At 42.1% G+C, this 143,640-nt stretch overlaps 3 protein-coding genes across 16 annotated transcripts; 1 reads left to right on the top strand and 2 right to left on the bottom strand.

Annotated features, from left to right (window-relative positions):
• Positions 1 to 21,025: 21,025 nt before the first annotated feature.
• Positions 21,026 to 81,731, top strand: ZNRF2 (zinc and ring finger 2). 2 transcript variants are annotated; one of them, XM_037383807.1, is made up of 5 exons: positions 21,026 to 21,900; positions 54,462 to 54,557; positions 73,682 to 73,787; positions 74,537 to 74,614; positions 75,810 to 81,731. In XM_037383807.1, exons 1-4 carry the CDS (start codon positions 21,180 to 21,182, stop codon positions 74,592 to 74,594), a joined length of 981 nt encoding a protein of 326 aa, XP_037239704.1. In that variant the 5' UTR covers positions 21,026 to 21,179; the 3' UTR covers positions 74,595 to 74,614; positions 75,810 to 81,731. The 2 variants fall into 2 exon arrangements, with proteins under 2 accessions (XP_037239704.1, XP_037239705.1); XM_037383808.1 differs by lacking the exon at positions 75,810 to 81,731 and adding an exon at positions 74,724 to 75,802.
• A 5,667-nt stretch (positions 81,732 to 87,398) lies between these two features.
• On the bottom strand, positions 87,399 to 116,612 carry NOD1 (nucleotide binding oligomerization domain containing 1). 12 transcript variants are annotated; one of them, XM_037383798.1, is made up of 13 exons: positions 116,000 to 116,337; positions 109,781 to 109,971; positions 108,475 to 108,805; positions 106,387 to 106,561; positions 103,636 to 105,439; positions 101,701 to 101,784; positions 100,580 to 100,663; positions 98,942 to 99,025; positions 96,849 to 96,932; positions 94,651 to 94,734; positions 93,946 to 94,029; positions 91,793 to 91,876; positions 87,399 to 90,356 (listed from the first exon to the last, which is right to left on the bottom strand). In XM_037383798.1, exons 3-13 carry the CDS (start codon positions 108,688 to 108,690, stop codon positions 90,284 to 90,286), a joined length of 2,856 nt encoding a protein of 951 aa, XP_037239695.1. In that variant the 5' UTR covers positions 108,691 to 108,805; positions 109,781 to 109,971; positions 116,000 to 116,337; the 3' UTR covers positions 87,399 to 90,283. The 12 variants fall into 12 exon arrangements, 9 of the variants coding, with proteins under 9 accessions (XP_037239695.1, XP_037239696.1, XP_037239702.1 ...); XM_037383799.1 differs by lacking the exons at positions 109,781 to 109,971; positions 116,000 to 116,337 and adding an exon at positions 116,526 to 116,612; XM_037383805.1 differs by lacking the exon at positions 109,781 to 109,971 and having other exon boundaries at positions 103,636 to 105,202; positions 116,000 to 116,338.
• Positions 116,613 to 118,558: 1,946 nt separating this feature from the next.
• On the bottom strand, positions 118,559 to 127,228 carry GGCT (gamma-glutamylcyclotransferase). Of its 2 annotated transcripts, XM_037383810.1 has the most exons (5): positions 127,025 to 127,112; positions 125,848 to 125,985; positions 123,454 to 123,599; positions 120,605 to 120,740; positions 118,559 to 118,720 (listed from the first exon to the last, which is right to left on the bottom strand). In XM_037383810.1, exons 2-5 carry the CDS (start codon positions 125,866 to 125,868, stop codon positions 118,571 to 118,573), a joined length of 453 nt encoding a protein of 150 aa, XP_037239707.1. In that variant the 5' UTR covers positions 125,869 to 125,985; positions 127,025 to 127,112; the 3' UTR covers positions 118,559 to 118,570. The 2 variants fall into 2 exon arrangements, with proteins under 2 accessions (XP_037239707.1, XP_037239706.1); XM_037383809.1 differs by lacking the exon at positions 125,848 to 125,985 and having other exon boundaries at positions 127,025 to 127,228.
• Between the last annotated feature and the right edge of the window lie 16,412 nt (positions 127,229 to 143,640).

Here is a 143,640-nt window from a genome sequence, read left to right on the forward strand (position 1 = left end):
GCTTACAACTGCAGTAACAGTTTTACTTTTTCCTATAGATACCACTCAGTGCATAGAAAATACATTGAAAAGTTCTACATATCAAAAAGTGCCGTGAGCTCTTCTCTCTTTAAGACAGACCTGAAGAAATGCATTGCTCTGGCTGGTACCTGTCAGCTGATGGTTAGCAAACAGGAAAGGTGGGAAACAGATGCATCAAGGTGAAGCTCTTCAGGGCTGCTCTGACCAGAAGAGTTAAGGCACAGCACAGGGAGTTACTTTGAACCCTCAGTTCTCATGGGAGTGGGAAATGTTCAGCAGCTGAGGTGGTCCTCAGCATGTTTCAAGACCAGGACTTTTTTAGGATATTATGTATGGGTTGAACCACTTAGACTGAATAAACAGCAACTCAAAAATAAACTGTGAACTTAATGTGAAGGGTAGGTGACCTCTAATAGCAAACAAAGCAGAACTTTTGATCTTAAGACAAGTAGTTTCTCCCCTGGAGGGTGTCCTTTGATTCAGTCTATGTTCGTAAAGTTAGAGAAAATCACATATCTTGCAAAAGATCAGGAGCAGCAAGAACCAAACACAAGAGAAAACATTTAAACACAAAGGCAGAGCTGGCAGAGGGGCCACAGAGAGAGAGCTCTTCTCCATTTCACTGATGCTCCTCTCCCGCTTGTAAATACACTGCTGGGAGATTAACTGAATGAAATAAAAACAAAGGTGGGATGCAAAAAGAAGATCCGTGACTGATTTCTATGACACCCTAATAACTGACTGGCAAGGTGGCGTAGCAGGTCACTAAACACCATGAATCATTTGCAGACCAAGATCAAAGAGTAAAGAGGACATAGTTCACCTAGTCAAGCATCCGTGCAGAGCTTTGACTACCTGAAGCCTTCAGAAAACCATTGTTTTTTCTTTTCTCATCTTTAAGCTCTTTTCACCTCTGTTTCCTCCTAGACTCAGCCATGTACTTGTTAGTCTACCTTGCAAAGCTCTTACTTACTTCATAACGTTAATCAGGAAGCAGAATTTTGGCTCATTTCAATTGTTTTTTACTGTGAGCAAATCAAGCCTAAGGATTTCTATTATTTTTTTGTTCCCTTTTGCCCATGTGCTGAACCTTGTATTGGGTGAGACAGAAAAAGATCTCCTTTTGAGAAAAATAAGGATTGACTGGTTCTGTGCCTGATCCTGTTTCATATTTTGTCTCCATCTAAATATAGTGTCTTGTAATTGGAAGACCTATGGAACTGGCAACCAAGTTATTCTAGTGTATATGCAGTTCAGATCCAAATAGCCAGGTATGGGCATCCCATAAACACAAATCAAATAAATCTGTACAGCAGGAGAAATTTGTCCTATCCAGAGCTGACAAAATATGTCTGAGACCTCTACTAAAATGAAAGTATGATGCATAGCATACAGCTTGGAGAAAGAGTAGCGATCAATACATTGAAGACAAGAAATGGAAAACAGGGATGTAAATTTAAGCATCCCTAATGCCACAATACTTCTGAAGCCAGTTTGACAGACCCCTGGTGCTTTTATGGATACAGCAAAGTCATGCCTGAGATTTTCAAAATCCCCACTGAAGCTTTAGTTCTGTCAGTCTAAGCTGACCTTGGCTGCTGCTATCTCTTGACTATGTGCCCCTCTGCCCCACGACACTGCTGTTTGGATTTTCTGGCTGTCCCTCACACTGGCAGAAACATACCTAACCCTGCAGTGAGTTGGTCTGGAGAGCTAAATTGAAAGAAAATGCTTCTTCCTGGGTTCACCACCACCCCACCACCCCCCGCCCTCTCCATGAAATGAGTTGCTAGTTTCTCTCCCTTAATGGGCTCACTGTAAGATCAGACAAGTATCAGTGATGAGAAGAATGGAGACTACATCTAAGGAAAGATGTAGAGCAACCCCACCTTAGATCATACTAAACTGCTGTGGAATTACATCTTTAAGCACACAACCCCATTCCCAAACATGCGTATGTGTGTTTGTGTATGTTTCAAAAGACCTACACATTTACTTTACTACAGTTGCATGTGTTTACTTTGATATAGGATTCTTGAAACACTGGGTCAACTTGCTTCATGAGTTAACCACATGGAACCACCATACTCTTTGGCATTTAAACTTCCATTAAATAACAAAAAATGCTCCTATCCATGATGGTTGTTCAGGAAATCTTCCCAGTAGGGCCCAACTGTGCAGTGTTTCCTTTCTTGAGTCTGAATATAGTCTGAAACAATACTGACAAGAGAGGTAAATGCTACCCAAACCACTTGTTTCCATTCAGGTTTTGACTTGAAACCTTACTGACACCATTATAAATGCCAACATTTGATACATAATACATGAATACATTTTAGCAGATGGAGAGAAATGGAAATGAAGCCAAAATACAGTTGAGGCTGGGTTTGGAATTGCTGGAAGGAGGAGGATGAAGGAAGAAGACGTGCCAAGAAGGAAGTAGAGCAGAAACAGAGAAAAGAAGATGGGAAGGAGCGGAAGAGAAATCACTCCTACTAAGTTCTGCTGAATCAAGCACTAACAGACTGAAAGAATAATGAACAGTGCATTACTTTCTGCAGCAAAAGATGAGGCTTTGCCTTTGGTCACGCTACAAAGGTCCCTTTGAGACAAGCAGGAGTTGTGCTGTGGACAGAAGGCAATATGCCCACCTACGTAGCCCATTCTCCATACCCAGGCATGGAGTTTGCTCTCCTCCACAGGATGAACAGGATACCCCCTCAGTCAGAGACAGCTTAACTAAAACAGCTCGTTCGCCACCTATTTGAGATTAACAAGAATAAACCACTGCCTAAAACCAAGAGCTGTGTCAATACTACAAATTGAACTAAACTTCTAAAAGGGTTTTTTCATAACTAAAAATTATGATCATTCTAGATTAAATAGATATGGGATACTACTATTCATCACTCAGTCTGTAAGGAAATTTATACTTTTTTAAAAAGCTCGTGGCTGTGCAGCAGAAACACATACAATAGGGATGAACTGTCTGCAAACCAGTCCTTTACTCTGCCAATGATAACTATATTTTTAGGGTCTAATAAAAAGATGCCAGAGGACAAGATGAGAAAAAATGTGCAAGCAAAAAGTAAATGTAAGGTTTTGCACTCTGGGGACTAGGTTACCAAGAACTATTATCATTACCCATGTACCAAACAAGCACAGAATGCAATTTTCAGAAATCCCTTCGTGTTTTCTAAAGAGGAACTTCTATGAACTTTCTCCTTCCTTCCTCTTCCTATGTTGCTTATGTGCTGAATATTCACACTTCTTTTCTTAGAAACACAGTTGATTTTTCCTGAAGCCTCTGCATTTAAAAGATAAGTGTATTAACTCATTATATTCACTATTCTCATGCTTTTATTTCTCAAAATATAAAAGAACCACCACAGTTCAATACTCAAAGCAAATTTCCCTAGGAAGACAAGGGATCTTTTCTATTTCAGATCCTTGGTAGCTCCATTTTCACAGAGCGGATCAGTTTGTCTGCTTTTGGTCTCAGAATTGCTTATCTAGCCTTCAGCAAGTGCTGTGCACAAGCATAAGTCTGACAAACTTGATTTATGTTAAGAAATAATTTTTCTGTTGTCATAGTAACCACCGCAAGATGATCCAGGCATGAGTAAAAAGTAACAATGATAAGCAGGCTGCTGGTTTCACCAGTGAAATTCCCCTCGTGGTTGACATCCCACCAGTAATTTCCTTGCCTCCTAGGGCAAAAAGATGGTATCTGGAAAGATGGCTGAGAGGAAAAATTTGCCTAGAGGTGGCTTCAGTGTCATAAGGCAGGCACATTTCCCAGTCCAGAAGGGGGTGTGCAGCCAGCACAACTTGTGCAAGGCTGCAGCATGGGGAACAAAGTAAATGTTTCTTTCAAATAGGGAGCAAAACCGGACTAGAAATCCCCCAAACCTGTTATAGACACCTCCATGCCATGCTGGAGAGATGGAATAATTTGTCTCTCCTATGCCAGGGGTTTGCTTCCATCAGCAGGAATTAATTGTATCCACATTTTAATGTTTGTACAGCTCTTGCCACTGTGCTGTGCATGAACAATTTCTGCTTCAGTAAGAGGAAGCATCCACTTGGACAGTAACAAATACAAAGGAGTAAAAGAATCGATGAACACTGATCATCATGACATGTTCATGTAGAAGCGCTTTCACCCACCCTGGTGCTGCCTGCCCACTAGCTCCATGCCACAGTGTAGGCAATGACACCCTGCCTGATCTAAATGATCATTCATTGTCATTTTTATGCAATGAGAGCACGGGAATGTATACTGTGTACTACAACACTTACACTCTACTCAAATCTCTACTACCAGTTATTGACGTTTTAGGGATGTTTATCCCCCAGATTTACAAGGGCAATGAACATTGCTAGTACTTGCCACTACAGCTGTCAGACTGACTTGACGTTCTTTCCCCAGGGAAATCTGTTTCTGCATCTGCTACTGTTGGTTCAGCTTACAACAGGCTTTCAGCTAAAGGGTTGTTGCTGGGGATCCGTGGCCTTGCAAAAAGGGACAAAACTATGACTGCAAAAAAGTCAGGAAACTCATAATGTTTTGTGCAGGCTTGGAGTTCCTCTAAGCAATGAGTGGAAAAGCTAGAGGATTCCAGTCTGGAATGCTCCTCTGCTGCAATTAGTACTGGGAACAGTCCAAAAAGAGGAGGACATGCATAGATTACAGCTCCTTTCTGCCTCTAAAGCTGATTAGTTGCAATATGTCAGTAATTAGGGGAGAGTTTAGTGAACAAGTACTGCTTTTTTTTCTGCTGGTGCACTGTCCAGGCAGTTTTATTTTCCCCCTATAATTTATCATTTGAGAATATTTGCTAGACAATCTCTCCAAGTCCTTTCTGATCTGAAGCTTACTGATATTAATTTTGCAAGTGTAAGAAACAGAGGTAGGTCTGGCATTGCTTCTGATTCCTGATAAGGTGAAAGCAGCTTTTAGCACTGGGTGTGCTGTGGATTGTGGAAAGTGAACTCTGAACTGATATTTTCCAATATTGTCTGTAAAATGCATTCTGGTAGGCTTTCCATGCAGTTTTCTCCTTGTTAATAAAGAAAAAAATGCAGAATACGAAGGGCAGGAAGACAGCTGAGCTAAACTTGCCTGATGACTTGAGTGGATACTAGGTGGACATTTTTGACAGCACTTACTGGAGTCTGGTTACAAGAATCTGAATAGAAAGCCTTGTTATTTGCTTCTTTTCTCCAGATACACAAAGGTGCACGGAGAATGGAAAATGAAAACAGAACTTAATTATTGTCATGATTACTGTTGCTGGATTATAAGAAAGTGCCTATCTGCCACTTCTTCCCTATGTGTACATGTACACATCTCTTTTTATGTTCACTGCCTGTCCACAGCTTGTCTTATACATGCACCTCTTGTTATGTCTCATTATCACATTACTTTCCCATGCTCTTTATAGTGCAAAACAAGGTGTGTATTTGGTTATGAAAATGCTGGAGGGGGTTGAAGGCATTTTTGCATGGGAGATGCTGTATTACCATGTCAATCATTGCTCCTCCTTTTTCTCAGTCTTTGCAGATTAATCCTGGATGAGCCTCAACTGGGATGCTTCTGGCACTGGCAAAGTTGAGATTTAGATAGCAAATTCTCAGCTCAGGTCCACTGGTATGTGATTCACACAGTGTTATCAAACTTGCACTGAGGGGCCTGAAGCCTTGCTCCCACCAAGCTGAAAAGCTGGTTTAGAGCCATGCATAATTTATAGGTTGCTGGGGGAAGACTCTTTCCCAGTTGAACCCTTTCACTCTGGGCCTACATATAATCACCTTTTTCTTTCCAGAAGAAGGGCAGTTTATTAACCAGCCTAGCTACCAAAGAAGGAGTAAAGGAGGAAGACCGCAGGCTGCTTCTTCAGCATTATAGTACCCATTGATTCTGGCTGGGCATGTCTGTTCTACATGTCATCCAGGCTCCCGCTGCAGTTTATGCCCTGTGAGTGAGTACTTAAGAACTTTCTGCTGTTGTAACCTGATGTTGAGATGCTTCTTGCTTTCTCTTTTGGGGCGAGCTGTGAGTTTTGACCTGTGTTCAGCAGGAGATACCACTAAACACTGGGACCTGAAGGCTGCCAGGGTCTCTTGGAGGAAGTTTTCTTTTCTCGGAGGTAGTGGGGCATGCAGAGGGACTATAGTGGGAAAGACCTAGGTGTCTTCCTCATGAGAGAGGAGTGAGAATGGGTGGAAGCAGAACTGCAAAAGCAGCATGGCAGCATGTCTGCTCAGAAACAGTAAAACAAAATCCATTCAACTGGAATAGCGATGGCTGCTGAGCAATGGTGGTTGCTGCAACCTGAGGTGTAGGCATTGTGTTCAACTGCATAACCTACACTCCCAAAAAAGCAGTGATCCCTGAAAACAAGCCCTTATGGCACCTACATGCTCAGATAGCACTGCCTTGACTGCTGCATACTGGGGCAACTGCAGATCCAGCACATTCATCAGCTGTTGGTAGAGGCTCTGTTATGAAGAGGGGGAACAGAAGAATGGTTGTAGCATTGGGAGAAGAGTGGCAGCAGCAGGCAGGTCTGTGGGGAGAGAAGGGGTGTTGCATTTGCTGGGATATGAATAAAAACCATGCTGCTGCCAAATCAAAGGGTCCCCCTTGTTTGTTTCCTTTTTTATTTTACAAATAACCGGTGACTTAAAGACAGAAAAAGATAATAGTATGCACTCCTTTATATTCCAGAGCGTCACCCTTCTCCCTGCTGTTTGGCATCTCGCCCATTTCCAGCAGGCACTTTCAGATGCAGATTTCTCCCTGAATAGGTATGGCAGGGCTCTTTGTCCTCATCTTCCCCTACCTTCATTAGCCGCCCTGCTCTTGGGGGGCTTGCTCAGATATCAGAGGGAACAGGGTCGAGTAAGAAGCAGAGCAGAAAAGGCCCCCTGAATACGGATTCATTATCATACTAATGGAGGAACACCCTAGCTATGCAGAGGGTGGTATCTTTATAAAGCACGCGTAAATACCACACAAAACAATGATTACATTTCACTTATGCACCAGTTAAAATTCATCCTGGACAGGCTGGATAACGCATATCCATATACAGTAAAATGGATTCACTTAGGATCTGCAAATGGTTTATAGATGTCTCCTGTGATATGGGCATGGCCTGGGGCGTGGTGGACATATCTGCGCAGTAATGTATCAGCAAGGCACTGTGGCAAGAAGACAGATGAGGGCAGACAACTCAAGATGATCCCCCATTTATCTGTGTACATGTGGCTCAAAGGCCAGTCATCCCTGAGGATTCATTCAGGATCCTAGCTGGGTGCTACGCTCAAATCCTTGATGTGTCCACAAATATGGACCGGCTCATTTGAGCATTTCCTTTGCACTGCATTAAGCTGGGTTATAACCCTAAATCCCTCTGCTATCAACAGTCACACTGGCAACGTGGGGAGGGACATTTTGCAGGAAAACCATTTCAAATGAGGCCTTTCTAGTTATGGCCCATGGTCCATTGGAAACGAATGACAGAGCAGCTTGGGTCAGTATAATGCAGAGTTGTGGGATATACCCACAGCAGCTCCAACACCAAGCACAAATGACAACCAAAGTGCTCGTACAGTTCTTCCACCTCCATTCGCCTGCCCTGCCCTCTCACAGGAAGGGGGACTAGGGTGGAGATGGGTGATGGCACCTGCGTGCAGCCCTGCAATACAGCTGCACATGCTCTGGCTGGGTCTGCTTCTTGCTCAGGTTAACCCTACAGCAGAGACAGATCCTGAGGGGCTAAACCTGAACAATTTGGCCTAGGAAAACTTGGTTCATCAATTTCAACTTCTTTCTTGCCACCATGGAAACATTTTCCGGAAACACTATATAACATCTTCCTATACAAATAGCCACACAACATGCTGGATTTGCAACCATATAATTACACCTTCTTAATATATTCTAGCCCTCTGAAGACCTGAACAGGTAGGTAACAAATACTTTGATGACAAGCACTCTGGAAGGACTTCAAAAGCACTGCCTGCTGTGGAGAAGAAGAGGAACTAATCACTCTTTCTAGAACTGCTTTGATTTGTGGGAAACCCAAAAAAATCTCCATGTTTCTTTGAAAATCAGCATAAAGGAATACTGCCTATAGAAATCTGCTTTCTGTCCTCTCAGGTTCTCACTTTTCAGATATATCCATTTGCTGTTATGTAAAACACGTGTAAGCCTCCCAGTAACAGCTATGCTTTCACACCTTTATTAACCAGTAGAACTAGGAGACTGGCATATCCCAGATCTGGAAAAGGAGGACAGAGAAAAGATCTTATGAGCTCCATGAGAACCAAAATTTAGAATATAATTCAGGATTTCTTGCAAATGTTGACCAATTGACCTGCTGATTGGATATGTGTCAGGTGATAGCCTCATTAAGAGATTACAGATTAATCATATGCCTCTCAGAAAGGCATCTTAGCAAGCTTTTTCTGCAAAGACTATTGATGTGGTTCCACTTCTGTTCGACTGGTAAATACAGTGGCAGATTTTTAGCATGTGTGTTACAGAAAGAGGTGAAGAGGTACGTCAGGCTGGTTTAATCACAATTTTGGCACCAGTCTGGCTAAAACTGTTTCTGAATACCTAGTTCTGCTACTTCTGTGACCAAACCACACACAGAAAAGCCTTAAGAACTGAAATGAACCCCAAGGAACAGCAATTTATAAGGAAAACAACAGGGCTGATAACTAAACTTCTACCAATGGTCTGAGCTGGCAGTCAGCTCAGCAAACAGTAATAGAGAGAGACAGGCAAAATTCTACTGTCTGTAGGACTGATGAGCCTTGACAATGTTTCACCCTACCTCTCTAAAATGGGGTGAAAGGCTCTACTCAGGCAACAGGCAAAGCTGTTTCCATCTGGCATACTCCTTCTTTCTCATGAGTTTCCTCCCTACTGATTATTAAGGAGCTGTTTTATATAAACCCCCTCAACCCATTTGCCTCTGGACTCCCAGCTCATTCTTGTCTCATTACTTTGGTTTTCATGCCCACAAGACATTTTAATAAGAATTAATTTCCTACCTGAGAAAAGCTTAATATGTACCACACACCGATGTTAACGAAAAACAGTAGGTGCTGTAGCATCCAGTTCCTGGGATTTTGTGAGTAACTGTGACAACAGCATTAACAGTAAATATGTTTATGTCAGCTGCTGATTGACAAATATTTATCTATATTCTTCCAGTATAGGTCGTATCTATAAATCCCCAGGTGAAGTCAGGAGTGGCTTCTCTAGCCACACCTATCTCTACATGATAAAGTATTCCTGTGACACATTTTTAAAGATATATTCTGCTCTATGTGAACTTACAGGGTATTTTTTCAGGAGTATATATTGCATGTCCTGTTCTTCACAGGTCTGCTTAGCAGGCTAGCATTAGAGGCAGGTTTTCTTGTGACTGGCATTTGCATAATTTCGATACCATCACTTCCATAAAGTTCTGCACTTCCAAAACTGCTCTTATCATAGGGATCTAGTATAAAATGTATTGACCTTTTGTGCTTATTAATGTCCTTTTACTTACTATTTGAGCTTCTTGCAATTGTAATGTGTTTTATCCTGACAAAATGATAAAGAGGTAGAGTAGAAAGGGAGGAACTGAATCAACAGAAGACAAAGTGACTTATAAGTTACCCAAATAATCAAGACAGAGAACTTGTCTTGATTATTTGGGTAAAATAGAGAACTAAAAATAGAGAACTAAAAAACAAGGACAAGTTTCCTTCTGACTTATGCTGCTGCTCTCCAAGCATTGTACTCTCTTTTCAGTTTCTTCCACTGGGAAAGAATTCTTCACGTAAATAATTTTGGATTTAATAAAATGTTTTTAATAGTTTTTAGCATCCTTATTCAGTTTTACTTTCTCTCTTCCCTTTGAAAAATGACCTTCATAAAAATGGAAGTGCATTAAGATTTCTTCTTTAGTCTCCCCTGCAAATAGGGGCCTAAATCAAAGACCTGGTTTGAGCACTGTTAGTAGAGACACATCAGATTAGGTGAGTTACAGCTGATGAAAACTGCGTTGCAATTTTGTCAGACAGAACAAACTATCAGATCATCAAATACGATTTTAAATGAAGTATGAAGGCTGAAAGGATTATGGAAAGAACCATTTTCAGATAAAGGCAAGGAGAATTACTTAAAATATAAGGAGGGTGCTGCAAAAAAAGGCTCTTCCATTTTTTCAGTTCAAGGGATTTTATGTATTTGTGAATCTTCTAAAGCATTATTTTCCTCCACTGCCATTGTCTAAGCCACTGCAGTCCATAACTGTTGTCATGCATTTACAATTTTCTTTGTCGCTGAGGCCAGCCAGCTTGAATTAGAAGCTGTTCATAGCCACATTCTGAAGTATCAGGATATTAACTGGGATGTGGCAATGGATTAAGGCAGGGCTGCTCCACCCCTTCTCCTCGCCTTACAGGGGAGGGGCTGAAGGGCTATCCAGCAGCTCCTGAACTGCCACTGTTCCCAGCTGATGGTTTTTTTTGCTTTACTCTAACACATCAAGCTGTCTCTATCCCTCTGTCAGCTCCAGGCAAGGATGCCAGACTAACATAAGGGCAGCATGATCAGGAAAGGTTGCTAGTTGTGTCAGCCACCCCAGCTTAATCTGCTGCTGCTTGGGTCTGTACACTGCCAAAACTGTCATTTCTGTCTCATGGGGCAGCAATTGTTTGTAAAATCAACCTACTGCTTTACAAAAGTTACTCTTTCACCCCAGCTTTGGGGATTTGCCAAAGTTCTGAGTCACTGAGTCACTAAAAGGCCCCACAGAGGCTTTCTGACTTGGGTTGTGGACCTGCAACCCTTGCTGACAAGTAGCCCTGACTCATGCTGTTTGTATGAACAGGACTGTTCTCTTCACTGAACCGTGCTCCTAAACACAAGGCAAAGGATCAGGTGGGGAATCTAATAATAAGCGCAGAACACTAAATTACTACCATTCAGCCTAACTCACTGCTCCCCAAAATATATTTGCAATTTCATTAAAATAGATCGTGTTCTGCACAAAGCACGTCAGTGCTCTTAGCTGGGATTATATCCGTTATTGCCTAGCACTGCACTGAAAAAAACACTGATTTTAATACACTCTGCCATGTTCCTAAAGGCTTAGGAACTAATGTCAGCTGAATATATTCATACTGGATGTTCAATCACTGCACCAAATATGCTCTGCAAACTAGTCACCTTTAAAACATTAGTGGCACCTTCTTGAATAATTCACTACAACCAGATTGCATGTCCCTTGGGTCCTCTTGAAAGCTGAAAAGGAAAGGATGGGCAGGAACATGATATGATGACACCAGTGCTGAAGTGGTTTAATTCAATGTTATTACCATACATTTGGATTTTTTTCCCCACGTTTTTAAATTTCATCAGGGAAATTTCCTAAATTCCTGCATTCTTTTCTTGGCATTTCTTTCAGTCTTTCATCTTCTTTCCCTTTACCTTTTCTCTTTCCTTTGCCCCCTTCCTGCCCCTTTCCTCTTTCCTTTTCCCACTCTTTTCCTTCTCCTTTTCCCTGTTCTTCTATTCCACTCTAGCCAATTCTATGTTTTTGGTTTTACTATTCTATTACATTTTATTTCAAGAAAATTCTAGACATATGATACAGTTTTGCAAGCTTTTGCTTCTAATAATAATTACGGGTCAAATTTTGCACCCTATAAATTTGGGTGGATAAATTTGGTATAATTCCACTGATATTAATGGAATTTAAACTGACATCAGACTCTAACCCTACATTTTAATGATTGATTTTCATGGTCTCAGCTGCGAGACAATTTGTCTTAACCCTCCATTAAATCAGAAAATGAGTGTTTCTGACTGAATATGCCAATCATTCTAGCTTATCTAGTGAGAGATGCCACATGCTTTCTCCTGCTCTAGCCTTATTTTTTGACAGCTACTTATGCTACTTATTGTCTAATTGGGCCTGCCAATCCTCCCTGTACATCCCAATCTGTCCAGTCCAGACACAAGTCTGAAACATTTTTAAAATCTGCATACTGTTGTTGATTACAAGAGATGGCAGGGAGGGGGGGGTGTGGGGGGTGTGGAGGGGAATACAGCCTAGATGTGACAATGTGCTTACTTCTCTATGTTTATTGTTCAGAAAAATAAAGAATTGCAGAAGTTAAAAGAACAAATTATATCTGAGTACTTGGGCTTTCTGGCTATAAGGGGAGGAAGGGTACTATGGACAGGATGAAAGCCACATTTTCTTCTGAGTCTTTCACACTTACAAGGCTGTAAGGGCTAAATTTGTTGCTTGCTCTGCTGTGAAAGAGGAGGAGGTAACAGCTACTCCCAGCTAGTACCAAATGGTAGGAGATACAGCTTGCTGATGTGCCCCAATGCACAGCATGGGCTTTCTGGTGGGAGAGGATGTCCTCACATGTTGCAGTGGCTGGTAGGTTAGGACCTGCTTTGCTTCCATGCAAAGAAACAAGAAGTCCCCCGTGCTGGGTCCTGCTGTGAAATCCTGCTTGCTAACACCAGGATTCCCTCCATGGAGGATACATCTGCCAACCTCTGCTTAACCGGTTGTGACTTGCCAAACAGCATGCCAGCATTCGGACTAGAGTTTCTCAGTGGGGCTGGCAGAGCTCTGACATCTGCTGGGACTGATCCAAAGCTCCTGGGATCTGATAGGAAAAAAAGTCCATTGATCTTGGTGGCTTCGGATCTGTCCCTTTTCTCATCTCCTTTGATGATTTATACAACACTGACATGCGTATCTCACTTCTGAGGCACACAGAGCACATGGTTTTAATCTCACCATTTCCCTGGTGACAGGGAAGGAAGTGCGCTGGCAGCTAAGACACTGAAAAACACTCATTATTCTGCACATTATTATTACTTTTTAATTCCCCATGGAAGGTAGAAATTACAGTGAAAATTCACAAATATTTTGTTTTACAGTCTTTGCCTGCCCTTAAAGGCACAGTAAAATATTACAAAGTGCAAATTTTTGTATATGTAGAAAAATTATGAGAATGTTTTTTATTGAAATGGGAGGTAAGAAAACATTAACAATTAAAAGCTACTGCTAAACAAATGACCCCTTTCCCTAGGAAAAGCTTAGAGAGGGAATCTTTCCAGTGTACCAGGTAAATCTCCTTTCAGTTTGGAAGGTGAGAACATTTCATCCTTGTGAAGTCTTTGTAAAATCAAGATTACCAGGCTATTGGCAGCCATGTTCTACTAGTTATGCTGCTCTGGACCAAGTCCTACAGCAATGGTGGCTACAAAACAAACTTAAAATAAGTCACAACTCAAGATTCCTTGTGTCCTGAAGAGCAGTGTTCAGGGGCAGACAGGGCTTGCTCTGGTGAGTGTCTGGCTGTCAGACTCAGTAGCCCATGCAGTTCTCCAAGGGATGCCCCCACAGCACCCACGTTCATGGAGCCAGAGCACCTCCTGCCCACTGGAGAGATCTGCAAACTCCCAGCTGCTTTCATAAAGCTGGAGGGATGCTTTGCCATATTTTTAGATCTTTCATTCTAGTCCAATACCTTTTTCCTTTGTTTCCTCACTGGCTAGTGCCATTTTTTCAGCACTAGATGTCAGTGTGGACTTGCAATACCAGATTGCTCTGTCTTTTTCCTTTAACAAGAGGGGAAAAATTGCCATCCAGAAAGAATGCAAGTCTCTCCAGCCTCATGATGTACTTCCTACAAAACACATCTTGTCTATTGTTTGAACTCCACGTGAAAAGTGTAGAACTGCATTCTGCCCTTGATTTGGATTAATATGGCTGTAAAAGGGTCTTATCAATTTTGTGATCCTATCACATCTGAGTTGAAGAGGAGCTACCAAGACTCTGGAGAAAAAGCTGTGTTTAGAAAACAATAGAGAAAAAGAAATGGTTCTGAATTATCTTGGTAAATTGTGACCTTGCTAAGGTAGTGTTGCACAGGTGCTCCACAGGGATGGTTAATCCTGTAAACTAACAGTACTACTCATCTGAACAAGAATCTACTGACAATACTGACTCCTTGCATTCCTACTGTCTAGAAAGACATTGCATCATCTAGAAATGTTTTGCTACACCAGACCGTTTCAAGGACTGTTCTAACTTGAAATTTCCCTAGCATTTTCTGAATACTGAACTGAAACCAGCTTGGGGCAGAGCAACCAGCCAGGAAGCATATGACTGGCTTGTATCACTCTTTGGAAAACATTTTGTTTCTTTCAGAAATTTAAGTCCCTCAGTCTAAATTATGAGTGGTCCATGAGCTGTTATGGGAGGGCTGAGGAAGATGCATGGAGCGCCCTGATCCCCCTCATTTTGCAAGTAGCAATCTAGAACAAAACTCTGCTCCTCTTGCTACTGGAGAAGTACAAACCAGGGAAGGGCAGAGTGGGGAGAGGAGGAAGCGGGTTCAGAATTCTGATTTCTCATTTTTTACTTTCATGGGTTCCAGCTTCTGTGAAGTGGATCTGAGCCAACACGACAGATGGAGCCTTTTACACCACCCTCGTGCTTGGTTTACACCAAGTGTGATGCACAGAAGCTGAGGCAGAAAACGCTTCTGGCGGAGAATACGAAGCAGAGCTCTCTGACATTCCTCCCAACTCGGTGTAGTTGCAGCTGCGATCTAGGCCTACAGAAGAATCCATTTACATGCTTTTGTATTCTTCACTATACATTAGTTAATAAAGTATTACCCTGATACATACACCAGTATGCCTCGCTGTTACTATACTTGAAGTTTGTTACTATCCCTTTTGACTCCATTGCAACACATGCGACTGCCCAAGCAGCTGTTCTTAAAAACCCTCTGAGTTTTTAAGAAAAAAACCAACCTTGTGTGTTTTTGTTTCTCATTATTAGGCTTATCAGGAGCAGACTGTAAGTAGGAGGCTACAGAATATTAGAATAGTGCTTAAAACTATCAATTGAAAATATTAGCAAATACTGTGCAAAAGTAAGGACAAAAGTATTTTTTTCTCCTGGATTCTGAGAAGTTAAGGTAATATTTGGCAGATAACACAGAACCTGAGGTAATACAAGTTGTACCTGGCAAATATAATGTCACATGGCTCTACCACCTGCTGTCATTCCCACATACTTCACTTTGCATTGTTTCTGTAATACTGTTTTCCATTTATTCACCTCTTTCTATAGACGTTTAGCATTCAAGCAATTAGTACTGTTAATGAAAGGTGCATACTGTAAAAGAACATGTCTGCAATCAGCTTCTGAAGACTGACTTACCTGTGTAATATTCACTGTGTCAAGACTTGCAGTACCTTCTTTATTAGCTATCATGAACTGTTTGGATAAGGTGCTCTGTCAAGCCAGCTGCCTCTCTAGGTGCAGAAGGGTTTCATCGCCTTGCACCCTACATTGCAAGGCAAAACAGTGTAATTCAGGAATATACCTTGAAAGACTATCCTGATTTCCCTCGGCAGAAGTAAAGGGAGCTGAGGCGATCAACAGTCCTCCCGAAACTCTGAATCCACATTCAGCTGGCATTGTTGGGTGCTGATCTGAAAACAAGAGAGAGTAAACATACTTCTCATCTGTTGGTTTGTCTTCCACCCCCTTTTCTTAGAAATCACAGAAACAGAAAAATTAACTGGATAGGACCTTTATACGACACTCATCCACCCCGGACTCCCATATCCACAGATCCGTGTATCACACCTTGCCCAGATAAACATGTATTGATGTCGCTTCATTTATGAATTGGTGCAAATGCCTTTAATGCAGATATGGGCATAGTCTGAGAAACTATTTGTCCTCTTTTATTCCTTAAGTATACAATAAAAATGGCCTGCACAGTAGCTTCTGAAGAAAGATAGCACTGGGGGGGCTATAGCTGCATGAAAGGTCAGGAAGCTACACAATGGGATAACTCATGCAAAGCTGATAACAAAAAAGCCACCAAGCAGCTAACACAGTTTATTGGAGAAGCAGTAACAACACTGGCCTGATTATGCACTAAAATGTTAAATTCATGTGAATGGCATTTGGTATTGCACCTGGTTACCTACAAAGGTACTCAGTAGCTATGATAATACAACTGTGAATGTAGAACAGCTTAGAAATTATTATGGTGAATGCTCTTTCCTATTAAAATTATTAAAGTATATTCCTTATAGTACCACTTTACAGCATGTGGTAGTGGACTGTACAGTACAATTTGCCATTTCTTCAAGCAAGTTATTTCCAAGTATTTCTTCCTGTAAAAAATGGTCAACCAGCAAGTCAGGTTGAAATTTCAGTTTATTTTTAAGACTATGTTATCTTTCCTGTGAACATCAGTTTTTGCCACAGGTAACTCCAGTGTACAAAATATAGCATGCTGTTTACAGTGTGATAGAAACTTCAGAAAAGCATAAACCTCAAACAAAAGATAGATGGCTTTAAACAGAATTTTTATAAAGCAAGGATAAACTTTCTTATCCTTGTGAGCATCACCACACAATTCCAGAATAATTTTAGGACCCAAATCTTGAGATTTATGAGTTGTTTATTTTTTTTATTCCATGAAGACTGATTACAGCATGTTGCAGGACTGTTTTTCAAATATCAGTGTAAGCATAAGTGTAAATCTTCATAGGATTAAGTTCAATACATACAAAAAGTTACTGGTTGCAAATAAAAACCTAAGATAGTGGGTAACAGGGCCTCCTACATCTCTTGAAACACCAGTTACCAGCTGGAGATACACTGATACCAAAATACATCTAAAAAGATGCCTACAATAGGTTTATGCATAATTTGTAGTCATACTGTCAGGGATAATACGGGACCTATTTCCCTTAGCTTACAGATGCGAACATATTAACAGTGTTGTCTGCTGGGTGGCTTACTCTAGCTGCAGATGTAGGCTGTGTGTATTTTACACACCTTATTTTAGAGAGATAAGCCAGTTCTGGTTTGCTTTCTCTATGAGCAACTGAAGACTTCAGAAGTCTCAATTCTGGTATCTGTGAAGAAGTGGTGTGCAGCACTGTTTATTTTAAACAAGCTGAAATACACAGTAATGTAAAAACTGTAAAAACTGATCTCTTCAAAACATGCACCTCTACTTTGGTATCTGCTCAGAAAATCTAGATGCCCAAACCCTATTAGGAGCCCACACCAGCTATTATAAAATTAAGCCGTATGTTATGACTGTGTGCCCTTACTTTTTAAACCTTTCTCCTTTAGAAAGAAGTGCCTGATCAGTTCTGAACAGAATGTAAACCTCTGGCTAGCTTTATCAGTTCAGGGTCAGATGCTTTTGTCAGAAATGAAACCTCACCTGAAATCTTGTTTCAGCTTCCCTGTAAAAGCCACCACAGAAGGGGGCAGGATGGAAGAGGGAGGATGACCTGTTTGCACAGCTCACTGATGAGCAAAATTCAGACCCCTGTTCCATTTATCAGCACATATTCTCCAAAATGTGCAATATTATGAATTTACAGATAATTCTGTATGCTTAGGGCACACCTGTCACCTGGTATTTTCAAGGAAACTGGTCAAGAAACAGGTTAATTATTTTCACTTGCTGACAGACAAGGTAGCGTAACCAGAAGTGAAGTGGAGGTCTGCAGCTTGTAACAGTGAGTATATTTGCCTGTCTAAACTAGGGTTTTTTCCCCACTATCCCGGACAAGGAACAAGGTTAGTTCCTATTTTGTGTTTATTGAAGTATAAATAAGATTCCCTAGATATGTTTCTACAGGAATAGTAACAGCATTCACCCATATAGGCCTATAGAACTCACTTTTAATATAACTATTTACTTTCCACTGAATCCTTGAGATCTGTAGAAATGTGGTCAGCAGCAAGATGTTCTACTTTCTCTCTGCACTGTTTCCTCTTGTCACTGGTTATTTTCTATGCTGGGTAGTAAATTGAAATTTTAATGCAAACTACTTCTGGAGTGTATTAAAGAACAAATGGGTGGAGGTTACAGTACCAGGTACTTGCCTCTACAAGACTTAATGGCTAGTAGACAGTAATTTGTTAGAAGAAACAAAACCCTAACTGTACTCTTGGCTATATAAAGCAAATTGTAGAAAAAAATTCTATTCAACCATTTTTAAGAGAGACCGGGAAGAATGGAGGGGAGAAAGTATGACACATCGCTTTTCTGAAGATGTAGGTGTTCTCTGAGGTATTTGTCCTGTTTAGACTCACGCTGGATAGTGAGAGAGCTGCAAATATGTGCCCCAGATGCAAAACAAAAACTGAAGCCCACCCTCAAAAAAAGAAAATTACATTGCACTGGGAAGAGCCACGCTCTTTGAGAAAGGAATACAGGCTGTCCTTTTGTTGTGACTTCCTTTCTGTGAAATACTCTACGCTGTTGGGGGTGATTTTCTGATTGTAAGACTGAGTAACTGTTTGGATGCCTTGACAGTGTAGTCCCATCACCCCACCCCCCACCCCACCCCGACTTTGTCATTTAGTCCTAAATTGAATAAAAGGTTAATCACAGTCAGATATAAACTGTATTTAATATCTGCTCAACTCTTAGATCCACTGTCAAGAAATTACAGAAAGTACGGTGGTACTGTGTAGCAATGCACTATTTTCAAAATGCTGTTTATTCTAGCAGCTGACCAGCTCCACTACTACTACTACTCAGCAATGGAAATTTTAAGAACTCCATAAAACTCTGAGCATGCTGTCCTCTAAACCTGTCCCGATAGGGCTGGTCATGCCACAGGCATTCTATGCAAAGCAGAAACTATGAGTCATGTTTGCAACATCCTTTGCCCCTGCAGATTCTTGGAATCTAGCAAGATGGGAATTTCTATGGTAGTTTTCCCTTCTGTGGGAACGTTAATAGGATCTCTATCTTCTATGTAACCACTTACTTTCTATACTGTTAGTGTCTCTGAAAGATCGGACAGAAGCTGGCCATGGATTTCAAAAGTAACCAGTGCTAGAGCAGACAGCACATTCACACTTTCTGTAGGAAACTGAACTAGAAAGCACTCATGGGTAGACCTACCTTGGGGTATCTACCATCGATAGCAGAGACTGCAATTTATAATTCACAAGTGGGGACAGCATAGCTTGGGACGACAGATTATCGACCCCAGCTGTCTGCCCGTCACCCAGCACACAAAAGACCAAGCTGTTCACAAGACAGCTGTGGAATCACCGCCTCTTACTGAAACCGGCAACAGTTTACAGCAGCATTCTCTAAATGGGGTTCAGATTATTCACAGTGTCTCAGCTATCCAGAAAAGCAGTGTCTGAATGAAGAATTAGGGCTGGTAATCTCCTCCGCCATCCCCAGCTATGGTACCTCTTCTTGCAAACTGAACTGTGAGCTACACTGATGCCAGAAAGCGACCACATACAGTTGTAATTGAGATGGAGAAAGGCAGGGGAAAAAGGGAGGCCTTTGCACCTCCTTTGTGTCTGAGGACAAGTATCAAAGATACCATGCATGTACATGTAATATGTATAGTACAAATATTACATAATACTTTGTATATTATTTAAGGTTTTGATCCGTTTTATTGTGTTAATTGTAAAATACCTTGGGTGCTATGCCATTGTGACACAGGCACGATTGCAGTTGGAATGCCTGCCTAGATGATATGACAGAGTCCTGAGATGGTGTATAGCACTGCTTCGTGGTGACCCATCTTATTTTGCAGCAGACAATAATCCATAAAAACAAGCAGTGTACCTTGGATGACCGATTGTAGGAATCACATTCACATAAATTCCATGTACATGACATTAAGTATCACATATATTTAAAGAAAAAAATAATTTTATCTCCCTGGTAGTGTTGTCATGAGCAAACCCAGCCTGCTATCCAAATGGGTGTAATTCACAGGGCCAAAATTTTCAGCTGTCGGTCAGTCCTTGTGTAAGCCTCTCACCAACAATAACGGGAGTGTTTCCTCTGAGTGGGAGACTGAGGTCTGCAAGATTTTTCTGTACCGCCCGTAGGCCAAAGATACACGGAATTTTCACCCTCCTTGTCTAGCTTCTCCCCCGCATACACCCGCAGAGCCGAGGCCCGCAGCAAACCGCCCAGGTCGGCAGTCCCCTACCCGGGAAAGCTCCCGACAAGGGTAGGCAGCCCGCAGGCCGGCCACCCCGACGAACCCCGGCCCGGGCCCTCCGCCCCCCGGCGGTGCGCGGCCCGACCGAGCAGCGGGGAGCCGCGCTCGCCCGGCGGGGCCTGGGCGGCGGGGGCCGGCCATCCGGGCGCTTTGCCGAAGCTGCAACGGCAAACCGAGATGCGACGCAGCGCGGCAAGAGGGGGCACGCCGCCGAGCGCCGCCACCCCGGTCCTGCCCGCTCCGCCCAGCCGCCTGCCGCCCCTCTCCTTCACCTGGCGGGACACGACGCCGAGCGCAGCCCCGAGGGCCGCCGCCGCCTCCCGCCCGGGGCCCGCGGGCACCGCCATCGGCTGCCCCCAAGGGCCGCCGGGCGAGCCCGGCACGCAAACGCCACCGCTCGCCTGCCACCGCCGGCAGCTCGGCTTTTAACTCCTTCCTCGTCGGGGCGGCCGGCCTGCTCGCCCCGCCGACTTCCCTCGGGCGAGCAGGCAGCCGCCCCCCCGCGTCCCGGCAGGCTCCCGCCTCAGCCCCGAGCGGCCCCGTCTGGGGACTCGGACCTCCGAGAGGCGCGAGACCCGCTACCCCGGCAGCGGCCTCGTCCAGCGCCCGCCCACCTGGCGCTGCCCCGCACCTTGCGTGAGGAGAGGAGCAGAGGGCGGGGTGAGCCGGCGGGCCCGGCCCGTCGCGCCGCGCCGCCGGGGGCCGGTCCCCCGCCGGGCGGGGAAGGGAGGGGGGGGGGGGGCGGCAGGAGAGGCGGCGGCCGCTGCCGCTGTAACCGCTCCCCATCCCGCCCGCTGGTGCCGCCCCCAGTATGGCGACACGGTAGAGGAGCGGCTGCGCCGGGGTGACCGCCCCCTCCCGCCTCCCGCGGCACAAGCACGGCGCCCCGCGGGCGAGCGAGCGGCCTCGGCGGCGTTGCTGCCGCCGTTGCCCCCCACAGGGCTCAGCGGCGGCGGCGGAGGATGGCGGCGGCGGCGGGCGCGGCGGCAGCAGCAGCAGGAGCAGCAGCGGCGGCGGCGGGGCCGAGCGGCCGCGCGGCGGGAGCCAGCACCGTCCCGAGCAGCTCATGGTGGCGCCCCAGACCCGCGAGCAGCGGCCGCGCCGGGGCCGCCAGCTGAGCCGGATCCCGGCGGGCGGCTCTCCCTTCTCGACACCGACCCACCGAGCGACCCGTTCCCCTCCCCCGGCGCTCCCTCTCCCCCCACCCCAGCGCAACCCGCGCCTCAGATCGCCCCCGCCGGGGCCGGACTCCCGCCACCCCCGGGCGCCGGGGGAAGGCGGCAGCGAAGGGCACCGGCCAGCGCCAGGCGGCGGCGGGACCATGGGCGCGAAGCAGAGCAGCCCCACCACCGCCAACGGCCGCACCCGGGCGTACTCGGGCGGGGATTTACCTTCCTCCAGCAGCAGCAGCAGCGGCGGCGCTAACGGGACCGGCGGGCGCTCGGCAGGCGCTGGCGGGCGGTACGCGCACCTGGCGGCGGCGCCTCATGCCGCTCCCGGCGGCGCGGCGGCGACGGCGGCAGGAGGAGCGGCGGCGGGGGGTGCCGCGGGGTCGGCGCCCCGGAGCAGGTCCTTAGGGGGGGCCACCGCCGCCGGGGCCCGGGCCGCGCAGTCCGCCTTCAACATACCCCACAGCAGCGGCCCCTACGGCTCGCAGGACTCGGTCAACAGCACCCCGGAGGAGGGCGGCCGGGAGCGGCCCGCGGGGGGCGGCGGCGGCACCTCCGGCGGGCCCCGGCTAGTGATCGGCTCGCTGCCCGCTCACCTCTCGCCGCACCTGTTCGGAGGTAAGGGCCAGCCCGCGCGGCGGGGGGCTGGCGGGGGGCTCGCTGCATCTCCCGCCGCTGCGGGGCGGGGGGCGCCTCCTCCGGCTCCCGGCCCGAGGTGGGACGGGTAATGAATCATCACTTTGGGGAGCGCGGCGGCTCCTCCAGGCTGGTGTCCGCCGGAGGGGGGCACGGTTTGGAGACGGGGATTCCAGGCCAGCGTCTCCTATTGTTTGTAACGAGAGCCCTGGAAGGGGGAGGGGGGGGGGGCGCGCTAAGAATGAAACGAACCCCGCGGTGGGGACGGTGAGGAGGAAGCGCAGCCCCACCGGCCGGCGGCTTTAATAGCAGTAATCAGTGCCTGTGTAAATACTCTTGCCTACTACTTACATAATTAGAATTTAATTGGATCATGTGTCTCCGCCGTTTATTCTAAAATTGGACCAAACCCCTCTTTAGGTACTGATTAATATGTGGCTGATGCTTGTTCCTCTTTTTAAGTTCTCGAGTTCCCCGATCTGAAAGTCGATTAAGAAAAACAGAAGTTAAAGTAAGTTTCTCTGTTTATTTTCCCCCTAAGAGGAGAGGGGAGCCCGATAGCTGTCGGTGCCGCTGGAGTACGGGCTTGCCGCACCGGTTCCCCATAGTCTGGTGTAGTCTTGAGGATGGCCGTATGTGCTCTTGAGGCAGGGGAAACGCTCAGCTAAACTCTGAGTTAACCAAGAAGCTGAGGCCCTTTAAGGGTTATATTAAACGTGGAGCAAGTTGTCTCCCCACCACCAACCCCCCCACCCCTCCTGTGATACAGAGGTGAATAGGGCTAGTATAGGACTTTTTACTACCTGTGTTCTTTACCTTAAAGTTAAAAATCTGCCTGTAAGTTGCCAGCTCCTTTCAAAGTTGCTGACTACTTTTGATACTCCTTATTCTAAAGGAATAACCTTTAGGTCATTGTTTGTATGTCAAACATGAAGGTGCAAGGTGACTTTTTTAAATGGATTCATTCTCTTGATAATTCTAATGCGTGTATTATAACCTGTCTAAATACTAGCCAGCTTCCCCAAAAGCTTTGTTTTGGAAAAGAGGGGGCTAATGTAACATTTCTGACCTTCTGTATACTGGTTAATCCGTTTGTGAGTACTATTTGTAGCAGGCTGGGCTTGCTTTTCTAAAAAGCGACCTGTTTTTAGCCAAAGCAGAGTTCTTTTCAGTGCAACCCTCACAGGGTGCACAAGGTTTCTGTCCCGTGGCCTGCCACCTGTATGTTGTTGGTTCATTGACCTGAAGACTGCATCACTGTTACTTCCTAGATGTAAAACTGCCTCCTCCCAGCACAGTGGTCGAACATTAACAGAAAGCTGTCAAACCCTACTGTAATAAAGGAAGAAAATAAGAAAACTTAACTATTCTCATAGTGGCAAGCTGCTCAATGGGAGTGCTTTGTTGCAAGGATGCTTGCTGTACCAACCAGGTAGCTTGTGGGGGAAGGAGGTGCATGCCTTTCTCCCAGTGATGAAAGGATGCCCTATCATGGAGTATTGTGCAGTTTGTGCTACGCACAAGGGAGTCATTAAAACATGTAGCCAGTTGTTGGTCAAAGGTAAAACTTGGTTTTTTTCCTCCATGCTTAAACATGGTCTTGCAACCTGTCTTGCTGCCAGGAGGGAATGGATTAAATGTAAATGCAGCGATGAGGATCAGTAACCTAGGAAACTGTTCATTCAGATGCAGAAAGGTCTCTTCAGAATAACTCTGAATTTGATCATACTTTTCTATGGCATGTGATAATCTATTAATTGCTGTGCTACACCATCTTTTGTCTTTTGCAAGTCTCTGAAACTGGCATATTAAAGAGGATAGAGACTGAAATGATGCAAAGCTTGTTGGGTTTTCCTATGCAAGAAGAGCGCTAGGAGAGATACACTGTCTTAATCTACTGACTAATAAATAAGGAATGCCACGTGTTAGGAGTTTGAGTAGCAAGTTTTAAAATACACTGTTCTTAAAGTGGTCACAAGATGGTCCTGAATCTTCTTGCTGCTTCTCTTCTAAAAATCTTGGTATTTCTGATTGGGATGAGTAACTTTTAATCATACACTGCAACACCTGTGAAGAAGGCCTCACTTGAAACATTATTCTTTTTCTCAATTTAAATATTCTGTGATATCAGTGATAAATTACTCCGTATTATATTGAATGTTGGCATCCTTGCTTAGTTGTATGCTGTGTCTTTTCTTGATGTCTTGTTAATACCTAGTGCTTGGAACAAGTAGCACCACTGGAGATCATACATTAGCAGTATCAGCGTGGTGAAAAATAACTTGAAACATTGTTTTTGTCCTGATGGTAACGAGCTCAAGCTTGTCTAGGTGTGGTATCTGGCATTTATCTTGTGTATCATAAGCATGCTTGAAGTCCCGTCCCTTGTTTTGTAACTTGCAAATTAGCCAAATTGCTTCTTTTTTATCTTGAAAACTACTGAAATTGATTTGGAGGATTAGCATAGCAATTCCCTGAAAATTAAAAAAGATCAAGAATAACTTCCATAAGTTCAACTGAATCTCCAGCTATTTATGTTTTTAGGCATACTGCTTTGGCTTCATCAACCAGTGACATGTGGGTGTTGCATTTGTTAAATTACTGTAATTAATTTACTATTAGTGAATTATACTCCATTGTCACTTTTACTGAGCAGCTTTGCATGCTGAAGTAGTGTATAAATATTAACTCTCTAATGTAACATACTTAAATCCATACTATGCTTGTTAATATGCCATTTGAATGAGAATATAAAAAGTATTATGTTATTGTATGCTAATGTATTGGAAAGTATGATCAGGTATTTTCTATGTTCCTTTAATAGGAACTGTAGTAACAATAGCCTTTCCTGACTGTGAGGGTCTGACGTTCCTTTCTTAACCTCAGGCTAGTGCACTATTTTGATCAACATATAATGGAGTAGCTAATGCTATGGAACCTTACATCTCATCTCAGGGAGAGTTCAATTCACTGAATAACTGGGCCCTTGGGCTCACAGAAGAGGAAAAAAAATACGTGTGTTTAACTTTGTGCTGCAAGTGTGTCTGGAGTAGGCTTGGAGTACTAAGCAGAGCGAGACCCAAATTCCGTAAGATCCTATGGCACTCCCAGATGCAGAGGTCAAACCTGTGCATGATGTTCAAGCACTTTCTTGCAACACAGTGTTAAGTATCGCTTTAAAGGAAGCTGGAAACACTGTTATTGGGGAATTTTGACCCGTTGTTTCCGGCTCTGTTCATCAGTGAATGGGACTTCCCCTCTCTCCCAACCCCAAAGTAAATGTTCTTACCTTCTGTTAAAAACAGTGTGTAGAAGAGTTGGCACTGAGATCCGCAGTTATTTTTTCCACTGTGTTTTTAGGTGGTAAGTATCCCTGTGTAGACTGTCAACACTGCACCAAAGCTAGGGCTGTAGTTACAATCTAGTTTGTTTCTGTCAATGATGCTTGCAGCCTTGATTCAGCTAAAAATGGAAGGTCTTGTAGAATTTTCTTGCTTTGGGTAACTAAGTGATGTGCTACTTCCCTCATTGAAAATGTTGACACCTCCTCAGAACCCACTTCATGTTTGTAATCCTGTTTCTGGGTGATCGCAACAGGGAGAATTTTCAGTGAAAATACCTAGTATAAGTATCCTTCTGGTGTTCACATTTAAATCTCTTACTGGGAATGTTGTTATAGGCCAAGAATAAAGCCTTTAAATATTTTTTGTTTTTGTCTTCAAAAGTCTGTTAGGGAAAAGTATGTAAAAATTCAAGTAAAGATAGCAGAAATGTTGCGTATTGAGTCTTATAAGTTTCCACATCAGTTCTTCGTTCACAGACTCAGAGAATGGTCAGGGTTGGAAGGGACCTCTGGAGATCATCTAGTCCAACCCCCTGCTAAAGCAGGTTCACCTACAGCAGGTTGCACAGAGTCGTGTCCAGGTGGGTTTTGAACGTCTCCAGAGAAGGAGGCTCTACAACCTCTCCGGGCAGCCTGTGCCAGGGCTCTGTCACTCTCAAAGTAGTTCTTCCTCGCATTCAGATGGAACTTCCCACGTTGCAGTTTGTGCCCGTTGCCCCTTGTCCTGTCGCTGGGCACCACTGAAAAGAGCCTGGCCCCATCCCATTAGAGTTGATAGAGCAGAAACTGTAAAAATATTATACAAAATCTCAGATTGTGTTATATACAGTTTCATATGATGCATTTCTAGACAGATTTTAAATATATAGTGTTGTCAGATACAATTGTTGACAGCTTTCAGGCCTATGTCAAGACTTGGGGTAATAATTTGGAGATTAAGTTGTGTCTGTTCAACTCGATTAGGAGAAGGAAGTTTATTACATTCTTCTCGCACCAAATAATGATCAGGCTTTTTTATAAAGTACTTTACTGTGCAGGATTTATCACCAGCTACTGAATATACATAACATAATATGGGTAGAACCTTCTAGGTATGTTATAGTAGCATTTGTTTGTAATAATAGCTGGTAGAAGTAATGAATGAATTCTTCATTCTGTAGAAGAAGGTTCACAAAAGCCTCAGGTTATAACCTAACTGACTTGGTGATTGTGGGAAGTAGATATCAGTACAAGAATGATGTGAAGTCTCGGAAAAGAAACTTTTTAGACACCTCTCAGACTGCCTAAACAGCCACATCTTGTTTTGTTTTCCATCTGATTTGTTTAGTTATATGGTACGTTTGAGTATGTTCTCGAGGTTCTCTTCATCCTTCTCACACCTTTTTTGGAGGGAATACAACTGTCTTTTGGTCACTCTCTTGCCCTTCCCTCCCAGTGCCACAGAAGTACTATTGCTTTAAGAAATTGTGAAACTCTTGAACACTTCAGACTTCAATGCTGCTCCTGTTTTGCTTAAGCCAAAGTTGTAGCTCTGAGGTCTTTGCGCCCTGACTTGGGAGAAGTGTTGGGAAATGTGCTTTGCAGTGAGACTGTTGGGATGCCCTCTGTGTGTGAATCACGTTAAAAGCAGTGAAATTTGCTATTGCAATTTGAGCCTGTATGCCTTGATATACTGCTTGACGTACTTTCTCTTCCTGACAGTTGGAATTTTTTTTTGGTGTTTGAGGAAGGCCGGTGAACCTTTGATACAATATATGTTTCTCTAAATTACTTCCTAACCATTCAGAATGAGGAAAGAGTATAAAGATTTAGTCCAATAAAAGCTATAACTTTTCCATACAAATTGTGCCTTGTTTTAAAGTTACAATAACATTTTTCTGTTATTTGCTCTTATGAATACAAAAATTCCTATGTGCATTTTCAGATAGTTTTGCTGTTGCAGTTCATAGGTCTTACAAGGTGCAGAACAACGAAAGCTAAGAGACTGTCTCTGCTTTGGTGTTTTGATTTATTTCTTTTTACTTGGCTGCACCAGTGAAACACAATCATATCCATGTTTGTCCACTTTGGAAAAATGAAAGCAGTAACAGTGAGAGGCTGGCTGAGGTCTGCTGATTGTAGAAGGTTAAAATGGAGACTGATCTGAAAGCTGAGAGAAATATAAATGTGTCTGTACATGTAAATGTAACTTCACAACAGCCACAGATATGGGGAGGAGATAGATGTATACCTCATTTTCTCTTCGGTGACACCAATGAGTTGACTCCAAAGTGAGAGAGAAGAGTCACTTCTGAAATCTCTGAAGGTGCAGGAGGTTTTAGAAATGTATTACCATTGCATTAACCAAAATACAGATTGAAAGATCCAGCGTGCTAGGAATGCAGTCCAAGGATAAATCTATCGATAAGGAGTTTCAGAAGAGCTGTTCTGACAGATGGGTTTGAGGAACCTGATCTCTTTCCAGGGTCTCAGTCTTGCTGTGTTTAGCGGGCTCTTCTGTTGTTCCCCCATACATACAGCGAGCAGCATACTGGTCCTGGCTGGCAGCAGAGATGTAAGCTCCCCTAAGGAGGGGACAGGGAAAAGTATCAAAAAGTCCAGCACCACCACCCACCTGCTCTGGCTCAGCCAGGAGAGTGCTTTTAGTCTCAAATGTTAAGTGTTTGGACAAATGAGCTAAAATAACTGTTTGGATCTTCTGGTAGTACTAGTGAAGCCCCGGGAGCTGTTTTGTTGCCTTCAGTTGGAGACAGGTCTTTGTGATAATGAGAGGATTGAAGCACTGGAGTAAAGACTAAAGTGAGTGGTAGAGGATCTTTGGAGGCCTTCTTTTTCTTCTCTTGCCTGGTAAACAAAAGGGGTTAGGAGAAGTGAAATAATAAAAATGGCAGCACTGCATTTAGGGGAGAAATGTAAACAGTTAACAGACTGAAGAAAAGGAAGCAGCCTAATTGTAATGGCATATATAAATATTTCTTTTGGCTATCAAGACAGCGAAAATACCTGATTGAGCATTTGCAGTGCCAGTTCAAACAAAGGCCTTCCCCTTTAATGTCTTCTGAATACCTGTCCAACCCTGATATCCTGACAGTGTGCCTCTCCTCATGTTCTCTCACATAATTGCAGACTAGTCTTCAACAACCTCCCAAGTAATTTCTTTGTCTTACAAAGAAAGCCTTTTGTAGCTGCTAGAAATTCAAACCTATTTTTAAAAGACTTTGTCTACCCATCTGTTTGGGTAAGTTCTCTCGTGTTCTTGCCAGCTGCTCGTGGAAAACTTCATTGTGTAAATGTTCTTCATTTGCTGTCATAGCCTTACATGAAACTTAAGTTTTGAATAATGTTATGAAGATTTTTTAGTAGGTTTTCCCTTCTATTTGCAGATGCATGAACCAAATCTATATTTTTTTCAAGCTTTTTTCTGCTGTCTGCTGCTCATTAATGGTTTAATTATTTTCAGGAGAGTTGTATGGTCATTTCTACAGATTGCATTCATTTACGAAGGTAATGGAACATGCTGTTCTTGCAGATGTTTAATGCATGAAAAGAAACAGTAAGAAACCTCCGAGTGCTCTGTGTTTCTATTTTGGAATATCTTTAAAGACCTGCATCTTACCAATCAAAAGAAAACAATTTGTATAAAAAACACAGTTACCTAAGTAAAACCAGAACAGCACTTCTTAAGCATCCAGGAAAGTGGTTTTGCTGTCTACTCTCTGGTTAGATATTTCCTAAGCAAGTGCCTATGTTCCCACTGCCACCTTTCCTTGGTAAATGATCATCGTGACCTTCATAAGGATGTCTCAGTGTGCATCCAGAGCTCTTTGTCTGTTGTTTGGTAGGCTGCAAGTTCCTGACACTTGCAAAAACGTGAGGGTAAGCCACAGAAAAAAATGAGGCTGGTTCTCACTTTCACTCAGGACACGCTTCTGTTTTCTGCATGGAAATTGCATACTGTTGACCCAGAGACATCAGGAAGCATGCAGGAAAATCTTGTAGGGCTCATGATGCCTGCCTGCCAAACAGAATATGAATTGTTGTGTGGGATTTGACTCCATTACTCTTAGTCATCTTTAGGAACTGAGCTACCTGGGTGTTGTTTTCTTCCTTGTCTGCTCTGTCTAAAAATCAGACCACCAGAGACTGTGAATAGTCCCCAAAGGGTGGGTGTGCTGCATACCATTGTGGATATTTTTAGTAGATTCTGTTTGCTGACTGACTCGGTGTGCTATAAATACAGAGTTCTCATCTGGCATGCACTTTGCATGTCTTCTAGTAACTTACAATAAATTAACCTAAGAATATTGGCAAGTAATAAATAAACTGTTGCAATTTATTTGGCTTTCCATATGAAGTGTCATTTATATAAAGCAATTATTTAGCAATATTTGAACTGTAAATGGCTTTTAAAACTAGTGGTGTTCCAAAACACTTCCTAGTCAGGCTCCCATAATTGGTCCCCATGTCAGATTGATTTATGCTGCAATTTCATTATGGTTTTAAAAATTGAAGGTGGAGTGTTTAGATAGGAGAGGTTAGTTGAGCGTCTGGAGTAGTATCAATACTAGTAAATTATATTATTTGTTATGTCAGTACTAGCACGTTGCCTGAACATGCCTAAAGGCTATTCTGTGGGAAAAAATTGAGCTTTAGTTATGATTCTCCAGGATTTTTTTTTTTTTTTCATAAAGCATAGGTGTCTATACATTTGCTTGAGTTGAAATATGGTTAAGGCACATATCACATTTTTTAAATCATGAGGACTCAATGCAAAAAGGGGAGAGACCCATGTCTTATTAAAATACAGATGTATCTGTCTTTGAGTATTGAATTTGATAGAAAATTGAAAGATGGGTTCTTGCTGAATTGTGCTGAGCGTAACCTAAGTGCAGTTCTTCTGTACTGCTAAAATGAAAACTGTCATAGTGTACACCAGCAGACGTGGCCTTCATGAAAGAAATTTAAAACTGGTGAAGTTCTCCATGTGCAGTGAAAGGTCTGCCTGGAAGTGCTTTCTGCATATTGCCTGAACACACGACAGTATTTTGAGAATCTTAAAAAAATTCTTTCATAATGAAATCTGGACCAATCTGGTGATAGTCTTTCAGAAAACTTACAAAATAAACTGTCTTCTTGCCAACAATCCTAGATAGTTCCCTGAAAGTCATGTTGCTTTTGAATCCTGACTTCCTGCAGCTATCAGGAGTTTTACTTCTTGTGGACTGAAGACCATCACCCGTCCTTGATTCTTGAGCATGAATATGGATTGAAGTTCCAGTATGGGGAAGAATCTAGCCTGTCTTGAGAAAATGCTGTGGCCCTACCAAAGAGAGCAGAGCATCATCAGCCAAGCAAGTTTCGGAGAGATAATGGTGGACAATCTCCAGAATATAAAGAACAGTGACAGTAGTAAAGTGCAGTTCTGTATGTCATTTAACTGCTTTCACCATGAGGCAGTCCTCTTTCTTCTCATTGTCTTTTCTGCAGCAGTACGGATGACTAGAATAGCCTAAGGTGCCAGACTTCAGGACTTGCTGTCCATTTTCTTGGGTGTTTTTCTGTCCGTTGGGAAGAATTAGTTTAAAATCACACACCTGCATTCTGAGTATTGGAAGGGATGCTATGCTTGTACAGCAAGTGGCTCAGGGCTCCTGTAGTCTTTTAAACTGGGTAAGTGTGATTCATCTTCAGAGGTAATTTTGATGAAGTATCCTGAAAGGTAGTATTACTGAGTTCAGGTGTGAAGTGCCCAAATACAGGGTTACCTATGCAACTCTCTTCTGCAGGTTTTTAATTTTCTGGTGTTGTGATTTTGCAACCTTAATGATCAAGTAGGGTTGCTTTGAGTGTTTGGGTTTGGTTTTTCATCCCCTTATCCATGTGGCTATATCTATTAGAGATAGTCAGATCTGTGTGGATACATACTTGTTGGATTTCTCTTTTGGGAGTACTAGTAAATATATGACAAGTACATTGAGTTCAAAACAAAATAAAAAAGACCCCACTTTGTTATAGCTGTATCAATCTATTAACAAATTACAATTCCAAAATAATAAAACACAATTGTAAAACTAGTTCTATATTTTTAAACTGCTGTGTAAAGAAATAAAATACCTGCTCCACCTGTGCAATAGAGCCATAAGACTGTCGGTGGCTGAAGAGAAAGGATCTGCCAGAATAGCATGGGAACGAAAACAGCATGAAATTCACATGTGTGAAAGGGCAGCATGCTATCAAAGAAACACCCTTTGAATATCTAATTCAGCTGTCCTAACACTGGGATACTAGATGATTAACATTTAGAAACCAGATGACAAGTGTACTGGCTTTGCCTTGCTTCTTAAGGACTGAGTTCTATTACTCTTCAGTTAGCTTTCACTGTGTGTTCTACAGCTCAGCCTTGGATTAGTTTATATCGGAATGTTTCGTATCTGTGAATTCGTGTGTTTTGTAAGCGATAACATTTTCAAAGACAGATGATACTGGGCTTCTTCATAACCATGGATGTGAAAACCCAAAGTGTTTAAAATGCTTTTGAATTAAAATACAATACTGAGACAGCTTCCAATTTGGAGGAAATACAGATTCCATTGCTAGCATAATAAAACATGTGCTAAAATAAACCTTGGTTTTCACACACTTGATAAGACCAAGATCCAGTGATAGTGTGCAACTAGGGAGTGGAGGAAGTGTTCCTTGGAAATGTGAGACTAGCTCTGCTGCAAACAAAGAAATGCAAATAATGTGTTTTATGTTGTACAAAGCGAGGGGGATGATGTGTTCAACCCAGGTTATTCTCCCTTGTGTCTCCACTGTGCCTCTCCAGTTGTAAAGCACACAGTTGTGTTCAGCTGATGGTCAAAAGGAAATGGACACATTTGGAGCTGGAGGGCAAGAGTTCCTTCTAGCGGGCTGGGTGGGCATATGTGAATTCCCTCTACAGGTGTGCAGGCAACTAACCTTTTAAATGTATTTAATGATTGCATACTTGGCTTTAAAGCTTTATTCAGAAGAAATGTTCAAAAGAGTTTTAAGTTCAGACGATGTAATTCCATCACCTTAAACAGTTTAATATGTTAAGGAGATCCATTCATTTGTGAGAAGTAGGCTTCTCACTTATTAATTAAGCTTTACGAAGACCATTTGAGCCAAGAGCAGTGCTGAGATTGTTCCTGTCCACACAGATAAGGCAAGTTTATGCTGTCGTGGAACCTGAGGTCATGGAGTGGTTGTCAAAAGCATTCCAGTTTTTAGATTCTGGCCAGTATTGATTCTCTTTTAGGGATTGGCTAGCTGTAATCCCTGATCAAGGTAGTTTTGACTACGGGCTAAATATTTGTTTAAAAAAACCTTTAAAATATTTGACCTTGGTTTTTTTATTTATTATTAAGTGACAGAACAAAAAAAATTCCAGGACCTCTGCTGCAGCTCTTGCTTTTAGTAATACTAGAAAAGTCAGTAGGAATTAATGTCTTTAACTTCTTCTAACTCATGGAAAAAAATAATATTCTTAGCAGTCTTTTATCAATGCCGAATATGAATTGCCTTATATTTGTTGTAACACATGGCAGTCTTTCTCTGCAAAATACTTGCTTATGTGTGGCTGTTGCCTGATTTTTTAGTAGTGGGTTAATGATACTGACCTCCATTTTAGCTGAATTTTAATTTGCCGATGAAAATACTGGCATACAGATTTTGTATTTTATCTTGGTATTTTATTGATGAAAAACACGTACTCGGCAGCAAAGCTAGAAGCAGCCAAAAGCATCCAAAAATGAAGTGGATCCCTGTTGAAGTATACTGGAGGAGTGGTTCTCGTATTTTGCTGTCCACAGGTTGTTCCTTCCATCTCTGCCATTCTACCCATTGTTCATTAGTTAACTAATGAAAATGGCAGGGTAGTGTGTAGGTGTAGTGTGGTATTGAATGAGGGTGTAGCATGGTATTCAATGGTGTTGGCTTTTCAAATCTGAGAAGCTATGCAGCCAAGTTGTTGGTTTGGTGGCGTGTCTGGATTGCTAATTATGCTGAGAAACAGGGTGCTGGGTTAGTGTAGCTATACAGCCTTTTAATAATGAAACTTACTCCAGCTACAGCTCTGATATAATGAGCTGAGTATGGGAGACCTGAAGATATTCTGGTCTAGATGAGATGATATCAGTTTGGGGACTATTCTGATTTTCCCCCTTGTTTTGCTCAACAAATAGCTTGCAGGTTAAGTATGCTGAGGGGATGCATAATTTGCATAATTCCTTGAGGAAGGCTCTTAAATGCTTGCAAGCAGTTAAACATCTTTACTTCTATTTAGCTATAATATTTGTAAAATGTTCTGCATTTTAAAAAGTGCTGCAAAATACCAATTATAATATGCATCTCTAGGGACTTTTTTGTCTTTTTTTTTCCTTCCTTTCCCATCATCAATTTGGACTGGTTCTGGGCCATTCAACAGCTGTGTCCCATGGCAGCCTAATTCTAATTGTAAAACTTTGTTAGCTGTAGCATGCAAGCATTCTTTGGAATGTTTGAAAAAAAATATTTGTATTTTGTATTCAACACATGGCTGGCCTGACACTATCCACAAAGATGCAAAATTAAAAAGAGTGAAAAACATAAGCAACCCAGGAAACTTTAACCTCAAGGGAAATCCTCTGAAGAGGATGCTGTATTTGTAAGCAAGGGAGAGGAGGAGTCCTTATGGAATGGTGGTGTTCAGTGTATTACTCTTACTTAGAGAGAATCTGGATGCTCAGATATGTGTGCAGATACAATTGTTTTCCCACCTCTTGAAGTGTGATCCTGTGACACACTAAAGCTGTGCGTGCCTAGCTTATTGAGAGCCTCTCGTTTTTTCTTCCTTTTCTCTGCCCTCTTGCTGTTTTCTGTGTGGATGAATCACCTTACTCACAACACCTGTATTAGTAACTGAAGTGCTATTAGAAACAAAAATAAATATGCAGAAATACTGATATAGCTGTTTCTTAAAAATGTTCCTTTAAAAAAATAAATAAATGTGTCTTAGTTTAGGACTCTTCTTTTTTTTCCTAGAAACACTTCATTTTGGGTATTATATTTACTTGGGATTTTAAGTTATTTATCCTAGTTTTATCTAGTAATAGTGCAAGGTGACTTTTTAAATGGATTCATTCTCTTGATAATTCTAATGCGTGTATTATAACCGGTCTAAATACTAGCCAGCTTCCCCAAAAGCTTTCTTTTGGAAAAGAGGGGGCTAATGTGAAATTTCTGACCTTCTGTATACTGGTTAATCCGTTTGTGAGTACTATTTGCAGCAGGCTGGGCTTGCTTTTCTAAAAAGCGACCTGTTTTTAGCCAAAGCAGAGTTCTTTTCAGTGCAACCCTCACAGGGTGCACAAGGTTTCTGTCCCGTGGCCTGCCACCTGTATGTTGTTGGTTCATTGACCTGAAGACTGCATCACTGTTACTTCCTAGATGTAAAACTGCCTCCTCCCAGCACAGTGGTTGAACATTAACAGAAAGCTGTCAAACCCTACTGTAATAAAGGAAGAAATTTGGAAATTGTGATGTACATTTTTCTTTTTGTTAGTATTTTGAAGCATGCAGAAGTTAAAACTGGTTAAGCTTGCTTCCTCAAAGATCTAACCATGTAAATATGCTGTGCATATAGCACAAGGCATTAAAACCTGGAAGTTAAATGTCAACATATTAAACTCTAATCCTTTCGGGTTTCTGTTTATGCCTTAAAAATTTTGTAAATTTACAAAAATTGGGTGCTTGTAATTCAATTTCAGACGTGGAATTTCATATAGTAGTAGGAGTCTAAGAAAAGCTTCAAGTCAGTACCTTGTTTTTCCTGCATTTTCTCTACTGTAGTTTCTCTGACATGTTTAGCTTTGTGCTCCTTCAGGCAGTGATGACAAATGTACTAGTTACAATGTTTTTAAGCTACTGGTACAGCTAAAACACTATGAGGACAGCTTTGCTGAAGTCAGTGAGTCTAGCAAGGGCAGAACTCTTGTTATACTTACACATCTGCCTTGAAGACCATAGTTGCATCTGTCAGGAATTTTCATATATAACTGACAAGGACTCCTTCCTCTACTGAAGGAGTAGAGCTCTTTCTGTAATCTCAGTATTCACATCTTTAAATTGTTAGATTTATAGCCCTCTGGAGAAACTCCTAAACGGCAAGCTAATTTTAATGGTGCTTTCTTAACTGTGAAAGTCAGTGAATGGTATGACAATTGAACCCTGTAATTGAGGATTAAGAATATCACCTTAAGTACTTGTCTGTAGAGGGGTAGGTATAGAGGAGAGATACTTTGTCAGTTACTGCTGTATCCAATACTTCAGCACTGCATTCTCCTTTCTCACACTGTTGGAAAACAACAGGCCTTGCTCTCGACATTATAAATGAATGTTTATGATTATTTTTAGGCTAGTAGGCATACAATGTCTTTTCTTCACAAAGCTTTACACAAAAGTGGTTACAAGAAGAACACGTTTATTTCTAATGAGTGATGTGTGGGTGAAAATCTCTTTGCTCATGATCATAGCACTTGAAGGGACCTTGAGGTTAACAGTTCCTTCCTGGCATGGAATGTGGGGTCAGCTGGGTTTAGCCTGTTCCAAGCAGATGATGTTTATCTATTCTTTAATAATTTCTTAATGGAAAATCATCTATTTCCTTGGGTATTTTATTTTGACAACTAATTTTGCCATTGGAAATGTTCCTTATAAGCAAATTACTTAATTTCACAATTGATTTCCAAATTTGAATGCAGAAATTTGTGATTGATGCATTTTTCTTAACAGTAGTTCTTTCTTCATTACAAATGTGAAGGGCTCTTGTTTCCTTTTTAATTGTACTTGAATCTTTCTAGCTATTAGATATGATTTCAACATGGAAATGTAACTGAAAGGGCATTTATTGCACTATTACAGTTTATTATATCTCAGTTTTTATATTTGCTTACTTCAAATTAGGCTTGTAGAAGGCTCTGATTCACTAGATGTGCCTGACAAAAAAGGGCTAGAGTGGTAATGAAGCAGACAACATTTAACAATAAAGTAACTGTCTTAAGTGTAAGTTGCTGTTCCTGTCAGTGACTGTCTGCCTAGCCAGATTCAAGGATAGATTGATAAAACAATTAATTAAAAGCAGACTTATGTAGAGAGTTCTCTGTTACTACCATTTGTGTTAGCTAGTAAACTTGAAGCAACTTCTTCCTTTATAAACAAGCAAGCCAGCTGCAATTATTCTTTTAAAACTCAAAGCACCTTATTGGGCTGTGAACAACCTTTCTATAACACAGACAAAAGTACATTTGTGACTGTGTATGCAAATTGGCACTAGTGCTGTATAAATAGAGGAGCATTTCAGGTTTGTGTGGGTTTTTGGTTGCGGTGTTTGGATTTGGGGTTTTTTTTATATATTTGCATATTCCTCATCATCCTTTGCACAAACTGAAATTAGTATCTTTGTGTCTTTAAGCCATGAATCTTGCTTTCAGACCATTAAAAAAACATTAAAAGGTCTCGATTCTGGCCTGGCTGCAGAAGACAGACTTCATTTATTAATAGATCTACTTGTGTCGTTGTGGTATTTAGCTAACTGCACTTAATAACAGGATTAACAAAAGACGAATAATCGAGGACGAGTTGTTCAGTGTTGAGTGCACACTCTGTAGAAGCCCAACGGAGGAAAACCCGAAGCGCCGGGCCAGCCGCGCCAGGCGGGAGCTGTTCAGCACCCGCGCCCTGGACAGCTCAGGGGAGGCCTCCTCCGCGGCCGCTGCCCCCGCTGCCCCCGCTGCCCCCGCTGCCCCGCCCGCCGCGCGCCGCCGTCCCGAGCCGGCAGGTGAAGCAGGGTACCTTGCAAGAATAGTGCCTTTCGTGGTGGGCCGAAGCTTTCTGGCTGGGCTGCTGAATTGTATTTCAAAGATCAAGAGTTTGTGAGAGACTTTCACTTGTCCGGGTTCCCAGCGGTACAGAAAGCAGCTTGACAGCCTTGAGAGTAGACCAGATGGATTTCCCCTGGAAGGCTTTTTGTAACTCTTTCTAAATCTGACTCATATACCTACCATTCCTATGTGTTCCTGTTGGGTTTCTTTGGTTTGGTTATCTGGGGATTTTTTTTTTTTTTTTTTTTTTTTTGGGTTGTTGTTGGGTTTTTTTGGTGTGTTTGTTGTCGTGTCTTCTCCCCGCCCGCCCCCCCCCCCAATCTGACTTGGGATTCAGAAGCTCAGTCTTCATCTATTTGTTCACTTTTATCCAAGAAATAGATTTCTTGTCACAGCTTTCCCAAACGTGGTAAGCTAGCTTCCTTGTTCTTAGTTTCATCTCTGTTATTTGTTCTTTCATGTTGTTTAAGGACTTTCTGGAGCTAGTTCTCATTTTCTGCTAAAACTTTTGTTAGTCTTGTAGTTTCAACTGAACTTCCCTGCTTGGTTCCTTCCAGTAAGTGGAAGTAGAAAAAGAAAATGGAGGTTATACAGATCCTTTCTGTTGTCACGCTGCCTGTTCAGTTTTCTTTGACACTATGTGACACCACTTTTTAAAATGAAATTATTAAAATATTTGACCTTAAGTGATTAAAAACCTGGAGAAACTTCTGATATGTTTTAAATTAGTATTAAAGATGCCTTGAGCAGTAGGAGGCTCACTGAAAGATTAGCTTTTTGAAATAGCACTAGTCTTTCTTGACAAGAGGTTAAAATCTAGAAAGCAGTATTCTCAAATATTTACTTTTGGAAAGGGATAGTTATGCATCTAGTAATGCTGAGGTAACAAGATAAGATCCATCTTTTGTGTGGAGGAAAAAGAACAAAACATGTAAATAATTAATTTCGCTTAATGGCTTTCAAAGCCAAGATGGAAAACACAGTAATACTTTGATTCATGTGTGAAAACAGGGTTTGTAAATACTTCAGTGACCTTTTTCCTTTCTTTTTATGACCCTGCTGCAGAGAGCTATGTGGTTTCAATATTTTTTCCCTATCATTAAGTGCAGTTTATTTAAGATAGTATGTGCTTTTTTTCCTACTTAACTGTTATCTTTTTACAAATGTCTTGCAGGATTTTCCTTAGGGGTGGGAATCCTAAGTAAATTTTATTTCCATTTTGTACTGAAGACCTTTCAGTATGCTACCATACCATTATGCTAGCTTCTGTAAGAACATCAGCAGCTTTTTATTCAGTTTGCTACAAAGCAAATATAAAAGGAGGCCACATGCATATCTTGCACTCCTTCCCTACTGGAAGAAATAAAGTGAATTTCAAGAGGGAAACAAAATAAACGTGTTTTGATTTTCAAGTGTTAGAGTACATGCGTTTCAATTTCTAAAGGAAAAATGGAAATACCATCATTAAACAAAATTAACATTAGAGTTTCCTTAATGTCCTGGAAAAGCTGTGTTTCAAAATTGGTTGTCCCTAACTTATGGGTAACTTTGCTTTGTTTGGGTTGGACCTCAGCCGTATATCTGGGAACTGTGGCAAGCTATTGGGTAATTTCCAGGGTTGCATTGCACTTTTCAATGTATTTTTTTCTCCCCTTAAACTTCCTTCATTGGAGAGATGATATATAACGTGATTTTATTTATAGGTCAAAGGTTTTTACTGAAGTCGCATTCTAGAAGTTATTTCCCTGGCATTCTGATTTCGTAGGTTTGGTATAAGAACTGTTTGTTCCCTGAGTACAGAAACATAACGGAGATAGGATAGTAAATGAAACACTATTCATATTTGCTTGGATGGGGGGGGGACACATGGTTGGGGTATTTATTTACATTTAAATAAATCTAAAACCTACTTTAACAGATTAGCCAGTGCGAGACAAAAGCTGATAGTGGTGGGTTGGTCTTTTTTTTTTTTTTTTTTCCTAGCATCATTTTCAATTTCTTTCTGTCTCTGAGGGAATAGGAGTTGATAATAAAAGTTGTCATAACTGGGGCGGTAGGAGTTGTCCCTGTATCTGTTATAAATTGCTCATCTAGTAGTCAGTTGTCTGTTAATATGGACAGCTACAAAGATTTTCTTTTTTTGGTACATTTGAGATTAGAATTTTGGTCTAAATAGGTTTTAAAGACTCAGATTTGTGTATGCATGTTCTTGCCAGAATATTAATAGATTAGAAGACTATATTGTTCTTTTAGTACTTTGAATTTATTCCAGAAGGCTTGCTGTTTTATTTTGCTGAATGGTACTACCCCTCAACTTTGTGAGACACCAGGCTGGGTTAAGAGCAACAATAACATACTGCAGGATTTATAATTCCACCTATGTTGTAGCTTGAATAACATGAACATGTTGAATTGATGTAAATGCATCTGAAACATTGATTTATTTCTTTTTTTTAGAGCCTAAATGAACTTTTTTTCCTCTTGAAGCTGTCACTGTATGGTTCCAGAGTAACTAGGTGACAGTGTAACAGGATTAGCCTGTCTCAAGATCTAGTGCAGTTTGTGTGAATTTTGTTGTAGGTAGAAACGTGATGAATGAGTCAAAGTGGTTTTCATTTTTCTTTCTGGAAGTCATTGCATAGCTGTTAAGTGCTGTGAACTCCCTTCCTTAACTAAGAGCTTAATTTTCAATTTTGTTTTGAATGTCTGTCAATAAAAATTGTACTACCTACACAATAGTGAAGAAAGGCAGGTTTGTGTTTAGGCTGACTTCTACCAATAACATACTCTCATGTGTGAAATATTTATATTCCCATGTGTATAACATAACACTTCCAATGGCATTGTACTTTTCCTTTTAGGCCAGCTTCTGGATGGTTTTGATAGTTTTAGCGAAGGTCTGTATTACACCAAGAGCAGAATTTCAGTCTGGCCCACGGCATTCTGCGGGAAGTACCAGACAGACAGGGTGTCAGGCTTAAGTCTTCTGTTTATAGAACAAGTTCAGTGTTCACTCATTTTTCAACCTACAGCTGGAGGATCTCCCTGAAAGATCAGGCAGCTGTTAAGTCTTCTGTAGCCTGCCTGTTGCCCTGCGGAGAGGTCTTCCAAGCCAGAAACTGCTGTTGTAGGTTATAGGATTAATAAAATGAGTGGTACAATGTCTACACAGCTCTGGAAAGCAAAGAGATAAGTTTAGATGTTTGAATTTTGACTGTACAAAGCCAGGAATGGTATCAAGTATTGCTTCTTCTCCATGGAAAAACAGTAAAAGTAGGTTTCTTTTATAGGCACATCTCCCAGTTTACGATTTCTGATTTGATACAACTGCTGTAAAGGACAAGTGTGGCAAGACCTCTGCTGGAAAGAGGAAAAATGTGCTTTTGTGATGACTGACAGGGATGTCAGGCTTCCTTTGGGAGCTTTTATAAGGTGTTCCTGAGTTATGGTACTTAAAGGGAAATTTAAAAAAGTTGCTTGATGAAGCAACAAAGCTTGGAAGCAGAGGCTGTCCTTTACATGCCTGTGGCTTACTTCTCAGTAGTCTTTTAATACAGGTAGAGTTCAGCGTGGAAGAACTGGAACAAATCTGTCTTTTTCACCAGAGGTCATGATTTATGCCTGGCTTAATCTCAGTAATTTGTTGGTGGCCATACTGTGAAATATATCACAGCTGCTGTTACTACACTCACGTGCGATGGACTTGTCTTCTGAGGGCTTCTGCTGAGGGTTTCTGCTACAATGAAAGGAGTGAATTTAGGCTGATGCCCATGTGAGAAACAGCTACTTTGACCTTTTCTGAAATTCAGAATAAGCAAGCCACCCAGAAAACTGATAACAAGGTTTGAGTGTGAGTTATCCTTCAAGAGCATTGTGGGGATTTTTGTTTTGTAAGACGTTGAAAGTACTACTGAAATAGAAGTCTTTTTGAAGGACTAACACTCCTCATAGATAAAGGAGGAGATGTAATTTAAAACAAAAATGCCTGTAAATGATGATAATTCTTTGCAGTTCTTAAAACCTAGTCTGTGAAAAGTCACAATGTGACAATTCAGTACACAAGTACTTAGCAGTATAAAATCTTTCTTGCTTGGAGAATAGTTTAACTGAAAATGCCTTTCAAGAACTATTGTTTCTTTCACAGAAGGTTTTGGGAAGTGATTTTTTTTCAACCTAGAATGAAAGGCTACAGTGGGAAAATAGATATAAATCTAGGCTCTAATCATTTTGGCATTCAAATAGTAGTAGTCCTGCGTAGTCTTACCTCAGGACTTTAGATACTCTAAGTGATGTGAGATTCATAAATTTATTTTTAGTGAGTGCCTTGCACTTTAAGAAAGTGGGAAATGAAGAGAATTAAATCCTAGTTGTTTGAGAAGGGCTAGGTGTTAGGTTATTTAATGTGCATCATTTCAAGTTGTTTTTTTCTTTAAATAAATTGTTTGCTGCTGAAGTATGTATGTAGTACACATTTGGGGTGCATCCTTCATTAGCTTGTCTCTTGTTGTAGAAGGCCACAGTTTTTTAGTGTGGGATTTGGGGCTTTTTTGTTTATATCATGGAAAGGTTTACTTAAACGCACCTTACTAGTCTTTGCCCTCTAGCTGCTGGTTTGATCCTACCAGTCTCCAAATTGTTTTATATGCTGCTGGCAGGCTGGCTAATACAAGGTGCAACAGGCTGCTCTGGTGCACCACGGGGAAAGCTCAGCATCTTGCTGGCTTGGGCTGGTCCCCACCAGCTGTCACCACAGGCAGGACGGGACAGTGGGAGCAAAGGGACTAGTGCAGCCAAGAGACAGGAGGAAGGTGAAGGGATGAATGAGCTGAAGAGTGCAGGCTCAAACTCTGGCATTCTTTGCGTAGCCCTCAAGAACTGTTCTGAAGAGCTTTTCTCTTCTTTCAAAACCAGATTATTAATTTTTTTATGTTTAAGCGTTTTATTGTTTATATTTTAACTACTCAGTCACTGGTTTTAGGGATCTGTCATAAAGCCATGCTAGCTCATTAGGTAAAGTGTTGGTTAAGGAGGCAGTGCTACATGGAAAGGCGGAACAAATTTAAGTCATGGTTTCCTTTTTCTGTGACCCTTGTCTCCATGTTGTGGGCAAACAGGCATTTTTATATAAGGTGACACCTAGAGACTTAGGAGCGTGGTTTGATTTTCTGTGTAAACTAGGGCAAATTTCTTACTGCCTTTCTAAAGTATATAATGGAGACATTGTTGCTGTTGTAGCCATTGCTTTTTCTTGTCTGTTTTAGAGTGCAAGTCCTTGGGAGGAGGGACTGATACATACATGCGAACAAACATAATGGCAGCACTTGGCATGCTATGATCCTGATCTTAGCATTCCTGAAACAGGAGTACTAACCATGATCGCTTTTTAGTCAGTTGTTTAAAAAACAAACAAAACCCAACACCCCTTTCTTATTAAAATATAATTTATTAATGTATTGTAGTGTCGTGCTAAAAAAACACACTATCACCCCTTTTTTATTAAAATATAACTTATTAGCATATTGCAGTTTCATGTTATCTCAGTATTCAAACAGATGCAAGACGGTGTCTGCTTTTTTCATTTCTAATGCTTATATATATATCAAATGACAGGTCATGATTTTCTTTGAACAGTGAAGAACAAAACATACTACTGAAATAGTTGCAGGTTCTTTTACCTTAGTAGCATTATGGATGATTAAAACAATGAAAGTATATACTACTTTACATAATAGCCATAACTGGATAAGTAAAAGCGTTTGAGTTACCATGTTGTTTTTTTAAACTGCTGAAAAGTCAAAATATAATTTTAACTAATTTGTTCCAACTGCACATCCCTGTTATAACTTATTTACAGTCTATGCTCTGTGTGCATGCATATGTACATCTTACAGCATGATCTGGATAATGTAAACAAGATTCTAAATGTAGATGTTTAAAACAGGTAACTAACCAAATTTCTCAACAATTTGATAGACCAATGCAGTTGTAAACAGTGAAAAATGGAAAATGTTCAGTGGCATTCTCTACAAAGGTCAGTTAAAATGTGGTACACAAAATATTTCTTAACAATGCGTTCAAACAGTGGCATCTTAACTGTGAAAAAGCAAGAATTACATTGCCGACTTAGTTGCTGTGGTAGGAATGATGTGGCATGTTGTGAAATTTTGGTTGGCTTGTGATTTATGGATGTTTTGTAATATTTTGCAGAATATGGTATGGGTGCTAGGTATTCTCTGAATAGAGGTAAAAGGCTGTAAATATAGACAAATCTGTCATGACTGATACGTTTAAAGCATGTAAGTCAATAGGTTGATTTTCTTCAGCTTTTTACTGACAATAGTTAAGAAAATTTGGTGGGGGTTATTTCTTCATGGGTTCAGTTCTGTCTTTTTCTGAACCAATTATGCATCTTCTTTACTATTCCTCTTATTATGCATTTTGCATGCTTTCTTCACTGTGATACATCCCCAAATGTTATTAAAAGGTTCTGTCTTAGAAATAGGAGGGTTTACGAAACTAGTTAGTATAACACATAAATGTGCCTCATTCAAACTTTAAAAACTGCTCTCACATTTTATCAAAATTTGCACATAATTTTAAACATGTTCTGTTAATACTGAAGGATTTAGTTATCCAATTTCAGTGTACACCTTTCTGAAATTATATGTTTTGTAACCCTTGGTCTTCTCTCTATTTTGTAAGATTCTCTTTAGTTATTCTGTTAGAAGTCTGGCTTCTACATCCTAGTTTCTGCATTAGTACATACACTAAGGTAAATATTTTCCACATTGGAAGAATGGAGTGGTCAATGCAGAGTAAACTTCTCCAAGTTGAATTTTCCATTTAAAAACAAAAGGCCGCTTTATGAGAAACAGGGATACTGGTACTTTTAAAAAGTTACTCCTTTGTGCTGAGGGTAAATGCTATTTTTCAGCCTGGACTTTTCTACTAGGCTCGGTCCTTATTCATAAATCATACCTTTACTCTGGCAAAAAAAATAAAACCAAACCCAACCAACCATACTCTAGTCTCACTAGCTTCAAGTGAATGAAAGTAGATTAGTCCATAGGTTAGATGTTTCCCTGCAAAATTAATGAATTGGTACCTTCTGTGGAGGACTGCTATTTTGAGAGCTAAAGAGGGAAAATACAGAGTATAATAATTCAGGAAAGTCTGCTGTTGTGCCTAGGTAATAAAAACTCTTGCATGTGTGATTTAAAAATGAGATGAAAAGCACGAGAAAACAAGTATGCTTTGAAATATTTGTCCTTTCTTGAAACTGTACTTTTACTAGGTATAACTCCTCTGTTGTACTGAATGATAAACGTAATTACAACTACATTTTATATGTAATTTCAGGTTGCTGTCAAAAAATGAAACATTATTATGTTTGGAATGAATATTTAAACACCTGGGAACATCCCACATAATTTACCTTATTATTTACATATTTTCTTCCCAGTTGTAATCTTTAATAATTTTGCATTCTGACTTTTTTGTCATTGATTGGTTTTCCCCTTTTTTCTTTGTCATTGCTACCTCTATTTCTGCAGGAACAAGTAGGTTATTGGTAAGTATTTCAACTAAATCAGACTTTACAAAGTTTTGCCTTAGTGAGGACTTATTTTTTTTTACCCTCACTTCTTTGGTAAAAACTTTGTAGATGACAGACCAGTTGTCTGTAAATGCTGTGCTTTCTCAGGTCTCCATTATCGCCTTGTTTGTGTAGTAGAGTAATAGTTTTCAGATTCTCTGAGAGACTTTGTCTTCTGCATGCTTTCAAGCAGCATCATTATCTGTGCTGTCTTCGAAGATGCTGCCTTCTCCTGGGGCTTGCTCCTTTGTTCCTTCTGTCTGCTGCGTTTCGAGTGCAGTGTTTACTTTGTCTCTCCCATTCCTTTTTTTCGCAAGACCTCGTATGCATTTTGGCCAGTTTGCTCAGAAGACTTCTCTGCGTCCAACAAGATGCTCTGTTTCACGTGTTCAGTTTAGTCATCCTTGTCAATCATTATTCAGCCATTTTCACATCATACCTCTTCCCTTTTAGCTATCATTAAATATCCTCTCAGCATGGTGTAGCCACCCTTTCCTCTCTTAGTATCATGCTTCATGTAATTTTAATCAGATTTGTTCATTGTACAGTACAAGTTTTCAAGATATTTATGTCTCTGCATTTTCAAAAAGTAGGACTTTGTTCTTTCTTCTGATCTTGGGGCAGGTCTTCTTATACTTCCTTTTAAATGATGTGATTTCTAATGGAAACTTTTTCTTTAACCCTAGTGTATTTTTAAAAGTAGTGACTTTACTGACAGTGTGAAGAAGAGGAGGGGGGTGTAGACAGACTTGTTCCCTGTACTTAAAAATTTGTAGTTATCTTGCCAAATTACTCAGTTACTCCAGAAGAGCCTACTTCTGGCAGTAGAACACCATTATCCTGTCTATCTTTCACAACTTCCATTGTGAAATAATGAGTGGAAAGACCTTTTGCAGGTGTTGGAGGAAAATATTGTTCCAGGCAATAAGAGAAAGCTGGAGGAGCAGAAAAATTAAGGAAGAAAGAAAAAAAAAAGTATAGTACAGGGGAGACTAGGAATGAGAGAGAAGAATTCTTCCTCATGGAACTGTGATAGGTGAGTAAGAAGAAAAAAAGCAATGGGAATATGTAATATCTCTAAGTAAGAGTTTTAAGACATTTCATTTGCATAAAGTTTTCAGACCTCCAAGCTGGCCTGCAGTGAGTTATTTGTCATCATCTGATAATACAAGAACTAAACTTGTTTGACAGGTTAAACTTACCTGCTGTGTGTAAATAAAATACGTTTGTGCCCCAAACTGTTGACCATGCCTTCTGGCCTACTTGCTTTCTGAATAAGGTAGTTGATTGGCCTCCAAAATGTGTCCGGTCTGGCTTAACTGCATATTCAGACAACTTTGTTGTCCTCCATACAGCTCCACCAGATTTCTTCAAAATGGCAAGAGCCCTGCTTGTGCAGAGAAACTTTGGAAATGGCGATAGGGCTAGTTTCTTCCCATACTACTGGTGTTACCCTGCCAGTGCGGCTAGAAGGGGCCATTGCTCTTATTTTTGCTTGCCAGAGATCTGAGGATGGGTAGACATAAGAGAGAGGGAAATCCTTCCTTTGTTGCACTTGATTCAGATTTTGGAAGGGAGTCACCACACGTGGATGAGAGAGAGAGAGAGAGAGAGAGAGAAAGTGTGTTCCCTTGGGTTCTCTTGCCTGCCCCCCTCCCTTGGGAAAGACTCTATGGAAATTAATGGTATTCTTCTGGGGAAAGTCTTGTTTATAAGTGGAGGGTTTGGTCACTGATTGAAAATAGACTTCTCAAATGTAGTAAGCAAAATTTTAAATTCATCTGGACTTAAGGTGTGGGTGGAGCCTGTCTGACATGAAAAGAGGCATGCCTTTACAACTGCAAAATGAAACTCCCAACATAAGTTTATAGTCACACTTTTTCTATCTTTGGCTGCTTCTGTTCTGTTGAGAAACTTGTGGTATGGATTTGTGCTGGGGTGTGTGGGGTGGTCACATCTGCAATGCAGTTACTAAAGTAGTATGTTAAAGAGTGAATTCATAACTTACAAGTCACTTCACAAACTGTTCTTGTTTTGTGTGCTTGTCAATTTGAAAGTGCAAAGACTCTAGGAGTATGGATGAAGAAGTCTTCAGCAGTCTCATTTGCCTTGACTGCAGGTCCCTATGGATGATGGGATGGGGGGGTAACATCCACCTGCAAACACAGGAGCTAAGAAGGTCTTTTCTCCTCCTTTTGTGGGGTGCTTGCATCAGTCTAAAACATCCCTCTTAAAAAGCTGTTCTTCTAATAACAGCTGTTCTTATTTTTGTATTAAGAGGTAAAATCAATCTTTCCCCAGGTCTTTCCTACCTGTACTTTCGTCTTCTTTTTTGCAAGATATTTTAGCATGGGGCTCTTTTTCTGTCTTTTAATGGTTATGCATCAGTTTCTAAAAATGTGCAACTGTCGTTTATAATCATCATCATGTTACTTTTACATTAGTATTAGACACCTGAAGTTGTGCAGTTGATAAAGGCTTTATGTATGAATGAGAAAATGTCTTGTTCAATTTCTCTTCATGCTGTACTGTGTTACTTTTCAGCGATTGATACTGAAGATCTCATTTTCCCAATTACCAAGATGAAGGGAGCTAAAAAGAAGTTATGTAGTAGGATTCTGTCTGTCTTAACTTCTGGTTTAGGAGATTAAATACTATCCACACATATCTTCTCTAATTATTCCATAAGTTCCTTAACTAAAATAAGTTTCAGGTTTGTTTTTATTCCTCATTTATATATCCCCCCTTTCCCACTCAGTGCTGTGGGAGCTCAAAGGAAGTACAAGAGAAAAATCCCTTGTGTCCCTCAAGGAATTAACAAGTGTATTTACTTGAGTTTTATGGCACAAAAGTGGGGAATAAAATCCCTCTAGATTATAAGCACAAAATCAGTAAGTGCTGAGAAGAAATTATTTGTGCTTATCCTGGTCCAGTTTCATAGAAAAGACAGAGTTTGGAACTTTGTATTGTTTTGAGGGAGTATTTCTTTATTTCTTTTCCATCTCCAGAAGTCTTTCCAGATGGTGCTGTGTTCTCCCAGCTTAGGCCATTGTCAGCATAGGGAAGAACTGGAAATTAGAGAACTAGATGTATCTTTTCACCAAGACACTTTCTCCCTTAATAAAAAAAATCTGTACATAAAATAGAGAACTTTCTCTGAATCGCCACTTGTATTGGGAGCTACAGCACCTAGAAATTCTTCTGTAGAGAGTTCCTTAGGAACTGGTAATGCTGTCTTTTATTTTACCTTCCAACTTAAAGACATTTTTAAAATGTCAATTCTCTGTTCTTGAGTTAGGTGTGAAATAATAGTCATATTCTCTTTGATGGTAAGGATAAAGTTGCCAGGTAAGATGGTAGCTGTGGTAAAGCAGTACACTTTCATGTATGTACAAAGCTTCACAGTTTTGAGCTTAAGGAATTATTCATCCTGTCTTTCCATTTCAGCTGTCTGAGGAGAAGAGGAGAATTCTGTGGCCACATAACTTTAATAGACCATGTAGTCTTTACTGGAGGGGTTTTTTTCTCTTCTTTAAGTTTTACAAAGTACTTTAGAGAAGGAGGGAGTAACAGAAGTTTGACTCGACCAGGACTGTTCTTACTTCACCAAGAATCTGAATTATTTCCACCTATTTTTCTGCTGTTCTTACAATCTCACTTCATGGTCCTCTACACAGTCGAATACGAAAGGAAGAAGTGGAAGAAGTAGAGGCATTAGACTCTGAGTTTAATAAAATATTTATGCTATTCTGCTTTATATTCTCATTAGCAAATTTAGTATGGTCTAGGTGAAAAAGTAGATGGATGCTGAAATAGTTGGAAAAAATACTGTAGCTGCTGTAGGAGAGCAGTTCAAGTATCACAGTGGTCTACTTTGGGTTCATTTTCAATCATCTTTTTTTGGAGGATGGGCACTTTAATAAAGGAAATATAATGCCAAACTCATAAGATCTGAAAGCATTATGGAGGGCAAAATTGGAGTTCATAATTGTTTTTAACATGTTAGGAAAGTGTTCATAATTGATTAAAAAAGACAAATAAGAATTATTAAATGTGAGGAGAAATGAAACCTACCACTAAAAATGGGACCTGGCTAGTAACAGTTCTGCTGAAGATTTGGGGATCGTTATAGGCCATGAGAGGAATAAGCCAATAATCTGTTGGTTTGTTTAAAATGTACATACCTATATACACACATGAAGGAGATATCTCTCTAGATAGATAGATCTATATACACCTAGCATAACAGAATGATGTGATAGGCAACTATTAATTTCTGCTTAGGATTTGTGAAGTCTTAGCCTGAAAGCTCTGCCCAGTTCCTGGCAATGCTGTATGTTACAGTTGGACAGAGTCCAGAGGACAGCAATAGGAATAAAAGGTTTGGGCATCAGGGCCTGTGAGGAAAGTAATATTAGAGTAACTATTTTTTTTTTTTCAGGCTGGGGAAAAAGATGAAGGGCACACATTTTCCAGTGTGAACATGTTTTTTTATATTGACGGCTCTTACCGCCTGTTTTCCATGTCTACTGAGCACATTAAGAAGTAATCAACTATTTTTCTAAGTGAAGGCTGCCAGATTAGAGATAAGATTTTTCTAACTCCCTAGGAGTAGCTGATCAGCATTCTAGGTTGTCTAGGATGACTTACTAAAAGTCTCTCACTAGTTGGTTTTTAAGGGTAGATTAAGTCCTCTAAGTATGTTTAACTCAGTCTCCCAGTATGGGATAGACTTGGTGACCTCTTGAGGTGCTTTCTAACACATTTCTCTGGTTATGTGAGGTCTTTTCTGTTTTCTGTGGGGATGGGATTATTTGTTTTGTTTTAGCATCATTACGCAGGCTTTATTTGTGTGACAGGAATCTTTCATACCACCCTCATACCATCATATTTACTGGATGCTGTGGTTCAAGATTGTCTATGCTTAGTTTTCTAAGTACTGGAGAACAAGTGCCAAGTATGTAAGTAACATTTGTCAGGCTTCTTTTTGTCAAATACATGATAGAAAATATGTGTATGCAAGGATTTCTCTTTTCTTATGACTTCTTTAAATATGAACCATTATCCATCTTATTTGAAAACACAGGGATACAAAACCCTAAAACACTACTTATGTTGCATGCTTATTTTAAAAGAACAGCTGCTGTCATTATACTTTCAGTTGGGTTTCGGCAGTGTTCCTGTTGAGATGTTTTCTGCTGAAAGTTACTCTGATCAGGCTGATGCACTCTTTTACATTGGTGCAGATTTTATTTGTGGTTACTTCTTGCTACAACTGTTTAATATTGACCAAAAGCATCATCCATTGTTCTGTGAAAGTCTAATACCACTTTAACGTGTTTTCTTTATGTGCAGTTCTGTGACACTCTACACTGTATTATCTGAAAGCTCTTAGCTCTTTTTTTTTTCCCCACCACAAAATAGATATTCCAGAATGAGTGCCAACACGATTTTGAAAAAAAAGAAAGAAAAAAAAATAATAGAGGCCCAGGAGTTTGTTATTTGTTGGATGGTTTTTGTTTGCTTCACTATGCACTGAACTGCAAGTTTAACAGTCTGATGTTTGCAAAGGAAGGCAAACACTGGAAGATACTAGTAAGAGGTTGAAATTGGTATGAGTAGAGGGAGTAGCCACCCATTGACCTGTCCCTGTGGACAGTTTCCAAGTCTGCCAGAGATGAAAGTTATGTGTTCAGTAGAGGGATGTGAGAGAAGACAGGATTTCTTGGAGAACTGGTGTTTTATTTGCAAAAAACGGAGTCGTCTTAGGAAAGTGATACATTCAAGAGAGAATGAGAGAGACAATTTCCCTCTAAAGATTTAAATTGTGCCACTTATGCAAGTTTAAGTATTCCAAACTTTCTGTGCCACCTTGGGATTTTCTAGTAGCTGTACTGCAACTGTCTGTTCTCGCTCTTTTGTTGTAATTGTACTTTTTCCCAGAATTATGGTTTTAAGTAATGTGTTACTTTCAGTATTGTGGCCAGAATTGTGACAGTAGATGATGAGAGCTTGTAAGAATTTGTCTTCCTGCCTCGTAAGCATGCAGTTGTAGAAGTCAGCTAGAGGCGTGTGGTAGCTCGGTGTTGGTACTCGGCTCTTTCCTGCTGTACAGAAAGAGAATGGGGTGAGAGGTGGTTCTTCCCCTGACTTAGGCTGTATCACAGACAATGTCCTCTCTGCTGTGGGAGAAGGAAGGACAGCTTTGCAGTGATATCCTGACAGTGACAATCCTAATACAAAGTTGACAGTTCCTCATTTTGCATGAGGATAAGGGATGCTGTGAAACAAAGACCTTCGTAAGAGCTGGATTTTTACCTAGAATTATACATTAGCTCTCTCCTTGTAAAGAATGAGAGGTTTAAGAGAACACTTTGTTTGTTTTGTTTTGTTTTTAAATTTTTAGAGGACACTTCACATGATGCCATCTCCTCTGTTGACTACTCCAGCTTTGTTGTCCAGATGTCATGAATGCATTGTTTATCTGCAAAACTCAGTAAAACAAGTCACGTAGAGCACAAGTTATTTTTGACCTGTTGCTGATTGTTAAAAGTCATGTGACACTTTCTTGAAGTTATCAGAATTGTTCCTTAAGACTGGTGGTAAAAACAAACATAGGCTATAAATGTTGTTAGCCTGCTGGGCAGTGGTACAATAGAGTCTTTGTTCTTACAGAGTACTTAATTGGAAACTAGGTCATGAAACTATTGGCTTCTGATTTGAGGAAAGGTGGGAAAATACCAGCTTTTCTTTAAGGACCTTTAACTGACTTGTGGGCAGCATTGATTGTTGACTTATATTTTCCAAATACAGTTAAAAATAAATATTGTGTCTACACTCAAAATATTTTGTTCTTTGGGGTTACAAAGAGAGTTGGAAATTGCCATTTCCTTCACACAAAACATACACTGTGTATCTCTTGGGGAAGATGGTTAAATCCAGGAGCTGGTTGTTGCAGCAGATCATTGTGAAGGAATGGAAAGTTGGATTTCACTTGCATTTGAAACATGTTTCACCAAGTGGTGTGAGCTCAAGGCTCTTTTTCTGCTGTTATGCTAATCTCGGGCATGCAGATGATGCTGGTCACTGGAAAAACATCTTTTCCACAAATTTACCTTTACCACTGGCAGCTAAGTTGGTCCATAAGGCTTAGTTAAGTGTGATGTCCTCTACTTTTTGGGTTCTTCAGTGTGCTGTTTTGCACACTGAGTAGAGCTACAGCAGTCAGATGTCCCAGACTTGCTGTGTCAGGAGGGTATTTGTAGTTGTTTTAACTATTACCTTCAGATCCTCCTTGACACTAGACAAGCCGCAAGATAGCGTATTGTTAAAATACTGCATTGCTAAAATGCAGACTGTTTGCTAGGTTTAGGTGCAGGTACATGGGAGTATAAGTGCATTCAGTTGAATACTCTAGGTGGATAACCAGAAAAATTTTTCACAGTTGTCTCTAAGTATGGTTTCAAGTAAAAGCATTATTATTATTACCATCATCATCATAATTTACCCAAACTCTCCCTATTGTTTTATTTGGATTTAAGTATTCCTTCCAAGCATTCCTTGGGTATGTACCTTCTTAATAACACTGTTAACTTTAGCAGTGGTTCTGAAGACCTATTGATGGTTTTCCCTGCCCCCTGTCCCTCCCAATTAGACGTGCTGATGACCCTAGGGAATAAGCTAGAAGGGTTCTGTCCAGAAAGCAGAGAGAATCTGTTAATGACTGTCCCGGTGCTTAACTAGCCGTGAACATGAATGTTAACTTGCTGTAATGCAAACAGTCCCTTCTGGCACAGCAGGACTCAGGCTGCAGCATATAAGGAAGTTATGTGCTTTTCACATCAAAATATCTTGCCAATTATGCCTTATAGAAGCATATAAATGAGAATACTGCATGGATCTTAGTAGCTTTTGACTAGGCTTAAGAGTCATCAGCTGCATTAGGCTGATAAAGGTTGAGAGAAAATTTACCCCAGGTCAGTTTCTGAAGAAAACTGTGACAAAACAGTTGTGGGTGGTTTTGAGTGTTTGGAGAACAGAGATACTAATTTCAATTTTAGTCATGTTGAGATGCAGCCTGTGGGAAGGAGGCTGCATGGCCGAAGGGTCATTGACAAAGCTTTCTACAAGTACATTAATCTTTTCAACTTGTTTTTTCCAAAAATGTGTTTGGCTGTGTATGCTTATTAACCTGTGGCCGTAACTGTTGTTTGTAAAGACGTAGGTTGGAGGAGGAGGGTTAAAAATAAGGAGAAAAAAGCAATACTTAAACTGAAGTGTAAGATTGACACAAAAAGAAACAGATGTGAATTGCTTATGACTAAAATGTGAAGAATCAGGACTGTACTTTATCTGAGGAAGTGGTTTCCAGTACATGTTCAGCTGCTGCTCAGAGTTCCTCATGGGTGTTACCAGTTGTCTGCTTTGACTTGTGTCCTATTAGCTGCACTAAAGAAATAAAAAACATTGCCTTGATAAATGAAATGCATTACTTCTATCAAGTACTAATGCTTCAGGTTAGTTGCTTGACCTACATCTGGATAATAATTAACAGTAAAGATCAAAATTCTCAGGCATCAGTAACTTGAAAGTGCAGCATCAAGTTTCTTGTCATTCTTGACTGAGTCAGTTTATTGTGAACTCCCAAGGTTAGAAGTATAAAGCAACGGGCAACAAACTAAAACATGTGGGAGCAGGCCCAGATGTGGATGTTGGTGGAAGGTGCAGTGGCCTTTTATACATGCCTGCATCGTTACTTTTCAACAGCATCAAAGAAAAAGTTGTTTCTTTGCACTGAGCATGGAATTAGATATTTTTGCCATAGATTGTCCTGTAGGTATACTCCTTAACAGCTGTTATGCATCAAGATCCCTGTTGGTGGCTTTTTGTCTCACTTATGTGTTAATTATTCAGCAGATCAAAATTAGTCAGACTTTTCTCAGACTTCTGTGGACTGTGAAACTTGCCCAACCGATCTTGTCTTTTAACTGGAAGACTGCTGTCTTTGGTAATGACATAAATTAAGGTGTTAAGCAGTTTTGTCATGGACTATTACGTAGTTGCATCACAATCCAGACTGTCTTAATTATTCTTTACCCCATACTGCCTCAGGCTGTGACCTCAAAAGCTAAACAAGGTCATGCTTGGCTAGGATGAGAGAAGTCGAACAAATTTAGTGCTACAGGAAATATTAGTGATTCAGTAGGTGAGGCAACACCCCTGAGTTAATGTTTTCCCTGTGCCCCAGACGGGTAAAAGATGCTGCAGCTTGAGTGCTAAGATGTAAAACTGAGATCCTTTGTTAAAGTTTCAGTGCTATTCCTGGTAAAAATGAAGATGGTAATTCAGGGCTCCTGCCCAAGTTCAGATTTTAATAGCTATGTTCTCTACACATTGCTAATTTCTGTTTTAGTAGAGTCATATTATCCTCTTGCTCCTGTCTTAAACTGTTCTTAGAGTTGTTGGGAAAGTTTGTGTTCCAGAGGTGCTGACATGTTTCCAGTTGGCAACAAATGAATTTGCAGAAACAATGGTCCATTCTGAGGTCTTTTGAAATCAAGGGAATTATATTCATGTAAGAAATGTCAGGTCAAAACTAGAAAGCTGCCAAACAATTTTATTTTCTTTCTTTTAATGTGGGCAGAATAGATTTTTGGCTTGAATATGTAATAGTTTATGCCTTGAATAAGTGTACTCACACTTAACATATTTTTATTTTCCTTAGGATTCAAGTGCCCTGTATGTTCAAAATTTGTATCTTCTGACGAAATGGATTTGCATCTTGTGATGTGTTTGACAAAACCAAGGATAACCTACAATGGTAAGAAAGAAGTAAGCTGATAATTATTTATTGATTTTAAACATTAGAGTGATAATGATTCTTTATTTAGAAAGATACTCTGGTAACTAGTTCAGTGGACTCAGAAATCATGTATGTTTTTTGCTTGTAGTTTATTTTTTCAAATTAATTCCGAAGAACTTCATCTTTTTTATACTGCATGCTAGTATAATTTACACTGTCGACTTGATCTGCAAGTGTAAAATTGCACGTACTTGAGCGCGGTTTTCTCATATTTTGACCACAAGATCAGACATTGGTCAGTGTGTGTTTAGTGCCCACTTGAGATATGTGTAGCTTAAATGTCCTCTCATCTAAGGACATCAAGTAGTGAGGCAGGTCAATCAGGTCCTCTTCAGGGGACATTATTAAGGACTGTTACTTGATGTATTGTGCATGTACACATTATTCAAGAAAACCCTTTCTTGAAGGTGCTGAAGAGCTTTCTTCTTCTGTAGCTGATTGTGTATGTGATACTTCATAAGGACTCGTAGTTATGTATGTTTTTGCTATTTCAGTGAAACTTGCTATTTTCAAAAGAATTGCCTGTGGCAGCTCTGTTTTTTCCCCTGCTGTTAAGCTCTCCTAGGCAACCTTTGATGCAAGGTAAACGGGACTTTTGCCACTGTTGGGATCAAGCCTTTCTATCACTGTGGCTTAGGCTGACGCTCAGTTCTATGGCAAGCACACACAAAGGTTTCAGAAAATTAGGAAGTAGAAAATCTTCCTGAAATCTTAGTGCCTACTTTGGCAGAGCCGCCCTACCATCAGGAAATTTTAAGTGCCTCCTGAACTAGCTTATTGCTCACCAGTCATCAGATGTGGAATATGTGATAACAGAATGCAGTCAGGAAGAAATTGTAGAGGAAAGGGAGTTGGACTCATTTTGGAGGTGCACAGCAACAGGTTGAGAGTCAGCGGTCACAAGTTGCATCAGAGAAAAATCTAATTCAATGTAAGGTAGAAATGCTACATAATGAAGGTGCTGAAACATAGTAGCAGGCACCTGAAGAGGTTGTGCAGCCTATGTTCTTGGGGATAATCAGAAATTGACTGAACAAGGCCCCAAGCAATTTAGTCTTAGTTCTGCTTTGAGTGAAGGGCTGGACCAGAAGACCTCCAGAGGTCCCTTCCAACATAAGTTATTTCTTGCGTAAATAACCTGCAGTGTTATGGGGTCTTTGACCCTCCTGGCACCTTGCTGTTATGGTACCCTACACTGGGGGTGGTGTGGATGGTGTTTGGGGCTTTTTTTGATAGTTTGTGTTCTTTTTTTAATTGGAACAAGACTTGAAAGATGGTTAAGCCCACCTTATTCTTTGTCTGGATAACAATAATGCTGGCCCTTAATTACAAAAATAATTTAGAATCATATACTTAGAGTTGTGAAATCCATTTCAAAGCACAGCACTTGGGAAAAGTATTTTATTTTCCTCCTGGTGTTACCACATATGTATTTGAGAAGATTGACTTCATCTAACAGAGTGGGCTTTCTTTCTCTTTGTTTTGCCTTTTTTAATTCAGGACTGAGCATTTTTCCAAGATAAGTTGATAGACATCTGTACTGATGGATGCTCAGCATTAGGGTGAAGCAGGCTAGTTGCCCCAGTCAGAGAGAGATAATGCACTTGGGATCAGTTAGGGTGGAGCAGGAGGAGGCAAGCTGGCAGAGCACAGCCTCTGGCAGTAATCCAGCTGATGGGCTGTCCACAAAGTAAAAGCTGACTGAAATCCTTTACCCCTGTTGCTTCCTACGTGTACATATGAGCCCACTCAGCTGACTAACTTTTTTTCAGAGGTGCAGCAATTACATAAGGTGTAACCCCTCGGTAGCGTTTGTGATGTTCATTTGTATCACAACAGTGCCATATTAAGACTTTTTTTTTTTTTCTTCCCCTGCACTCTTTCTCTCAGCTGGCACACTGCTGGTTGGAGCTCCTTTGGGCCATATTGTTACCTTTGCACCATCTGTTAAGTCAGCAAACTTCCAGATAAATGAGCAGAAGTAAAACCTGTGAGTAGCACCTGAAGCCACTATCTGGATAATCTGCAACGCGACAAAACCCGTTGTGGACAAGGGAATATAAGTTATTACCAGCAACATGTCATTTCTCAGTTTAGGAGTGTGTCTGCTGTATAGAGAGCCTCAGAAACTCATTCTAGGAAATTGTTATGTAAGTTTGAAAGGAGAAAACTATTACATTACATAGGCTGGTTCGAAAGACACACTTATTTAGAAGTATGGTCTCATTCTTATAAACTTAATAGAATTGTACATTGATCCTTTTAACTCCAGTTGGTTAGCTCCTGGATTCGTGGACTAAATCTTCAATTATAGCCTATAGCTGGTTCTTTAAATCACTGCAGCATAAAGAAATTGAGTATATAACTTCAGAGTTGTACAGTGCTCAGTTGTTACTTTGTGGTATGATTGTGATCCCTTTAACAAACATAATGAAAGAGAATTAAGTAGCAGATTGGTAACTTAATGCTGCCATGATTGCAGGCCCAGAATTACATATGAATGCCTATATGCATGCTTTTTTTTCTTGAATACTTTGCTGTTTGCTGTGAAGAAGAAAAACGCCGGTGATGGATCTGCCTTTTTGTCATAAGCTGTAAGGAGGACACCTCAAGTTTTGCTTGAGAGAAGAAAAGATGCTGCTATCAACTTTGGATACCCAAGTCTTCCAAAATGGAAGGAATCTCTTTATGCTTTACTTTCTCGTTGCTGTCTTGGCCTTATGCCATACATACTCAAATAGAGCCAATTAGTCATCATGTGCTTGTGTTGATCACTGCTGGTTCCCACTTCTATTACCACTAGCAGGAAAATTATCTTTTTCCCTCCCTCCTTTTCTCTCTTAAATTCTGTGTTGCTAGTAGTTGAAGGGACTTTGCAGGTTCTGAGGTGTTTAAAAACTGAACAGTTGGATTGAACTGTGCTTGTGTCTAGTTCTGTTCTAGATGTTTCCTCATGATACTGTAAATGTCTTAGTTATTCTTTCTAAGAAACAGCAGGGAGCTAATTGTATGTATATTGTCATTCTGAGAAGAGAGACCTTCTTTCTTTTTAAATGTGAGTCTGAGGCATACAGTCTTCCCCAGAAAAACGTTATAAGACTTTTTAGTTGTGCTTTGAAGTTAAAAAACATTAATGAGTCCTCCCAGGCAATCTCTAATTGCTTTCTGAGCTACCTTTGTGCATTGCATTTGGCAGTAGGAAGGGTCAGTGAACTGCAAACTCTGGCAGCTGTCTGATTTACATGTGTTTTCTGAGAGTGGTCACAAACTTGTCCCAGTTCTATGCTGGAAGTTGTGTCGATTTTCATATAAATAAATCAGTACATTTTATTAGCCTTATTCTTTCAAAATCATGTGACTTGCCTGCAACAGAGATCTCATTGCTGACTCAATTTGGCATTTAAAAAGAGCTCTTTCTTTTTTTCTATGGAACTTTGTTCCACATCACATAAACTACTTGGTAGTGCTCACACATGAACCAATATCTAGGCATTTTGATACAAAAGCTGGTTAAATGAATGGAATTGTGCAAAAACATTGTGGCGTTTGGTGTTACTGTCTTAGAGCCATGTTTTTCTTAGCAATTAAAAACTCTCTTCATACTGTTACTTGCTGAGTTGCTGAGAAGCCAGAGTAGGTCCTGGCACTGGTTAGCTACAGGTTGCCAAAAGCCAGTTTTATGAAGAAAGTGGGTTACTTGCTAGTTGACAGATTTTTTTGAAAACCACTTTTAAAATATTATATAGCCATACCTGTACCTTTGAGCTTCCCCAAAGTGTTAAATGAGACCCCTTGCACCATCTCGTTGGAGTTGCCATGGTGAGTTATGCAGGCAGCCCACTTAGGGGCTACTCTGCAAAAGATGTTGCTTACAAGGTAGCCCTGTGTTTTGGTCAGGCAGGGGCATTTACTTGAATTCACTCAGTGCTTTGGAAGCCACTTGCCTTTAGCTCCTTGCTGATGATTAGACCTATCTGGTGAAATTTAGATTTTGAATATAATTATTGTTCATTTTTGTTGTTTCAGTGTTGATGCTTTTTTTTTCACTGGAAGATGTTTTATAAAAACTGAGAATCCATAGGAGAGACTTGTGACTTCAGGGGCACGAGTTTTAGATGCTTTTGCAACAAATGCAACCAAAGAAACCTTGCAGTGGTTCTGAAGTAATTCTGTTTTTCATTTTAAAATTCCTTTGTTTGTTTCTCAGAACACTTTATAAGACTTTATTATTATTCTTCATTTTTTTTATTATCATTATCATCATTATTATTAAAGGGTCCCTGTAAGAGCAGGGACTAGCAGCCTGGCACCTGGCCAGATGGGGAAGCCAGTGACCCTGGAGAGCTGGGGAGAGCCAGTCAGCTCACTAGACTGGTTGGCTGGCTTGGCAAGCCAGCCTGTCCTCTTTCAAAAGTTTTGATTGAATTAGCACATTCCTGTGGAATATTTTGGGTTTCATCAAGTCAGCAATTTGTGTTGGAACGCTGGTCTACTGGAAACTTTCTAAGCAGGTCTCCTCAAAGCCGCTTGCTCAGGGGTGGTACTGCTCTGACATCAGTGTTGCTTTCACTCAGACTACTCTGCATTTCATTCCAATGCGGCAGTGGGTCTGATTATTGGCCAATGTATTTGCTGAGGTTCATTTTAAGGGGAAAAGCTTACGCTAGTGTAATTTCAGAGAGGGAGAATGTTGAGACATCCAGTGCATGAGCTGCTAGAGGCTTTTTCCTTACTCAAGGTAACAGCTTTGCAATTATTCTTTTTAAATTACAATAGTGAATTTTTTAGCCCTGTCATACCCCAAAAAGAGCAGAGGACCCATCAAAGATAATACAGATTACATATCTGATTTTGTATTCAACATTTATCCAGCTCTGTTTTGGATGGAGGATTAGCGTGTGGAAAGACTGTTACGGACAGGATATTGAAGAATTAAGGTAGGTGTACAGAAAGGAAAACATGAGTGAAACTCCATGTGCTTTTTTTGTCCAGCAACACACTTTGTCTGCTGGGGTGTTCAAATCTAACACCAGGCACAGCTAGCCAAATGTTCCTCTGTTGTCTAACCGAATTCAAAGTGACTGGCCACAACAGTGCAACTGATTTAGGTTAGCAAGGATGGAAAGCAGGGTTTTGTCATGAGGATTTAAATATACTGTTTATTCTAAATCAGTTTGGGTTATTGGGTTTTGTCTTGTGAGGAAACAGAAATGCTGGTACTGCCACATGCTGAGACAGACCTGCATGTGAGTGAGAATCCTGAGCTGGAAATCTCTATGAGCAATAATCTTGCCAGAGGAGATGTCAACATCTAAATGGCAGCTGTTAATATAAGTATTTTGATCAAAAATAGAGACTTGAAGATTGGCATGAGTCACTTAAAGGATTAAATAAAAATATTTTGGAAATATTCTTTGTGAATGGGACTGGCCTCATTTTTTCTAACACAAGCTATAAGCTCTGTTGATTGGTGGCTGCTTCAGCATCTTTGGGACAAGCTACTTGTGCTGGAACTTACTCAGTTTATATTGCTCAGTAGAAGGGAAGAAAAATAGTGCACCTTAACCTAACACTTGAACCACCAAAATACATGATTCTGGTAGTTCTACCCACTGCAGTGACTTGATTTCCTTGGTCACGTCTGTGCGTAAAAAAAGGGAGACTATTTTACTCAGCAGGGATGATCCTGTCAACTCTGATGCACTCAAAACTTCAGTCTTGAATGAAAAGCATTGCTAACTTAAAGTTCACTTCTCTGCCAGGGTTCCTGAGATCATGCCCTAAAAGACCTTTCAAAAGGGCATCTTGCCAGTCTGTCTGGAAAAGCTTAAGCCTTCCTCCTTGTCCTCATCCTTTAATAGGACTAGACTTTCAGCAAAGCAGTACGAAATAATACTAAAGCAAATCAGTTCTTTCATTCCACTTAATCTGAGTTATAAAATTTTCCATGGGATTTCTCAATTCTTCCATTTTTGGCGTTTAACAAGATTCTTGGCTAAAAGTTTCTGGTTTCTTGCTCTGCCCTAGATGGTGTGCATGCTGTGTAAGTATTTTAACAGGACACATAAACAGACACTCATCCTGTGCTTGCAGTTAAAAACCTGACATTTACTCTTGTTTTGATCTTACGTACTCATGAACATCCTCCAGAGTATGTAGGAGGTTCATTCAGTTTCCTTGATGCTTTAAAATTGTTCAGTAGTTCTTGAGTAACAGTTGTTATTCTGTGAATTGGTATAGTATCAGCTCAGACTTTTCATAGCTTGTCTTGTGAATCATTGTTACAATTTTAGGGCGGGAAATTGTTTGAAGAACACAATTATATTAAAATATATTGATTCGTTTCTACTTCCTCCCTTTGGGAATTGTTGGTAATGTTTGAGCAAAGAGGAAACTTCCACTGGTGTTCACCAGTGCAGGCTGTGGATAACTGTGCGTCCAAACCAGGCAGACTGCCAGGACGAACAGTGGCAAACTAGCTCTTCCTCCCTTTTGTTCAGTAAAGCTGTGTTTGCTTCCAACCATCCCAAATCTCTCCTTCAGCCGGTTTTGTTACCTCACAGAAGAGCAGTGCTGCAAAAGCAGCCTCTTATAGTGCGAAAAGCAGCCTCTTATAGTGCGGGTTTGTTGGGAGGGAGATTGTTCGTTTTAAAGAGTAATGCTGACAAATGTCACTAAATAAAAATACGCCCAAGTTCAACATGTATCTACCTCCTAAAGAGGGCAGGACCTGCTTCAGTGACCCCATTTCAGTCTCACTGGATGAATTGGGTCAGTCTGCGATAGCATGGAGTTGCAGCACTTTGAGAGGCTGCAGTCCCTTATCATCCCTCCAAACTGTCAACCCTTTGCTATGGAGTCAAAAAAGCAAGCTATGTATTTCTAATGGTGTGGCTGTGAAGAAAGGCCCTAAAATGGGAACAGAGTGTAACTGAGAGGGAAGTGCTTTGAATGTCTGGAACGGCAGTTCCCAGAAATGCAGACTGCCCCATTTATGTTGGTAAGAGAGAATCTCAGGGGTTTAGTGGTGGTGGTGGTTGAGGTGAATATTACTTGTTTTACATTTCATGTAAGAGAAGGGGAGGCACAGATTTGTAAAGAAGCTATGACACCTCACTTTCATGGTTCGGGTTGGGGATGCTCAATACATGATTCTGAATTGTGTTGCTGTAATGAAGTAAGGCCGACATGCTTGGATCCTGCTGAGGAGGGCACACTGCAGGGATCACGTCCATTCACGTCTTGAACTTTTCTGTTTTGTTGCAAGTGTGATTTACTCTTTTAATGAACCTTTAGGGAGAAAGATGTTTGCTGGGTGATTCTCTGTGTACTTTCCCTTGAGCCAGGCCTAAATCTGCTGGACTGAACTGCCTGCGTCAGAGCCATCGTAAATCACTCCTGGCCAAAACCGCTGCCATGTCACCTCATACTTAATTCAGTTCTTGAGAGCGGAGCAACAATTTTTTTCTCAACACGTTAGAATCTTCTTTATATAAATGCATACAGTGCTGCAGGAATATTTTATATGCAGCACTGGATAAATACAGTAAAGCTTTTGACAACTATAGAACAAGCCTGCTTGTTTCTGAAAAAAAATAGAGAAAATAGGATCATTCATGTGGTGAATAGCTCAAGTTGTTTCTTTTCCTTATAAGCTATGCCTAACCTCAGATGCTGTCGTTGTCTGGTTTTGGTGCTGACAGTGCTGCTAAAGTCAAATGACAATTCTTGTCCTAGAAAATGACAGATACACCTGTGAACCAGTGCTGCAAAGAACATCTGCGCGTGACATGAGGAGTGATTCAGATCGGGTTAGAAGGGGACCCAATATATTGTGCTGTATGTCATTGTGTTTCTCTTACATAATGGCAGTGCAGTGCTGCATGCAGTAGAAAGCTAAGGGACAGTTTTGTTTGCTTGGTAGCAAGCGCTTACTGTGCTGTGACTGCATCATGTGATGTGGGCAGACAGGAGCTACCTTCCATGTCTTACACTTAATCAGTCTTTAGCTCTGAGAGGTCATTCAGAGGATGTCATAAATCGTGTCTGCAACTGCTGCAGTCTTGTGACTGCTGGGAATTTAGCTTCGGGGGAAATAATGTTCCTGGTTTTGTATGGTAATTCTGTGGTCTTTAAAGCTGATACCTCTAAAACCTTGAGATTTTACTCGTTCGTTAGTGGCAAACTGACTTATTTTTTTGTAGTTGCTCTGTGGAAACAAAACCCATGAAAATATACAGCATTCCCTAATCTCAGAGAGTAAGTTTCAGTGGCTGGATTTTGAAATAAAACTACTTGAAATCTTCAGGTTTTTAAAAATAAATGTCAAACTACATCTTGCTGAGATTGAGTGATCTGTGTAGGAATTTCATGGTATCTCCTTCCCTGAATTCCTCACTGTTTTGCAGGAACTAGAACAGATTATTCACAGATTAGGGTTTTTTTTTCTAAAGAAATATAAAAGAGTAAGAGGCACTTCTTGCTTAGAAACTGTTTGAAGGGCAGATCAATTGAATGACCTGAAATGTCATTTGCAATTTATTTTTTTCCTTCAGATTAAAAAGTTGCTTTAAAACCTGCTACCCTTTGCTTACTTAAATAGTCTTGTGCTTCTGAGTTGCAGTCTCAGCTCTTCAATGACAGAAGAAGTCAGCCCTGCTTTTGCAGGGTGTTTCAGTTGTAGAACAAGCCTAACACTGTAGAAACAAGCTGGGTGAAAACACTGTTAATGTGATAGAGTACTCTCACTTTTAAACTGGGGATTATTTTCACTGCTTACACAGGAGAAAAGATTACCAGGTTTTAGTATTTTTAACAAAATCCAGTGATTCTCCAACAAGCTGTAAACTGCCTATTGACAGGAATTAAATTGATTGTATACTGCTTATTGTACCATCCCTGGAGGAACCTCCTTGCTTCCCGAAGTTTGCGTAACTGTCTCACATGGCTACAGATTTCTTCAGCTGCAAAAATAACCCCAAGTTCTAACACACTGAAACAGGAAGAACTTCATTTAGTGCTGAACTGTATTAACTCTTATGAAACCTTGTTAAAGTTTGCTGATAAAAACCTCAGGCAACTTCCATTTTAACCCTGCACTAAGAGCTATCCATAATTTAAAGCCATATCAAATTTTCTTCATTTTGACCACGTTCCTCATCCCCTCCTTTCTTGTGCAAAGTTTCATTAGATAGACTTCACATATAATGTTTAGGTATTGGATAGCCTTCGTGTAGCTAAGCAATAATGTCATTTTCGTTGACAATTTTTAGCCCATAAGTAATGTTTGTTTGGAATGAAGAGATAGGGGGAGGATTTGTTTGATTAACACTTTTATCTTTTTTTTTTTTTCTCCCCAGTTCCAAGTAAGTCTGTTTCAGTCTATGGCTTTATTAGCTGAAATTCCTTGTTGTCTTAATGATGTCCAATATTTTTGAAATTTAGATTTCAAAAATGAGAATAAAAATAAAACTTAATATAGCTGTAGAAATATACTGCCAGATTGTGTGCATAAACTTTGAACAGATACCGGAGAACTGTCTTTGGGGACTTTTGGAGGGTTCTTTTTGACACATCTCCCATGTTAATCTTTTTGTATTATTATTTGTGAATTATCATAATTGCTGAATGCTGTTGAAATTATGTGTGTGTTTTTTCTTGAACTTAAATTGCTAGGATCTATACATTGATGCTATATGCTTTAAAATACAAAGGAAGATTTATTGGCACTTTGTTGAGGTTTTTCGCCTTGAAATTAAAGATCCGTATACTTGCGATCTTACTAGGATAGTAAAAACTTGTAGGTACCTGTTAGCACCAGAAGTACTGTATCTCTATGCTTGCTGGAACAAATTATAATACTGGATTACAGGTTAGTGTAGAGCAGAAAAACAGAGATAACTTTGAGAACTCCAACTCAGTATTTGATGTTATCAGAACTTTTTGCATTCAGACATGTTTTGCATTCCATCTGTATCACCAGGATAATTGCATTTAAAATAGGAATAGCTTGTAAAAAGCAATCTGTCTGCTGTGAATTGAAAAAGCAGACAAGTAAAAATTATGATTTATACCCCTGTTCTGGGTATGCACATTGACACCAGACATGGCTCTAACTTGGAGAGGAGTGATCTCGAGCCTGCTGGGAAAAGCACCCTGTAGGCCTAGCACCTGGCACTGGGGCTAATAAGCCAGACTTTAGGCACGCTGAATTTTGGCACCAGTGTTTTCATTGTGTGTTGCTCAGTAATGCATTGTATCTTCCCTAAGAATAGTGTCTTAGTCAGACACACCTGTTTTTCGCCTCTCCTCCTGTTTTGAGCTTAGGCTTGTAGTTCCATCTTTCATGCCATCTTCCTTAGTGCACCCTATGCATTCATTTTGCATCAGATCAAACCAAAGTCTTCTACAGGCCTGCAAAGAAATGAGTCAATTATTTGGCCAATGTTAAAAGACTGGAAAAAAGACTTAGCAAAACTAGTTGTGCTCAGGGCACCTGTAGGAAGCCTGGAATAGGAATGTGAAAAAGGACAAAGGGAACAAAACACTGAATCAAATCCTACATCCAACTTCAAAACAAGTCACCATTTTAGTAATCTAAGTTGCCCAGAGTAACAGGGTAGCTAACTGCATCTGAGCTTTTTCTCTTTATTCGCCCTCTGCCTTTGCTCTTCAGGGATGCTATTGCTCTACCCTTTCCTTCCATGAAGGTTTCTAATGCGGCCACTTCACCTATATTTTGTGCATGAGAGTTCCCACAGATTTCAAGGCCAACACATCCCCATCGCACTGTTTATTGCCAATTGTTACTGGAATGAAAATTCTTAACTGAAAATCATTACAAAGCAATTTGTCTGGCTTCTGACCATGGTTTCAGTGATGGTGGATGGTTAAAACCTTGCCATTTGGAAAAAATGTCTTCTGCAACCTTTTTGTTCTTCCTTGTTGGGAATAAAATCAGCTTAGTCGCTTTAAAAAGTTGGCAAAGCAAGAGGGATCTCCTAACCTCGGTGGGGATCCTTTTGTACTGTCACATCAATGCCCTGCATTTGCAAGATCTTTTCCAATTTAGAACTGTCTTTCAGCTTGATCAAACAACCATCTTCTGTTGTACCTACTCTGCCACGTCCATGCTCTGCTTTACTTTCCCAGTCTTTGTGAACACTTGGTGTTAATGTCCACTCTTGATCTGGAAAAGCTGCTCGTTGTAACAGACTTACAGCATCATAGTTAAGTCTTTCTTTTGACCATAAAGCTATTTGAAGAGAACTGTCTCTGCACGGTATAAGAAAGGAATTCTTCACCCTCCTCCTGACCACAGTGGGGTCTTTTCTTCATTAGTTTATTAACTGATTCCCAAGTGATTTACTCCCAGAAGGAAGCTTCTGTAGATAAATACTCATGGGGTTTTATGCCTGGTTGGTTGCGGTGGAGTTTTGAGGGGTTTGGTTTGGGTTTGGTTTTTTTTGCTTGTTTGTTTTGGGCTTTTTACCATTGGTGAAGTAAACTGCTACACAAAGCAAACTGGACTTCAGGCCTCTCTTGTTTTTCTTGAATGTGCCCCCCTTAGTGACAAGACTTAAATTCTGCCTATTGCTCAGGGGGGAACTGTATGGTTCAGCCTCCTTTGGACTGGACCTCTAGATTGCAGTCCCAAGTTCTCAACAGGCTTAAACTCATTTTCAACTGTCATAGCCATTTCTTAGTACTGGTACAGATTGGCAGGTACATATAAGTAGCCCTTAAATATTTTGCTTTGTTCTGCTCTCAAAGATAAGAAATAAGAATAAAAATGATTAATTTCTGCATGTGTGGATCCTGCACTGATATTCTTCTTTCTTGCCTGCTTCTGTAAGTTTCCTTCATTCCAGCTATCTCCAGCTGCCTGTAAGAAACAGTCCTCTAGCTGCAGCAAACTCCTTGTCAGCAATACATGCTGGTTGCCCCTGGCCATTTACTCAACCACTCCTTCTTTTGTAGCATATTTGTGGTGTAAGATCCTCTTTGATGGTAAACTCAGCCTTGAGAAGTGTAAATCATTCTTACCCGATGGAGCCAAGGAGGAGATATTCCCAAAGTGATTGTTCCTTGCACTGTTTCCTAAGGAGTCTTATTTTGCAGTTGTTTCATTTCTTGTGGGTTTGCCCCTTTACATGCTACTTTTGATTTAACTCCTGACATTCAAGATTAATACCCGATAACCTGAGAGGTCATCCAATATTGATTAAAACCCAAGAAAACAGCCTAAAGGCAGCTTCCTTGTTCCATGCACTGCAATAAACAGCTTTTGTTTCAGACAGTATGTGCTGGGGTGCACCATTCACAATGGGGTTTCACAGGGGGGCACTAGTTTGGTACTGTTGCACTCAAGGCTTTTTTACCCAGTCACCTCTGGATGAGACAATATTTAGAAGTATTTTCATCTCTCAGGAATAGTATTTCTGAAGGGGGGCACGGGAAGCCTTGGGACAAACACAGCATGCCAAGGAAGACTATTCAAGAGCAAGTGTACCCCATGGGTCATTCAAAACACAAATATACATCAGTTCAGTTGGAATGGGGACTTAGTACAGGGTGGGTAAGGCTGGCACAAAGTCTCTACATTGCGTTCTGGAGGACAAGAGTGTTTATTTGTGGTTTGTTTGTGAACAGATGTAGCTCTTTGGCCCTTTCTAGACTAAAACTTGATAGTTTAAGGACATGGTACTTACAAATGTGGTGAGCAGAACTTATCTTTAGAAGTCAGTGCAACAAGAGAAAGTCATTTAACTGTCTTGAGGTGATTTAGTGTTCAAGGGTGTCTCAAACTGCAAGCAGACTGATTAAACAGAAGTTGGAAAGACTGTAGCTTAAGCAGAAGTTTTGGAGTCAATCAGATAATTGTCTCTGTATCAAGAACAAATCTTTAATCACTGTGGAAACGCATAGTCACTCTGGCAATGCCTCAAGATAGGAGCACAAGACTTTTAACGTCCAATTGGGTTGATAAAATTTATCTTGTAGAGGTATCTATGCCACCCAGCACCTTCTACCAGAAGTATAAATATGGACTGAGAAAATTGGTACACTGATCACAACAGCATAGGAGTGGCTGTGGACGTTGTTGCTCGGAAGCGAGGAGCTTTATTTCGCAGACTACTTGGCCTTTTTTCAAAGCCTAGCTCTTTGCTGGGAATTCTGGGACGCAAGCTTGACTTTGTCTATGAGCAAGGTGTCTGAATTCGGCATTGTGTGAAAGCTGTTTTTTATTTAAACCTGGGATTTAAATTTTTTTTGCAGAACTGTAGCTTGTATTGACACCATGTATCTTAAAAGTTGTGGGTAAATTCCATTGTGGCCACTGAAGCAAACATCTTTACAAAAGAACTGTTTCCCTCGGTGCACAAATCCCTCTCCCCTCTATGTTATTTAGGTTACCTAATTAGAATTCATCCAGGTAGCTAGGACTATACAGGCTTTTATACTCAACCTGCTCCCTAAAATGTATTTCTATTGCTACTATTTCAGTTTCTATCTTTATTCAACAAAAAGTGAGTATTTTTTTCTTTGCTGTTCACCTGATCTTTATCTGTCTGAACAGGAAGCATCTAGCTGTTTCTCAGAACTGGCTTCTGAAAGCTGAGAATGTCCCACAAAAATCTAAATCCAGTTTTTCAGACATTGGGGTAGCTGAGAAACAATGAAACTTCTGCAGCCACCTTTCTCTAGCTCAGTGTGTGTGTTGTGATACAAGTATTGCCACTTAGGCCTGATTCTGCCAATATTTTTCTTGTGTGACTTTCACTTTGTTTTGTGTGTTCCTTCCCCTTTACCTTTTTGTCTTAAGAGGAGGGAGCACCGAAGATTATAGGCAACGTTTGTGCAGGAAGTCTCTGTTCATATATAGATATCTCAGTGTTGGACCAACACTCAGCAAGACGAGAAGGAAGGGAAAAACTAGGATAATTCTTGGACTTTGAACAGGGAATTCAGGCCAGTAATGGGCTACCATATTGCAAGAGATAAAGAATGAAATGCCAAACGACCCCACTCCCCAAATTCATCAAACTCTGTCAGTATTGGAGGAAGTATCACGTGTTGTAGCTGGTTAGTTTGTATAGAGAGGTTATGGTTTTGTTTATTGTGGTGGGGAAGATGTTTTTACATTGCTTAAGTTCCAGGTGTTACCATGCAAGTCATGCAATGGTGTTTGGGGTTATTCTGCCTGTCAGAAGTGCACAAAAAGTTGCAACAAGTGCTTGTTTGAATAGCATATGTGTATTAGTTTTTTCAGCAGTATAAAAGGGAATTTCGATTGAAGTCAGGAGAGCTGAATTCTGAACTTCCACGTGCTCAACTTTCTGGTGTTGTGAATCCTGGAAACCACTTCACCATGGCTCAAGTATTAACACTAGATGTTAAAAATCTTCCCTTTTGAATCTGATCTAGAGGAGCTGCTTGTATTAGAGCAATAAGAACTGTTTCTGGTATTTTTGGAAGTTGGAAGAATTATTTCTGGAATTTGTAACAGATATATGGTAATGTGTACTATCTAAAGGAAGTTTCATCAATATTTTTTCTAACCTCTTACAGGTCTTGTTTTACCAATAACAGTGCTGGTAAGATACTGTTCAGAAGTATATTCCAATTAAGTTTCAGTCGTGTTCCTGAAAGGGTGTACTTTTGTGGTGTCCTTCACTATTATGCTAGCTGTGATGGCACCTTCCACAGACATCTAAACTGCTAAGTTTTAGAAAAAATACAAGTATTTTGAAAAATTGTCATACTGGATTAGATCAAAGGTCTTTCTAACTTCGTGTTCTGTTCCCAGTGAATGCCTAGAGAGAAATAAAATACTGCAGCTACAAGGTGATATTTCCCCATATACTATTGCCATCTCTGTGATTTGTGACTTGGTGTTTCCTGAGCCGAGGGCCATATCTGTCTGTTTTTAAAAAGAAAAACCAAAAAGTAGTAGCACAGATTTTAGTGACTTAATCCGTAAGATATGTATTGCACATGCTTTTGCTGTCCTCTGTTTAAAGACAAACTATTTTATCACAGGCATTGCCTATGATTTTAACCATGGCTGCAGTTGGTGGCTTTGATAGTTGTTGGATATATTTTTCAAAAGTTCCAGAAAAAGTTTTTAGTTGGTAAAGTACGTGCAAAATTGCCAGGTTGATTGTATTTTAATTCAGTACTGCCTATTGTGCTATAAATGTAGGAGTGGAGTAGAATGTATTTTTCGGTAAAGATAAAAGTAGAGTTTTAAGAGGAAAAATTACTGATGACCAGAAGTTAAAACAGTAGTAGTATTAACCAGGGATAGAGGAGGGGAGGAGGAAGAAGTACTTGAGTAGACACAGGAGGGAAATACTACGCTCTTTTGCCAGATTTCATCTTTGACACCAGCCTTTGGCTAGTGAGTACTTGTTCAAATAGCTGGGAAGGCGGAGGAGTGTTTACCTACTATTTGGTGCAAGGCAGATGGATGTGGGGGTGCGGCGAGTGTTTGTGTATGTACCCATGTGTGGGCGAAATGGAAAAATGTGGCCTCTGCTTATTTCCTCTTCCCAGTTCCATTTAGGTAATATTCACATAAATGTTTTAATCGTAACATTGATGAAATCTCAAACTGTTCTTTTTTTTTTCTCCCCTAAGAGAAAAAGAAAAAGAATACTATGTATCTGCTGAATCACTGCTGCAGGAAGATATGAAAACAAAAAACCAGTTCAGGCTGCAGTGGTTCTGTGCAAAATGATTTACACATTTTTCTGTAACAGATATGTTTAAAAGGTGGCGTTAAATGGCCCTTAAACTGACTTCCATCTGGTATAAGCCAGTGTTGGTACAGGAGAGTGCTGTATGGAACAAGTACAGAACAAATTCTAACCGGATGCAGGTCTAATTTTTTTTCCTTTTACTCCTTTTTCTTTATCTGGGATTGGTGATCCAAATCACCTAAAAAGGGAGTCAGTCCCTAAGTGTCATAGGTCCATGAAGGATTTGGGTTTGCTGTCACCACTCTATGTGTGGTATCAATTATGAGCATAATTACATGGATTTGGAGTCTGTTAATGTGCAGTGCCAAGTTGCATGTGGGCATTTATAGCAGTTGGGTATTTTGTACTAATTTTTTCAGTATTAGTGCTTTTGTCTTGCACATGAACCTGGTAAGATTTGTAAGGTTAACAGAAGAAGTAGGGAATGCTGTCTCCGTGTTATTTCAGAGGAAGAAAGGCATCGAGACCTGTTAACAAAGTCTCTTCTGCAGGGGTGACAGAACTCAGAACTATGTCTCTGAGGCCCCAGCCATGCCAGCCACTGTCAGCATTCACACCAGCTCTTTCTGACGTGACTAGACAAAGCCCAGTGTGTGCCCAGCGGCTCATCCCAGTGGGAAAGCCTGGGATGAAGCCAGGGAGAGCAGCAAGCTGTTTGCCTAGGACTTGTGCAGTAGGGCCAGTATTGGCAAGAGGGAGGCCAGTGGCCATTGGGGAGAGCACTGGAGGGAAGTAAAGGAGTCTCAGACTCTTACGCCAGGGCTGGTGGGCAATACAAATGTTTGAATTGGCACCTTGCCCTAGCGTTAGCCAAAAGGTGCAGAATCTTGTTAAATTGCTCAGCGGGAGTTCAGACCCAAGCGTTGTTCAGCCTGGGGAGTGCACAATAAGCCAGACTTGTACAATAGAGAATGATGGGAATGCAGTTCACGGGAATGTTTTCTTCTATAAGTTGTATTTTTATTGGACAGATTTTTAACTTTTGTCATCAAAGCTTGACTAAACGCTTCTCTCTTGAGAGCGCTGAGGGATGGAGGCTGGGGTTTAATTCACTGGAGGTATCTTAGTGCCATTTTGTTTTGGGTACCACCTGCTGATCTGCTAAAGTGACTCCTGGAAAAATAACTTTTTAACAAGTATGCTCTGTGTATATGATACATGTTTGAATTATTAATGGCACCTCTTCCTGCAATCTAGCTGTGGGAAGAGAGTAGGTCTGCTCACTGGACTTTTGGCAAAGTACTTGTGCAAAGAGACAGTCTAGGGGCGTAGTGTCTGAGTGCCTTAGGCAAAGATTAATATCTCTGTAGCAGGACAATGCTGTCTGGAGAATCTTTGCCTCTTGGTGTCAGATATTAAAGCAACTTTTCATATTAAAAAGCCAAACCAAAACAAAACCCCAGCAACCTCAAGGAAGTATTTATCCTTAGCACCCTCTTCTGGGCAAGTTCTTAGTGTCAGGATTTTGTAACAACAGATAAAAGTTCTTAAAGATCTTTTGTATTGTTATAAATTGCTTTGTCTCTTGGGTACCTTTAATGTTCTCAGAAGTTTGCAGCTTCTAATAGAACGACAAAATACATTTCTTAATGTGATGTCTGCTGATAATACTACTGTGTGTAATATACATTTTTTATTTCTTCACTGTGGTGGATATATATTGTTTATTATTTTGTTTTGAATATTTTCAAAATGCCACACGTGGTATTATACAGTATTTTTAGCATAACCAGTGAGTATAGCAGAGACTGAAATAAGCACTGTTTTAGTAACCCACGCATCTGCAAGACGGCTTGCTGTCGTTCTCAGGGAAACAAGGTAGACCTAATTTCATTTCATTTTTTGCTGGCACAATAACTTTTTAGTTGTCTGCTTGTCATTTTCTGTGCATTTGGAATGCTGTAGTGGTGAGTATTGGAGCCACCAGAGAGAATAGCGTAGAGCTGGTGGTTTCTCAGTCATACCTGGGAACTGTACTCTACATAAATAGTCCCTTCAGGCTCCTTTTGGTTAAGAAGGGGAAGCTTTTCCCATGAAACTGTGGAAGTTTGAACATGTGGGGGCTTCACTTTGCTAAGTGTGCACCTCTGCCAGAAAGTGCCAGCTTGGTTGCTACATGGTTCCTTGTTGGGAATGCTTTGTGCGCTGTACAAGGTCATGTCTAACTGGGACTGCTAACCTGATCCCGGCAAAGGCGAGCTCCTGTTTTGCTTTGTGCTAAGACCAAATTCTGCATCCCATGTTCTGGCTAAGAGAAGTGTCCAAGAGAGTAGGGTTTTATTAAAAAATAATATATTTTCCCAGAAGCTTCTCTATGAGAGCCAGCTCTTGTGCATTCCTAGTAACTTACTTTCTCCTCCTTTTTTTGGGGACCCGTTAATGCTGCAAAGAATTCAGTATCTCCAGGAATTCAGGGTCTTTAGAGCTATACAACACTATCATTCCCTGATGGAAAACTCCCACTCCTGTTGCTAGCAGTTGCATATTTTACATTGAGGAAAAAGTGGATGGGATGTGGTAGAACATGTTGACATGGTGCGAGGAGGAGGTTAAAGATGTGAAATATGAGTTCCGGCAAGGCTGGTAAAAGAAAACCAGATGTATAGAGGAGAAATAAGTAGAAGAGTAGAAAAAGTGAATGATAGGCTAAGTGATACACTAGATAAGTGTTTAGAAATTAAGAATATCTTTATCTAGATAACCATCTGCAGTGTCCTGTCTGGAGAAATGTTAGATTCAGGCTTGAACTTAACCTCCGCAGTAAAAACTGAGCACAGGGAAGAAGGTACAGCTAGGAAAAACCCACCCAGCATGAATCCTCAAAGCCCTGAAGGCATTACATACTGTCTGTATGAAGAATCCAACATGTCCAGTGCTTACCTAGCTCTTGGGGTCAGCGGCACAGCATGGGTCTGCTGTGGCTGCGTGGTTCGGAGTGCAGGTTTCCCAGGTCAGATCAAAGCAGCCTGTGTGGTGGGGTATGGATCTGCTGGGAGAGTATAAACTCCGAAGGGATACTGGCTGTTGATTATGGCTGCACCTCTTCTGCTTATTGGTGTCTTCCTACTTGACTTCATTTTGAGCTACAGCTGTGTTGTTCAGGCGAGAAATGAATCTTAACCATATTTTAATTTGACCTGCTAAGTGGTCTTCCATCAGGAATCTTCAGTCAGCTGGTGTGGGACTGATCCTCACCTTGACTGGGCTTTCTGCAGGACAAAGAGTATCTTTTGTAGCTGTCCTCGATGTTCCAAATAAACAACATTTCACTTGTAGCAGTCTGCATTTTAACCATTAAACTTTGTGCTCTTTCTTCAGAGGATGTGCTGAGTAAAGATGCTGGGGAGTGTGCAATATGCCTGGAAGAGCTGCAGCAAGGAGATACTATAGCACGGCTGCCTTGCCTCTGCATATATCATAAAGGGCAAGTATTCCTCCGGATGCATATACAATTCCAGAAGGTTATATTTATTGGGTACTTCCTCTGAGGGGGTGCTTAAAAGAGTGCTAAAATTTAGTTGCTTTTTATATTCAAAAAATGAACAACAAAGAAACAATAGGAGCAACACTAAAGATGTATTTAAAATTACATCTTTCTGCATCTCCACCAATGTTTTTGAAGTCATTTTTCCCTACTGTAGTCTACTCATGCTTGCATGAAAGCCCACAGGAAAAATAAGGCAAAATCACCTGTATAGGGAGGGAGCTTAGATTTGCATGTACTTAAGTTTTGTGAAATGCTGATAGACTTGGAGGGAGAGGAGAGGACACTTTTTAAACCTGTTTCATATTTGTTTTCACTAGTGTCTGTAACTACAGGAAGTAAAATGTCAATGAATGATATAAGCAAGATGTTAGTAGTGAAGTATAAATGTGTTAGTAGTGAAATAACCTGTATATAAAAGCTGGATAGTAACTTGTAAAATGCTTCCTTAGAAAATGTTAACAGTTCAGAAATTAAATTTTTCAACAGTGTTTAATATCCAAATATTTGTGTGGTTTGGGATTATTAAATTTTCCAGGGATGTGTGTATATACATGTACTTCTTTGTATAACATAAAATCCTACTAGTATTTGAAACTATGAGAAACCAATTTATATTTGTATCTTAGTGCTAAATGTTCCTGAGGTATTAATGTCAATTGTTTTAATTTTTGTCTTGTATCCAACAGCTGCATAGATGAATGGTTTGAAGTAAATAGATCTTGCCCTGAGCATCCATCAGATTAAGACAAGATTCATGTTTTTAGGTAATACTTATTTTTAGACTCATACATTTCAACAATAAATATCTTAATTATCTGAGATAACTCTTTATGCTATTTTTTTTTAATTTGTGGATCTTCTACTGTGTCTCAGAACTGCAATATTAATCAGTAAGTATTGATGTATACTGCAATATATAAAAGGTTTCTGCATCCTTATATGACATGGTCTGAAATGATGCATTCCAGTTTTAGTACTGGAAAATGGCAAGTTAGTGCCAGTAAAGCTTTAGCATTAACTTTTTAAAGAGTATTTTTTCTAGAAGTGAAACAAAATTAAAATAATACAATTGTGTAATTTTGGATTGTTCCATGAGTACTGGCATTTATTTCTGACAGAAAGCTTTTGGAATCATATGAAAAAGTTAAAACTAGGTATTTTCAAACCCCCTTTCATGTTAATGCATTCCAGAGTGTTTAAAATATATAAAAAAATAAAAAATGTAAACATGTTTCTATCCATCCCATCTTACAGAGGTTCACATTTTTCCAGCTTATGTTTTGTGTTAATGATTGCAGATCTGCAATCAGTGACAAAGGTTTAAAGGATAGGTTTATTCTTTTAGTTGACTAGCTCGAAAACTTTATCTTGCATTAAATTACTGCCCCCTAAGCATTGCAAAACTCATTGACAGTCATCATAATTCTTAGGGAAATGGAGATGTCTGAAATTCTGGCTGGTAGCTGGGGGTTTGGTTTTATTGTTCTATTGAAATTAAGAAAAAAATAATCTGAAGACTTCATTGGCATTTATTTGTTCATTTTTTTCATCTCATTTAACGAATCTGCGTTGCAGGTCACATTGCAGTGCTATCGTTGTCAAAAGGGTAGCAGAGAAGAAGTCTGAGGGAAGGTATCCTGCTACAGGGATAATTGTTTTAACTTCAGGGCAGTGTTAGTCAAAATTAATAAACAAACACGTTTCCTATGTTGCCCCCCAAAAATTGTATTGTGGAAGAAGCCTGCATACTGTATATGAACACATCTGTCTCTGTACATGCTCATGGGTGTCTAACCTCATGTTAAATTCTGTCTGCTTTTTTTGACAGCAGAGATGGTGATAACTGGGGGCTTAGGGAAAAGGGGAAGGAAAACACGGTAGTTGTGCCCATGCTATTTGAGTGTGTCATATACTGAAATAGCTGAAGTGATGGTACTTGGTCTTCTGCTTTTTCAACAGCTGCTTCCACTGATCATAGGAGATGTGAGGTTCCCTTGCTGAACACAGCGTGCCTGGCTTGAGACTTAACAGTTCTTTGTGGCTGAAAAAGGCAAAGATGAACAGTGACATGGAAAAAAGCATTGCAGACACCAGTTACTTGCCAGTACTGCTTGGTATACCAAACACTCATGCAAAGGACACACAGGGATTTTGAAAATGCTGCACATTCTGTAACAATCGACTCCCCACAGACATTGCTGACACTATTTTGTATCGAAGGCCAAAGTTCCTAATTTCAGCCTAACTTCTGGTTCTGTGAAGAAGCAGGTTATTGGACATGTTTCCTACTGCCTCAAGTGGAAGCAGAGATGTTCGATACGTGCGATCTGAGACCCTTGCAGGAGGATGGCCCCGGTTTTGAGTGGGAACGTTTTCACCTTCTCATTGGCTGGAGTAAATGGCAAACTAAATATAATCTAACAGTGTGACCTTAATTTACTGAATTCACACCCTGTTTTATGTTCTTCACTTTTTTCAAGAACAGAAAACATAAACTTCTCTGCATAGGAATACTATATTTCAAAATTTTGTAACTAAACCTTTGTCACAATGCAGTCCAAAGAGTAAAACCAAGACAGGTAACTAATTTATATTGATCAAGCTATAGGGATTGTTGAAATCTGCACACTGTATTGCTATTTAAGTAACTTAAACTTCTCTTTTACTGCTTGTGAGTAAAAACAAACAAAAAAAATGCAGCAAAGCAAAATCTTACAGCTATGCAACTTTTTTTTAAACAGAAAAAAAAATAAGAATTACCAATTTTAAGTGCTGCCAGTTAAGGTAATTTGTTTAACGGGTATTTTTTTAAAAATGTTTCAGGTAATTATTTTATTGTACTTCTCTCATCTCTAAGCTGCCTCCTGAGGTGTAAATGAATAATTGCAAATGTGGGCACAGTAAGAGGTTTTTATAGGTGTGGGCGAGATAACATCGAGGTGGGATTTGTGTTTCAATTTTTAAAACACGTGTAAGTTTTTGTTTCTTTGTTTAAATGTTTTTTTGATGGCAGGATCTGTAGTACTTTGCGTCTAATTCTATGGTCTCTTCATGTGGAGACCAGCATCTGACAGTGTGGTTTGGGTTGTTTTTTTTTAAAATGCACCTGCATTTGTCTAATTTATTATCATTGTTATTATTATTATTATTATTTTACTGTATTATATTGGTATCATCAGGGATCCACTAAACACAGGATGTCTCTGGGGGGGTACACCAAGCAAAACTGTGGATAAGTATTCGTTCCCATAAAGTATCGCAGTTCAAAAACAAGAGAGGAGAAAAAAAAACAGTAAACTGGAACAGGTATCAGGGTGTAGAAGCATACTTTTTTTTTTTTTTTCCCCCAGGAATTAAACATAGTAGCTTCTGAATTTCACAGCACAGGGAAGAGTTTATGACTATTTATTAGTGACAGCATTTTTAGTGGGTTTCAATGGTTAAAAGAAATTGCACAACACTTTGAACATTTTTCTTGTACATAAATAATTCTGCTCTTTTTTCATTTAAGTACATATTTCTTTCTGTTGCTACTGTGATTCATATCAAAAAGGGCAAAGAACAGGAGCAACTGCTGCTATCTGGAGAACAAGTGCAGTGCATGTTACTAAACTATCTTGTTTGCAGAGCAATTCTTGCCTGGGTAATATATCCTCCTGAATGTTGCTCTGTAAAATGCCTTTGTTATGCTGCAAATCTAAAGGAGTCTAAACTAGATAATTGTCATAATCACCAGTGCGATTTCTACATTTTGGGGCTTGCATCAGTGGTTTCAGCTGAACCTGTAACTATGGGGCCCTATTGTATTCTCTTTTTCAGTGGGAGCAGAATCATTTTGTCACACTTTCAATTCTGTAGTCACATCAAATGTGCAGGTGTTCCCTGTACAGTTTCCTTTTCATCCAAGACTACTTGTGTTGCCTTGTATTATCATGGGGGCGAGGGAGGGGATGAGGAATTACAGCACTTGTAATACTCAAATAGTGGTGTTGCCTGCAGGCCCACTTTTCCAATGTTTTAAATTCCTGCTGTCTTCTGAAAGTACAGCTTTTGCATTTGCATTGATTTAATGTTTACTGTTGGCTTCATGCCTACAGAAACTCACCTGTAATAAAGTAAAGGGGGTAGGTAAGTGTTTTGGTGTCCTGTGCTCTGAGGTCATAGATAGCCTTTGGCTTGGGGTTTAAGTAGGTAAATATTATAAACTTTATAATCTGTTTACAATTTAAGCTCGGTTTTGGTAGTTCATATTTTTAGTTCATTTACTGTTGGCTTTTTTTTTTTTTTGGTTTGGGGTTTTGCTTTTGGTTGGTTGGTTGTTTTTTTTTCCCAAAACCTTAATTTTCTGTATTGAGATGCAGGTAGCTGGTTTTAAGATCCAGTGGTTATCACTGCTGTCCTACGTTTAGGACCAGCGTTTGAAAAGCATGCCACTAGCAATTGCACTGATGTGTGGCAAGAGTCCATTGCTGCTTCCATCAGCACAGCAGAGCAGCAATACCTTGGATTATTTGAGGAACTGATATGAGGTCAGTCTTAGATCCTAGTTTGGCATTCTTGGTATCCATAAATCTCTTCTGAAAGGCTATGGGAGGTTTTCTTGTGTCAAAAATATAGACCAAGCCTAGAATGACCCTGGAAGCATGAGAGTGATGCTTAGGTTTGAAAACGCCTGTGGAAACTCACCTACATAAGCTTTCTATCACCAGCTGTGTTGGTCAGCTGGCGATGACCGTGCTATAGATGTAGCTCTAGTCATAGGAAACACCTTCATTGTAAAAACAGCCTCACAGTGGTCCTGAGTCATCGTGCTTCAGAAGGGGAAAGTAAACATCAAATAAGTGTGTCTGGATCAAGGGATACCACAATTGTCCACAAGAAGCAATAACTTCAGATTACGGTGCGATATGCTTCTTTGCCTGTAAGTATCTTGAGATTGCCAATTCTGTGCTGTTTGAGTACTTTCTGTCGTTTGACCTGTATCTTCCCTAAGTATGTAAGGGTGTGAAATAATTCCCATACTCAGGTCTGCCATAAACATGCTGCTTGCCAGCAGGGGAAGAGTAGACTCCATGCTGTCTTGAAATGTGAGGTTTCTCTGAACTTGTAACATACCCATGTATCTTGCGTAGCAACTTGTGTTTTGAAGTTTATAGTGGAGGTAGCTATGCGTTGGGTTGTATATAACTGTATCCCATACAATACCAAGAGAGCCATGCTACTGTCAGCACAGGGCACCCCTTGTCCTGTCTCTTATAAATTAGTATGTCTGTAATAACAGTTCCCAGTTGAAGGAGGTAGCTACTTTTCTTTCAATGTGTACATTCAATGATGAGGTCTGTGGGACATAAAAGCGAAAATACAAAGCACACTGCAAATGTGTGGTATTTTATTTTTGGGAAGAATAAAGCCTAAAACGGGTGGTCTTATTTGTAATCAATTTAACTTTCGTGTTCAAGGGTAAGTTTACTGCAGTATTTTGAAATGGGAAATATGTAGGTGATGTACAAAGACATGGGTGGATACTTGTGACTTTCTTTTTTCCTCTCCCCTGCTTCCCTCCCCTCCCCCCCTTATGATGGAAAGGGGGGCTTATGACTGAATCTCGAGCTTTATACATTTATCCTAGTTCTTAACATTAGAAGCATTGGATTTTAATTAAGACTTCACTGAAAGGCTGGAGAGCTGGTGAAACTGACTCCCAGAAGACTAAAATCTCAACAAATGCGGGAAAGATAATTTTTATACATAAATTTGGGTCTTTGGTGTTTCCGGATGAAAAATGTTTAATACATAAGATGTGCTTACGAGTGCTTTTAGTACACTGCCTTTTCCATGTGAGGGCTTCAGAAACTTGTTCCATTTCTTCTGTGTTCCGCCAAAAGCAGGGAACTTGGCACTTGAATGTTACTGCTATCTCTACGCAAACAGCAACAAAGCATATGTTGATTTTGATATAGGCCATGATCTCTCTGAATTTCTGTGAATTTCAGCTGATTCCCCATATTGAAAGGGAATATTTGTGTGCAAGTTTGGTATTGCTGTTTTGTACCTACTCATTTTGCTGTACAGTTGGGAGCTCCCTGCTGAGAGACTACCGTGTCCCCAGGAGTGCAGAAGTGCTGCTGTGGGATCTTCCAGCTCGCCTTTGCCGGTGGAGGATTGTTTCATTTTTTGATGAGTGCTATATTTTATGATTCACTTTGTACCCTTCCAAGCTTAAAAGTCATTTTAGTATCAATTTCTTCTCTTCCTAGCTGAAGACATGATACATTTTAGGCCATATTCTCTCAGTCTTTGGACAGGCTTTCCATTGGCATCAACAAAAGTAACGTAAGGTTGTAGCTGGAAGAGGAGGACTTGTTACAGGTTTGCTACAACCCAGCCAGATGTGTTTTTTCCTGCAGCAGTGTCATCAGCTCATACCACTTAACTTCTTGTCATTCAAAAGACTCTGCGTGAGAAATTTGTGACAGAACTATGTCCAGGACTTGTTTCCTGAATGTAAATCTTCTGATGTTTCTCCATGTAAATTAACCTGCTTCTAAAGTCAAGTTGAAGATGTTTTAGCCTGTTGGGGGGGTAGAAAAAAACCCCAGTCCTTACTCTCAAGTTGTCTCAAGCTACATTTGGTTATCTTACTGCACAGTTTGGCTGGCTTCCCAAGCTGCTGCATCGCTGCATCGTGTTCTGTAAAGTCATTTCTCAATTAAGTACGTCAGAGCTGATGGTGGGATAAACTGTAAAATGACCTCACTGTGGGGCATTATTAGTTGCTGAAGACTTGCTCAGGTAAACCAGCATAGGAATATCCTGCACCTGAAAAAGGTTGGACTTGGTTCTGTCTTTGATCTAGTAAGTTGCCAGTGTGCAAAGAAGTAAAAGGCAGCAAGCCCGCTAGCTGATCTTTCTGGCAGCTTTTAATCTATGTATGTTTGTTTGAGAGACTTTTGCCCTTGGGTGTGCTTTGGCAAAGATTTTGCAATGATAAGTAGGATTTGCTTGATTCTGGCAGAGTTTCAAGTGTAAGTAACCCGACATTGCAAGAACATAATCTGTTGCTGAATCCTGTTCCTCTTGTTTTCCCTCAAATCTGTCCCTTTTATGGCTAATTTGTTATATTTAATAGTAAACACCTCTCAACACGACGGGTCACAAGCTCTCAAGGTGTGAAATGCTAACAGGAAGAGACATCAAAGCGTGATTCTGTGCTCTTCCTGTATATATTAAGATGAAGCTGAAGTTTTTTTGATATCGTACAGTCAAGAATTCCCTCCTAGCTGATATTGCCAAAGCACTGTAACTTTCAAGGAAGAAGGGAGGTGGCTTAGCTGTAGAGGGGATGTTTTAATGAACTGCTTAATTTTAAAAGCTGCGGCATCACACTGAACGAGTGCTGATCCAGCATTAACCTTATCACTTGAATGAAAAATCTCATTCTGGCTCGCCCTACCCTTTGGCAGGTACCTGCTGGTAGGGAGCAGAGTACATATTCCCCTCTTTTATACGCCTCTTCCCACAGAGCTAACCCTGCCTACAACGAGTTAGAGGGAACTCTGAACTGTCTTCTGAAATGCCACCCGTACGTGCAGTGGTGATGGACAAGATGTCTTCCTTCATTACCCAGACCAGAAATCGGAATGTAATTTGCAATGTCTAATGTAAACCACCTTTTTTTTTGTTGTGGGTTTTTTTTTTTTCTTTAAATTGAACAGTATGATTGCAAGTTGACTTAAGTTGTTCTAAGGTACTCTTTTCAGTGGTTTGCCAGTACATAATCATGAATGAAAATATTTTTTTTATTGATTTTTAGGTTGTATGTTTAACATTCCATTCATGTAAAATATGTACAAATATATGTAATAAATCTTTTGAAGCACAGTTTTCTCCACACTTCCAGGTGATTTTTATTTTTTTTAAAGTACTAGTGAAAGAAGCATTGCTGGGGCAGAGCTTCTGTATGTCTGTGCTGCAGACCAAGCTGAAGCAGAGGAAGGGAAAACAACGTATGGTGTATAGTCACAGCTAGAAAAGCAGCTTAGAAAACTACTTTGCCTGTCTGCAGTTCTGCAGTTGGGAGTGCAGATGCCCTGGGCCAGCCTCTGGCCCCTCTTGGAGCCCCTTTCACTCTTCACGTATCCCACAAAGCAGCTCTGTGATGGGTTTTTATCCAGCTGGCAGAGGAGGGTCTCGGCAGGGCAGAGCTGCTGTAGCTGCTCTTTTCCCCGTGTGGCTGGAGGTGAGGTGTCTCTGGTTGATGTGTCCTCTGGTGGTCTTCAGCAGACATGATGGCCTTCAAGGTTAGCATAAATGACAGCTGCCAGGTCTGGAGGTATGAAAATCATGGGTGGTTTAAAAAGAAAAAAGAGGGAGGAAGGGGTGGCGAACGGCCCTTTCTCATCACCTAGGGACTGGTAAGCTCCGTCAGGCTGGCTTAATACACTGCTTGTTCCTTCAACAAGCAGTTTCCTCTACCCAAGTACCCCCAGCTTCCTCCCGGAACGCTTCCTAGCTTCCTCTTTAAAACTGACTCCCTGCCAGTGTACCTGCGGCTGCGCAGTCTGTGGGTTTCCTTGTCCCCAAAGGTCACCAACACTCTCCTGTCTGTCCCTACGCAGCTGCGAGGAGGCTACTATGACATGCTCCTGCAGAGACCTGTTGCTGGAGTTGGGAATTTCTGCCCAGAGCCACCGAGGGTGTTAAATTGTTCTCCAGCTGGGCTCCCTGGCAAGGACGGAGCGCTGCCGCCTGGCTGCCTCGAAACCTCTCCGGGGCAGTGGCTGCCGTTAAGGAACAGGTGGGATTGCCTCCAGCACCACTGGTGGCTGTGGATGCGGGAGACACCGGCCGGCTGCATTATTACTCCAGATCTTCCTGGTCACCCTGGAAGCAGCTGAGGAGCTGCAGCCCCTTGTGCTGAAAGTGAGATGAGGACTGGAGCGCAGATGAGCCGTGTGCTACTGAGGAGATGCCGGGTTTGGATGGTGTACGGCGTAAGTCTGCTGCGGGCAGAGGGTGGTTTCACACCCCTTCCCCTTATACTAGTTGGGAAGCTGCGGGTGGTCTGAGCAGAACCAAAGTGCATTTCACCAAGGTTATCTGGAGTGCAGGTGTGAAAAATGAAAGGAGTTCACTCTCCAGTCAGGGAATGTCTCTTCTTACGTTTGTGCATTGCCTGCCAACAGGGTGCTGCTCCCCGCTTGCGGGGTGTGTGTGTGTGTGTGTGTGCTGTTGGCAGGCTGGTAATAGCTGCTGGTGGAATCTGATGCAAGGATTTATGGTATAGGTTCCTCCAAGGATGTGTGTCCATCCTTGCTTGCTCCACTTTTGAGAGAAGCCTCTCCTGGTGTGGCCAGGGCTAGCCAAACCCGTTACTAAAGCACAGTGACAGTTATGATCCTCACAATTCTCTCTGTGGGAGATGATAGTTTTAATGCATGAATTATTCAGGTCTGCACTGAGGCAGTTGGATGTAAATACTAAGGAACATGTTCATATCTCCTGCTAGCGTACTTTTCCCCTGCCTCAATCACCTCCTGAGACCAAATTCCTTCACTGCCAGTACTTCCTGTGGTTTTCTTCTCTGTCTTGAGCTGTATTATAGAAGCAATTGATAACTGTTGGAGCCGTGTTTGGCTTTGCATCAGGAAAATCTGCTGGAAGTCATTCCAGTTCAGTAGGTACAGGATTTCATGTGTGGAATTTAAATCAGTGGCATCTGTTGGTGTCACGCCCTGCCCTCCTGCCTACGGCTGGGACATGGGACATGCCACCTCTGCCCCAGGTTGCTTGCCCTGGGGGGTGAACTGGGCAGCAGTGCCAGCCCCGGGCTGGTTCCCAGGCACTGCCAGTGATATGGCGGTGCTGCAGGTGTCTCTGCTTCTGGCCCCGCTACCGCACCCTGTTGCTTGGTACAGCCGGCGGTCCATGTCTGCTTCTGGATGCTGTGTTGCTTTTAGCAGGAAGGGGAGCAAAACATGCAGCCTGTGGCAAAGAGGGCAGGGAGGGAGAGGAGAGTCCCTTGCAGCAGCTGGAGCTAAACGGGGGCATTTTCTCCCCTGGCTTTTGAGTGCCCTGTGCTGGTATCTTTCTCCTCCTGAGGGTACAAGACCTGAGCAATGTCTGTGCCTGGGGCAGGGGGGCAGGGTGTGCCGGCTGGAGTCTGCTGGTCTCTTCGAACATCCCCTGGTGGGTTTGTTTAGCTGAGGAGGTTCCCAGCTCCATCCCACCCTGCAGGAAGAGGGGCGCCTGTGTCCAAAAAGCCAAATAAGGCCATAGAGAACACTGCTTGCAAGGTGCTGTGCAGCTCATGCCTGCTGTCTCCTTTGCCAGCCAGCCGCTGGATAACAAGGAGTCTCAGCAAAAGCCAAGTGAAAGGGACTCTTCCAGCCCTTGTTTAATAAAGCATCTATTTTCTGAGGGGGATGAGATCAGGGATGCGCAGGGACAGGGAGGAGGGATTGACATAAATAAATAATTGCATAAAGCCCATCCTCTGTTGACGCAAGATGACTCACTCCTCATAAAGGCAAGAGCATAGAGGAGGCGATATTAAAAGCACGGGTATGGGTCCTCAGCTGAGCTCGGTGGAAACTGCAGGTGTTTGGTGCCTCTCCGGATTTGACCCATTATCTTTTGAGTCATGTTCTGTGTTGAGTTCCTGCCCTGCTTTTCATTTTCATCCTAGTTGCAGATTTCTTTGTTTTAACATATATTTAAATTTTAACAAAGCCTTTTCCCCACCCCACCCTTCCCCTCCTAGCTGCTGCTTTAGGCCAGCTTCAAATAGAAGGAAAACGTCGAGCCTCTGTCTGAGCCTGGTCAGCCTTGTCACCGAGGTTAATGACCACCGTGGGGCTGTCCTCCCTGCCTCAGCGGACCTGGGTGACTTCTAAACGGAGCAGCTTTCCTCTTCACAAGTCACCCAAGCCAGGATTAACATCTGCTAAACTCAGGATTAGTCTGGCAGGTAATGGGAGCATGAAAACTTGACAGCTTCATTTCCTCCCGTCCGTGAGGTCTAAGTCTCATGAGGCTTTAGCGGCTTTAGCAGCTAATTAAGTTGCTGCCTTCAGTGTATAGGATGAACCCCCTGCACACAAGTGGCTGGGCGTAATTTAGCTCTTTGCAAAGGGTTTGCTAGAGCTGGAGCTCGGGCTCTCTTCCCTCTGGGAGCAAAGGGGATACGTTCGCACCGGCACTGGTTTGCTCTGGGGCAGCAGGGAAGTGGCCCACTGGCCGTGCCACCAGCAGCTGCCCTGTGGGCCAGCCACCCGTGGTGGGGGCTGGGGTGGGGGAACTGCGGCACCTTGATAAGTGAAGTGCTCAAATCTGGGCTCACCTGTGCTGCACAGCCTGGTCACTGGCTGAGGGTGCTAAGCTTGGGGAAAGCATCTGTCTGCTCTTCTTTGGTCCCACTGGGCTGCCGAAAAGGGCTGTGTGTGACCAGGTCACGATGATTTAATCGTGCCCCCATTAAGCATATGACACCCTGCCTTGCTGATGCCTCCAAAGCGGCATGATGCTCCAGAGGGGCAGCAGCGGCCGCTGGTCTATGCGGTGGCTGCCACCTGAGCGTGTTGCAGTGGCTAGGGCTGCGAAAGTTTGCAGCTCGGGGGCAAGGAACGAGAGGACCCACCAAAGCAGGAAAATTGCATCCAGTAAAATGACAGAGCTGCTCTCGGGTGAATGACCCCACATGTGGGGCTGGGGCGGGGGCCAGGCTGGCGGAGGGCTGGGATTTGGACTGCTGGCCCTGCCTTAGCAGCTCTGATGGGCAGAGAAAACGCGGTGGCAGCTGCCAGCAGGACAGCCAGAGCAAGGGAAGTATCTGGTTCCTCCTTTCCCATACCTGGTGCCCACCTCTGCGGCTTCCATTTCCTCATTGCTCTGGAGGGTCCCGGCCTCCTGGGGCTGTCGGGAAGGCCCCTGTTCAGCAGCCCTGGTGCCAGCGCTGCAGGCCCCCTGCGCGGCAGGGGTTGGGTTCACGTATTACCACCGTAACACGTCTCTTGACCCCTGGAGGTGCCGAGCTCGGACGGGTGAGGCTGCACCAGCCCTGCTAGGTATCTGCTGCTTTCCGGTGAGTCACCTGGGAAGTCCCCATCAGCGTGGATGTATGGGGGCACAGGACACCCCCCTCTTTCCCAGTATAAAGCTATGGCTGTGGCTTTGCCCCTTGCTGACTACAAGACCAGTTTTTATTCCCTAACCTGCCTGCTGTGACCTCTCATGCCTTGATGCTCCTGAAGCCGAAGCTGCTGTTTTCTCTGAAACATCATCCCTGCTTTCGAGTCCCCCTGTGTACCTGAACCGAGTTATTTCGAACCTTTGCAGTTCGTGCCCTCAGCTCTCATTTACCTCTGGGAGCACAGGATGAACACTGGCTAACCTTGGCCCTGTTGAGCTTCACAGGGAATCTGAACATGAAAAGAGGGGACACCCTGGCACCCTTTCACCATTTGTCCCCACCCAGGGAAGGACTTGCCACTGTTAACACTGTTGTGTTTTTAGAAGCCTCACCCATCCCCCAGGGCCAACTGAAAGCCCCCAGCAAGCCAACAGAAACCATCTCCTGTGAGTAAAACCCGAGTCCTCTAGCACAGCAGGCAGCTCCCGACCTGGCCTCCATTTTCAGCTGGAAGGATCCTGCTATTTTGTTTCAATCTACTAAAGCTGTAGCTTTTTACTGCTATGATTATTTCTTCCATCAGTTGAAAACAGAGCGGCCTCTGCAGTGACTTCTCCTTGCTCATGGTGCACCCATCCCTCGCTGCCTTTGGCCTGGCTCTCACGCCTTTGGTCCTGACTGCAGCTCTGGATACAGCTTTGCAACGGGCTCCTGTTTTCCGCTTCCAAACTGAGGTAAGGGAACGGGGTGAAGCTACAGGGAAGCAGGCATGGGTCTCTCGTCTTTTGGCATCAGTGCTGCTCCCACAGCATGGGATGCAGGGATTGGGACCCTGTGCTGGCTGTGCTTGAAAAACAAAGGCTGTGTGGCCTGGTGCCACCCTGCAAGTCTTTAACTGGGGTCTAACAGCTGGAGATGCAGGTCTGACACCCGGTTTGCAGCACTAAACCAGGGTCAGGAAAGCATCCTTTCCCAAAGACCTGGCAGTATGTGACAAGAGCGGGACAGCACAGTGTTGCAGCAGGGCTCTCTCAAGGGCCACTATTATCTGGCACCAGTAAGCACTCACAGCTCACACCAGCCAAATGCAAGTGCTTTGCCCCCAGCAGTGGGTGGAAACACAACGAGCTCCTGCGGTCAGTGCGGCAGGAGGACTACAGGGGCACAGCAGCAGCATGTCCCTGAGCCACCGTCATGGTCTCCCTCACTGCCTCTAACTGGGTTGGCACCTGCTGCTGGAAAGGTCCCTTGTGGACAGTGGCAGCTGTGAGTGCCCTTCTCCAGCTGCCACAGCTCTTGCTCATCTGCAGCCAGAATTAGCTAGGCTGTCACAGTCCTGTCTCGATCTAGCCAAGTGTCTGCTTGACAAGGCTTCAGCAAAACCAAAGCACTTGCAGACAGCCTGTTCAAGTTTTTTTAAAAAGCTGTTTAATATCACAGTGGACAAGTGAAAAAACCATAACCCCGCACACAGAGAAGGTCTTAGCAAATTACAAATGAGTCTTAAAAAAGTTAGTTGTCTCTGAATTCTAGTAAACAAGGCTCTTGCTGCAAGCTAAAAATGCATTGCCCTGATGCACTCTACAAATAGTCATAAGAGTTTGAAGGAAGAACTGCAGCCTGAAACACTATGGCAACAAAAAAGGAAACTCCAGCTGCTCACAGAGCAGCACCCAGTTTCCCCAGCACAATTCCTGAAGCTGTGATGTGCTGTGTGAAGCAAACTCTCTGCCCTGGGTGAATTAGGAGTAGGATGCTGTGAAACCCCTCAATTTTGCCGAAGCCAGACTGAGCTGTATTCAGACCTTCAGCCCAACCCAAATGAGTGCTCCCAGCTCTAAGTCACCTCTGAAATGGGTGGCTATGACTAGCACAGTCACTAGCACTAGAATCAAGTGTCAAACTCCTTACATGGAACTTGGCTTGAACCTGCCACCACTTACTCCGAGGCTGTTTGGCTGCTGCAGCCCTGTAGACACACCTGTCCCTGAAAACACTGCCTTTGATGCTGGCTTCTAACAGCTGGGCATGTAACAGGATTTGCAACAGGGCTGAGGTTGTTATGCTACAAATAGCTCCAAAGGCAGCCCTAAACCAAAAAAGGGCCAGAAGCGTTCGCATTGGAAAGCTTGGAGGGAGCTGTCAGAGACACTTTGTACTCCTTTAGTCTGTCAGTGAAACGAAGACAGGAGCTGGAGTTCTAAACTATTTTATTTATTTTTTTTTTTTGCCTGGTAAATGAACACATATTTCAGTGATTAGAGCAAACTGGAAGCACACTTCCCCCCAACATGGGCAAATGACACCTGTGTGAAGGCCCTTCCTGCACCAGTATCTCCTCCCCTCCAATAAGGGCAGGCTGGCAAAACAGGAACAACTTCTTGACAAGGTGCATGGGTATTTCATTTGTTAAAGTTGCTGTGAAGTCTTTAAAGGCCTGGCTTTGACAGATGTTTTTACAATTGAAATCCAGCTCATCTGTAACTGTGTGCCCTTTTGCTTCGGTAAACAAATGGCTCAGGTGCAGAAATCATTCAAGTTAGCTCTTTCCTCTGGCACAGTCTAAAAGCCTCATCTGTCTCCCTGTGAAAAATCAGTGCTGATACCATGGACAGGGAGGAAATAAAGAACAGTAAGTTGGTTTTCTTTTTTGTTTTTTTAAACTGTGGGTTTTGTGAACAGCTTTATGAGTATTTTAAAGTGTGTTAGGGAGCCGAAGGGAGTAAACAGAATTGGGGACTGGGAAAAGTCTGCTACCAGATAGAAAATAGAGAAACTCTGACCTCCAAAGCAAGGCTTTTTTCACATTTTGCTTTACGGAGCAGATTTGGGAGATGGGAAGGTGAGGGGTCATTGGTTTGGCAATTTAACTGGAGATTCTTCTTCCAGCCTACCAAGGTTTTGTGGGTTAGTCAGCAACGGGAGAACTGTTTCTCCAAGTTTTTGGAGGGTGGTAACACAGAAGAAGGAAGGAAAATGGCTCATACTTTTCCATTTTAGGTTCCTTGTACACATTGTGGGGTAGAATTTGAGCTTATGTCTATAAAGCATGCCTAATTTGTGCACTCACACACACACACATAAATAATCAAATACCCCACTCCTTTGCAAACTGTTTTTTTTTTAAGGGCGTATAAAGTTACACTCCCTAAACACTAATTATTTGCAGGGGGATAATGCTTTCTTGCTGGTCCTTATCATTGATACCTGCCCTTTCCTTGCTCTTTCCACTAATTCAAGCATAGAATAAAAGCTTTACAAGCCAATCTCAATCCTTCTCTGTGCTTACACGTTGCTGGGAAAAGGGATCTCTACTTGATGCAATTGATTTTCAATCATCTTTCCTCCCCACTGAAACTAGGCAACTTAATATTGGTGTACTGCCACCAGCACATTGTCTAGGCCAAGAGACAAGGCAATGAACAGTCTGCTAATTAATTTTTCACATTTATCTCCAGACCCCCTCCCCAGAACAAATACTATGGAAACAGGAGGCAGCAGTTTCTATGTAGCCCTCAGGAAATTTTAAGCAGAAGTGTTTTACTGCCATTTTTATGCCTTTACAGTTACAGCAGTAAGGATTTTTGGTTGTATAAAAGAAAACGTATTGGCTTCAATATGAAAAAAAAGATTATTGAAAATAATCTGAGCTTGATGTATTCATTTCTCAAAAAAAAAAAAAAAGACAAAAGCAATGTCTACAATGCTACTTGTATTCAGTCAGTGGAGAAATAAGGGTCTATTTCTAGGCAGGAGAAAGGTACTCATGTTGAGAACATTGGTACCATACAATCGTTATAGATGGATTATGTTTCCAGTAAAGCTATCTATGTTCATTTTCAGTTATGAGGCAGATAATACTGTGAGGTTGTGGAGTTTGCGCATCTTGCACCCTTTCTTGCATATATCTATACCTATATGTGTGTGTGTTTGTGTGTACATTTATGTGTATAAATAAGTTAGAGGTTATTTACATCGGTGTACAAAATAAATCTAAACTCAGTTATCAAAATGCATACACCTGCCACTGGATTTGGTCTGTTAACACTTTGCATTTCATCTTCAAAGCACCATACAAACATCAATTATTTACCCAGGCAACTTCCCACTCACCAGAAGGATTAAGAATAACAGGCAGGGTAAGGGATGGAGCTGAGGGAGCACAGAATGTTCATAAAAAGGCAGCTAATCATGTGTCTCTCTCCTGCCATGAGCACTGCAGATTTACGCCTTTATAAACTGCAGTCCAAGTGTAGCAGTAACCTTTGTAACACAAAGCTTGTCAAAACGACAAAGTCCTCATTCAAAAGCAAATGATCCGTTCTTCATTGTCAAAAGCTTTGGCCTCTTCTTGGCTTATCGGGTTCCCGTTCAAACTGCAGAGGAAAACCAAAAGGGATGTAAAAGTAAGGGAGTGACTGTTGCCCATCTTCTGTTTTTCCAAGGCTCTGGAGCAGAGAACGCAGTTTCGCAATGCCGTGTGAGCTGTGTGCTTCTCAAGGGCGCACAGTTGGGAACTGGCCCCAGACATGCAGGCTACAGCACTGCTGTTCCCACTGCACATATGAGGAACAAGGCTACTTCTTCAGAAATAAAAACGGAACAGACACCTAAACTTCATTAAACTAAAACTGGTGCTGGATATCCAGGCTGCTTGCATTTCAGCAAGCAGCACATAGCTGACAAAGGTTCTTACCATGCAGTGGACTAGTTTAAAGAAATTTAAATAGTCTCCAGATAATTTTGTGTCTCCCATGACAACATGGGAAGAAAACTGTTAAGTACTCGAGCGTTATTCATGTGAAATTACTTATGGCAAAATTTTCAAGTTTGGCTACAGAAAGTTAATCTACATTGATATTTATGCCCCTGAAAATGAGCGGCCTGGTTAAGTGGAGCTTTCAGAAATGCTGAAATCTACTAAACCATTTAGACTTACGAAATTATTTGGTTTGGGAACACCTCTGAAAATTCAGGCAAGAATCAAAAGACAGATCTCAGTCTGAAGATTCAGAATGATTCAAGTGGGAATTGATGCCTCTTCTGTAGACAAAAGCTGACAGTGGCCTTTGAAAAAAGCATCTCTTCCACATCTCCAGGGAACCCACTATTCAGATAGCAAGTCATCGTCTTTCTAAGCAAGAATTCAGTGTCCTTTCACTAAAACAAATATATATATTTTAAAATAAATTTCATGTTCAGTAATAAAGCAGCAGTGCTAAAACCAGCACAGATCTATTGACTCCTGAGCTCCCTGAGGTGAAGGAAGGAATGTGGTATTTGGCTTTGTGCCTTACAATGCACATGTGTGACTATGCCCATCTAATCTAAAACAAGCAAATCTTAAAAAGTTAATCTTCTTGTAGCTTAGCACTTTCAGTGTGTTTGGAGCATCGCCCAAAGAAAATCCAAGCACAAATTCTATGAACCAAAGTAGTAATGCTAATTAAATGTAACCATCTCCTGCTTGCTGGAATTTAGCTCCTGAAAAGCATGAACACATTCAAAAGTTGAAATCAGGGCAAGCAAAACCTAATCTAAACATTTAGGCCCCAATTCCACAAATACACACATTCTGCAAATCAGTGGTACAAACAGATGTGAACTAACACAACTGCTTGAAATTCATAACACACAAGGAAGTGTTTCAATGACAGAGGCTTTTTACCTATTTGAAACCCGCACCCAGAACTACAATCCCTGCCTCACATAAACCTGCTGTGAACTTTTTAGGCTGGAAAGTAGTAATGCCAGAAGTGTCTTAAAAGGAAAGAAAGTTTACAAAGTGAGCCTTTGAGGAAGGGATCTTTACCAGACTTCTTTAATAGCTGTGTTCTCCTTGAGAGCTTCACTGAGGTACTTCACCCCTTTGGCTGTAATTTGATTCTGGATAAGCCTAAAAAGAAAGCACTTCATGTCAATCTAACAGGCAAACTAATTTACAGTGCATGCACAAACTACACTCAGCTTGATGTCAAGTAGCAAAGCTGTCTGCCACAAGACGACCGTTGTGATTTCTATCTGTGAGGATGGTACACAGCATTGATCAAATGCCCCACATGCCCTTTCAGAAACAGAGCCCAGAGTATTAGTCTTTTTCCTTTTAATCTTGCATGCGGTTGCATTCTGGAGATACTGAGTTTAATTACATAGCTGACAAATTTCTGCTAGCAATTCTTTACTACTGGTATGGGATTGTGATATTTGGATTCTTTGAGATAGACTAACCTCTTAGCTCTGTTTTCTTAGTAAGAACACTGTGAAACATTTTTAAGTGACGTACAGAAAATTCTGAGTACAAACCCTGCGTAGGCCTAGTGTTTTAGTAGTTATGCTCTAGAGGTTGCCAAATAGTCCTGTGTCTTGTCTATCAGACCAGCAAGATCTTTGAAAAATAAGGCATTGAATTTGTCTCTCGTATGAGCAGGCCCAAGTCCCAGTGAAGTCACCTTAGCAGCTCTAAAGTATGTCTCATCTGAGCTGAGGGGAAAAACTGATACAAAAGGTCCTCAAGCAGCACAACTGATGAGGCAGTAGGTAACTCTTATTAACCACTGTAGACCATCCCCCTAGCTAAAAATGAACAAAGCCCCCTCCATCTGCATGAGTATATAAACACTTATTACCCTAGCCTAATCCAGTACTTACCTTTCAGTCTACCATGGTGTGCCCCATAGCTGTACCACTCCATGGGACTGGCTGTATGAATCCTACAGGATTCAGGATGAGGCTGAAAATTGGACTGAATTGAACCATCTCTTAGGGAGGGCGGAAGGAAGGAAGGAAGGAAGCAGGGAGGCATTCCCATTAAAGGACCTTCTGCGCTTGGTAAATGAATCAAAATGCAAGGAGATCCAGTAGATTCTTTCAGCTGTTGGAAAAATACTGTGGTTCTGCTCAAGGTCAACCATCTGTATAGGTCACTGTGACCTTTGGAGGTATCCACTGGTATAACCAGCAAAGTAAATTTGTCTACTGGCAGAAACCCTTGAACAATACTGAGCCATGGTAAAGACATGTATCAAGATTACTATGCTGCTTTGGATGGGGGAAGTTAATTCAAACGAAACTGCTCAGTGAAGCATTCTGCAGCTGTGTGCAAAGAAGTCCCCGCCTTGCCTTTTTATCTTCAGGGTGATGGGCACCACAGCTTCTACTGCTTTCAAAAAAGGCTACTTGGCACCTCTGACAACTAGCACACTTCCTAAGGGGCAGGAACTAGGCTTCCTATGGGGAATACTAGACTGTAGTTAGCAAAGCCTTTGTAAAGTTTGTAAAGGGATTCCATTTATTATGTTCTCACTTGGAATGAAGGGACAGCTACTTGTTTCACAGCCCACATCTGCCCAACCCCATCCCTGGACAAATTCTTGTGAACCTCTGGATTAGAACAGCCAATGCTGTGTTTTCTTAGAAGCTTAACAAGTCTCTTTGAGATTGCTAGAAATAATCCCTGGTTTCCTGGGGATTTATGTCTTATTGATGACTGCCTTGCATGAGTGAAAGCGCTAGCCCTAGAAGAAAACTTCAGGCAAATGGGACATGTATTTAAGTGTCTGTCATATAGGTTCTTGGTTGAAGGGTAAGAGTTGAGCTTGCTGCTTTCATTGTATGATGATAAATAGTAAGAATCATAATAAGGTCATTCTATTTCAGCTGTCTGCTTGTATTTTTTTTTTTAACTTGTGTGTTTGAGGCCAGTACTGTTCCCCTAAGGAGAGATGAAATCAATTAGTAGTTCAAAAGTTACCAGGACACACAACGAGCTTAAACTTTTCCCTGGATGAAAGCAAATTCAAAATGCTAGACAGCAGCTTTATTAACTTTCCATTAGAACCATCTACAACCAGTCAGCTGCATCCAGACCATGCGCAGAAAGCTTACTGTGACCTACATAGACTTGGAAGGTGAGGTTTTAATGCAGTGACTGCCAAAGAGCCTGTGCCTCTGTGGAATGTAACTCACCATAAATGCACCAGCTTCTTGTTGACCTTCAGCATCTCTGCAAAACTCATTGCTGCCTCATCATCCAGCTCATTTTTAGTCAACCTAAGTGGGAGAGAAAATGTTCACTTAGGATGTTATCATTATTTGTCAGCCCCCTGTTCTTCCAGCTTGTCTGTGACTTAGCTTTAGACAGCCAAAGGGGGATGTGCTGTTCCTGCCCTGAGCAATTTCTAAAGGTTGGACACAAACAGACACTGAAGAGAAGTCCTGGAGAAAGAAGAGACAATAGTATCAGATCTTTATTTCTCAGAGCAATGCTCTCATGATACTTTCTCCTGATGTTTTAATGTCTAAAAAGTGGATAAGGTGCAGCGGAAAAAAGTAGAGAGGTAGACAACGCTGAAGAGGTGCAAAAACTGAGGACAAAGAACTTGACTTCAGACGACGGAAGTGAGAGAAGATGGAGAAAGCAAGATGGAGGGAGCAGAGCAAAGCGTGACATTGGGACATCGAAATGTGTCCTAAAGGACATGTGCTGCTGATCCATTACTCATGTCCACATTCTTCCAAAGGGATGTATCTTACAGCTTGCTGGTAGTGAAAGCATAGAGGGTGAGAGGAGGGGAGAGTAGGAGGTGGTGATGGGATTGGAGGAAATAAAATTAGGCTGTAGCTTTCTCTAGAGAAGGAAGAGGAGGAGAAGTAGACCACACTGTCTATTACCAGAATATTTTCACGGAGTTGTTGTGTTGCATAGCTTCAGCAATACTTTTGCCTCCCTCTGTTGTGATGCCATTGAATGCGAGACTGTGAATTAAAGATACAACAAATGCATAAGAAACAGCCAGCATCACTTGGCCCTTCCCTTGCCGAATACTAGTGAATATCCTGGATGATCTGTTTCCCAGTTGTGCAGTTCAGCATTTGGGTGTTTCAAAGGCTCACATACTTTGGAAACCAGTAAGTCCTTACAACTTTTACAAGTGAGAACAGTTCACAGGCTACAGCCTGAGTGCAAGTATATCACGCAGGCCATAAGGTTTGCTGTCAGTGGGTTGCACTCTTGAGACTGACAGCAGAGTTGCACCCAGTGATTTTGAGGGTCAAGGCTTTTACAAGGACAAAGAGTTGTGCTTAGCAGTACACAGGTTTTTACAGACATTTGTCATCCGAAGTCCCTGTACAAACTGGGCACTTTGTCCTTTAAGTCCTTCAGACACCTGAATACCTCATTCTTCTTCCAAACACAACACCTTCTGTTGTGTATAGAGATGAGCTTGTAAATGCATGCTTTCCATTACAGACCACAAAACATTTCTTAGTCTGCCCTTCGTTCTTTGAATAGGCATTGGCAAAATCATCCAGTTAAAGTTATGCTCCAGGCTTTGAGGGTTCAAAAAGCATTTCCCACCTCAAAAGCCAGGCCACAGCCTGAAAATAATGTAAGGTCTCAAAAAAAGGTAGAAAGGGGGATCAAGTAGGCAACAGCACACATACGTGTTACCAGGAGTCCCTCCTAGCTTCAGCTGAAACAAAATAGTCCCAGTCCATCATGACTGGGCCTAAAAATGGTAAATATGCTGAAGTAAACTGCTGTAGTCGGGATTATCTTTCCCCGACCTTCACGTAAAGTTACCACTGGTGCTAACTGTTAGGTCAAATCATGAAGCAAAATTAACCAGTGGAAAATTAGAAATGAACCCAAGTGCAAGTACACCACAGAGCAGAAGATTCACCCTGCACAGGTGCCAGCAAAACCTAGCTCTAACCAGCAGTTACTCCTCCTTATTTTTGCAAACACATTCATGAGCATATTTGTTCCCATCTGAGAATCTCTCAGCGCTGATTCAGGTTCAAAATGTTTTCTTTCAAGTCTGATGCATCTGGATGGATCTGCAATTATGGGAAGATGGCTATTTCAGATAGCTTTTAACTTCAAATATATCTAGGTCACTGCACCTGTTCAGCTGTTACTTTTTAAGCCTGGCTATCTGCTCGTAGAAAGGAGGACAAGGCACCAGCTCTGAAATTCCTGGATCTGAAGTGGCAGCAATAAGCTCTCCAGAGATCCCCAGACTCCCGTGGTTCTAAAGAAACTAGTGCCATGTGCCACCTTGTGGGGAAACCAAGGAGTCTTGTCTGCTCCCACACCGTGCAGGCCAGTGGAACGGGGAAGCAAATCGAAAGGATCACCATGAACCCAGTGCTCCAGCTGTCTGAAGGGATGCCAAAACAGGAGCAGCCACCACAATATGCATCTTTAAATCCCTAGCCAGCATTTGAAAGTCTGGCAGGGGATGGGCTGTGTTACAATGCTGCCTTCTCTCTGTGCTGTGCTACCAATTTCACCCACACTAGGGCTTCCAGTAGGCTCGTTTGGGATGAATCACTGAACTCCAACGAGAACTACATCTCATTAACACAATGTGTGGTGTCATAGCTCCACTGGAGTACAGGTTGAGCCTGAATTTAAGAATACCCCAGTCCCTACCCAAACGGCTTCTGGCCTAAAAATTACTTCAGTAGAAGCTGTGCCTTCACAACAGAAACTTCACAGTGAGTTAACACTTGAGAGCCTCATTCTGTGACAGCTGATGCAACTTTCTGCTAATGCTCCTGGATGAAAACGGCACCCACTGACCATGTGCTTTCACAAATGCCAGTAACTCTGTGCAGCATGAGGGGAGGAGGTGCAGACAGAGGAAAGGATGCCAGACCTGCAATATTTTTAACTTGCTTAATGGCTGCACAGGTCTTCTTGATTCAATCTGGCCTCCTGCTTGCACCCTGTTGGTTACACAGCGAAGGCTGTGATACCAGATGGTGTTCCAAGCTAATGCTTGGTGGGAAAAGTCATTGCTTCAAAGTACAATGAGAAAGCCAGGGCTATGCTGAGCTGCCTGGTTCTGCTGGTGTTTTACCTCACATTTGTTAACGTGGGGTGGTTCCTCAGGGCCTCTGCAAATGCCTTTGCTCCTTCGTCTCCAACTTGATTACCCCACATCCTGGCGAAGAGAGGAAACCAGGAGATATCAGGTGTGCTGCCCTACTGCCCCTCACCATTGCATTCTCCTTTTTTCTACACCCCCGCCCCCCACATTACTTCACAGTCTTTCAGGCTTGTGAGAAACTTGGCAGGACCTTCCCTGCCAAGCCAGCCATGTTCCACTCCCTGCACACCACACTGCCAGCCTCTGCTGACTCACCAGCACCCCAAGGCCACAGCACAGAAGCAGCTCTAGGAGACAGCCTGCTGCAGCATGACTGCTTTTGGGATCACCTTGTTGCACTGAGCAAAGCCTCTGCAGCCATGTATCCTTACAGGCTAGAGGAGTCCAAGTCCTAAATCCTATCATTTTCCTGCTCAGCATTTCCTCCCCATGCCCATGCTGCAGTTTTCCTGTTACCTGTTGGGCAGACCAGCCTTTACACAGTGAAAAGTACAGGTCTTGAGAAAGACTCCCCAGACACACAACTGCACGGGGATCCACAACCAAAGGGGTGACTTTCTGAAGTGAACTGCTCTACCAGCTCCCCCTCTCCTTCAGAACAGTCTGGCAAAATGGCTACAGTTCCTTCAGTGTTACACCCAAGTGGAATCTCCTCTCTTGCCAGCTGCCAAGGGAAAGATCAAAATTTCCCAGGGACAGCGTGACCCTGGTCTCTTTCACACATTCGGAAGTAATAGTATTACCAATGGCAAAACAACCGTTGGTAACACAAAGCGTTAAGAGAAGGTAAGAGAGTGGTAAAAGCTGCAGAGATTTTAATCAACATTTAATAGCAGTGTCTGGTCAAATCTTTTCTATGCAGACCAACCACTTTGAAAATTCACCCTATATTATGAGGTTTGAAAGAGCCTCTGCTGAGGTATGAGAGTTTTTTTAACAGGGATCATGGCTTAATGACTCAGAGCCACACTCAGCTTGATGGGTAATTAGTTGGCAGCTCTTTTAAAATCAATTGAGCTTTATGGTATCTAAACACATCCACTTCCAGTAAGCTCCCCAGAATTTCCTTGTCCTTTAGGCCCGGTGCAGTTTGTTATGTGAATGCTGAATGTATCTGTTTCAACATTTCTGTCCAGGTTATCCTAAATCCATTTGGAGTGATAATTTCCTCTGCAGGAGAAAATAAGAGACCTTCACTGAAATTACAGCAAGTACAGCACAGCAGACCCAGCTATATGACAATGGAAGTGTGCACGCTGTTGAGTATACTCGTGAAATGTAGAACAACAAAATTCAAGGCCAAAAATATGACTGTTCAAAAATCTGATTTTCATATTTCAGGGTTACTGTGAGATTCACGATGGCCAAACAGAGGTTTTAATTCCATGTATTTGAGTATTAGCTTCTGAGCAAAATGTTCTCCTATGAAGTGGAAAGAGAAACTGGGATTTGCCAAAGGGGGCGGGGGAATAATCAAATGCTCAAGACTAGCACCTCTGCTGAGAAAGAGGACAAGGACTAAAGGTTTAGAGTACATTCAGATCTCTCTCCAATAATAGCAGACTCTCCAGTTAGGGACAGCCTAGAGAGAAGCATGACAGGAATTCCTTTTTATTCTCCCAGCTTGCTGCTTTATCAAGACTTGATGCAGAAGGTCTGACCACTGTAATGACACTCAATAACTAGGTAGATTGCCAATAGTCATAAACCCATCCAGATTTAAAAATGACCGAATATCTCTAGAATAGCTGTGTTGCCATAAGGAAAGTGGCTATCTTTACATACTGTCCTCTTGCTAGTTTGTATCTTCTTTAAGGTTCTGTCAGAACAGGGGAAAAAAAGCCCAAAACATTGTGTGAACTTGAGAACAATAAAGCAGCCCTTCTTTTCCCTCTGAGTGGAAAATGTGGCTACGATTCTGCACTTGTTTGTTGTCATGCCTCTGTTGGGGGCGGGGAGGAACAGCAGGAGAGAAGGTAAGAGTGAAAGCAGGAATCCTAAGGGATTTACAGATGCCTTGCCAAGATCAAGTCCTGAGCTCTGCTCCTTAGCACTGAACTTACCCAATTTCAAACATTGTCTTGCTCTTCTGGATGGCCTGGGCAAGGCACTTCCCTCCTTCGCTAGTAATTTTGTTTGCTCCTATTCTGCACAAAATACATGAATTGATGAGGTACATGACTTATAACTGTACAGCTATTAGAATACCAGCTCAGAAAGCAATACAAATATTTAAGACTAATTAACTCTGGAGGCTAACTACAATTATCGAAGATTAACCTGGAGTAAAAAAAATACTGCAGGCATTTGACCTTTGATTAAAATACATCACTTTGTGTTGCCTTTTACATATTTTGCATCTCAGCCCTCCAAATCACAAATATTACTGTAGAGTCTTGAGTTTTGTGCTCAGGATGTCAGAAATGAGCTTTGCGAACTGGTCCTCAAGATAAGAACTCCTGCCTAGTTTTTAATATAGTTTATAATATCAGCAGTTGCTACCGAGTACATGAATTACACGCAGCATGTTTCACGATGCCCTTGGAACAGAGTATTTCTTAATTGTGTGTGGCTCCAGAGGAGGCTGCAGCTGATGAGCACAGATTCTAATAGCTCAAGTCCTTCTGTTCTGAGCACAGGCTACAGGCAGTGGCATAGGTCAGTGCAGCAGTCAGTGTCTCTGGCTGGCACCCTACAGAAGATCTTTTCTTTTTTTGACCTATGTGGGGGTATCAAATGGCTAGAGTTCAAGGAAGAGATAAGTCTCAATGGTATATACATTGACATAAAGAACAAACCAAAACCAAAACGCCCTCAACCCACTACATTCACATAAAGTAATACTGGCTCGTTTGACTGATTTCAGGCACATGAATATGCACTCTACCTCAAAATAATCTCTGGGATTACTATGCAGCCTGAAAATGACCACCTTCCAACAGGCTTTTTTTGTGAAAGTTAGATTAAATAAGCAAAGCACTGTGACAAAGCAGTGAAAGAACCAAAGCACTCCTGGTTTTCAAAACTCTGGAAATAAAGTGGGAGCGATATAGCTAGTGTGAGGTTTCAGAACAAGGTAGCAGCAGAACAAGGACTAGAACTCAATAGTCCCTGGCTGCCAGTTGCTACATTCATACCAACAGATGACATTGCTTTAGTTACCTCTATTTTCTGCTATGGTCACAATTAAACCATTGGTTAATGATCTACCTTTATGTCAAACCACTGTTGTGCATGGCCAGACACTCTTATCTGGGGAAGTTCCAGGAATTAGAGGGAACAACTCACCAAGTGAATTTGGGGAATTCCAGAGACAAAGTATGACACGAGCACAGCCTGACTCCAATGGCCCGTAAAAGACAGGATATAAAACAGCTTGGTACTGAATCCAAGTGAATTTGTCTATTGCAGCAAGGTTCATGCACCACTTAAGCCTCACTCAGGTGCTCAGATTTGATTTAAGTAAAGAACAGGTCTCATGCTCTCCTTTTGACTACTACTACATTCCAGCAAAGACTATGGATTCAAGAGTTTTACCTGGTGCCACTCACTGCTAGACTACTGTAAAAGACTATACAACTGCAACCTACATTTTATTTGATCTGAAACATAATTTTTGTCTTTTTTCCACGCTCCTTCCTGTTTCAAGTTGCTTTACCTTAATTAGAATACTGTAGAAAGGAAAAAAAAATCCAACATACTTAACATATTCAAGGCTTGAACACTCTTCAATCAGTTTTGCAACATATCTGGCTCCGACATCAGTGATTTGATTGTTGTATAAGCTTAACGAAAAAAATCACATTGTTAAAAATAGGTTATTCCTGCTGTTACATTAATATTTACAACCTGAATGTTTTAGAATGCACACATAAGATCTATCATTTTTGTACGGCTTTGTACACATTCACAGTTGCTTGTATTTCTATTTAGATACACAATTCATATTGTGCAGGACTGGATATAAAATACAAGGAGACCAGACTGTAAATCATGGGAAAATATTACTTACATATTTTTTAAATAAATGGTCTCCCCAAGCAAACAAAGCTTCCCTTTATTCCTCTGTTAGTACAGAAATAATATTGCCAGAAGAGAAGTCAGAAGAGAAAACACTAGAAGAACATATTTTTAGTCATTTAAAAGTCACAAAATCCCCTTGCAAATATTACTGAAGATCAGATACTTGAGCAGATGTACTTAAGTTAGGGCACTGGAGGAAGACGGCAATTCTTGGTATTCATATTCACTTTTCAAAAAGTCTTTTAAGTAGCTACTTAATCAAGAGCAGGAAGTCAGTGCTAACATGCCTTCCAGTCTCAACTTGATTAAGAACTAAATAAGGTCTTACAGAAATTGGTACCATGAACTGTATGTTTCCGATACTAGTCTCTACCAAGCTGTATCTGCTTTGCATAGTTGAAATAAATCATTTTACAGCAGAGAAAACAAAAGGTGCTAGCTATAAAGTACACACTTTCTTGCTCTTGCTCTCTCTACCCACTCCACAGCTAGCAGAAGGCCTTAGGTATAAAACTAGCATGCCCACACGGCTCAGTAACCTGACAGAAGGGTTTGATGTCAGTGGGAGGCCACCCTGTGACGCATTGTCATAGGGGAGGAAGCTGTGGTCCTTTTCCCAGTGAATGATTACAGGATGGCAGCTGAACTGTTTCTGACACAAAATGCTGCTTTGCTTATGGTCAGTAAGTGAGGAGGTAACTGTGGTTTCCACCCTACCTTTGCTGTGTCAGTACTGTCAGCATTGCAGTTTTATTTTCTAGTATCATTATCTAGTGTCTTGCTCCCAATTGGTACATACCCCAAGAAAGTCACAATTCGGTACTTGGAGAGTTCTTCATACAAGATCCTTACTCCATGATCTGTGACCTGATTTACACTAAGCCTGAAATGAAAGGAATGAAAAGAAAGTTTGAATCAATACAGATTACAAGTGTTCGTCATCCATCAGTTAAAAAATGACAGGAGATCTATGCATTTTCCTCTAATATTTTAACAAGTCCTTATGTCATATATTGAAAGCTATTAAAGGGAAATGTGAGCTCAGTTTCCTATGGCTCACTTTAAAAACAACAAAAACAAGAAGCCCCAAATCTCCAAGGTAATGCTCTGGAAGCTGCCCACAGAACCGAAACCAATAAAATGTAGAAAGTCAGAAATCAGAGACAAACACCTCATCCTCCTCCTGTATTTACTGTGATTGCAGGAAAGAATCCTGCTTGACACTAACAAAAGCAAGCTTTCCAAACTACTCTTCCTGCAACCTTCTCTCGGAGTACCTAGTGAAAGCCAGGCATCTTGAAAGTCACAACACATTCAGGCTTCACTGAATAAAGGTTGTGAAAAGCCCTGGCCAGGAAATAGAACTGCAGTCCCATGGGTGTGCTAGATGTTTCTAAATTTATTGTCCCAACTCAACATGGAACAAATGAACGTTGGTCATTCACAGAGTAAAACTACTCCTTTTCACAGTTGTTCTGTGTTTTGGTTTTTGAGGGTTTTTTGTTGGGTTTTTTTTTTTTTTTTTAACTTCTCAAGCTTTTTCACCTTGCCTAAATGCACAGGTTCCCATGAAGCATTCCAACTCTGATGAACCACATTTTCTCGGTAAAGTTGTCCCCATGAAAACATTTTGACAAGTTTTAGTTTTTACACAAACTCAGAACCTGAACATTCACTGCTGAGAGCCCCTTATCACTGACAGCTTCCCCTGCTCTTGCTGGTTAGTAACTTGGTTGCTTTGGAATGCACCAGCACACAGGAGAAATCAGAGCCAATTTCTACAGATCAGAACAGTCTGCTTCTTTGAAAGGGATGGTTAAGCTGTTAGAAACAACATTTCCTGACCTGCAGAGACTGGCCATTAGAAATAAAGTCCTAACATCAGAAGAGCCATAAAGACAAAAAAGCAACCTAACAGATCGGTTTGGTGCTGCGGTTGGTGTTAAAATCACACTGTGTAAGGCATGATCACATGATAGGGGCAAAGGATGAAAGTCTGTCCTTCTCTTCTTTGTTTTGTCTTACATAATTATGCATTTACCTCCCAAGTTTCCTTATTGCTTTCTCTTGGGAGGTCAGTGGATCTGCAACTAGCTGCAAAAACAAGTGTCATTTCCTTTGATTTAATCCTAGAGGAAACCAAGGAAGAGCACAGCCAACCAGGAGGAATAAATTCTCATTTATAAAACAGGGGAAAACCACATCTAAAGACTTCAACTACATCCTTTCACGGAGTACTACATGTTAGCTTTTGTTCTGTGAAAGCCAGACATCTTGGCAGGATGTAAAAGCATGAAATTCAGAGCTTTTGACCAAGGGTTATTGTGAATAGTAGATCCTCTCTTACCCCAAATGATCAAGGGCAGAGATAGGCTCAGGCAATCTTCAGATAATGGAGGAAGCATTTCTGCTTCCTTTCTTTTCCCTTAAGCACTTTCTGCCATAAAAATCCTCTTTTGAGACAAAACAACTTGAGCCAGAGCTAACTAAACCTACAGGTTAAAACAGTCCTGGCTTCTAAGGACTTATCACCCCTTCCATTTGGGTTTCCAAATTCACAGCTTGTCCCTGCTCCTGTGACTAGCTGAACAAAGATTTCGGTAGATCCGAAACTTTAATTTCTAGCAGCAGTAAGAATCCTCATCTTCCTCTTCTTTTGAGATCAATTCCCCCAGCCCAGCAGTTAGTGGAATAAACCAAGGATAAGCAAGGACCTGCTTGCACAAGCTCCTACCTGATCACTGCAAGCTTGCTGAAACAAGGTAGGAGCTGTTTTACTCCATAGTCATTGATGTTGTTGTTGTCCAAATCCAGAGCCAGGCGCTTTTGAAAGTGATGCACAACAAAGGAAATAGCACTGCAGTCAGCAGAGCAGGCATTGCAGTATGTGAGCTTGATGTAATTGGCATGCATGCGTTTGGCAGCCAACTTCCCCACTTTCTCACTTTGAGTCTCATAAAGGCATCTCAGCATCCAAACAAAGTGGGGCTGGACCTGGATCTGATTGTACTTCAGAAGCCTGGAACGAGTGAGGCCTTTCAGGTGGGATTTCATGCTTTCCCCAAGGTATGTGATGAGTATCTTTCTCTTCCTCTTAATGACTGCAGGCAAAACTAAATGTCTGAAGAGCTTCTGTTTTGATCTAGAAAGCAGGCCACAAAGAAACAGGTTGGTAAAATGAAAGTGTTCATTATTTCGGAAAGGATCCTTCCCTGCTAGCTGTTTCTTGAACCAAGGAATACGAAGACAAGTAGGCTGGGCAGTCTCAGTGGAAAAGCATTCATTGAAAAACTGAAGTAACTCCTTGGCACCCACTTTCTCTTCAATAACCAGGAACAAAGCTGTGAAAAAGGACTGAAGGGTTAAGTGTAAGAACTCATAAGTGGACTGATTGCCACAGCCACTGTAACCTTTAACTGTCCTGAGAAAACCCAACTGCAAATCTCCTTCAGAGATGTTTGCTGCTGAGGCCTCCTCCTGCTCAAAGATGAAGAAAGAGTTCTCCATCCCTTTGTACGCCATTTTACCCAAAGCTAAAAGAGTTTCCCTTCTTGATACGAACATCTCTGCTTGGCTTCTGGTGTTGTTCTTCAGCAAACTTGTTTTCAGAGATCGGTTCAGATGGACTTCAATCATGAGCAAAAATATATCTGTCAATGTAACAGAACAGTCTGGAAGCTCGTGGCTGTCAAACATGGAATGGAAATGTTCATAGCTTTTAAAGATAATCCAACAAAATAAAGGCACTGAACACAAACTGCAGAGACTGGGGTTAGCTTCCAACTGGTTCAATACCATTTTTCGTTGCCCCTCATCTTTGAAAAACACAGTAGTGTATTCCTTCAGGTTATTGCTGGAGAAACCACGGAGCAACACTTTCTTTCTGATTATGTTTCTTTGGATCTCAGTTCCTGTCCTTGCTGTAAGAATTTTCTTGGATCCCTTAAGAAGTTTTCCTCTGAGAAGGTTTACCAGCAGCACCAAGGGATGGATGGGTTCATGGGGTGAACACATCTCGGGCACACTACTGAGATCAAAATTGGAATAGATCTCATCAAAGCCATCAAATGTGAGGAGAACTGTATGCGGGAATTGCAAGATGTGATGGAACACCTCAGTGGGGTCCTGGTCTGGGTAGCAATTATATTTGAAGAGTAGGTCTTTCAAACATATAGCTTCATCTTCCTTAAAGCAACTAAACATCCTGCATCGGAAACGGAAGAAAAATTTGGCTCCAACATCCAGTTCTTTTCTGGCCCAAAGGCTTTGTATCTTTTGCAGCAAGATGGATTTTCCAATTCCTGCATCACCAAAGACATAAATAGTCTCTCCATCTTCATTAATTAGACCAACTGCATCATCAAAAAGGGCTTCTAATTGACACACTTTGCCTAGACTCTCATTGGTAAAACTGACCAGTTCCATAACACTGTTAGAGTAGATTTCTTCAAGCAGCATCTCTTCCCTTTGAGCATATGACATAACAAACTTAGAATCCCGTCCCAGTTCATATCTGAGTTTCTGGCAATACCTGCTAACTAAAAAGACAGTGAACTATTATTAAACAGCCTATGTATACAGCTACCCACCTCTCTGGGAACTGAAGGGCATAATAAGCAAAAGTAAATCTAATGTAAAATTGGTCCTTTGGCAGATTACTTCTATTTGTGCTGCCACCACCACTTTCTTGGGAAATTCAGGTGCTAATGAGAGGTAATGTGTGAGCCACCATTCACTGGTTTAAGGGGCTGCTGTCTTTCAAGTGATTGTGTTATTCGGTTATTGGGCAATGTTGGCCTGTGTTTTTATTGCAACAGAAAGTTCACTTCAGATGGAGGAAAAGTAATGCTTGTATTTATATAGTATGAAAAAACCTCCCAAGAGGAAAATATTTACTTCCGTAATATGTTAACTCTGACTTTTGCTATACCTCATCATTTACGATCACATAATAATTCAGGTTGGAAAGGACTTCAGAAGGTCTCTAGTTCTACCTCCTGCTCAGAATAGGGTCATTTATGAGACCAGATTAGGTTACTCAGGGCTTATCTAGTTGGATCTTGAAAACCTCCAAGTATAGAGACTGCACAGCCTCTCTGGGCAACCTGCCTCATTTCTTGACTGTACTTGTCATGAAATACTGGCTATGCCATCACCAGAACATCACAGTGTTGCTAATATTGTAGTAGAGGCCTAGAAAATACTACAGCTGGCACAAGGTGGTTATGCCATTGTGCTATATATCCACAGACAAATGTAGAAAGAGCTTGACTTAGCAAAACAGGATGCAATGTATCAACACGACTCTCATGTTATACAGGGTGTCTTTAAATTATTTGGCTACCACTGCTAGCAAGCACAGTGTATGCACAATTATTTACCCTGGCTGTGCCTGCCTAGACTCTCTTACTCTCATGTCACCTGGTCAGAGCTTCCTACATAGCAGGGTAGTTCTAAAGGAAGGGATGTAGATGCATGGCCTTACCTGGATCTGTATTTACCACAGGTTTACTACGAATATTCTCTGAAGGCATGTAACCTATTTCATCCAGCCAAGGTTGAAGTTCATAGTAAGCGTCAGTGACTTTCTGCAGGACATGGATGAAATATTCTGAAACTTCTTCTCCCTTACTTTGAACCAAGTCTAGAATTTTGCGAACCTGAAGAAACACCACATGAAAGATTATTGATACATAGCATTTTATCACAGTTAGACTTGTAGACTGCTTCAGGATCCTTTTCGGGCAGGAACAGGGGATCAAAATAAAAACTGGTGCTTCAAGAGCATGAATTAAAATCTAGCTTTTTTGCTTTTGAACCAATTGAACCATCACAAAATTCACTTGCTGATTGCATTTGGATGTTGCAAGAGAGTTGGCTCTGCAAGTTAAGGTCTGAACTTGTAGCTAAATCATACGCTAACCAGAAACAGAATGGATAAAAACTGCTCCTCAAGAGGGAATCCAAAGGACTTCCTCAGCCTGACTAAATAGTTTATTTTAAAACCCAAGCTCGTTAAAATAGTAATAAAAAAAGGTGGTTTCTCAGTGCCTTAAAATTCACCTTTTGGTTGGTAACTACTCCAGTCACATTTAGATTTACTTGTCATTCAGCCAAATCCAGAGCAGGGTTGACAGCATCTCCCTGTGGATCTTAATGCAGAACCAAAAACTACAACTCTTCCTTTTAACACAGCAACCCAGTTTTGCAGGCTTTCCCTGTATAACGGACTCACTGCCTGAAAAAATTACTAAAACTAATGGCTACCAGGCAGTGGCTAGAGCAGTTCAAGACCAAGCATCACCTCTAAAGGTGAGCCAGAGTCTGATCTGTGTGCAACCAGTACTGGGCCACCCTAGTACAAAAGCCTCTGTAAGACGGAGCAATCATCCGGGGGCCCATTTTGAATGTCTGGATCCTCTTACTATAAATGAACGAAGAATTAAGTTAAAAATCAGACAAAAGGTCTCTAGAGACTGTGGTCTCTTGTGAGCTTAAAGCAGGGTGAGGTACATGCAGCACAGCAAAAAACATGCTTTGAGGTTTTTCTTGTGTGCTCTAAAAAGCAATTTTATGCCTTCCTGAGGAGCGCCCACAGAATCCACTTCACTTACACTACTGTGTCCTGCTCTGTGTTTCTGCTTAGACTCCTGATGCATGGCCTCCCCCTCAGCTTTGTCACAACAATCATGTATATTATGCTGAACAATAAGAAATGGAGATGATCATACAGTGTGCATTTATTCAGCTTTGACCCTATACACAGAGTGAGCATTGTGTTACCATTTCAATTTGCCAGAAAGAATGGTTAATTTATGAAAATCTGCACTGTCAGTGAAGTCCAAGGTCTCTGAATTTTGGATGGTTCGCCTGACTAACTGTGACACTATTCTGAAGCTGCATGACTGGTTGGTCAGGGAAACGAATGAGGAATTTGTTTTAAGTCATGATGCAAAGAGCAACTGTGTACATGTGATAATTTTCTCCTGTCAAAAGACCAGGAAATAATTTTTGCTACTGATGTCCAGAGATTAATCAAAACCCCAAATATGCCAGGATGTATCAATTCTCCATACAAACATTCACAATGTACATAGGTCTTTTAAAGAGAAGGGAAGGTGTGCACATGGACAACACACAAACATTAACTTCTAAAATAATATTTAATTTCTGTCTCTCCTCCTCTAAAGCAGGAGGATCTGTCCCACAGCATGCTGAAGTAGATTTTACTTGCAATACTCTGCACATTAACAAAGGCTTGAGTGTAGTAAGCTGTGCTCTAACAGCCAATGTGGTTACCTCCATATCAGAGGACAAACCTGCAGCTGAGAGGACAGAACAGCAATTATCACCCTGCTCATTCTTACAGCTGCCAACAGACATTACAAGGAGTGCCTGCCATGCTGGAAAGCGATATGCTGGAGACACTTGTCCAGAAGGAACGGGTGGGGAAACTCCAAAACAACAGGTTAGAAAAGACATGAGACATAAAATTGCCAGATAAGCCCATAAAACCCAGTGGCAAACTAAAAGTAACAAAAGCTTATGCTGGGTAGCGAAATAAAAAGAATACCTTATCTGCTTGAGTTGGAAACTGGACAACAATCTCTGCATCTTCAGTGGAGAAATAGCCATTCTTAATCAAGTTGTCAATCAAACACTGTGTGTTTCGGATTCTACTGACCAGAAGTTCTCGGTATACCTTCAGCAAAGTAATGAAGGATAGAGGACTTGCTCCTGGAGGTTTTTCCACAGAAATCTCCAAGTTAGCACAAAGCTGGCCTTCCATAGTTGAGACAGGAAGAAGCTGCTCCACCTAGCCTCATCTTTGACAAACTGTCCATTTGCAGTGAGAGTCAGCCTGGAGTTAGCCCTGAGGTAATCTGCCCTTCACAGTACCGAGCCTGTAAAAAGTAATTGTTTAGAACCTCGATTTAAACCTTATGCAAAGCAGATACATCCTTCAATTAGCCATCAAAGAATACTTCCAACCCCTGCGTAATACCATGGCCAACTTTTAAATAAAGTTTCTTCCTCAGGTACTTCCATTTATTTGTTCAGGTTTCAGGAAAAAAATGCCTACAGCAGGCAGTCTCCCTTCTGTACCAGTACTTTACTCTAGCTTGCCTCAAACACCACCACTGGCATCTGCTTTATTAACTGCCTGTTCTTAGTGCATAATTTAATACTTTTTATTAGCTTTTCATGTTTCAATAGGCAAAGCAGGGCATCTGTCCAAAAATATCTAGACAAGGAAATAAATGGAATAAAATTATATTTCATAGCAATTAATTTTGTAGGAGGAATTAATTTACAGTAGCAATTCACTTTGCATTTTCTTTGTTACAACAATAGATCCTGTATAAAGTGCTGCCAGTACGGTAACTGTCCCTGAAAGCGAGGTCTTGTGAACCCTGGGACAGTTTTAGCTAAACTAGGAAAAAGCACTTATCTTCAGGGCACCAGGTTTCAAAGGCAGTAGTGAGACTGTAGGAAAACCAACGATCAGATCTTTCTGTTAAGAAAACCAAGAGTAAAATGATGCTAACAGTGAAAATGCTGATGTAGATTCCAGAGCTAGTGTACCACTTAAGGGCCCAGAGCACCTGACGCCTCCAAAAGTGGTTGGTTTGGTTCAGACAGCATGTAAAACAGGGAAAATGTCATTGCATTGGCTTAGTTTGGTTAATCTAATGAAATTCAGGTGTGTAACCATAGAAGTTAAAAATACAATTTTTCAGAATCTGAAAAATAATAATGTCACAGAAAGGACTGAAATAAGTGATTGTAAATATACAAGAACCCATCCCTAGTGATTCACACAACAAATCTGGACCTCCAATAAGCAGGAATTGCACGGAATAACTGAATTCACAGACCTTTTCGCCATAAGATGAACTAGGCCTGGAAGACGGTGTCACAACTCATATTCATTACTGCATTGGGCATCCAACACACCTCCATCTTCATAAAGGGACGAGACTGCACACAATACAGCTTGTAATGAAGACACCAATTTAAAGCCTGTGCAACAGGCTTGAATGCCTGACCTCAGCCCCTGTACATACACCTAGAGACACAATGCGATAAATTAAATCAGACATGGCTCAGGAAACCCTCTCATTGCTGTAGAGATGCTGTTTAGAAACACCATACTCTTAGCATGATTGCTCTCTCTCTTGTCTACAAATATGCGTTGCTATGTGTACTCTTGCTCTCTATACCAGCTCTTTGGAGCTCTTTTTAGAGTGGTCTTTTCTTCCCATTTTTCTTTACAAGGCATAAAGCAGTAGGAATCAGGATCAGACTGCTCTCTATTGTATCACTACAGGGTTTTTTTGAATTGAAATTAATATACCATTATAGCAGCATGAAGCCATATTGTAATCACAATTCATCAATAAGTTAATTAGGTACGAACTTTGCACATACAATTTCCCATGCAAAAAGCAGATTTTTCGCCAAAAATCACAACCTGAATCACCTCCACCATAGACAATAAGAATTTGCATGATCAACACCAATTACTGGCCACCCTCCAGTAACAGCTAAAATGTACTATTGTTCATCACGTCAAGGGATATTTGAAGACTGTTTTAGATTCTGCATTACAGTCATTAACAGAAACAAAACACAAAGCCCTTCTTCAACATTTCTGTAAATGCTCTGCTGCCACAAAATTTCACAATTTCCAAGATGTTTACAGTGATGGCAAACTTTCCAACTACCCCCCCAGCACTCCCTTGACAAGCTCTAACTGAGCCCTGCCAGCTCACAGGCTTTCTAAGGACCTGCTAGTGGAACAAACCCATTTCTACAGGTTTCCATACTAGCAGGCTGCATCAGGTAACTTCTGCTTGATGCTGGAGAAAGACACAGCTTATACTACAGCACTTGAGTGATACTACCTGTCTACACTTACAACCACAGGGGCAATCAGCTTAGCTCCTCTGATTTCAGGAGACCAACCGGTCCTAACTTGTGGTTGCTGACTCCACAGATGCACGTAACCTGCATAAGCAGTAGAGCCCTCCAAAGCTGAGAACCAGGCAAAGCCCGGCGCAACTGTTTTGGATCACAGCTAACTCCGAAACATGTAAAACTCCCTTCAGCCAAAAGGGAATGTAACCAAATGATCTGACTTTCTTATCACATGAGTGACTGCATCAGCTCAGACAAATCAACTTTCATCACGCCATTCACATGACCCCACCAGAAAAAGTAGCTGATTTCTGAGTCACTCAGCTTCCTAGAAGTCACACTGGTACACATCTTTGTTCACCGAAAGCTCATTCCATAAATGAACTCTATCATGAAGACCAAACAATGCTGACAAAACATAATTTACTCTAAAGCTTTTGCAAGGTTTTAGTTAAAGATGATAGAGTCACCTTAAATGCAAGCATAGAAATATTAACCCTTTTCTTTCAAGAATACTGCATCCTACCTGACATTCCCTGTGTGCTTGGTTATTTGAGGATCACATTATTCTAATGTATGTTCTTTCTTCCTACTTTGTGAGAACTGAGACAAACATCTAGGAAACCATAATAATGAACCAAAGTGCTGTCATGTGTACTAAAACAACGGAAATATTTTCTTCACTCTTTCAGATCCTCCACAAAGATGATAAGAAGAGAAAGAAAAAACACCAGCAAAAGGACAAGAACATGGAAAATACGGAAGGATGAGAAGGTCTCAAATGTCTGCCCTGCATCTGCCTAAGACCAAGTCAGTACAGAACCTGGTTGTTACTGGAAGGGGTTGTATATACGCATGCTGCAGGTGGGATCATGTTCCCCTTCTGCAAGAGCGGAGGAACCAAGAGGGGAATAAAAAAAAAATTAAAAAAATAAAGTGAGGCTAAGCATCAGGGGAAAAAAGTAGAAAGCTGCCAAAAATGCCAAGCAGGGAAGTCAAGAGCTGGAAATATGAATTCTGTGCATGATGTCATACCCAGTGACATTTTCAGTGTCAATATTACTTTAAGGCAAAAACCCCGTATCACCCAGTACCAGAGAAACATTAATTTTCATCAGTCTCTCTTCATAAGAAAAAAATGGAAATTTCCACCATCCACATGCCACATCACATGAGCAGCTGAACACCTTAAAGGGTGCTGGAATGAAGACTTCCTGCCAGGTGTAGTTAAAGAAAGGCAGGTATGTGCATGTTTGTAGCAACGTGTAGCAGCTATATGAAGAAACTTCAGGTCCTACTCAGACTAAGTAAACATAAGAACTTCTGCAGTAGCAGTTCTAGGTGCACAGCATCTGAAGTCCTGATTAGCACCCGAAATATGCTTGTTCTCTTGGAGAAACACCCTGCATGTAAGATTCTAGCATACACAGTTCTGTTTTGCTTGGGCAGGTTTTTTGTGGTTTGATTTTTATTTGTTTTAAACCACGAGGCCAATGTATTGACATCATGGGGTCTCCAACTTATCTGCAAGTCCATCCACCTCTCTTTCTGGAAGTCCCAGCTTCCATAGTGCTTTAACATGGATCTTTCAGTGGGGGATTACAGGTTACTAAGTACAAAGTCACTTGTTAAAGGATCTGTTAGTTTTACAATGCTAGGTTACATATCCTGTATGTTTAAAGGTAAATGCTTATGCAGCTTATACATATGCGTTGAAAGCATTTCCTTGCCAGAGGGCATATCACGTTCTTTGCCTTATCTTGGGGACTCCAGATGCTGGATTCAATTCCAGTGCAATTCTTGTGACTGATGTGGCATCAGTTATGGGGACGCTGATAGAAAAGACTGAGACATACATTAATGTGAGACACCTCAGTGCACTGACCAAGGTCTAAGAAATCCACTGTTGAGAACTACCACCTCATCTCTGGAACTGTTCCATTTCTGAAAGGGCTAATAAATAAAATATTTTTTCTGAAAGCTACCTTAAGGTTCTTACAATCCTTTGTTAAAGCATAGCTAAGTTTGGTAAAAACAAATCACCTGTTCTAACAGCAACAGCTTGTGAACACATTTAGAGAAACGAGCATTATCATTCAAGTTTGTACACTGAAAGGTATTTACACAGGGAGAAAGGGAAAGATTTGCAAGCTTGATACAATAGCTGAAACAGCTAAGGAGGAAGGAAAGACCACGAGACACATAACTGGGCAAAGGATGGAGTCTAGTATGGGGAGATAACGGGAGAGATTCTTAAGGGAAAAGCTTCCTATGTGGGAACAGAATGGAATCTTGCTCCTGAGAAGAAAAATAAGAAACTAATTATTTACTCATAGAGAATGACGTGATGTTGAGATGAAATTCAGTTAGCCATTTGAGGACAACAGCTTCAGTGAAGCGAAGAAATACAGAAAACCAGACGAGCAGAAATAAAACGAAACCAGAGAGGAGTGTGCTCATCTGTCATTTGTAAAGGCAAAGGAGAAGACTGGGCCTTGGCCAAACGCAGCGTCAATGGGGGCTGAAGTGACATGAGAAGCAACAGCAAGCGTGGCAAGAGATCCACATCATAAGCCTGCACAACTGAGAACAACGAAGAGGAAGCAAGATGGGGATCAGGCCAGGGATAAGGAGGGAAATGAAAAAGGGAAATGAAATTTGTCATGGTAAGAGGTATGGTAAAAATACCAGTGCTCACAGCAAGGTTTTGTATAATCCATGTCAATAAGCTGCAGTAGCGCTGATGGCTTCCGCCTAAAGGCACTGGCACTTTTATCTAGTGGTTCTTCTGGCTTCCCTCTATTCTCAGCATTGTGCAAGCATATATACATTTATATCTTTCCTGGCCCTGCCCTTCTCACATCCTCTTTTCACTAAGATCTCCTTGCTCTTCTAAAAAAATCTGCTATGCCTGCTCAACTTCTAGGGCTGCAAGTCTTCTGGCAGTGAAGAATACACTGGTTTATCACAAGGTCTTACCAAATGTAAATGCTGTTGAAAAAGGAGCTGAAGTATCATAAAGAATAGCTACAAACATTGCCACTTTTGGGTGAGCGAGGGAATTCACTCCTCATTAAGCTAGCTCCTCCCAAGGAGACTACATAGGATGAAGCAGTAAAGGCAATACAAGGAGCAAATTAATTAACAACTGTCTCTTAAAGCACCTGATTTAAGATCAAGCCAGGTATTTCTGAAGAGCTGAAAACTCAGTCAATACTACTTCTTCTGTAGTCTTGTTATTCTGACAAAAAATATTCCTCTAAATCAACTGTGGGTAAAAAAAAAAAAAGTCCTATGCCACCTACCTAGTTATCCACAGCCAGTTGCTGGAATACCTTCTGGATTTTCATGGCACCTAGTAGCTGGCTTTGGCAGGACCACAGCAAAGTGCACACACAAACCTCTGTGCCAGCCCAGGGCAGGCAGAGTCCCTGTTGGCATAGCCTGCTGTCCATAGTATTCAAAATGCAATTGCTCTTCAAGAGGTGGCTGTATGAAAATAGTACTCTGTTTCACATGAAAATCTGTGCTCCTTGTGTCTCCAAGTCAGGTTTGTTTCCTGGAAAAAGCTATTATACAGTGCCAGCCACCCCACTGCTGGGTCATTACAGCAAAAGGAGAACTGGAGACTTTGCCATGCTTTTTCATTAATGATGGTAATCCAGACTCAGTCAAGCCAGTCTAAACTCAATTTTCTGCTATCACCAGGAGAAACAGAAAAGAGACTGATTTTCCACATCTTATTTCACACATGCCACAGCAGCCAGTCTTTGACTATAACAAATGAGTAAGACAGAACGGATTTCCACACAGCAGCTCTCACTTTTAAAAGAATTTCAACTATTTTACATAGTTCAAGAACAGTAAAAAATTTATAGAGATGAGAACCAAACAGGCACATATACTACACAAAAAGTCTCCATGTTTTGATGAGAAGTAATGCAATATATTTCCCAGAGGTACTAAAAAATAGCCTTTTATTTTTATAGCACAAATGGAGCATTGGTAGAGCTTGTACGGAGTCCCTGTAGTGATCCTAAATGATTTTCTGTATCTATGAGTTAAAACACTCATCATACCCCAGTTTACAATCTTTATATAACTAGCACCATCGATATGATGTACATCAATAAATGCCCTGGGAGCCATACATTAACATCACACCAGGGTAAATCCATTACAACTCATGCGATTTTGCAGTGCCCCGCGGTCACCGAGATCAGCATCTTTCAGTGATTCCCCCTCTCTCCCCCACCTCTGACTGTAGCACAAGCTTTTGTAGCCATCCCTAGTTGCTTGAAGAGCAACAGATGTAAAAGAACACAGGAGAAATTATTTCTGCCGCCACCTGGTAAACTGACAAGCTTTTGTTTAAAAGGCACAGGCTTTTACAGAAATATTCATATCCCTCACAGGCTTTGCTGCTACATCTCCTAACAGCTTACTTTTAAAGAAACAGAACTTTATATACAACGTTTGGGGACGTTTTTAAGTAGTGGAGGAGAGGGGAAACAATTTACCGGTGTATCTAAAAAAATGGAATTGCTTTTCTACAATTATTTACTATTTTCACGTTCGACTTGCAGCGAATTAAAGTTGCAACCGATGGAATCATATTCGCAACTCTCCCGGCGCTACTTCCCCAGCTTTGTTATGGCCATTAGCAGCAACCCTAGTTAGTTTCTGCCACTCCACCTGCCGACCGACCGACCGATCGACCGCCGCCGCTCGGCTGTGCCTGCGCATCCATCGATCCAGCAAAACGGGGTCCTGAGCGGGGGCTGCCCGAGGGCCGGGGGGGGACAGGGTTAGCGGCTGGTGTCGGCAGCCCCGCGGCCGGGAGGGAGCCCGCCCGCCGCCCCCCCGCGGCCCCCCGCCGCCCCCCGCCCTCTCCCGGCGCCTTTCGCGTTGAGTGAGGCAAAGCGGCGAGGCCCACACGGCTCCCGCGTGAGTCAGCGCACGGATGCGGATCCTCGGTCTGGTTTAATCCAGGGAAGGGGCTTTTTTAACTGTTTTATCCGTCGCTTACGGGAAAGGCGAGGCGGGGGCAGGTAAGCGACACCTTCCAGCCGGCGCCTCCCGCCCGGCCGCGGGGCGCCCCCTCCCACCTCCTCCGCCCGCCCGGCCCTCGCCACCCTTCCCCGACGGCCTTCGGGAGTTACATCACCGGCCGGCACCTCTAACAGTATTTGTGCCTGGTAGCGTCGCCGTGTTTTGCTTCGCTCTGTTTCCCCCGTCGAGGAGCTGCGGCGGTGCCGCTGCCTGTCCCGGCCGGCCCCGCTCCTCACTCTGCCTCACCCCGCCTGCCACACGGCAACCTCCTCCCCGAAGGCGGGAGGGGCCCATGATGAAGAAATACGAAAAAAGTCCCAAAACGTTCAATCCGGGACCGCGGGAAGTTCACCAAGGGGCAGGCGCCAGCGGGAGCCGCCGGGGCGCAGCCCTTCCCTTCCACCTCGCAGCCCTTCACGCGGTAACACAGAAACTGCGGTTTACGGAAAGTAGAAACTTTCGATTTACGCCAACCCAGCTCTGCCGGCGCCAGCCGCGGGCCCGCCGCCTACCGCCCCCCTTCCGCACACCCCGGGGCCCCCGTCCCGCCGCGCCGCCCGCTCCTCACGACGTGGCGGCCGCCCCCACACGCACGCAGCCGCCAGCCGCGACCCTCCCCCGCCCCTGGCCCTGCCCTTCCCCTCCACTCACCGCGGCGGCGAAGCGACGGAGACGAGGGGGGGCGCACGGAGCGCCAGCCGGCCCACGGCTGCCTCCCTCCGCCCCGCACACGGTCGCTCCACCCCGGCGGGAAGCGGCTGCTCCCCACGCAGGCATGGCCGAAGGCCTCTCCTGCTTCACGGAGGCCGTCTTCTCCTCCCCCCACCGGCACGGCAGGCGGCCGCCTCCCCCGAGAGGTGCCAGCGATCCCGCCTGGGGCGAAGGAGGCTTTCCCCCAGCCCTCAGGGGCTCCCGCCATTTTCCTCCCCAGGAGGCGGCCGCTGCCTTCTCTCGGTTCCCCCCAAGGAGCTGTCAAGGTACTGTTTTCTTCTCGAAAAACGCCCATTTCAAAGCCCAGAGAAGCAGGGTAAGGGTAAAGCAAAAGAAGTGGTGCTGATGTCGAGGCATGCGTTCATATGTAGTTTTGCCCTCCATACCAAAATTATATCCTTTAAAAAATGCAAATAGCCAATGGATGTTCCAGTTACATTCCTATGTCACCAGCTTATGCTTACATAAGCAACACTGATATTCTTGAATCACACATTGAATAGACAGGGGAGAGGTGTGCTAAGTGCAGCTTTATTTACTCCGACTAGACAGTGCTTATATAGAAAGCACCATGTTTTACTTGCAGACACCCTGCTCAACTCTGGAAACAAGCATTATGACATCAGGACAGCACCTATGCATCACTAGAAGTTTACAGAAAAATTTTATGCAGAGAAGACATGGTAAGTCTGTTACTTTGTCATTTGTTTATCTAAGGCAGGGGTCCTCAAAATACACCCCACAGGCCAGATACAGCCCCCCAAGGGTCCTCAATCCAGCCCCCTGTATTTACAGAACCCCCCTGCCGGGGGGGAACGCCAGCTCCCTGTTTAAAAGGTTTGAGGACCCCTGAGAGTCACACAGTGACATTGGCTGTATCTTATACTCCTCCGTGTGATACACCATGCAGAAGATAAGCCAAAGTTTAGTTGTTTGAATCTTCCAGGTTGTCAGATTTTCCATGTCCCCCACAGACTAACTACAGGGGTTGCCAAACACAATGAAGATAAAAGACTCTAAACCTTACAAGAGCTTCCAGTTTTGCAGGACCTGTCAAAGTTGTGGGGAAAAAATTGTTAAAAAATTAAGGAGGCCAAGTCTTTTTATCTGGGGTTTAATAGACCAACAAAACCATGAAACAATGCACTAGGCCTCACAGGAAGGAGACTTCCCGATTTCACTGAACGTGAAACCAAGGCCTAAATAAGCAACAAGCCAGTCGGAAAGGTAATTTTTAAAAAAACAACAACTTAGCATTATCTAAGTTCTTTGAAATCTGTTCGTTATACCTAACCAGTTCACCTATGACAATTACTAGACATAGAAAGGAGAAGACCACTATACTCTGCATGACATCCTTTGCTGTATTTTGTCTTCAGGCCTGCCTGGGTTGCATTTTGGACTAACATTTAAAAACATGTAGATAGTTCAAAAAAATACTACTTTTCTTTCTTTTAAACAGGAATTGGAACTCTATAGCTTCAGACAGGTTGGGCTTTAAACCATTAAGAAAAGCAGCAGAGGAAAAAGTTTAGTCAGGGTTTAGAGGTTTGAGTCTACTTTATATCTAAAAAAAAATCTTTGAAATTCTTGATACTTGTGTATACAACATTTAAGAACAAAGGGCCTGATCCTGCAGCCCCTACTTCTCAGAAGGCAATAGATGCCAGTACTCATTAAGATGGCCTTTTTCTTTTAGAAAAGGTCAGTAAACAGGACAAAGCAAAAATTTGCATGCAGCACTGCATGACAATTACAGAAAGATAATTTCTAAATCTACAAAAACTTCAGTAGGTACTCAAGCTATACATACAAAACAAAGAAGTTACCAATGTTGGTATATTCAGACTGCAAATTATGCCTAATGGCTTACTGTAGATGCATAGCAAACTCATCTTTTCTTGATAAATAAAGAAACTGCTGAGCAGCACAGTGAGGAGAGGTATCTAAATAAAGGTGAACGGCCAAGCAAGTGCAGAGGTATTCTATGCAGAATTTATTTTCTTTGTTTTAAGAGCAGCTTCAATCTCTTCCATGATTGGCACCGGCCCTGCATAGTTATTAGTTTCAATAGCTTCTAATTTCTTCTGATAGTCGGTTGGCAAGCCATTCTGTTTCGCACCCATGCAGATAACCTACAATTAAAAAGGGGGGGGGGGGGGGGGGGAGAGAAAAAAGCAGCCTTCAATAATAGTGTTAGAAAGGACAGACTCCTCCAAACATTTACTTGTATGGGAAGAAACACAGTAACAAGAGAATTAATCCCAAACAATGCTCTTTGTACCTAGAAGATAGCCAAAGGCTTCTGGAAGACCACTGAAGACCTTAAAGAGTATCAACAAAATTATTCTGAAATGTTACTAATCTGCACAAGTCTGTACAATTAAGCTGTTATTCAGTTACTTCATTCTTTCTTCCAATGAGGATGAGAATTACTTTTTATGCCTTTATCCAGCCTTAGAATCACATCTAAGTGAGACACAGTATACATTACTGGAATTAGTTTTAAAACCAAGCTGTTGAAATCCAAAGCACAACACTGAATAACTAGACAGGTTATAGTAGTAACAGAAACATAGACTTAGTGAAAAAGCACAGATTCCTTAGAGTTTGTTACTGCAGCTTTCCTTCTACATATAAAATAAACTTAAGTATTGGTGCAGGAGAAAAGAAGTGACAGTGAAAGGGAAAGAGGAAGATTCAGGAGCCAAGGCTTGGAAGAGACACCAGCAAGTTCCCACACAGAAATGAACAGATAAATATGCAGATTTTAAAAGCTGACACTACTGTAAATATTCTTTCATGCATTCAACAGCCAGGAAATTCAAGGATAGGGTGTCTAAAAAGGATGACCTTTGCCACAAAAAGTACAGAACAGTAGATAGATGCACATCACTGTACGCCAATGCAGTCACCTATACTAAGTTTTTAGGCCGATTAATTTTTGCCTGGTTAACTTAAGAGCTGGGGGGGGGGGAGGGAAGAGGAGAAGTAACAACTGACCCTGACAACAGCAGCAGGGAATGTTTAGCTGAAGTTGCCAGTATTGGATATCTGCTCTTACAGTATACTAGTGAAGATCTGTCTTGACAGAAAGCAGGTTGGCAGGGAGGAGGTTTGTGAAGCAGCAGAGCCTGCTTTCTAAGCAAGCTTTCTCTTCACAAGTCCTGCAGCAGCTGGCCTTAGCTATGCTCCTGGAAGCTGATTCATGGGAGTGAGTTCCTCAGTTCAGAGAAGGTGTTATGCTTATGATTTAACAAGCTTAAGCCCTGTTTCTTTGCTTTTGGTAGAAAAAGTCAACATGTTACAGTGATGTCTATCTACAGTTGCACAATTCCAGACATGCAGTCATTGTACCAGAGGTTGGGCCTGCATCAGATCTCACAAGCTAAGCAGGTCAGGCCTGCTGCGTGGCTGGATCATGTGTCTCTATAAAGTCGGTGTGTTGCAGAACAGTGTTGAAACACTTCTGCCTCACCAGCCATCAGGTGGGAACCCTGCAGTGTTGCTGGAATACACTGTGATACACTGATGATGCACCTGGTAAAAGGCAGCAGGTGGACTCTGTATTCAGCTTATTTTTGGGTATGAACTTTTTTATAAGTTCATAAGACAATAAGGATAATGTGTCCTTAAGACTACAAGCCAGGTGGTGTACTCTCCCCACAGAAGCTTCCCTCTGTCCTTTTAGTGGACTACATTAATTTTTCAGAGAATTGCTGCATATATGTAAACATCATCCTTCAGAAATCCTTGTGTCGGTCATAACTAATTTACAAGTTAAAGGCTTCATGTAAGGCATAGCTAAGGCAAAAAATAAAACTGATTCAGCAGGCCTTTTAAGAGCTAGAAATCTTCTGTGAGCATCATTACAGTACCACACACCACATTATTATACCTTTACATTAGAGTTAGTCATGCCTTCCATCCACTGTAAACAAAGCATTATTAAATAGGACAGAAGTACTGCATTATATATTTCTGTTCATTCCTCCTAAATTACAGCGACACACACCTACCTTTTTATACTGAGGAGAAGGGGGACCACAGACATAGTCCTTCAACTGATAGCTTCGACAGGCTAGTACCTCTCCTGCTTGAGTATGGACATTAACTTCTATTGGGACATAAATGCCATCTTCAACTCCCTCTTGCCTGTAAAGGACATATATTCTTTTCATGCCAAATAGCTGACATCTTTCAGACAAACTGTGCAATTAAACATATGCATTCATTATAACAGATTTCAAGGCAGGGCACTGGTCTGTGCTGTTAATAAGCTTAAAGAAAAGCAAATAAAGCAAAACATATTCCAGTACTTTTTGTGCAAACTTGTTTCATATCCAAAAATAAGTTTCTAAAGAAGCAGCAGCATTCACTTTTGTCATTTCAGCTCTGTAAGAAAGATGACTAGTGGTTAACTTGCAACATTAGAGAGAATATTCCTTATGAATTAATTACTGTGCAAGTCTGGTAATCTGCAAGAGAAACACAACCAAGATTATCAGAATTAACAAGCAAGGCACATATCATTTGTTACCTTCCACTCAGATAATGAAACTATCGAAGTTTTATCTTGCCCACTGTGTTAAATTTGAATAAGGGGAAACTCTGCACAACACTTGTGATGCACATTCCAATGAATAATCCAAGACATCCTTTAATTTGCACAAGAGTTGTACAGCAGCAATGAGCTAAATCAGGGCAAAGAACATTTTGTTACTTTTTTATTAGCAAAATCATGCTGCCTTAGGAAAACAAAACCAAACTCAAGAACAAAGCTACTTGTCTTTAACCACTGGCATTTAGCCACCAATAAAAGTCTGAGGAAATAGTAAGAAGTAGATGAGAAGCTTAAGCGATACAAGACAGACTTTATAGCACAATCAACTTCAGATGTGCTTTAGATATGAGTGATAACATGGGGTTTAATGCCAATTGTCAAAATACCATTTTGACATCTTATCTTTCTTTCAAAAACTTACTGCCATTTCAAGTTATTTAACATACGTAAGTATGTTAACATAAGTAGGTAAGTGCAAGTAGAGACTGGAAGCAGATTCAAGGCCAACAGACTGCAAAATAAATTACATAGGTGTGTGACAGCAAGAAAAATGTTACAGTTCAGTAACAATCATTGCTAGGACATCTGAGGAAAAGTCACAATTTAGTCTGTAACTTAGATTTGTGAAGTACAGAGGGAAAAAAAAAATATATCTGACCAATAGACAGCACCAAAATGCATTTGAAGCCAGAGTTCAGTCCTCTAAGCAGAAGATTCCCCTCCCATATACTACACTGTTTTACTAGTATTTTGACTAACTATATTAGGTGTCAATTACACATTCCCTTTTCTGCTTCTGGATAACAAAGCACAAACTTCTTTATCATTCTACAGCATGTAAACAGCACTTCTGGAAATCAAAATACAAACCACTGTCCCCATAGTGGGGAGAAACACAGTGCTACTATCAGAGCAGATGCTGTAAGACAGGATCTTTATACTTGTCAAGTTTATGATTTAGGAAAGCATGCTAGATCAGATTTCAGTAGAAGTCAGCAGAAAGGGAGGCAGGAGGGAAGTGCTAGTGTAAGCAACAGAGGAGGAACTCGGGAGATGACAAAGCTGGGACAAGTGAAGCTTTCCTCAACCAGAAGCATACCAACTAGATGCCCCTCCTGCTTCAGACTAACACTCCCAACCAGGACATGAAAGTTCTGTTAGCACGTATTCCCCTGATGTGCTAACAGAACTTGGGCAACAGTTTCTGTTGTATTTCAGGTTCACTATAGGCAATAAAAAGCAAGCTGGAACTTCCAAGTTTCAGGGCCAAGGTTATAAGGACATGTCTACGCAGCATGGTGCAGCCATAACCAAAATTGTAAGAGTACCAGTGGCAGGAGAACTGTATTACTACAGTGCTTTCAGTGGGTTTAATATGCCCTGCCACCTTAGCCTCACTAGCCCACATTTCTACTGGAATTAATTGACAGAGATTAATTGCTCTGAACAAACAATCCTTGTGTACCATGTTGTGCAGGTACATCCCAAAAGCTGCAATAAGCACATGATACCAGCCAAAGTTTTGGAGATTAAGTTCTAAGTCCTTAGAGCTTAGTCTAAGGTCTACCTTAGACCGTGCAAGAAGTTATGCTACTCCTCAGTTTGTTTACCTAGGTGGTCCTCCAGACTTCAGCCTGGGAACAACTTGCTCAGGTTGCCTTAGACTTGTCTTACCAGGCACAGGGAGAACATTCTCCACCATACATTGTAACGGTGCAGGCAGCCTCTCCCAGTCAAAGGGAGAACCACCACCACCCCAGCTCCCTGTTTGGATCTACCTTAAGTTCACAAAAGTTTGAATCCTTAGACAACATGCAAAATAACCTCCCCAAAAGGACCCTTTGTCTGTATTAAAGATCTTCTCTTCTGTAAAGTCTTGTCCTCATTCCTTCCTTTTCCACTACGTTTGGAATCTACAGATGTATGGTGACAAACCCAAGGTCAATCTCAAAGGAAACTCTCCCTAAAGCAATGGGAAAAGTGCCACAGGACAAATACAGAGTTTAGAGCCATTTAAGGGACAGGAATTAAAAAAAAGGAGCCTGACCAATGTGTCTGCTTCAAATCAAGATCCACTCCTTATTAAAATACCCCTAAGTAGCTTTAGCTCGAAAACAAAGACATTTTAATCACAAATGCATTAGAAGTCAATACACATACTGTGAAGTGAAATTCACATATTAAAATCCAAAACATCTTGATTCCAACACCAAAGCTTCCACAAAGCTCTTTACCAAAAATTAACTACTACTTTTTCAGTTGCTCTCTAAAGTAGTAGAAGACAGCAAAAGTTAAGTCACCTACTTATCCAGTGAACTTAAATTGCTAGCGTTCATTTTCCATACTATTCCCCATACTTCGTCTCCAGGACTCTGAACAATGGTAGCTGTACCTCCATGCCAGACAGAACTTGTCCTGCCTTGATGATGTCCAAATTCGAGCTTAAAATCCTGCAAATGAAACCAATGCAGAGAATCAATTTCCACTTAAGAGCTGTTGGCTATTCTTGACATGAAAGGGGCAGCTAAAAGTCTGCAAGTAGTCAGTTGGAGCCACAGGAGGAAGAACAGATAGGCAGGATCTGATACAGCTTCTCTCTCACGAGGGGCTGCAGTCAGCCTTCTCCACCTCCCCATGAGAAATGGCAGCCTTGTGACAAAGGGAAGAGAGGTCCAGCAGAGAGCACTACTGGTGAAGAGTCTTGGTCTGCAGAGACCTGGATCAACATCCAAACCTCTTATCAGTCTGGCCTAAACACTAGCTAACAATTTCTAGTGGTGGTAGCTAGAAGAAAGTGGAGGTAGCCCTTTTTCAAGGGTAGCACACATACCCAATTCTGCATAAACACAATAGTGCTGAAGAAACGTCAGCTTGACTTTTGTCCAAGTTGGCAGTGAAAGGATTGCTAATGTGCCTCCCATTAGACAATCTGAAGGGCGCTTGCATGGGGTGTGCCACAAAGGAGGGAACTGACTACTGCCATCTTCTTGTTCCTCAGAAGACATGCCTACCTGGTGCCCATTCCTTTGCAGCTCTTGGTACTGTTACAGGACTTAAATGCTACCATGCAAAGTCCAGGAAAATAGCAAGGGTAAAGAAGCCTACAAAACAGTGAGCTTTGGGTCTTGTCCTCATGCACTAATAGAACTGCCCAATTATAAAATACCATCCTGCGTATTTTCCAGTGTTTTTTGCCATCTCATCACTTAACTGGAACATTCTTAGGTATTTTTAAGTCAAGGTATATGCCTCCTTGAGTGAACTTACTCAAGTGTTTGCAAGTTTAAACATTTGTTTAGAAATCAAGTATCTCTTTTCTTACAAGTTACATCAAATATTACTGTATAAGCAAAAGACAATAATGGGCGTTTGCATTTTTCTAGTCTAATTTCCCATCTGACTCCATACACTTGGTTTCCTTTCCTACTTGTTAGCCAATTTGTGGCTTCTTCCCTAGCAGCAGAGAAGGGAAAGAAAAATAACAAAAACCCCAACAAACTTGAAGGAAGACTACCTGCTTAATCACAACCACAAAATCCGGCAAACGCAAAAAGGATTAAGAACAAAAAAATAAACCCCAAACCTATACAACAGCTTTGCTAATTTCTTATGATCACCTGCTTTAAGCTATAATTTTGATTTGAAATATATATGTGTGCATACTTATTAATATTCACTTTGAGACACATGACCTTCTTTTCACTTTTTATTTTGTAATTAAAATTTTATTATTTTTATTTATAAAATAAATTAATAATTTATTTTTAATTAAATTAAAAATATTCACTTTGAGACACATGTACCTAACAGATACAGGAAAAAGGTTGCAGAAGTTGAGCAGTTGGAGGCTAACACACAGAACAAATGCACTGATCAGAACACTGATCAAATATTTTTGTCTATGTGTAAGTGATAACCAGCAGCCTGGCAAAACTATACTGTTTACTCCATCAATAGTCATTTTCTTTTCCCATTAAGTGTCCTCCATTGAACTAATTTCACTAGAAAAATATTTACTTAGTCACACTAGTCATCAACCATTCATCAAACTGCTGCAAAATGGCTTTGCAATATTAGAGTTACTGGATTACTGTATGAGGATGACTCTGGACTAGACCCTGCAGACAGTCAAGCCTGAGTAATTAGCACACAAGTAAACAGACCAGTCAAGTTACAGACTGAGGTTACAGATGTAGACAAGTGCTAGCAGAGGGGAAAAAAAAAGCACCAGTTTTTATTTTACTGCTCCAGTTACATTTTCTTGGACCTGACTCGCACTGAATACCTGCAAGGAGGTGTATAAAACCATCAGGTACCACCCAGAAAGGGCAAGAGACAGCACAGAAATAGTGCTGTTAACTCCAATTCTGGATGGAGGAAACCCAATGCTAAGCAATGTGAGCAACTGCAGCAGGCACTGCAGGGAAGGGGGAACAAACACACTAGATACTTGACTCAAGAGCTTGGCCTTTGGCCCTTCTTCTAAGTACCAGCGTAATAGCCTTCCTATGCTTGTTACACATCCCATTTCTCACAGCTTTTGGCTAAATATTAACAAAGCTTTAAAAAAGTAAAAACAGAGGGAGGTTAATTTAATACTCTAGTTCAGCATCCAAAGTACTCTGCTTACAAGCTATTTTTCCTTTTTTAAGCCAACGTGGTACTACCATAGAGCAATTAACAGAAAACAGCTCCAGCCTTTGTGCTCTTCACTCCCATGCATCAGTGATTTTCCAGCTTGAAGCAAGAGAGTGAAGCCAGCCACTGTTGGGGGAAGCACAGCGCCCAGTCAAAGGCCAGCTAGAAAACCTAGCGCCTGACTGCCAGCTCTTGAACCTGCAGCGTGACAAAAGAAGTTTACAGTGAAACCTGAAAATCTACCTGAAGCCCAGAAGGAAAGCTGAAGCATAGGGCTTTCTTTTATTGAAAGAGAAGCACACAGTACTGCTGCTTTCCTCCTTGCCTCCAAGGTCCGATCCTGCAAGGTGCCATGCTCTCAGCATGTTCAGCTCCTCAGTGGTACCTGTAAGTGCCTCACACTTTACAGGAGCAGGCTTCAGCTGCCAGACTTATAGTCCCAAGAGACACCAAGTATCTGGCTATAGGGAGGTTATTAATGACAAGCTTTTGGAACTTCTTCATACACTGTATGGTAAATCCTTTCCTGCCAGTTACCCCAAGAGAACTTTCACATCATCCTTAAGCGGCATCAGTCTATGCTTTGCTCCTCCAAGGAGCAGTTGTACCGATCTGTACGTCCACAGCTTAATGAGCACAAGCTCATATTTCCAAGCCTGCATCAAGACCAAGTTGAAGTACTATAACATTTAATAACCCCAGACCAGGGAAGAACTGGCAGGATGCAGGGAGCGCCAGCTGCAGTTGTGCCCTGCATCCCGCCTGACACACGGCACGGGGAAGGCTCCTCGCTTGCAACCAGTGTGGCAGAAGGGAAGGAGGAATTTTGATTTTTAGGGAAGCACCGTGCCTTTAGAACTACCAGAAACTTGTCCTGTAAGCTCGACTGAGCACCCGCTCGTAACGCCAGGCTCATAACGCGCCACGCGTGGGGTGCTGGCTGGCAGCCGTACAGGCTTGGTTAAGCCCAGTAAGGGAAAACCCGCCGCGCCGGGACTAAGGCAGCCCCGCCTGCGGCGGCAGGCCCCGAGTGCTGGCAGCCCGAGGCATCACGGCACACGCCGCGGCGTTAAGGACGACGGCACCCCCCCCACCTGATCCGTGCTGCGGCCGCCCCCGCTACCGGTAAGGAGGACGGGTCGGCCTGCAGCACCGGCCGCAGGCAGCACAGCCCGGCCCAGGCGCGGCCCCGCACCGGGGCAAGCGCCCTTCCACAGGCCCCGCTCCCCACACGCACCTGCAGGCGCGCCACGGCGCAGAGCGCCGCCGAGGGGTTGCTCAGCAGCAGCCGCTCCCGCAGCAAGTTGCTGCCGTACCCATAGTACAGGAAGCAGCCGCCGTCTGGCTCCATCGACCCGCAACCGGCGCAGCGCGGCCCGGCCCCGCCGCCGCTTTAACGCCCGCCGGCGGCTGCCTGGGTGGGGCCGCCCGCCACTGGCCGGTGCCCGCGCCGCGCCCCCTCCGCGACTTCCGCCGCACGTGGAGGCGGGCTGCGGTGGTGCTGTGTCGTGGGGGGCGGGGCGGCTCTGCGTCACGCGGGTGCGACGCAGAGCGGGGTGCTGAGGCGGCAGCGGGGCCGCGCGCAGTTCGGCCGCGCAGGGCGAGCGTTTCGCGGCGGGGAGCGGAGCCGCCGCCCCGGGCTGGCCTCCGGGGCGTGGTGGGAGGTGCCGCCAGCGAGCAGAGCCCGCGGCCCCGTGTGCGCGGTGGCGAGGGGGGCGGGCCCTGCTGGCTTCCAGCCAGTGTATTTTGCTGCAGAGCATCTTGCCCGGCTCCGGGAGAAGTGTGAACAGCGGCAAATTGTAAATATGTCCCAAGAGAGTGAAATAGCGCAGCTTGCCCTGGCCGGGAGCGTAGGGAAGATTGGGCTGGCAGGGTGGCACAGCTGTGCGTGAAGGCGGTGCCCCTGCTCCCCGGCATGGTGGTGCTCGAATGGGGCAGGAGGAGGCCTTGCTGCTGGCTGCCCCATGCGCTCGCTCTTGAAGCAATGTATAGATACATATGATACAGTAAAACAGCCACGGAAGGCAGAGTTAAGAATAGTGTAGCAATTAATGGTGAGGCACTGTTCATTAATGCAGTTAAAGTAGCCCTTAGCCCATGTTGGCTTCCTGAAGGGAGGCAGCTCGTGCAGGATTCCACACAGGATCCTTGGCAGTGCAGCGCTGGCCTCTCTGGGCACATCATCACCCATGCAGTACAGAGGGCAGAGCAACAAGCAGGTGAGCTGAAGCAGCACCTTCCTTTCATGATGTGTGCAGTGCTCCATTTCAGTCCCTGCTTTAGTTTTCCCAATGCAGATGTGGGCAAAGTCAGATTCATCATAAAACACATAAAGTGATAAATGTTGTTCTGATCCTTCCTGACTAGCAATTTTCCATTTTTAGGGGGTTTCTTACATAGGACTAAATATTTTAGGGTGAGAGGGAAGGGTCGTGTTCACTTGTTACACAGGTCATAGGATTATATAGCAAGACTTTCTCAGTCCTTACAGCAACTAGTAGCTGAACATACCTTTTGAAAATCTGCTTCTGTGTATGCTTTTCATCCCCTTTCCCTGAGGAAACGTGGACGCCACCAGAAGTGTCTCTCCTCTTCCAGCAGCTTCTGTACCATGGGCTAATTTCAACCGGAAAAAGAGGTTTCAAAGCTAAGTTTCCGCTGGTCTGAAGAAAAGAGGCAGAGATGGCTGTGAGGCAGCAGGGATACCACAGGAGAGGCATGTTGGTGCATGCTGTGCTACCCATTTGGGTTTGCTGCAAGCTACCCCTTGTGAGCAGAGGTGAATATTTCTTTCTAAAGAAAAAAATCTTTTGTAGGAATTGTAGGGAAGCCCGTAGCAATTGCTACTTTTCGATCTCAAAACAACCTTCTAAAAAAACCAATCAACCCAGTCTTTCATAACACTTCTAAAATCACTGAAAACATTCTGCACAAAATATGCCAGTTTTTCTCAACAGAGTTTCAAGAATTACTGTGATGATTTTTCATTCAAAAAGCATGTATATTTTGAACAAAGAGAAGCAGTTTTCTCCTAAAACTTGTGTCCCTTTTCATGCAAGACTTACTTAAATATTACAGAGTCAGTTGGTTGACAAATGAGAAGACCAAGACCCTGATCTCACGGCTGGGCTTGTGCACGTGAAAACCTTCATTAGCAAAGGTAGTCAGCTAAATTACAGTCAAATTTATGGAAGGAGAGTCAGTTTAAAACACTGTCACTTGCAAGGCTAAGTATTTAATCCCTCCAAAAAGCATTTTCAAATTAAAATGTGTTGACATTTCTATTTTTTATAGCCTGTACTGAATACCAAGCCTATTCTATGACCCAGGAGCAGTAGCCAGTATTTCTAGGAGTGTAGTTTTGGTGTGCGTAGTGTAAGTTGGTCTTGCTTATTCTAGATACAGCATGATGCTAAATCACATGCTGTTGGGGTAAGACCTAGATTTATAGTGTTTAGATTACTTTTTAATTGAACTGAGTCAATCACTTTGCACTTCTGCAGCCCATTTCTTCCCCAGCACAGCCCATGGCAATTTAGAAACAGCACATTGAGCCTCTCAGCTATTCATGAGGGTGACAGACATGAGAGCTGAATTGGAAGGGCTGACACTGCTGGTGTGAGTCAGTGTCACAGTAAGCTTTGGCTTTAAACTATCTGGAAAATATATTTTATTAAGCCCTTCTTTAACAAAATCTTAAAGCTGTAATTGATTAGACCACCCAAATTTGCACTGCATGCTCTGAGCCAGTCGGCATTGAGATGGTCGATATCTTCTGGAGAGCACTGAACAGCTTATAGAGGTGAGGTCTCCTGAGCCTACAGAGCATGCAAAGCAAACTTTAAAGCAGAAATGTTAACTCTGAAACCTGTCAGAAGAAAAAAATAGTTTTTTATTGCTAAAAAGGTGCAAAGGCCAGTGTTCATGCTCACTAGAAATCAGCTTCTGAATTGTCTGTAGCTTCTCACCACAGCACTGTGAGGTGGCACAGCTGTTTGTTTTCATACTCTCAGGCCTGAGATGGAAGAAGAATACTTCTGCTATGAGCCAGAAAAGGGACAGAAAGCCCTGGGTAGGTCTGCTGAGGCATGCTGCAGGTATGACCCTAGGAGGGGCCCCAGCTTGGGTCTCCCTGGTGCCAGTAGTGCAGTGTGGCCAGTCTGATGGTGAGGCAGCACGGAAGTGAGTTTGGTCTAGAGGGAAAGCTTTGGATGTCTTTCCGCTGATGTATCTCCAAGTCACGGCCAAATGGCTGTATGTGCATAGGAAAATACTTGGGCACTATGGGCAGACCATGCTTTGAAACCAAGTTTCCAATTGAAAAAGAGGGGTTCCTCTGGCAATTTGAGTAGAAACCTGCAGAGCTTTGGTGGTGCTACTAGATTTCACACTTCTACTGGTTCATGACCTTTTCAGGTGAAAATCAACCCTCCTGGAGAGGAGTTTGTTAAATGAAACCCTGTTTTTTAAAAATTAAATCTGTTCTGGAGTCAAAAGCTATCTTCAGAGCTGCTGACATGAGACCTATGTTAACCAGTTTGAAGCCCCAAACAATTTGGCAGCATTGTTCCCCTTGGATATAACTACAAAACCTGTGCAGAGTAAGCAGTCAGGAATACGCCTTCTCTTTGGGAGCTTCCCAAACATGGGGGAAAGCTCTGGATATCCACAGCTATTTGTGCATTGTCTGCAGAGGAGATCAACAGCGTTATTTATGCAAAGAAAGCAGGAATTTGTTTCCATCAGGTTTTTATCCCTAGATGCAATATAGTCCTCAGCATATCCTACTTAAGTTTTTAGGAGGGGGAAAAAAGGAAATTAGGAAAAAATAAGATGTAGTGGGGTAAGTTAAACCTGCTGAAATGTCTGCCAGTCACTCAGTGTGCCTCCCCATCACTCCCTCTCCATCCCATGATTGTCACAGCGTGAGCTTTAATTGATTTTATTTTTTAAAAAAAAGAGAACCTGGAGGAATAATAAGGGCGACTAATGCAAATGAACCGTGTGTGCAGTCCTCCCCGCTGCTTTTCTCTCCTCCCTGAGGACCCCTAGCAGGATGTCCTTTGCAATTAGTATTTCGTTGAAATGAAACCTTTTTTGCTGCAAGATGGTTACAGCTGGTGATAGCGTCTTAATACAGTGTGCAAGGTCTGTGGGTCTGCAGAGATTTCATGTTCATGCAAATGAATGCAAATGATTTTACAAGGTGTCCTGATGTTGCTGTGCTTGTTCCTTCCCTACAAAACAGGGACTACAATGTCCTGCAGAAACCCAGCCTCCTTGCCTGCCCTTCCTGACAGAACAGCCACCGACACACAGGGCTCATAACCCAGCTGACCAGGAGCAATATCCATCGTTCATTTTGCAGTTCTGTTTTTACATGTTTCCACAAATAGCGTGGGTGATCATTTAGAAGAGGTGAACTATTAAAGTGGCTGTGTCCTGTGCATGTATTCACTTGCCTTTTTTTATGGCTTTGTCCAATGCCAAAGCAAGTTTTGGGCCCTTCTTGAGGCATCCCCAAGCTTTCCCTGGCTGTTGTGCACTCAATGTAGTCCTGAGATGTCACTTCATGGTCTGTGCCATTTGGGGTGGAGAAAAGGACAAAGGGAAGGGACAGCCAGCCACGTGAATCCCCCTTCCAGATCAGATATCGGAAGGAGGAAAGTGTGTTGTGCTTTTGCTTGCACTTCCTAGAGCCCAGTTCTGTACAGACAGACCATGACGAGCTTCTTGCTGCCTGAGCTCTTTCTAACTCTTGGAGGGAAAAACATATAGGATCTATTTGTAAAAAATGCTAAAAATTTGATGCACATGAAATCTGGACACTTGAAAAGTGGGAGAGAGCTTTCGCAAACAGATCCTGGTGCTTGCAGTCCTGGCATGCAGCTGGCTTTAGGTTTGGCTTGTGAGGGCATCTGCTCTGCTCACAGACCTACAAGTACTTGCAGGTGTGACTTCAGCAACTCGTTTGAAAATCTTGCCAAATATTACATCAATTTTCAAAGGAGGAATTCTGGGTTATACTGCGCAGGCTGTACTCGGGGCCCAGTATTTTGTCTTGTATATGAATGTGCAGTGGGAACAACTTAATGTTGGATTTCTGCTCGTCTTTGTGTAAGTACGTTCAAAATCTGACTTCTTTCCTATGACCTAGTGTTTTACTTCCCTCATTGTAAAGCTCTTCTGAATTACAGCAATTCTCTAGTTATACAAAGCAAACAGTTACAGGAGATTTTGTTGAAATAGTTTACCTTGTTACTGAAACCTTTTAGTTTGCTGTGTCAAGAGGAGTTTGTCAGTGTGACGTTTCGGTGGCCTGTTGGCTCAAGGTGCATTAGCATCTCCCACCGCAGAAGTGATTGCTTCTTTCACAGGACCAGTTTGCATTGCCATCCACCTCTGGCAGGGACTTGTGACTCTCCAAATACCAAGCAGGTTGTCTCTTGGGCCTGTCGGGTACTTGAGAATTTTTTTCCCCATGAAAGTTATGACTATTGAATGTAGACTGGCAGATGAAAAGGCTGTATCTTGCTGTCTATAGGCAGCTCTGCTATGTAGTGTGCATTTTACAACCTATTTCTTATTTTTTTATTATATTTAATTTTTATTATTATTTACAGTTTAATGTTCCTTTGCTTTCTTCCCATCCTTTTACCTTCCATATGCTGAGAGCACTCTTGTTTTCTTTCACCCTTTGTTCTCTTTCAACACAGGAAATGTATTGTATAAATTCAGTTCCAGATGGTATTTTCCAGTTGTCTTATTAACCATATGGCTTTACATTTGAACCCTGCAGTGTATTTCACATGAAGTAGGTTGGTACTTCTTTTGCACTGCCATGTCTGTAGCCATTTCTGTGCTGCTAACCTTCAGCCTGTGGAAGACATCGCATAGCTCCAGCCACCACACAGGAACATTCCTCACAGCCACATGCTTTCCCAGAAGCAGCACCATTGCCCTTCTTGAGCTCTGAGGGAAGCTATGGCCTGGGAGGTGTTGGGATGGAGAAAGGCAGTAGCATTCCTCTGTTTGCATAAGCAGTGCTAGAATTGTTGCAGAAGCATGTGACATGGATGCTAAAACAGGCCCTGGCTGTACTGCTCCTCTTGGTTCTGCACAGACCTTGCAAAACACGGTATGAATCCCTACTGAGTGATTTTGGGCAGAAATGCTGTAGCAGTTATGAGTAAATTTAATTCAATCCTTCCACTAGGCTGGTGGCCTGTGTGGATGTTTTTGTTGTAGAGGAAAAATGGCACTGTTTTTTCACTTGTTTTAAACTCATTTCAGCACGACATAAGCTAAACCAGAAAAATCCCTGTGTATCAGAAAGAGAGGCTGACCCTCAAGCATTGCTTCTTGTGACAACAGCAGATTGAGCTCACACTGTGGCTTACCATTGCTCTGCTCTTCTGTGTAAGCAGATCTTTGAACCAGCAACAAAACCTGGTCCAGCACAGCTGCATGATACTTGCCTGTGGTTAAGGGGTTGGCAGTGTCTTCCTCACTCTGGCTGTGTGATGCAAAACCAGGAAGGGAAGAGAGCAGGCTGAGGGCAAGCTCTGTATCTCCAGAGAAGATAGGGCAAGAATATTAATGCTCCTATGCCATCTACAGGCACATCTCAAGGAGAAACAAGGAAGAGTAAATCCTTTGTCCCTCAAAGCTGTTTCTCTTTCCATCTTGCACTCCTACATTGCAGTCTTTGAATGACTGTATTCTTAGCACTTGTTCCCATTGATGGAATGCTCTGCCTGCAATCTCTCTCCCCTCATCCACAATCTTTCTTCTACAGTCACTGCCATTGCATCAGGGTTGCAACCCTTGGAGCACGACAGGAGAAAAAACTTGCCAGTGGGAAGGGTGCTGGCACTTCTTTGCTTTCTTCACCAGATGAACCTTCCAGGATACATCAGAGATGCATCATGTACTATCACATTTCTGTTACCTGGAGGGTTTCTTGGTTAAAAAAGCCAGAGAAGCTGTCTTCAGGCTGTACCTGCAGATTCCAGTCTTCATTAAAATTGATTGCAGTGCTCACATTAAAGTCACCCTTTCTTCAGTTACTTCCTGTGCTGGTGCAACGCCAAACAGGGAGATACCCCTCTCTGAGTGCAGCTGTGGTGCTTGGGAAGGTGAGCCTGGCACATAGGAAAGCCAGCCCTGATGGATTTTGCATTGTGGCAGTTGCTGTATAATTGCTTCATCTTCACTCTCATAATTTCTTTGCAGAACAACAGCTGTGGAGAGCTGGATTTTGTTTCATGCAGCCCCAGATTTTGTAGTCTGTTTTCCTAAGGAAGCACATTTTGTGCTATCACATTGTGTGCCAGTGCCACTGTGTGTACATCCTTCACTGCCCATCCTAGGGACTGCTGAACATGCTGGGCAGCTCCTGGAACCAAGCCTGCAGAGGGGTACCAGTCTCTGAGACCATACATTCCTTTGAGTTTTAGGAAAGGGCGCATCTAAGCAAAAAGGGAGCAGTCTGAGTACAGCTGCTTTTAGAAAAGACCCTGCCCAGGAGCAAGACAGTGTCCTAGCTGCAGAAAAAGATCCAGTAGGAGTTTATGTTTGTCAGAAGTAAGGGGACAGACAGCCCCTCAGTCTCTGATCTCTAGTGAAACACACTCCAGCCATATGGAAGTCACTCAGCGACAAGATCTGAATTCAATGAAAACAGGCTGTATCAGGTTCAGTGCTTTGTGTGGGCTTGTTTTTCTGTTCATGTCTCAGAAAGAGCCCCTCTGCACCAAAAATTCAGCTTGCCAGACAAGTCAGTGATGTGAGGAGCACCCCTGACAGAAGGTCTGCCTCATAGCGCATCTATTATTCACAGGGTTTGCAGAGTGCAGGGAGTTACAGAAGTTGTGTCCTGCCGAGGCACAGAATGTCTCAGACAGGAGGAGAATAACAACCTTTTTCTTCCAAGGTACATGTGGCCCTAAGCATCTCTAGAGATGCACAGTTAGTAGCTGATTGGAAATAGGCTTATTTTATTTATGCCTGCATAGGAAGCCCTGATTTTTTTTTATTTTTTTTTGAAGCAGTCGGGAAAAAAACCCAACATGTTTTTAGCAAGCTAGGAGAGGTCTTAATTCCTTCCTTCCCAGTCGCAGGAGCATAATGAGTGGGTAGGGAGGCTGGTGCACTGCAATGATAGATTGTGAATTGATGCTACTTGCATGATGAGAGTCATCGAAAAATAGTGAGTTACAGGAATAATTGCAGCCAGCAGTTGTCACTGAGCTAGTTAATCAGGACTGCTTTATACAAAGTGTTCCCCCGTCATTTCCACTGTACCAAGCATTCAAAAAAATAGTAATGAAAAATCGGTTTGTGGCTAGTGCAAGGGGGGTGTGACCACCAGGTGCCACTCTCGCTCCACGGGGAATACGGGGCAGTTCTAAGGCCGGGCATTGTTTGCCGGAGAAGCCCAAACAGGCAGCCATCACTCATTTTGTCCATCGCTGCAATTTCCTACTGGCTTTAGCTGGGAGAGTAGCTGCTCCCCACCCTCCAGTAAGGGGGACATTTGGAACCCCCCCGACGCTGGAAGATCGTGGGTACCGCTTACCCTGGTCTAAGTTTCGGTTTGCTGGCAGTGTTTCTGTGCAGGGAGGGAGGGCTGTAGGTGGAAAGCTGCTGCTTGATAAGGCTGTGACCTCCTTCACCATCTCCTCATTCTGCTGTACATGGGAAAAGTTGGGTGCTTCCTCCAGCCCACATCGCCTCCAGGAGGGCTGGACACCCTGTGGTGTTATTTAGCACCAAACAGATTTTGTAGTTGCTTTAAGCACAAGTTACCTCTTCAGTTCTGGCCGTGGAATTCAAGCCTAAGTTTTTCCACAACATGGCCTCGCTGGTTTTGCTCATCTTCTGGGCACAATTTTCTGTGTCCTAGGGAACAGAGTCCCAGCATTTCTTGGTCCTCATGTTCACTTGTGAATGAAATCAATCCCTTCCGGAGCCACAGTCACTGCCAGACTCTCTGGGGCCCCAAGAACACTTCGGTTTTCTTGGAGAGAAGTGGGCTTTCCTACATGCTTGCCACAAGAGTTGCCCTGAAGGCTGACTGGTGTTACCAGTGGCCCTGGGGGACAGCTCGTGGTGGGGTGCAGTAACTGTTCTTATTTTTCAAGGTGAAGGGGGTGGGAAGGCACAGTCTGCACTTCTACTCTTGCTTTTCTGATCGTGGTGATCTGGGCTGATTTTTGAGTGCAACAGTGTTTTGAGAAGCAAAGGGCTTCTAGACATCTTATGGTCAGGTGGGCACCACGTGTACTTCTCATGTGACCCTAAATTGCATGAATAAGCTCAGTTTTTCCTCTGCTTCTGCTTCCCTTGCTCTTCCTTTCCGCAGCACTCCATTTTGTCCTGCCCTTAAATGACTCAGACTTTTTTGCTATAGCCTGTAACAACCCACTTGAGTTCTCTAATCAGATCTCTTTCCATTTGAGTTCCCTGTGGACTAAACAAGCCTGACCTTGCCAGCCTCTGCTTCAGTTGAAGGCCCTTTGTGTCTACTAGTTTATCCTTTATGCTGTTTACCTTATCTTTTCCTAGATCATGAATAAAGATGTTAAATACAAGGTCGCTGGGAGCTTGCTGATTTCCACACCCTGGAGCCAGTGATATTTCAAGACCAATTCCATTATGTGATTATGTTTCACTTGCTGGGTTTTCTCAGGGAAACCATTTGTCACAGAACAGCAGACTAGCTTCTTGTATGCCTCTTAAATCAATCCCATCATATCACAGAAACCTCATTTTAATATCTTCCATTGTAATTGTTTAATTGTTTGCTTGAAGAGACCTTCCTGGTATATTTAGTAGCAATTGGGTTTTTCAACGGATTACAATTTTAAAACAAAAGAGAGGGGGGAAAAAACCCTCACCAAAACCAACACAGAACCCCCCAAGCAAATCCAAATTTCCTGGAAAAATGATGAACTGAAAAATCTGTTGAGAAATGTCAGCCTTGCATCGATGCTGGCCAGCTCTTTGGGGTTCTTCAAGTGGTGAGTGAGGTACCTCATATAGGGCTGACAGGGATTTACAATGTTTGACAGGGTGGAGAGTGGGAAATGCAACACCCTTATTTGAATGTAGGGTGGTTACCCCATGGAGACTTTTGCAAGGGTATTTTCATGTCGCTGTTTTGATGTGTTCCCTGAAGGAAATTGGATCAGCTGATCTGCAGAATAAAATTTAATCTGCTGTTTTACGTTTTACATGCATGTCCTGTGGAACCTGTGCTTCTGTTAAGACAGGGTGATGCGTTTGTTAAGCTCAAAGTGGTGTTTCCTGAGAAAAAAGAAGCATAGTCTCAAGAAGTCCAAGTTGCTGGCTTGGGATTCTGCTTCACATCTGATGTGAAGGATTCATGTCAGCATGGGGGAAAAGCAAATGTGCTGTGGCTTTTCCAATAATGTCTGGTTGCAGCTGTTTGTACAAGGATGAGAAGTTGCTGCTGTTTCTAAAATTGATGCATTTTGTTGGGTTTGGAGGCATGTCTGTGCCAGTGATAAGGACTCTATCCTGGCTCTGGCAGGTTTTGTTTAGCTAGAACATTTCACTCTTTTTTCCATGTCTAGTGTCAAAATCCTTCTACAAGCCTGCCTACTGCCACATTTCAATATAGAGACCAATAACCTGTAGATTTGCCTGCACCTGCAGAGAATCCTACCTGTTCTGCAGAACAAGTTCTTCCTGCAGTGATAAACACATCAGGGAGTTTAAAATGCAAAGCTATTATTAGAATAATCACAATGGCTGATCAAAATTTGCACCTTGTTTTCCCCATTTCCCTCTGTGGATAGAAGTGAGCTTGTACAAACAAGAAATACAATCTGTTTGTTTTCTGCACCCCTAGTCCAGCTTGCCTCCTTGGAAAGGCTCTTTGCCCATTTCTGAATCAGGAACCAGGTGATCTACAGCATCAGCCTTGGATCTCCTGCTCCTTTGTAGGCTTCTGATCTCATCTTCCACCCCGGCTCTTACACGCTAACAAGTTGAGTGAGCCAACCCTGGTACATGCCCTCAGCTTGTTGTTTTTTCACATGGTGTGCTCCCTCAGTGTGGTGAAAGAAAGGCAGTAATGGAAAGAACTGCCAATTGCCCGACTGTGTCAGGGCAAGAGGAAATGAAGTACACCCATTACTGGAAAGACACAGCGGGGGTGTTCTTGCTGGTTCTCATGTTGCATGAAGATAATACAGGGTTCTCACAAGTATCTTTTTGTCCAGGCAAAAGTCCAGCTGGGGTCACATCACTGGGGGAAAATACCTGTGACTGTAACTCCAGAAAAGACCAAGCACTGACTCAAAAAAACCCACCAAAAAGCCCCAAACAAACAGATGCATTTAAATGACCAGCTGTGCATCCAATGATGCCTTGGTCTACCTGATTGAATGCCTTTCCTAAAGCAGAACTTTCCCTCAGACTCTTCTGTGTTAAGTGCAGTCATTTTCTTTTGCTCTTGAGGGCTATAACTATTCCTAGAGCTAATTTAAATTAGCTGTCCTAACTAATTAAAGCATCTTAATTAATGGAACAATACTGAGTCTTTATCAGGCACTCCTTGGCTGGAACACAGACTAAGATACCAGAGCTGAGCAGAAGAGAGATGTTTTCTCTTATGCTTTAAATAGTTTGCTAATATGAAAATGCATTTATAACCAAACTCTCATGCGGATGAAATTGTTTTCCCACAAGCTATAACCCAAATCCGGATTGTTACTCCATTTCCACTCAAACTCCCACTGAAGGCAGAGTGGTGTTACCTGAGGAAAGGCTGGGTTTGTGTGGGATGGCTTGCAGAGGAAGCACAAGCCAAAGTATAAGCTGGGGAGAGTGTGAAAGCAGTATTACTCGCGTCCCTGCGAGAGGAGCAAGAGGGTGATGCGCTGGAGGTGGCTGGCATCCTCCCGCTCTGCCCTCCCATCACTGCAGTCATCAGTTGGGTCAGAGATGGCAAGGAGGAGGACAGGGGCAAGCCATGATCCTCCCCTGCTTGGGCACCTGCTCCAGGCACGTACAAAGGCCAGCGGTGCCATCCAAATAATCCCATGTGAGCCCTGCAGTTGCATGGGCCAGGCAGTTGAAGCCACAAGCTGAGTTTACACCAGGACTTGCATACTTGCCTTCTCCTGGAGACAATATTCTTGTCTTGCTAATTCCAGATTCACCAGCTGAACAGGATAATTTTATTTGGTCACTGGCCTTCCTTCTCTTCAGATTTCCTTGCAGTTTCTCTGTTCCTGAATGTCTGGTGCTTTTTGTTTCTGTCTTGCCCAGGAACATCTGGCTCCTGACAGAGTGGGTCTGAGCAGTGATGGATGCAAATGTTGGAGTCCCCAGGAGTTCCCTCTGACCACCGACAGCAAAAAAAAGAGAAGGATTTTATAAGCGCTCACCAGTCTGATGACTACAATGGTACAATTTCTAAAGGGCATGTTAAAACAAGCAAAGTAATTACTATCCAGTTTAATTAGCTCAGAATTTAATCACCCTTGCAACTGAGGAAAAAAGACCAGAGTCTGTTTCTAATTTAAGCAGTACAGAATTTCTCGGTGCCTGTCCTGGAATACCAAATAGGTGAATCTATGTACCTGTTATCTCTCAGACAAGTGAGCTAACCATCATTTGAATTCCCCATTCCATCAGTGATGTGTAGTGTATTCCAGTAGTGATCCAATGTATCATTTAAAACAATCAGTACTAAACTAGAGTGATTGTGAAGCCCCGTAAGTCCTAGTTTGTGTGATACTTTCTCCAGCACTCATTTTGTTCTGCTGCCACAGATAAAGTATTCTTGACTGATCAGGACAGGAGAACCCCATTTTTGTTCCTGCAGTGTTTGCAGGAGAGTGTGCCAATCCATTCTGGTTTAGAGAGGGAGAGGGTATGAGAAATGTTCCCCTTGTGAACACTTTCCTGTGCAAACACCATTCCAGATTAATAATTTTTGACCTATTAAATCAACAAAGCAGGTAATTTCTTGCATTCTTCTTCAAGTTGTTGTAAGCTTCTTTATGCCTGACTCAGACCAGATCCCTCTATTCCAGTTTGCCTTCATTTTTCTTTCCTATATTGGCTTTTGCTAGGACTGGGAAATTATCTGATAGCCAGCTGGTGCCCCATTCAGGTGCATTAGAAAAGGAAAGTGAGGAATTTTCTGAGTGGCTGAACACATTGTGTTTTGCAGTATTATAGACAAGGTCCCAGAAGGTAGGAGCACAACTTCACTACAGTTTTCTAGGTCCAGCTACTCTTACATATAGCTAGGCAAGAGGCATGTATCGAATGAAGTCCAGGGACATAAGAATATAGGTAAGTTAGAATGCAGATTTGCAGAGTGTAACAGAGGTAGCTAGAGCTGCTCTGAATTGAAAAAACCCCAGCTGATAAATGGCCATTAATGTGAAGGTCAGAAAGTTGTATGCAGAAGCAGAGTGGACTTTAGCAAAATGTTAAGAAAAATTATTATAATGAAGAATGAAATCAAGTCAAGGATGATTTAATCTGAGAGAGCTGTGTGATACGCTGCTTGTTGGTACCTCGTTCTTAGTATTGGCCATCATTCAAGGTGTCTTGATTTACTGGTAAGCATGTGCTACTTCTGGGGCTGCATAGAAGAACTTTATCCACAACTGCACTCCATGCCATATGGCTCTTCTAGCAAGCTGATTTCTTTCTCTGTCAGAAACCTTCATTGTGATGATGTAGCCGTTCATATTACATTGTAGATGGCTACATATCCAAGCTCTGCATAATGATACTTCTGACTCTTACCCTTGGTCCTTGTCAAGGGAGTAGACATAAAGGAGGAAGAAAGCATTGCACAGACTGTACATGTCATTCACACTTACACCTTATTTCATAAGGTCAAGAGCTTACCTTGCCTTGGGAGGGCTCTCTGGCAAGGAGATCAAGAGACGTTCCTCTGAATCACAGTAACTATGGAGTGGCCATTGCTAGCAGCAGGCCACGGGTTTTCTTCTAACATCACAGCTTGGGCTTCTGAGCCTGTCGGGAGTTTTGTGGGCGGTTATGAACCTGTTCAGCTCTAACTGCAAAACATTGCTCAAGAATCAGGAAAGCATCAGGTGCCATTACACCATCTTCTGCTACAGCTTAATGCTGATTCTACAGTGGTATGGTTTGGCCATTTGTGACAGAAGTCTAACAAAACTAAGCAGAAGTTTAACAAAACTAAGGGGTTATTGTAACTAACTTGTGAGCTAGTGAGGGAAGAATGAATGACCACAAAAAAATGAAGAGCATGTAAAAGTAATGCTAAGTGGACACCAAACCAAGGAGGAACAGGTGCCCCTGCCCACATGAACACATTGAGCAGGTACCTCCCAAGAAAAAACTTGGCACACTGGTGACTCACTTTGAACCTTCCCTCTTAAGACTGGCACAGTCAACCCTAGGACCCAGGAGAGCATGGAAAGAGAGAGCATTAACAACAGAGAAAGGTCTGAACACCAGGAAGCCTGCGCATAATGATTTTAGCTCGAGAATTAATAGGAGTGGGCAGTAATTGGATAGCTTGGACTGTATGTATTAATATTATTGTAACTATTAATAATATGTCTAGCCAGTACAGCAAAGATTCAAGCCTATGTGCCATACGTGGCATCCAGCACAACACTGTCTTGTAAGCCCTACTGCAGAAACACAGGTGAAGAGACCCAGTGCACACAAGAATATATATATATGAAGAATATACATACATGTAAAAGTGTGTGTGTGTATGTATGTATGCGCATATATATATGTATCAGATATATATGAGCTTTTCTGTCATATTTTCAAGAACAAATTGCATGAAAGTCAAAGGGACTATGGAGAATTAAAGGCAATGGAGCAATGAACTCCCTCATCCCTTCTATCCCAAACTATGTAGCATTGACACACAGGAAATATGCTCTCAAGAGTGGTTTGCCTTCCCTCTGTCCATGACACACAGGTATTGGGGGTTGCCTTGTCTCAAGATCAAGTAAAATAGGCACAGCCACCCAGACCTGGTCAGTCTCAGTGAAGGAAGGAGGCACAGGCTATCTTCTCTTCCCAGGCTCTTCTCAGGAGCAGAGAATCTTCTCTTGTCTGGATGAATTGTTAGAAGCTCCTTTTACTGTGCTGGATTATTTAAAACCTGTTCAGTTTTGCAGTAGGTTCCCTGGGATTAATATTTTAAGCACTCCTGTAGTGAGCATAACAAAATTTGAGAGGTCATTGCTGTCTTGTTGGATATTGATTTCTGTCTGATGAGGAAGCATTTTAACTGGGTTACAAAGTGTTCATCTCAAAGATGCTTAAAATAGGACTGAGGAATCATTATGATATAAAATAATCAGCTGGACATCAAATTCAGAGATGATCCTGAAATTGCTTAGACATCATTTCTTTGTTACCTTTTCCTGTGGAGCATATTGCTCAATGCTGTTAGCATTGAACTGGTGTCAGAAGGCAATTTCAGTGAGCAGCAGCAATACAGAAAACCTAGATTATTTTTTTTTTTCCCTGCAGCAGATTTTGGTCTTTTCAGTATTTTAACAGTAGGGGTGTGTGATCAGAGAAATTGCAGCTTTTGTATGTTTTTACTGCTTCTCAATGGAACAATGTTATTATTTATGATTACCATGCCAGTTAGGCTTGAGAGAATGGATGTTGCAATTATACCTTGATACTAATATCAAAACTGTAAAAAAAGACATCAAATTAAAAGACATCAGATAGTTGACCCTCTGAAAGTCCTATTAAACCTGTCCATGCAAAAAGAGGGCAAAACTGGGACCTTTCTTCCTTCTTCTAACTTCATTCCTATTTCTTTAGTACTTTTGAGAGCCAAGGATGAGAGGAATAGTCTGCAGCATGTGCTGTGTGGGCCTCAGCCAAACCCTATAGAAGTCAATTTGAAAATATCTTCCTTGGGAGGTAGACTAATCTTGGTATTAATCAGAAGCTGCCAAACCTTAAGTAGTTGTCTCTGTGATAATGCAATGTTGTCTCCCATCACAGCTATTGTTCTGATTTAAATCTCCTTTTGCTTCCTGGAAGGGGTAGGTTTGTTTTATATTTTGAAGTGCCACTGGCATGAGGTTAGCAGAAGCTTCCAAGAGCTTGTGGGATGCTTTTTGTATCTGATATGGTCTTATGCTAAGAGGAGGTTGCAGTGCTGATATGAGCGCACAAATACAGTTGAGATATTGCAAAAATGCAGAGATGAGACATTGCAAAAATAAACATAGGCAAAGAGGGCTGATCCACTGATTCACCGTGCTTTGCTAGACCTGAACATTGCTGCTGTGCTCTGACAGTTCAGCAGACAGCAGGGAGCTCTCTCCCAAAGTCCAAGGAGCACACAAGGTTCTAGGTGGAACACACAACTGATGCAAAGGAAAATGCCTCTTTCCTGGAGTGGCACATGATTTCTCAAAGTCAGTCTGTGATCCATGTGGGGCAGAGCCTGTGCTGGTCTGAAGTTGCTGATTGCTCTGTTGCTTAATATCAATTGAGAGTTTTGCGTATAAGTCCAATGCAGAATTTACTTCTAGGAGGCATTGCTAGGAGCTCCATGATAGCTAATGACTGCAATTCTCTATTAAGACCTTTCATTGCAAGTAGAGATATTTCTTCTTTTCCTTTGTTCTGTCTTCTAGTTGTGTTTTCTAACTTTACTTCTTTGCTTTCTGTAGCTTTCTTTGCCCTGTTTTTCCAGCAGGGTAAAAAAAAAAGGATCTTTAAATTGGATCAGTTCCTCTGTTGTGCTAGTTGACCACTGCAAAGTACGATCTGCTTCCTTTTTCAAGCTTTTGCATATATTATTCCCGGTCTTCT

This window comes from Falco rusticolus, chromosome 4, assembly GCF_015220075.1.
Source record: "Falco rusticolus isolate bFalRus1 chromosome 4, bFalRus1.pri, whole genome shotgun sequence".
NCBI lineage: Eukaryota > Metazoa > Chordata > Aves > Falconiformes > Falconidae > Falco > Falco rusticolus.

Bases quoted from the DNA above. Each gene is read 5' to 3' on its own strand.
- ZNRF2 (XM_037383807.1), top strand. From the start codon at position 21,180: ATGGTGGCGCCCCAGACCCGCGAGCAGCGGCCGCGCCGGGGCCGCCAG. The intron at 54,558-73,681 runs GTAAGAAAGAAG...CTCTTTCTTCAG, and splicing joins ACCAAGGATAACCTACAATG to AGGATGTGCTGAGTAAAGAT. The intron at 73,788-74,536 runs GCAAGTATTCCT...TGTATCCAACAG, and splicing joins CTCTGCATATATCATAAAGG to CTGCATAGATGAATGGTTTG.
- NOD1 (XM_037383799.1), bottom strand. From the start codon at position 108,690: ATGGAAGGCCAGCTTTGTGCTAACTTGGAGATTTCTGTGGAAAAACCT. The intron at 91,877-93,945 runs GTGAGTTACATT...CTTTCTTTTTAG, and splicing joins AAGAAGCTGGTGCATTTATG to GCTTATCCAGAATCAAATTA. The intron at 90,357-91,792 runs GTAAAGATCCCT...TTTCCTCTGCAG, and splicing joins ACAGCTATTAAAGAAGTCTG to TTTGAACGGGAACCCGATAA.
- GGCT (XM_037383809.1), bottom strand. From the start codon at position 127,138: ATGGAGCCAGACGGCGGCTGCTTCCTGTACTATGGGTACGGCAGCAAC. The intron at 120,741-123,453 runs GTAGGTGACTTA...TGTCCTTTACAG, and splicing joins AATTTAAGTTCACTGGATAA to GCAAGAGGGAGTTGAAGATG. The intron at 118,721-120,604 runs GTAGGTGTGTGT...TTTTAATTGTAG, and splicing joins CTTCTCCTCAGTATAAAAAG to GTTATCTGCATGGGTGCGAA.